The 119797-nt window shown below is 41.6% G+C and overlaps 2 protein-coding genes across 5 annotated transcripts; one reads left to right on the forward strand and one right to left on the reverse strand.

Annotated features, from left to right (window-relative positions):
* The first annotated feature begins 3378 nt into the window (after window positions 1-3378).
* On the forward strand, window positions 3379-109086 carry pik3cb (phosphatidylinositol-4,5-bisphosphate 3-kinase, catalytic subunit beta). 4 transcript variants are annotated; one of them, XM_034198472.1, is made up of 24 exons: window positions 3379-3477; window positions 12127-12217; window positions 46376-46571; window positions 51360-51588; window positions 60075-60292; window positions 66685-66864; window positions 72246-72413; window positions 78493-78582; window positions 79550-79804; window positions 82121-82217; window positions 82800-82930; window positions 85593-85643; window positions 88186-88374; window positions 89696-89817; window positions 91388-91531; window positions 91637-91736; window positions 94402-94598; window positions 95724-95833; window positions 96527-96605; window positions 99344-99511; window positions 100454-100577; window positions 103525-103670; window positions 105103-105235; window positions 107470-109086. In XM_034198472.1, coding segments are annotated over exons 2-24 (3267 nt in total). In that variant the 5' UTR covers window positions 3379-3477; window positions 12127-12215; the 3' UTR covers window positions 107608-109086. The 4 variants fall into 4 exon arrangements, with proteins under 4 accessions (XP_034054363.1, XP_034054360.1, XP_034054361.1 ...); XM_034198469.1 differs by lacking the exon at window positions 3379-3477 and adding an exon at window positions 9686-9707 and having other exon boundaries at window positions 12127-12206; XM_034198470.1 differs by lacking the exons at window positions 3379-3477; window positions 12127-12217 and adding an exon at window positions 42818-42957.
* A 5919-nt stretch (window positions 109087-115005) lies between these two features.
* LOC117534277 (interferon alpha-inducible protein 27-like protein 2A) lies at window positions 115006-115986 on the reverse strand. Its single transcript, XM_034198473.1, has 4 exons — window positions 115847-115986; window positions 115673-115702; window positions 115368-115529; window positions 115006-115248 (listed from the first exon to the last, which is right to left on the reverse strand). The coding sequence occupies exons 1-4, from the start codon at window positions 115854-115856 to the stop codon at window positions 115163-115165; spliced, it is 288 nt and encodes a 95-aa protein (XP_034054364.1). The 5' UTR covers window positions 115857-115986; the 3' UTR covers window positions 115006-115162.
* Window positions 115987-119797: the final 3811 nt, after the last annotated feature.

The raw sequence follows: 119797 nt of genomic DNA on the forward strand, positions 1-119797 counted from the left end.
GTATAATATTTATTTAGCTGGTGGCTTAACATGTAACCGAAAAGAAAATGTCATTTTAAAAACACGGAACACGTCACCTAAAAACGTGCCCAAAGCTGCCTTCAATATAAAAGCATATACAACTTCTTAAACTAACTAAAATAATAACACTGAAACACTACACTTCATTTACTATAAACTAAATGTATGAATAAATTATATGAATCAATGTATAGCTCCAACATGGACGTTAAAAAGAACAGAACATATTGAAAAGAAAAAGCCTTCTGGTTGATGAGTATACACTTTGAATGAAAGGGAAAACATTTGAAGTGATTCAGATCAGATTATCCTCAGAGGCCCTTTTATGCTTTTGGGGGTTTTCCCTTTCTTGTTGTGTAACTGAAACGCCTCCATTGGACTCCTTTGTTTACTTCAGTAACACTTGTATTTACTGGCGCTCCAACACAAGGGAGGGACATCTCTAAGTTGTTGACCAATCACAACAGAGCCGGCCAGCGAACCAATCAGAGCAGACTGGGCTCTGGTTTCAGACAGAGGGTGAAAAGAGGTGCTGCAGCACAGACAGTATGAGAAAAATAAAGAGCTTTATGAACATTAAAGCATGGAGACATGTAGAGACACTACATACTGATATACACCTGAACATCAGCAGGAGAGGACTCTTTAAAGTAGAGACACTACATACTGATATACACCTGAACATCAGCAGGAGAGGACTCTTTAAAGTAGAGACACTACATACTGATATACACCTGAACATCAGCAGGAGAGGACTCTTTAAAGTAGAGACACTACATACTGATATACACCTGAACATCAGCAGGAGAGGACTCTTTAAAGTAGAGACACTACATACTGATATACACCTGAACATCAGCAGGAGAGGACTCTTTAAAGTAGAGACACTACATACTGATATACACCTGAACATCAGCAGGAGAGGACTCTTTAAAGTAGAGACACTACATACTGATATACACCTGAACATCAGCAGGAGAGGACTCTTTAAAGTAGAGACATACATACTGATATACACCTGAACATCAGCAGGAGAGGACTCTTTAAGTAGAGACATTACATCTGATATACACCTGAACATCAGCAGGAGAGGACTCTTTAAAGTAGAGACACTACATACGGATATACACCTGAACATCAGCAGGAGAGGACTCTTTAAAGTAGAGACACTACATACTGATATACACCTGAACATCAGCAGGAGAGGACTCTTTAAAGTAGAGACACTACATACTGATATACACCTGAACATCAGCAGGAGAGGACTCTTTAAAGTAGCACACTACATACTGATATACACCTGAACATCAGCAGGAGAGGACTCTTTAAAGTAGAGCACACTACATACTGATATACACCTGAACATCAGCAGGAAGAGGACTCTTTAAAGTAGAGGACACTACATACTGATATACACCTGAACATCAGCAGGAGAGGACTCTTTAAAGTAGAGACACTACATACTGGATATACACCTGAACATCAGCAGGAGAGGACTCTTTAAAGTAGAGACACTACATACTGATATACACCTGAACATCAGCAGGAGAGGACTCTTTAAAGTAGAGGCACTACATACTGATATACACCTGAACATCAGCAGGAGAGGACTCTTTAAAGTAGAGACACTACATACTGATATACACCTGAACATCAGCAGGAGAGGACTCTTTAAAGTAGAGACACTACATACTGATATACACCTGAACATCAGCAGGAGAGGACTCTTTAAAGTAGAGACACTACATACTGATATACACCTGAACATCAGCAGGAGAGGACTCTTTAAAGTAGAGGACACTACATACTGATATACACCTGAACATCAGCAGGAGAGGACTCTTTAAAGTAGAGACCTACATACTGATATACACCTGAACATCAGCAGGAGAGGACTCTTTAAAGTAGAGACTTACATACTGATATACACCTGAACATCAGCAGGAGAGGACTCTTTAAAGTAGAGACACTACATACTGATATACACCTGAACATCAGCAGGAGAGGACTCTTTAAAGTAGAGACACTACATACTGATATACACCTGAACATCAGCAGGAGAGGACTCTTTAAAGTAGAGACACTACATACTTAAGTCGGTGGTCAAAACGAGCTTTTATCACCTGAGGCAGCTAGCCAAAGTAAAACCTTTTCTCTCCAGACAGCAGTTTGAGACAGTAATCCATGCCTTTGTCACCACCCGGCTGGACTACTGTAACTCTCTCTACATGGGGGTCAGTGGGTCCTCCCTCGCACGACTGCAGCAGGTGCGAAATGCCGCAGCAAGGCTCTTAACTGGCACACGGAAGTATGACCACATTTCCCCTGTTTTAGCTTCTCTCCACTGGCTGCCAATTTATTTTAGGATCCATTTTAAAATTATTGTATTTACTTTTAAATCCCTAAATGGCATGACCCCACCATACCTTGCTGAGCTGCTACAGCATTACAATCCGAACCGCCCTCTCAGGTCAGCGGACCAACTGCTCCTGAATGTGCCTAAAACCAGGTCAAAGCTCAGAGGGGACCGTTGCTTCTCTGTAGCGGCTCCCACACTGTGGAACGCTCTGCCCCTGGAGATCAGACAGGCCTCCACACTGCCTGCTTTTAAATCGCTTCTTAAAACCCACCTCTTATCCTTAGCGTTTTAACATTTGGCGTTTCAACATCTTTCAGAGTGTTGCTTTTTCGCATTTAAATTGTTTTTTGTTTTTACTTGAACATCAGCAGAATTAGTCCTCTTTAAACTTGCCAGTTATTCAATTTCATATCGGAAGTTAAAGAGTGACGATACAACAATATTCTTCTCCTCTCTCTTCTTCTCCTCTCAGATGTACAGTAGCTCTACGCAGTAACCACAGCAGCATTAGATGCGTAGATGGTGTGGAGTTATGGCGGCACCCTAGGGGGCTCCAGCCTCCGCTCTGCAACCTGAGAGGGCAGAAACCTCAGCTTCACATCGCCATGACAACGCTTTCTCAGTGTGCGAATGCCAATGACACACACACACACACACTCGGTCCCACACACATGCTGTTGTGAGCAGCACATGTCGAGCCTTGTGATATCTGAATATGGGTTAATGTGCGTGAGCTACAAATATTCCTCCACCCACTAATTTTCATAATATTCGATAAGATGTAAGTCAATGGTTCACAAGTGGGGAAATTGTTTATGTTGCAGCAGTATGCAAACAAAAAATATATAAACATGGATACAGTAAATACAAATGAACAATAGGAAGATATAAATACAGGAATAAATAATTATTCCCCGAGTTAACTGGAAAACATTTTTACACACAGTTTTAGCTCCATCCCCCAAATATTTCTGGCATTTCTTCTTTTCTTTTTCGTTTGCACAAAATTGCACTCCTGTGTCGTCATTGGGTCAAACGTTTGAAGAGTGTGATCAGCAGCGCTTCACCCCACCTTTGCCCCTTCAGGCAGCCGGAAGGTAACTGATTTACAGCTGCCACCGCGGGGAACTTTTACACACACACACACACACACACACACACACACACACACACACACACACACACACCTCAGGGCAGCCTCACAATAGCGCCTAAAAATAGAGATGCTAAAAAAAGGGAGACAAGAGGAAGACGTGGGTGGAGGCCATGGACACACACCCACACACACACACACACAGTCACATACACACACACACAGTCACACAACACACACAGTCACACACACACACACACACACACACAGTCACACACACACCCACCCCCACACAGTCACACACCACACACACACACACACAGTCACACACACCACCACACACACACCGTCACCACCACACACACCCCCACCAGTCACACACACACACACACACACACCACCCAGTCCACACAACACACATCACACCACACCACACCCACCCCACAGTCACACACACACACACACACACAGTCACACACACACACACACAGTCACACATGCCACATAGAGATGCATTGATTGAACTACTTTGATGACAGACCATTACAAACCTGTGTGAGTGAGTGTTGTGTGTGTTTCTCATATGTCCGTGTGTGTGTGGGGGTTATAAACATTCCACTGTGCTAATGAGTGGGTGTGTATTGTGTTTTAGAATCGGGCAGACAGTGCTCCTGTGTTTACGAGGAGCTGTTGATGACACTCGTGTTCCGGTGCATTCCTCCTGCCGGTTCGGAGCTCATTACCTAGATCCTATTTGCTTGACCATTTGCAGAGACTTACTTGAGATTTACCACCAGGGGAATATTTCTCATTTGCTTGTATGCGGGTTGTTAACATCTTGTTCTCGAGAAAAGTGTATTTCATGATTCAGGTTCTCCTTTTATTGAGTGTATTTTCTGCAGCCAAACCCTTTTAAACCATGCATTTTTCAGATTTCATCCTTCATTAGACACTTTACTTGTATTTTATCGTTATTGCACATTCTTAATTTATATATCTACAGGTAAATACTTTTGTTCTATTGTATAGTATTGGACTTTTTACCTTAACATTGTTCCACATTCTTACTTGTGTTCGTATACATACTTTTAATTGAATTTTATTATTTTGACTTATGTTTATTTAAATATTTGTCATTTATTTTTTTCTTTTATTGGGCATTTTACTTTAAGATATGTTTACATAAATATATTTTATTTTTGCAAATCAACGATTAATCTGTATATACATACTTTTATTACATGTTCAATTTTTAATTTTTAATTTTATTGGATATTTAACTGTTTGTATACATATTTAAAATGTATTGTCATAATACAAATGAAGGTATTCTGATCGGATATCCAGGCTGTGTTTTAATGCCCTGGGGATAAAGCTTGATACAGTTTGAAAACAATAGGGCTGTCTCGGTGCAGGGAGTGTCCTTAAAGAAATGTGGTTTATTATCCACTCCTTCTGGGCCAGACTGACACGTGTGAACAAAAGGATCTGCCCTTTATAGCCTAAAGGCAGTTATAAAGTGAAGGACTGAAAGCATGCTGACTGAAGCACATGACCAAAGCTCTGAGAAACAGACAAGGAGAGAGAGAGAGACTTTTAGGATTGTGCATTCCTCACATTCCTGCAGAGGATGGGTGGAAGGGAGGAAGGGCGTGTGTGTGTGGAGTCAGAGAAAGCCCTATCAAAGTGAGATTCTCCTGAGGTGTTTGTACAACGATAAGAGTGACAACTACTAAGAGGCTCTGAGCAACCTTTGTGTTTGTGGTTACAGTAGAGAGTTTGATCCTAACTCCATTTGCGTCAGAAACCACACGAGATGACACTTGACACCAACGTCACTGTCCACTACTCTGTGCTTTGTGCTGGAAATGGTTTTCTCAGTGCGATGATGCCTGAGAAATAACTTGGATTGTCGTGATACTTGGGGTTGTCCTCGCTGACTGCTTGGATGTTACTATTAAGTAATGATAACTTTATTTATATAGCACCTTTTAATGCTAGATGCAACCCAAAGTGCTTAACAGGTCAAGAGAAGATGCTTAAAAATGACACAATTAAAAAGGAAACGGAGAGAGTAAGATCACAAAACAATGACACTACTACATTTAACCCACACTTAAAGCCAAATTAAAATGATACGTCATTTTTTTTCAGTCACTAAACTTAGGAGTTTTTATTAGTAAGGAGCTTTAACGGAAACATTGTTCATTTAATGATGCCCTAACTTAACGGGGACCTATCATGCACAATTAACTTTTTGATGTCTTTCATACATCAACATGTGTCCCCGGTGTGTCGGGGAACTCACGCAGCGTCAGGAAATAAAACCCTCTCTCTTTTCCTCCGTACCCAAATCTCTAAAAACGGGGAACAACGGAGCTGATCCAGATTTGCGTCCGATATGACGTAATATCTGAAATGTGGACCCACGGCCCAATCAGAAACGTTGCTATCAGAAACAATGCACGACTGTTTTGGATGTAATATGGTCGGTGTTTACATTAGCATCGCTAACACTCAGAGCTAACCTGTACTGGAGAGCATGTGTGTGAAGAAGCAGGAAGTAAAAAGGAACTCACCTTGTGGTATAACCGGCAAGAGAGAAAGCCTTTGAGCTCCATACTGTTTCAGATCCTTGATAATCCATGATATGGCGTTTCATCACGGCAGCATTTAGTTTAGACAGTAGCTGCCGGGTCCCGCGTGAGCTCAGACCCCTCCTCTTTAAAGCTTTATTCCCAAATCAGCACTTTTGAAACAGGAAGTGAAATAGAGGGATATGAGGCATGGCTAGAATGGGTGATCTGTTTGGTATTTTGAGCAAAACACTTCATAGACATGTTTTTTATATATTTGTATATATCTGAGAGACCTGTGCTATTGCCTAAAAATAGCCTGATAGGTGACCTTTAAATACACTAGAATCTGAATTCAATGGGTTTCAGGGTGCTGTCTAAAGCGCCCTCATATCAGAATGCAGATTTCCCTCCTCTAAAATGTTTAAGCGATGCCAGAAAACCCGCTGGACGGCAGAGACAGCTTTGTTTTTACAGAGCTCTGAAGTCACGTTGTTGTTTACGTCCGCAGCGCTATCTTGTATACGGGCGTCATGTCCGGCAGTGGCTCAGTCAGTAGGGGCTTGGACTGGGAGCTGTAGGGTCGCCGGTTCAAGTCCACGAACAGACCTAAATATGGAGTGTGGACTTCTACTTGGAGAGGTCCCAGTTCACCTCCTGCCCTGCCGTGGTGCCCTTGAGCAAGGCACAGGACACCCCCCTTCCCCCCTCACTCCCATTGCTCCCCGGGCGCTGTACAATAGCTGCCCTCTGCTCCTAGTACTAGACTCCTGGTGCTAGGATGGGTTAAAAGCAGAGAACACATGTCACTGTGTGCTCTGCATGTGAGACCATTACAGAGGGGTTTCATCCCAATTCTATCTATTTCTAGCGAGAATTTACTGTATCTTATATTCAAGATCAGCGCCACAGTATCACCTCATACTATATCTTTCTAGAGAAACCCAGTTATTTTAACAGTTATTAATTATTCAAACTTGCACTACTGCTGTATTCAGTCACTTTATTTCATGGTAGATTAACAATGTGACTTTTCCCAGTTGGATCTTTTCAATTGCAGGTTTTCAAAAAGGTTTGTGTCGGAGTTTCGCCCAAATGTAGCATTTAAATGACTTGAATTGATGCTTTTTGTAATTTTTATATCGTTATTTCATAATAGTTGGCTCTCAATTCAAATCAAATCGGCAGATCTTTCCATATTTATGATCTCCATAGTTTTTTTAATTTGTTCTTCCAGGAGTTTCGTCCATTAATGGAAATATTAAGGCTTTAAGAGAATTATACTCTTGTTGTACGATACCAAGTAATAGTAGACCCAGTGTTTCCCACAGATCTGAAATATACTTTGGGGGGTCGTGGTAGCGGGGGGGGTTTGAGGTGACGTGACGTGCAACAACATTAACCTTTCTGTTGGTCGCTTGTTAGCAGACCCTTCACGCGATGGCAGAGCGAACAGGTACAGGCAGGGCCCATAATGATAGCCCTATAGTTTAAATCTACTACCCACACATGAACATATGGAAATGGTTTACTATTTTTAAAAAAAAATTGTATTTATGAACCTATCCATGTGATTTTTAGTGGGGGTCGACCTCAAATCCTCTAGGGGGGTCCAGGGGCAGGCCCCCCCGGTAATCTGGTGCATTTTGAGGGGAAAATAAAGAGACTAGATCTATGGAAACACCTATATTAAACAGAACTGTATACATTTCAATAATCATAAAATCATGGCCATAACCAATAACATACCATTTCCAATATGAAAAAAACACTGAAACTTGTTTATTAATTTATTTTTGGTTCATTTATAGTTGTGAGTGTGTCTGTGCTCCTGAACCAGCCTCTCCTGTCTCCCTCCTCTCCCCCCTCTCCCTCCTCTCCCCCCTGCTCCTCTTTGAGGCAGCAGCAAAGACTAGTTTTCTCTCAACAAGTTTTAAAAGTGTATCTTACCTTTTTTCACCTAGTTAACTTTTTATTTATTTCTTCATGCATATTTTACTAATCACATTACATTTCATTTAGCTGACGCTTTTATCCAAAGCGACTTATAATGACCGATTACAGGGACATTCTCCCTGGAGTAACTAAGGGCTAAGTGCCTTACTCAAGGGCACACTATAGGTGGTGTTCCTGGCGGGATTTGAACTCACAGCCTTCCGATCTTCAGCCCACCTCACTATCCATTAGATCAATCACTACCCTCTCAAATGGAAATATATGTTTACATAAATGGTGACCACACTGTTTGAGACCCACTGAGAACTTAGACTAAGTTAACTATCTAAACACTCAGAGTCCTTTACCTCACCTGAGCTGAGGTTATCCCGAGCTTGAATGACACACAGAGACCAATCAATGGCTTTGATTTGATCATGTCGGCAGGCCACATCATGTGGACAGCCAGTCACTCTGTGTGAGGCAGGCCACTTAACAGGCCAGAAGGAGGCGAGATCAGAGCAAGGGAGCGAGGGATCATTGTCCACAAGTTAATCGATCGCAGATGGCGTTGTGGTCACGGACGGAAAAAAAACAACTAAATGGGTCGCGAAATATACTTGGGCGGCCGTTAATATACTTGGGCGGCCGTTAATATACTTGGGCGGCCGTTAATATACTTGGGCGGCCGTTAATATACCTGGGCGGCCGTTAATATACTTGGGCGGCCGTTAATATACCTGGGCGGCCGTTAATATACTTGGGCGGCCGTTAATATACCTGGGCGGCCGTTAATATACCTGGGCGGCCCGCCCAAGTATAGTCTATGTGTGGGAAACCCTGGTAGACCAATAAAATCGTCAGGCTTCAAAGAAATCCATTTAGGAATTTGTGGGGCATGTCACAATTTATTATTATATCACAGATTATTTTGAGAAGAAACCCCATTGTCGTTGGAGTGCAGAACTTTGCCTGCAGCAAAAACATAATTATGATCCACTCTATAGTCAATCCTCTGTTTGTCTCTCAATTCCTCCTAAAAGTACTAACACACACACACACACACACACACACACACACACACACACACACACACACACACACACACACACACACACACTCTTGCTGTGAATCATGTGATGTTTTGAGCTGAAGTTAAACATTGACTGTCTTTGGTCTGAGATGTTATCATTTTGTGAACAGCTCACTTCCCGGAGCGAGCAAATGCCACAGAGTTTTAATGTTATTGTATTTGTACTCAAACCCAGTGTGAGGTGTCATGTGCCCTATCCATACTGTAAACCCTCTCTGACACACACACACACACACACACACACACACACACACACACACACACACACACACACACACACACACACACACAGTTGTTTTTGTGACTCTCTGTGTGTCACACCCTAGTAAACAAGATAGAGCATCTCAACCACTGGGGAAAAACAGGAAGTGAACTCGCCTCAATAAAGTGTGTGTGTGTGCATTGCGTATCACCAGCGCTCACTTTGTGTGTTTGTGCCTTCAGAATATTTGTTTTTCCATATCACTCACTTCACATCTCGGTGTCCGTAGCTGCAGCTCTTTGGACTAAAGAGAGACGGTAGAGGTGGAGAGGCATCGGGCACTTAAAGAGGTCACGTCCTTCCTTTTTCATCTTTAAATGTGGATTTTTGAGACTGGATAGTACCCTTAAGACGCACACAACTCACACGTGAGTGAAGCCACAATGAGTGACTCTTCTGGTGTAAAGAGGACATTACACTCATTTTCAGGTTCATATCAGTACGTAGTGTCTCTCCTGGGACATGTCTCCATGCTTTAATGTTCACAAAGCTCTTTATTTTTCTCATACTGCCTGTGCTGCAGCACCTCTTTTCACCCTCTGTCTGAAACCAGAGCCCAGTCTGCTCTGATTGGTTAGCTGGTCGGCTCTGTTGTGATTGGTCAACATTAACAGGCACCAAAACCTATATAACACACTAAAGGAAAGTGAAAACCCCCCCAAAACACAATAGGGGCTCTTAAATGGTCTTGCTGCACTGAGAGAAGCTACTTTTGTATTTCGTAATTCTTGCTAATAAATAAATTAGAAGTAAAGCACCCCGAAATTCTTTTTTATTATCCATCAATCAATGTGATGTTTATTTTCTAGATGAACCATCAATATGTGTATGTATATAAAGTCAGAAGTAGTGAATAAAGCCCACGATGGCATTTCATATAGTTTTTTACCTCGACACTAAACCATGTGTTTTCCGTTACCAAAAAACAATAATTATTAACATTTGACTCTCTAGATTCATTTGAGTAAGAAAAAGGATTGCAGATTCATTCAACTTATTACTTAAATGATCAGAATCAGAATACCGTTATTAGTCCCACAGAGGGGACATTTGCATCGTTACAGCAGGAAAGAGCCACAGACAGCTTAATGGTACATATGTTAAAAAAAGACTAAGTTATGATGTAATAAAAAATATAATACAAAAAAAAGTTACAAAAATAAATAATACTTTTCAAAATACAAATGCTGTAACAGTTCTTAGGATTTAGCAGCCAGGTATATATTACAGTTATTAATGGCATGTATATAATAATGTATATATTGCACATAGTTTGATGGTATTTAATAGCAGCAAGTTACACAATTTACAAAATGCAAAAAAAAACACAACTTGTAACGACTCTAAGGATTTAGCAACCAGTTATAAATTACGCAGTTATTAACGGCATACGGGAAAAACAGTTTCAACTTGTTTCAGGAGTTAACCTTGAGGTAATTGTGTGTATATTAGTATTATTAAGTGAAGTAAAAACAAGGAAACCGTACACATTGACAAATACGCATTGTTTGGATTTGTCCTATTTCTCTGTTTGATCAAGTTAATTATACATTCTGCTGCTGTAATAGTCAAGTTCCCAGTTTTCTTAGAATAACTTATTAGAATAAAATGAGCACACATGGAAAAGGTAAATCATGTTTTCCATGAACGGTGTTCAGTTACTTCCGAGAATATAGTAAGTAGTAATCAGCAGCGAACCGCTTCAACACGTGTATTTCGGTTTATTCGCGGCATTCATTTTGTTATTCTACAGTATTGTTGTTTTATAGTTGTTTGTTAATGTAACCCAATTTGTGTTCTTTGAAATTGAAAAGGATATTCGCATGTGTTTGTTACTTTCGTTGCAGTTGTATTTTAAGTGTAATTTGGCTTGGCTTCCTATTTATGGACATGCTTTTATTTTGAAGGAGAGGTAGCGCTGTTGACAGGAAGTTGTTGTTGCTATGGAAACAACGTGACGGAGATTAACGGAGGAAAGTAATTTCTACATATAAAGACGGAGAAAGTAAGCGATAACGTTTATGGTTAAGTGTTAGCACCCCCCGAAGAGGCACAAGCTCTTACGTTGATATTGAAGATTTCAATAAATTCAATTTGAAAAAAAAAAACGGGGAAAAAACAAACAAAACGAATATCCAAATAACGAAATTGAAATTCGGATATTCGGGTACAGCCCTAGTGGTTTCTAAAAGTATCTCCACATGACCTTGGGTGGAAACGATTAGGTTTAATAGAAAGAGGATCCTGAGTCAGTACAGTCGATGGTAGAACAAATAAAAGAGGGCCGGGGTCAGAGGGGGCACTCTGTACTTTCTGTTGTCTTATCTCAAATGACGGGGCAGTAGGGGCCTCTCTTTGTGTGTGTGTGTGTGGTGTGTGTGTGTGTGTGTGTGTGTGGTGTGTGTGTGTGTGTGTGTGTGTGTGTGTGTGTGTGTGTGTGTGTGTGTGTGTGTGTGTGTGTGTGTGTGTGTGTGTGTGTGTGTGTGTGTGTGTGTGTGTGTGTGTGTGTGTGTGTGTGTGTGTGTGTTGTGTGTGTGTGTGTGTGTGTGTGTGTGTGTGTGTGTGTGTGTGTGTGTGTGTGTGTGTGTGTGTGTTGCTGTCTCTTGTTCTGTTTCCACTCTCTGTCTCATATCATTTACTTTTTCTCACTTGTCTTTTTCTTTAACTGTCTCAACGTCTTCTTAAATGGCCGTATACACACACACACACACATATACATTTAAAGTAACGGCTCTGTGGTTTGCCCCCTCCGCCCCTAACGGTATGTTTTGTCCTCTGGTCCATCAGATGCAGTGTCCCAGCATATATCCAGACAACCCCAGCAGGGAGCAGATGCACAGGAAATAAGAGACTTTAGGAAACTGCAGGTAAATCCTATGTGTGTGTGTATTTTTTGCAATTATCTTCACCTACTTAAACTGTAATGCTACTGTGTTCGTGCAGTTCATCTTTGTTGTCCCACTGGGGGAATTTTAATTGCAGGGCTGCACAATTAATAATCTTTTTTTAAATCAAAATCACAATATGGACTAGTGCAATATTTAAATTGCGGAAAGAAAACTATTTGTTAAAGGCTACATTTTTGTTAAAATACAATTTTTGATGATGAAAGTAATAAGTCATGAATTATCAATCCTTCCAATATCGAGAAATATTATAATATGGCAATTGTACTTTTAGTTAAAAAAAAATCAAAATTAGTTTTTGTTTTTTTCAAAATCGTGGCGCCCTACGGCAGAGGACAATCAAGAACAGCTGTACTTCACAAAAGTACATAACTTAAAGAAGAATCTTGGATGTTTTCTTTTCCATGTGTACTCTTTTCATTCATGTGTGTCTTTCTTTGTATGAACTGTGTTGATACAGCTGAATGGAAATTCAGAGTAGACCAAAGTGTGAATATGTTTGTATAGTGAGGCTGAAACTGAGTTACAAAACATTGCTTTAAGGTTGAATAAAAGCTACCGACTTAACAGTTTTGCAGAATGTGCATACTGTAGCTGCTGTAGCTTTGAAAAAGGAACATTTAAAGACATGACACTTTGCCTCTGAGGCATTTGACCTTCTCCCCTCAGTCCAAAGAGAGGGTGGGCTCTAAAATCGATCCTGCCTTGAGGTGTGTGTGTGTGTGTGTGTGTGTGTGTGTGTGTGTGTGTGTGTGTGTGTGTGTGTGTGTGTGTGTGTGTGTGTGTGTGTGTGTGTGTGTGTGTGTGTGGTGTGTGTGTGTGTGTGTGTGTGTGTGTGTGTGTGTGTGTGTGTGTGTGTGTGTGTGTGTGTGTGTGTGTGTGTGGTGTGTGTGTGTGTGTGTGTGTGTGTGTGTGTGTGTGTGTGTGTGTGTGTGTGTGTGTGTGTGTGTGTGTGTGTGTGTGTGTGTGTGTGTGTGTGTGTGTGTGTGTGTGTGTGTGTGTGTGTGTGTGTGTGTGTGTGTGTGTGTGTGTGTGTGTGTGTGTGTGTGTGTGGGAATCTGGGAATCTGGGCGAGTGGATCTCGTCCTGACAGGCGGGGAATGTGTGGAAGTCAGCCAGCATGTTTTACTTTCGTGTCAGACCACCTCGGTACACTGTCACTCATCAGTTCTCCTGTCTCAGCTCCTCCTGGCTCCTGAAACACTGTGAAACTTGTCTGGACTGCACCACATAAAAGGCCCCTTTGGGTGTTTCTCTTTGTGTCACTGAAGCTAAGCGTTAGCATCTCTTATGCCTCCTTGCTTCACCCGTGAACTTTTTCTTGGCTGCAGTCATTGTGTTAAGAGGTTCATCTGATTTGAGGTGTTGCTGCACATCAATATCAGCTTTCACCGGGTCAGCTGTTTTGCATCTGACATGAATACCATTTGTCTCAATGCCCTTACCGACAGCAGCTCTCGACAGGAGAGGAGCATTTCATTTAAGAACTAAAAGAAGAATGATTAAATGATTTTGACAATTTGACTGTCAGTCGGTGAATATGGTGTTTAGAGTTTGTGTCTACACCTGGCAATACATTTATAGAAGACGTATCATGCTCATGTTCAGGTTCCTATTTGTATGTAGTGTCTCTACTTTAAAGAGTCCTCTCCTGCTGATGTTCAGGTGTATATCAGTATGTAGTGTCTCTACTTTAAAGAGTCCTCTCCTGCTGTTGTTCAGGTGTATATCAGTATGTAGTGTCTCTACTTTAAAGAGTCCTCTCCTGCTGATGTTCAGGTGTATATCAGTATGTAGTGTCTCTACTTTAAAGAGTCCTCTCCTGCTGATGTTCAGGTGTATATCAGTATGTAGTGTCTCTACTTTAAAGAGTCCTCTCCTGCTGATGTTCAGGTGTATATCAGTGTGTAGTGTCTCTACTTTAAAGAGTCCTCTCCTGCTGATGTTCAGGTGTATATCAGTATGTAGTGTCTCTACTTTAAAGAGTCCTCTCCTGCTGATGTTCAGGTGTATATCAGTATGTAGTGTCTCTACTTTAAAGAGTGCTCTCCTGCTGATGTTCAGGTGTGTATCAGTATGTAGTGTCTCTACTTTAAAGAGTCCTCTCCTGCTGATGTTCAGGTGTATATCAGTATGTAGTGTCTCTACTTTAAAGAGTCCTCTCCTGCTTATGTTCAGGTGTATATCAGTATGTAGTGTCTCTACTTTAAAGAGTCCTCTCCTGCTGATGTTCAGGTGTATATCAGTATGTAGTGTCTCTACTTTAAAGAGTCCTCTCCTGCTTATGTTCAGGTGTATATCAGTATGTAGTGTCTCTACTTTAAAGAGTCCTCTCCTGCTGATGTTCAGCTGTATATCAGTATGTAGTGTCTCTACTTTAAAGAGTCCTCTCCTGCTTATGTTCAGGTGTATATCAGTATGTAGTGTCTCTACTTTAAAGAGTCCTCTCCTGCTGATGTTCAGGTGTATATCAGTATGTAGTGTCTCTACTTTAAAGAGTCCTCTCTTGCTTATGTTCAGGTGTATATCAGTATGTAGTGTCTCTACTTTAAAGAGTCCTCTCCTGCTGATGTTCAGGTGTATATCAGTATGTAGTGTCTCTACTTTAAAGAGTCCTCTCCTGCTGATGTGCAGGTGTATATCAGTATGTAGTGTCTCTACTTTAAAGAGTCCTCTCCTGCTGATGTTCAGGTGTATATCAGTATGTAGTGTCTCTACTTTAAAGAGTCCTCTCCTGCTGATGTTCAGGTGTATATCAGTATGTAGTGTCTCTACTTTAAAGAGTCCTCTCCTGCTGATGTTCAGGTGTATATCAGTATGTAGTGTCTCTACTTTAAAGAGTCCTCTCCTGCTGATGTTCAGGTGTATATCAGTATGTAGTGTCTCTACTTTAAAGAGTCCTCTCCTGCTGATGTTCAGGTGTATATCAGTATGTAGTGTCTCTACATGTCTCCGTGCTTCAATGTTCAAAAAGCTCTTTATTTTTCTCATACTGCCTGTGCTGCAGCACCTCATTTCACCCTCTGTCTGAAACCAGACCCAGTCTGCTCTGATTGGTTAGCTGGCCGGCTCTGTTGTTATTGGTTAACCGCTTAGAGATGTTCCGCCCCTTAGCCGATCACGTACAATGTGTTGGAGCCCTAGCCAATAAAAGGAGAGTGTTACACAGTGATATCAGTATGTTCTGGAAGTAAACGAAGGAGTCCAATGGAGGCGTTTCAGAAATACTGGGGTATATTGGTATCCTTGAAAAATGGCCGACTTGTTGTTGATGACGTCACATTTCCTGTACTGCACCTTGCAGCCCAGACATATGGATGTTTATGTGACTCTCTGCAGGACATGTTGTGCAGTAATAACGTACTGTACTGTGGTCAGGGTTCTTACGGTCATTACAAACCTGGAAAAGTCATGGAAATTCAAAATGCTAATTCCAGGCCCTGGAAAAGTTTTGGAAAACAATATTTTTTCCAGAGGTTTGGAAAAGTCATGGAAATGTAACTAAAGTTGCATCAAATATAATTTATATTTTATCTAATCGCCAAAATAGTAATACTATAACGATAATACATACTGTATCGTATAGTAATGAAACGTAACATGGCATTTAACTGACGAGGTATTTTACTGGTCAGAGATTTTAGCTGCTTTAGCGTGTAGAAGCTAGTAAGCCTATTGGATTTGTTTTAGATAGGCACAACAAGTTTTACATGCAGACCTTATTTTCCTGTTCCATGTGGTACCGCTGAGAAAGAGTCATTTTTTTGGTCATGGAAAATTAGGTAAAGGTCCTGGAGAAGTCATTGAAAATCATTGGTGAAAAAGTGTATGAACCCTGTGTAGTTTCCTCTCTGCCCAGTGAGCTGATAAGCAGCCCCATGTTTTTAGACGTAGTGATTGGATGATCTAAAATGAACCATTAAAGTAGTTAACTGAGGCACAATCAGTAATACTGACCTAATGTATCCCTCGTACTCCGGTCGTCACAAGTGGAGCGTGTGAGTCTGATCAAGAGCAGAATAACGTGTTCTTTACGGGGGTTTTCCTTTTTTATTTCTGAGGTCACTCACTCGCAGCGTTTCCTGTCCATTCGCCGTTTAAGCAGCTTAAACAATTAATAAGTTAATCATTAATTGATTAAGAAGTGTTTGGTGTAAACTGAATACCTCTTTGAGTTTCTGTTGGTGGATAAAACAAGCAGCTCGGGCTTTGGTAAACTGATTAAAGGTAGGGTAGGTAAGAATGGAGAAACCAGCTTGAGTGCGCTAGAACTTTGAAAGTACTGCCCCTTCCTTCAGACTTCCTCACAGAGCCCCTCCTCCAACACACACGAACGCGCACATGACCAATGAGGGCACGAGATAAGTTTGTGCCCAGATGGAAGGCTGACAGGCAGGTAGGCCATCCAGTTACTTTAGTCCGGCTCAGATGGTTGGTCGTGCTTTTTACAGCGCCACGGCTTCCACAGACGATGATTTTATTATGCATTTATTTATTGTCAAAGCATTTCATATATTCATTGCTATCGGGATGTCAAGAGCATTCCATGGAATATAACAAGTGTTTCTGAAGTGAATTACCTACCCCACCTTTAAATTAGATTTACTTTATTGATCCTAAATTGGGAACATTTGGTCGCAGCAGCATGATGGCAAGGTTAAAGTAAAAACATTTGAATAAAATGAGATGTACAAAAGTTACGATATACTTTTATTTACGCTTTTATCAAAAGCAACTACTAATAAGGGCAATCAAATATAAACTCAAACAAATATTGTATTATATTTATTTGTATTATCTTTCTCCTATTTGAGAAGAATTGAAAAATCTTCTATTTTATTATTGAATGGTCAAGACACAAGCAAAACAGGTGACTTTTAGGTAGGATATATTTATCCTATATTAAGGGATTAATCAAGTAATAATTGACAGAATATTAAATAAAGACAATAATGGTTAGTAGCAGCCCATAGGCATACACACTTAGGTATTTCCACATCAGATAGTAATCCGATTAGCAGTTTTATTTCCTGCTGTACTTCACCACGAAGGCATGTGTGCCAGCTGCAGGAACTCGCAGAGTCAACACTGTCCTAACTTCCTCCTCCTCTCACATGTAACGCTCTATAGATGTGGCGCTGCAGGTGCAGCTTTGACATCTGTCGGCATCGGGGAAAAAAACATATTTCCTGCTTTCAATTCTATCCAAAAAGCAGAACAGAGGCCTCACACCTGTTCTGTCTTCGTCTCCCTCCTGCCTCCACCCCTTCTCAAATGTGGAAAAGTGTCTTAATCTGATTACTCATGCTCTGTCTCCGGTTATCTTCCCACTTACATCGACGTATTATCGCCACAGAGCAAGAGGGCGTGTCGCGGCACTTTACTGAGAAAACACGCAGCTTCTCATCAGAGACGAATGAGGAACGTCTGCACTGACCTTGAACTGACCTTTTGGTGTTCAGTCTTGCTTTGAGTATGAATATCAAGCAGTGTGTTGAAAGCGTTTGACTCACACAATCCTAGGAAGCCCTGCCCTCGGCGTGTGTTTGGATGGCATTATCCTCGCCGCACTGACCTTACAACCCGAGGTGGGTATAATTATCTGGACAATAGAACATATACTGCTATACTTAACTTATTATGGAAACTGGGAGTACAACTAACAATTCTCTTTATCGTTGATTCATCCGATCATTTTCGAAAACGATTGTTCGATCGATAAGATGGTACATAGCCACCATTTTAAATATAGTCCGTTAACTGTCTTAGAGAATTAAAGCGGATCTATTGTGCTTTTTTGGGTTTGTGCTTTCCTGTAGTGTGTTATGTAGGTTTGTATGCGTTTTACGTATAACACTGATCTTTAAAAAACAATGCACAATAGAACACATACTGCTACAGTTAACTATTTGTAGACGTAGAGGCTGCAGCTAAACACATATGTTCATTAGTCAATTGTTTTCTCCATCGAACAATGGTGAAACCTTTCATTTGAAAGTTTGTAGGCAGTTTAAAGAAACACCCACAACAATATCACATTTAAGAAGCTGGACTCAAGAATTGTAACTTATTTTCTAAAAGAATGACTTTTGATTAACGGTGATTTAATAAAATGGTAAACCGCTTGTCAATTGATATGAGCTGCTTTGAAACAAGCTGTAGCAAGATGTGTGTTTATGTATTTGGCGTTGATACTTCTTGATGACTTTAACGTGTGTGTGCCATATGTATTAATAGTCAAACAGATAGCATCGTGTGTGTGTGTGTCCAGACGGATGGATGGGTGAATAAACTGGCGAGGCGGACATCAGCGTGTCATTTACCGCAGCTCAGTGTCCCCAGAAACCCGCTCACCTCGGCAGCGATGATGACAGCCGGGGCCCAGAAATGTCTTCCACTTCCAGGCTCGTGTGTGTGTCATTCTCCACCGATGTGTGGCCCTTTGTTTATGAGCGAGATAGATGGTGGTTTGGCAAGATGCTGCGAGACCAATACTGAAAAATCAGCAGTGTGTGTGGGAGCCATCCCCGCTGCATTCAGAGACAGAGCAGTGTTATTTTTGTCCTCTTTGTGTGTGTGTGTGTGTGTGTGTGTGTGTGTGTGTGTGTGTGTGTGTGTGTGTGTTGTGTGTGTGTGTGTGTGTGTGTGTGTGTGTGTGTGTGTGTGTGTGGTGTGTGTGTGTGTGTGTGTGTGTGTGTGTGTGTGTGTGTGTGTGTGTGTGTGTGTGTGTGTGTGTGTGTGTGTGTGTGTGTGTGTGTGTGTGTGTGTGTGTGTGTGTGTGTGTGTGTGTGTGTAAAAAGGCAAGAGAATAAATACACACATAATCACTCAATAGAAGTGAGAAAGACATACATGACAATTCATTAAAATTATATATTAAAAAAAAAGTAATAAACATCTGCACGCCTAGGTAGATAATAATACAAATAATTATAAATGAATCAATAAAATGTGTTGCACCCATAACAATCACATAACATTACTATATTCTCTATCAGCTTCTCAGATGGAAATGTCTTTTGGGTTTTGTACCGTTTGTCAGACAAAACAAGCAATCTGGAGATGTCAGCTCGAGCTTTGGAACATATTTTGGATCAATAGATTCATCAAAAAACAATTAGTAGTTTCAGCAGCAATCAAATATTTCCTGTAGTGATTCATCATTTTCAGGGACGTATTTCAACGAAATGAGATTGACCTGGTAGTTATGGATGCAGACATGACATGTTGACAGTTGTCTACGATGGAAACATATTGAAAAACATGTCCATAACATGTTCGCTGTGTAATGATGGCTGCTCATTGTTTCCTCTTTGTCAGAGTTTCCAAGGAAGCCTGCCTCTTAAAAAAAAAAAAAAAAAGCTGGATTGTCAAGTGGAACAAAAGCTAGTCCTCCGTCAGCCTCACAGCTGTTATCTACTCCACATCAAACAGGACCAAACGTACTGCCGCAAGGATCTGTGATCTGCCCCAAATACTATCGTCATTTACAGAAAAGAAACGTGGAAGTAGCCCATCATAAAGTCATCCAAATGTATGGTCTGTTTCTGTTTTAATGACATCAAGTGCTTTTTTAGAGGCCGAAAAAACAATACATTTGTGCAAGGCAAGTTTATTTATTTAACACATTATGCAAAAACAAAATTAAAGGCATTTACAGTAGATATAGTGCAACAGAAACCCATTATAACATGACATATACATCCATTTGAAAACCAATAAACCAAGATAAAAACAAGCTTTAATAGAATTATTGTGTTGATATGAATATTTGATTTAATAGACGGCAGCGGCAAAGAGAAAAGACTTGATTTAAAATGAGTTCTAGTCGCAGCAGATCTGCAGTTTTCTGGGAGTTGGTTCCAAACACTATACTAACGCTGATTCTCAATGTGTAGCAAATAATCTGAAATACATGTTGGCCCTAAACCAATCAGCGCTTCATAAACCAGTAGTATTTTATCTTTGACAGACAGGAAGCCAGCGTAAAAGACCTCAGAACTGGAGCAATGTGTTCCACTGTCTTGTGTGTATAATATCTTCATTTCCTGTTTCACAGAATCAGATTAGCAAACTTTGCATATGTGGGACTTCTTGCTTTCGCACAGTAAGGCTTCGATTTGCATGTAGTGTGTGTTGGGGCTTGCTTTGAATAATAATACGTGGTAGTGATAAGAGTTTGCATAGCCCGTAGCCTTCCAGTAAAGGTATGCTAAACAACGGCTATATTTGGATGCCCTTTCAGGAAGTCTTGTGTGTTTTTAATGTGGTACGTGGGCCGTAATCAGTCATGCTTTGGTTACAAAAAGCAGATTATTTGCATGTGTTGATGCAATGACCCTTGTGATCCTCTGTTTACGTGTGTGTGTGTGGGGGGGGGGGGGGATATAGTAGCTACTAAAGGTGTGAGTTAGCCGCCTGAGGTTCTGCAACAATACGGTAAATCATGTGGATGTTTATTGTAGGGACGTGCTGTGGGACCGGCGCCATGTGACCCTGATGCCCCCTCCAGTGTGTGTGTGTGTGTGTGTGTGTGTGTGTTAAACGAGGGGGGTTTATGGGACAAGGGCAGTGTTTGTGCAGGGCACGGGACTGTCCTCGCTGGCACACACACTCGCTAAAAACAGAGGCTTATTGTTGACACCCGGCGCAGTTACAGTCACACATTGTATCACACGTCGCTTCTGCATCTCCTTCTTTCTCGTAATCCATCAGAAACGCCCGTCTCTGTCACTTCCCTCTGTGCTATTTTCAACGTTTATTCTAGTTTCACTTCAGTTTCTCACATTTATCGTGACCTCACATTCATTTATGACTTTATTAGCATCCCCATTAGCATTAGCGTTTAGCTTCCTGGGCCCCACAGACATTTACTAAAGCCCAATAAACACAACAAACAATAACAAACAAAACAATTAATCTCATTAAATTGACAATAAAGGATGGAAGCGAAACTAAAATGATCATCTCTTACACCCTCATTAAAGGTGGGGTAGGTACGTTTCAAAAACTGGCTCGAGATACACTTTTTGTTATATTCCATGGAATGCTCTTAACATCCCGATAGCAATGCATATCTTAAAGGTCTCATGTCATGGCCATTTCCACTGATCATAATTCCATTGTTGAGTTCGACTAGAATAGATTTATACTGTGCAATTTTCCAAACTCACATCGGTTTCTCACAGCATCTCTGTAAAGTATGTGTATTCAGCAGTATTCACTCTCTCCACTAAACGGCTCGTTGCAGCTCTTGCCCCCCCCCTCCCTGTGAGCCCAGTGTGCTCCGATTGGTCGGGACCAGTCGGGACGTTGTGGATCGCGCTGAGCTCCGTGGAGGTGTGATTTCCTTGTTTAGCGATACACAGCCAAACTCACCCTGAGCACACACAAAGTCACAGCCGAAGTAAAAACAATAAGTGTGGCTTGATATTGAGTAAGAAAAAGGTTGATAAATGCTGTGAGAATGGGTCTGCAGAGAGAATGGGTCTGCGGAGAGAATGGGTCTGCGGAGAGAATGGGTCTGCAGAGAGAATGGGTCTGCAGAGAGAATTCATTGGGCGTGCATTGCAGCAGTACTTCAATGACTCGCCAGCAACAGGCGGCGACTTTCAACAGTATGCTGACGTCATGTTCATGTGTGTTGGAGGAGGTGCTCTGTAAGGAAGTCTGAAGGAAGGGGCGGATTCTTTTCGGCTGTGTACTTTCAAATTTTAGTGCCGGTTTCTGAAACGTACCTACCCCACCTTTAAGCCCAACAGCAAATAACCACAAACAATCACAAACATTCTTCAATAGTTAATAATGATTCTACTGCTATATGTTAAAATAGTAATTCATGGCAAACATAAATACTTGTCTGAAAATGATCCTTAATCTTTCCAAACTGCGGTTACACATGTTAGATTCCAAGAAAACAGGGTTTTAAAATGAAAAAATAAAGAAGAAATCAATCAAAGTTAAATGAAATTCTCAGCCAAGGGAGATCTCTACTTTCACCCTTGTTTACGTTTTGTTTCTTACACTAAAATTCATTGTTTATAGTGTACAAAATTATCATTTCTAAGATGAATATATTGTTTTTAGGCGGCCTTATCATCTTCATTTTCACCTTTTGTGTTAGGCCTATTATGGCGCATTTCCACTACAGCGTGGTTTAAGCGTGCCGTGCCAGTTTTTGGTTGCGTTTCCACTCGGCGTAGTTCCGGCTAGCGGGTACTTTTTCACAGTTTTTCTGGCTCTCCAAAATAGAGGTTCTTTCCGGGCCAACAACCGGGCTGAGTATGCTAAACTAGTGAGAGAATCGCTGGCAACTACAACAAAATGAACATATTTGACTGTGATTTAATTGTAATACACGTTTCTAAATGATGCCGAAGTAACAACATACTGATACCGGTTAGTAAAAACCATGAATTAATGCTTTGACAAGTCTGAAGACAGACGGCAGGCGAAAAACTTTTTAAAATGCGTGTTTTCTAAATGGAGCTTGGCTAAGCTAACGTTATATATGCTCCGACCGTCCACACTCACAACAACGGCCTATACAGACATAAATAAAGCAGTGACTGTATTCGCCATGACACAGGCAGTCTGTGGTTTGTACTTGTTTCACTTTTGTCTAGTTTCTGAACAGATATGAGGAGCTGTGAGCTCTGAGGGCTAACAGCTCACGGCTGATGTTGGTTTTGTGTTTCTCATTGAAGATGACGTCACGGCTCCGCCTACACTGCGTTGCTATAGTTACTACCCCAGTTCCTAAACTGTAATGGAAACGCAGCATAAAGTGGGCCTGGCCTAACGAGGCCTAGCCATACCGTACTAAGCCGAGCGAGGCCCTGCAGTGGAAAAGCGCCATTAGTCTCTCATTCACCTTTTTGAAGCCCTTATTATCTTTCAAACACCTTTTCTCCTTCCCAATCATCTTGACTCGTCCCCTCTCTGGTCCTCATCTCTGAGGAAGGTGTGAGAAGTCTGACGGTTGAGTCATGGATCGCTGCTTATATCTGTCTATCTGTCTGTGTGTGTGGTCTGTGTGCTTCTCCTCACTTGTCGTGTGTGTGTGAAGTGAATCAGGCTCTGTGGAACATAACACTCCTGTCCTCACAGAGATGCAAGCTAATTAAATATACTCCTAATCCATCTTTGATATGCAGACTGTCTACAATTGAAATCCACATCATATCAAAATACTCGTCAACAACATCATGATGTCTTCTTAATGCTTATTCTTTTATTCTGCATAATTTCTCTAGATGTAGGCTAATTGACTTTATTACTAATGGGGCGGTTACCATGGTCACTAATGCAGCAATATTGTTATTATCTCATAAAGCCATTAATTCATGTCTTTGCTATCTCTGATCAAAGCTCTCTCCTCACTTTACTTTGTATTCCCTTGATAAAAAAACACCATGCACCAGCGTCCTGATATGATCTCTCGTATCACCGAGGCACGATTTCATTCATCGTGACTAGTGGTGCAGGAATGAGTCCTAAATCCCGGAAATGAGTTTGCAATTTACCACTTTCTGTTCCCTGGTTTCGAAGTCCTTCTTTATTTTAACGTGTTTTTAGTTAGACGTCTGCAAAAAAGGTCTGTGGTTAACACAAGCTGAAGATATTTTCACGTTTTGTTCTGCGACAAAGAATACGCCAGTAAATTCCCCACTGGTGATTGTCCGAATCACTGTCTCAAAACGTTGGTTGCTAACAAGTAGTGTTGTCACGATACCAACATTTTGGTTTCGATACCGATACCAAGTCATGAATTGCGATTCTTACGATTCGAGCAATCGTAACGTTTTTAACGGCAGGGTATGGCGGTACCTTTCAAGTATCGGTACACCGATGCAACACTACTAACAAGTGACGAAATGAAACGACTAAACATCACACCGAACATTAGCCACCTTTAGCTTAGCGGTGGTGACGTGAAGTCATGTGACCGTGATGTATTTGTTTTTATAGCCGTTAGCTTTTTACTTCTGTGATTGCATTCATGCTTCAAAAAACACAAAGTGGTGTTAACATGTGGAGATGATCCTGCTGGACAAAACGTATAAGTATGATATGTGTGTTTGTCGCAGATTTGCAATATACTGAAATCCAATGGTTGCTTTTCGCGATGAGCCCTTGTGAGCCTAACCTCTGCGTTGGCCTACACAAATACGTCATCATTTTATAAACCAACTTGTCTTATACATTAAGTATTCACATTTGTTCCTGCTAATTAGCTTAGCTTAATGGCATTTAAATGCAGAGAAGAATATAATATCAACGGCTGCAGTACAGTAAAATTGACCGCTCTACTAAAATGACATCCTCTACAACAGTGGTTCCCAACCTGGGGGGCGCCAAAGATCGCAGGGGGGGGGGGGGGGCGCCAAAGATCGCAGGGGGGGGGGCCAAAGATCGCAGGGGGGGGGCGCCAGGCCGCAGATGATTTGAGGCCAAATATCATATTTAGGCTTTTATTTTAATTTTATTTTTTTACATATAATTCTAACTCAATACATGATTGTCACTAAAAGCCTTGTCTCTACATTACAATATAACAAATAATTGATTAATTAATTTGAATAAAAATTCAAGTTAGTAGCTAAAGGCATAAAAAGACAGAAATGTATAATTCTTTCTTTAATAGAAATGTTTCTTCTGCCCGTAAAGTGTCCAAACCAGGCTTTTCTGGATAAGCGCATTTTTAAAACAGTCATTGTCCATGCCGGTTTCAGTTGGATTATTTGTCACAGTTGCTCCGATCAGATCGGTCTCCTCCATTTTGTAGATTATTTACGACTTTTGAATCCACATAAACACATCGGCAAAATCCGGCTTACTTTGAGCACGTGTTTTAAACAGTTTCATCCCTTTGTGAATTGTTTCCACTTCCGCCGTCCTTTAATTTCTTCATACAGCGGGAATCCAAATGAATTAATCCTGAGTCCAATAACCATCAAAGTCACTCCAATAGTGCTCCTTAATTACGCTTTCATCCTCCTTTAACAAAATATTTCACATTCATCCAGTTTGTGACAGTAGTTGTAGCATTTGAGACTTTTAAACTTGAATTACCGCTGTTGCCCCCCCCCCCCCCCCTCCTGTGAGTGTGTGTGGGGGGGGGGGCGGCCCTTCCAACAGGAGTCATTTGGGGGGGCTCTTGGGAAAAAAGGTTGGGAACCACTGCTCTACAATGACAGATGAATCAACAGTTCAATAAAACCGTTACAAAGGTCGTGTTTCTTGCAGGCTTGTTGTTTTAGGCGGTATTTGTTTTGGCTAGTTACCTACCATGACTCTGCTGTTATTACCACACGCACTCATGCCTAACACAGTGCATGTGGACACTTAAGTGGAACCTGTGAGATCATCTGGGAAGTTAAGTGCGTAGTATGCCGGGTGTTAAACTGGTTTAAGACGCGGCTAGTTTAACACAAATGAATGTTGCCTTGTTTTCCTATTGGAAAGTGGTGAATGATGGTGTGTTTTTCTTTTGGAAAGTGGTGAATGATGGTGTGTTTTTCTTTTGGAAAGTGGTGAACGATGGTGTGTTTTTCTTTTGGAAAGTGGTGAATGATGGTGTGTTTCAGAGCACCGTTAATGGCATGTTGTGTTCTGTAACTGCAGGTGCTTTCCAATTACACTGTGATGTAACTGTCAGGTGTCAAGCCTCAGAGAATACCTTTTGAGGATAGGAAAAGGGACATATAAGGAGTTGGAATTGTTATGTTGAGAGGTCTTTTCTTCCATTAATTTGATGTGGGAGATATATTATGAAAGATTCACTTATAACTAGGGCCGGGACTTTAACGCGTTAATTAAGATTAATTAATTACACAAAAATTAACGCGTTAAAAAAATTAACGCATTTTAATCGCACTTATTTTTGCACCGCGGAACGTTTCTCACTGGATGAGTTTCAGGCGTACCGATTATACTGGAGCACCAACTAACGTTCATGACTTCAGACAACAACAAACCACAGTGAACAACAGTGGGAAATGTTGTTTTAAAAAACGGACGGATGGAAGCGTCGATAAGAGCACGGTTGTGTGCAAATTATGCAAAAAGGAATTCGCATATCACCGCAACACATCAAGCCTCAAGTATCACCTCAATGCAAAACATATAGCAGCTAGCGTGGAAGCTAGCGTGGACGTTAGCCTCTTTTATCGCGTTCACACCAAAAAGAGCTGGTACTAAAATTAGTTCATGAGAACCTTTTTACCCCCACGAAAGTCCCTGCTAGAGAGCAGAGAGCTGCTAGAGAGCAGGGACTTTCGTACGGCTCTCTTGTGAGAAAAGAGCTATATTTCTGATTGGCTGGGCGGATTGCAAACCACGCCCCGTAAAACTCCCAAAAAGTTTTGTGAAGCCGCCATTTTATTATCCTCGCATTAGCATTATTAGCATTAGCCCAGCGCAGAAACGCAGAGAGACTAACTTATGGCAACACAAAATAAAACATGGGAGCGGTGGAGATGAGGAGGTGTCGGCGTTCTGGCGATTTACTCGGAAGGCCTAGCCATACCCTGGCGCTGCCACTGGTGGCACGTATGGGGCGGGCCATTCTGCACATGCGTTAAATATTTTAACGCAATTAATTAAAAAAATGAATTACCGCCGTTAACGCGATAATTTTGACAGCACTAATTTAAATGTCAGTGTACGATCTAAAGCTGGTTAGTTTAATATGATAAAGGGCAGAAAAGAATAAAATATCCATATTTTAGGTTAAATAATTTATCAAAACAGTTGAAATACTACTGGATTAGGCAACCAATAACTGCCACTCTAATTATAAGTGAATTGATGTATTGAGTAAGTATAATTTAAGATCATATTTGGGAGGAAGAAACTGCCAATGAAGCATTTGTGTAACCTAAAAAGTAGTGGAGTAAAAAGTATGGTACTTGCCTCTGAAATATAGTGGAGTAGAAGTTGTATTAATTGGAAATACTCCAGTTAAACTGTCAAAAACGTACTCAGTTACTTCTCACCACTGCTATCGGTTTATTCACAAAAACTGCACAGCTTAACGTGCACACAACGACATACAAACTATCTTACTGCCATTATCGAGTATTGTAAGAGGATATGCATGCATCGGTCTGAGAGGAATCTGTGGTGTGCATCCCTCCACGTCTCACTGACCTGCCTCATGTGGCATATGCAGAAATAGATGGCTAAGAAGTGCACATTAGACCCTGTAATGTCATTCAGACTTGATATCGTCTCAATGCAGACAGACAGACATGACTCATCGTAATGCTACAGGCGCACAGATGTCTCGATTGATCTGGAGATGTCGTCTTTCTTGCCTGTGACATATCGTAAGGTAGAGGTTTTGATGTGATTAGTGTCATAGTGGTCGTGTAACAAATGTGACGTTCATCGTAAGTGAGTTGTACCCGTCGGATGTTTAATGCAGAGGGCAGTTCTGACTCGCTCAGCACAACATGTCTCAGTCAAAAGGACATAATGGCGCAGAGTTAAACCGTTATTCAGAGTGTCCTTGCAGAACAAAGTCATGAGTTCATCTTCCCCTCTGACATCAGCCTGAGAACATGGAGATAGTTAAGCAGGACATCAATAGAGATAACCGGCACTAGAGAGACGAGTAGAGGCAAAAACTGCACAGTCAGGAGAACAAAGAACATTCCTGAAGGAAAATGAAAGACGGCTTTCACCCTGCACCTGTATTCACATTTTCCAAGGTGGTTTTTGTGGTAATTTGACAGTTTTTTCGACATTCCCTGCGTTCGGCTCTAAATAGCATGTGCAGATTTAGCTTGTTTAATTAGCAACTACCCTTGGACTTTGTAGGACTGTGTGCATTTCTATCTGTGTATGTCTGTGCGGGACAGTCTCTGATTGAAGTCAACAGAACTCACATTATTTCGCTGCAGTTTTTCCCTCTTTTTAGTTTTGTAAGTTTATTAAAATGTTTGTTTTATTTAACCAGGAGTCTCATTGACATTATCTTTTACACGAGGGTCTTGTTACAGACAACACATTGAAAACGAGAACTGAGAACTTATCATAGTTATGTGGAGTCAAAAGACCACAGAAGCTAGCAAATGTTGAACATTTTAAACACGTGCATATGGATTTTCAGTGTCCTGTGAACTCTAACATACAATTTAAAATGTCCATTTATGTTGGAAGCACCAATGGCTATTCTGCCATATTGCAAAATTAGTTTAAAGGGGACCTATCATGCAAAATGCACTTTTTTTTAAATTACTTTTATAACTAAACATGTGTCCCCGGTGTGTCGGGGAACTCACGCAGCGTCAGGAAATAAAACCCTCTCTCTTTTCCTCCGTACCCAAATCTCTAAAAACGGGGCTACAACGGAGCTGATCCAGATTTGCGTCCGATATGACGTAATATCTGAAATGTGGACCCACGGCCCAATCAGAAACGTCGCTATCAGAAACAATGCCCGACTGTTTTGGACGTAATATGGTCGGTGTTTACATTAGCATGGCTAACACTCAGAGCTAACCTGTACTGGAGAGCATGTGTGTGAAGAAGCAGGAAGTAAAAAGGAACTCACCTTGTGGTATAACCGGCAAGAGAGAAAGCCTTTGAGCTCCAGACTGTTTCAGATCCTTGATAATCCATGATATGGCGTTTCATCACGGCAGCATTTAGTTTAGACAGTAGCTGCCGGGTCCCGCATGAGCTCAGCCCCCTCCTTTTTTAAAGCTTTATACCCAAAATCAGCCCTTTTGAAACAGGAAGTGAAATAGAGGGATATGAGGCATGGCTAGAATGGGTGATCTGTTTAGTATTTTGAGCAAAACACTTCATAGACATGTTTTTTATATATCTGAGACCTATGCTATTGCCCAAAAATAGCATGATAGGTGACCTTTAAGTTACATATTTGTATTTAGTGTCTCTACTGTGACATGTCTCCATCCTTTAATGTTCAAAAAGTTCTTTATTTGTCTCATACTGCCCTGACTGCAGCACCTCTTTTCAACCTTTGTAGACCATTTACATGCACATAAAACCTATATGACAAACTGCAGGGAAGGGAAAAAGCATAAAAGGGCCTCTTTTAAAACGATCAATTTGATCAAAATAGCGATATTGTGTGTGTGCTGTGGATTCTGTTTTTTGTCAATGCAAGCCATGTAAATATATTTTTGTATTCCAGTTAACAAGATCATGCTGGCCTGACTGGAATAAAGTTAACGCAATTAAAATAACTCTTCACGAACAAAAATAACAGCCCAGCCAGTGATTCATCAGCTTTTTATGAATGACTGGATGGGAGTTTTGCTCTGGTTGTTTGTCACTCATTTCCTGTCTAGCGTCATAGCTTCCTGTTTGACAAGTGGGCATGTGCCTCTGTGTCACTGCGGTGCGATAGAGCACAGTTAGCTGTCCGGATGTGGTTGGTTCACAAACACACTAACCTTGAAAACACACACACACACTTCCATGCCCACTCAATCACTGCATTAAGGCTTCCTCTCTGATACAGTATGCATGGAGACAGTTTGCTCTTTAGTATCTGGTAGTAGGGCTGCACAATACATCTAAAGGCAAGGCAAGTTTATTTATATAGCACTTTTCAACACAAGGCAATTCAAAGTGCTTTACAAAAAATGAAAGAAAATGGCATTTAAAATCAGTCATTAAAAAGAAAAGCTAATAAATTAAACATTAAAAGAAGAAGTACATGGATAAAAGTTACAGTGCAGTCTAATGGCGCGTTTCCACTGCAGCGGGTAGCCCCGTTTAAGCGTCCTTAACCGTCCTCAAGCGGCCAGGCCGGTTTTTGGTGGCGTTTCCATATAGCCTAGTACCGGCCAGCGGGTACTTTTTCCCTCTTTTTCCGGCCCCATAAAATCGTGGTTCCCTCAGACCAGGGCCAGGGCTGAACTAGTGACGTCAACACTCTCGACTGCTGATTGGTCAGAGAGAATCGTCACAAGATCACGCGCAAGTTCATCCCTAGCGTCGCATATATATTTAGAAGCAAGCTTGCAGCATTTTTATAAACAGCATTTTGTAAACGGATGAGCTACAAAAATGGCTACGTCTAATAAGAAAAGCACACCGTGGTCGACCGAGGAGGTGACGACGTTCCTACATCTCATTGGGGATGATCAAATCCAGCGGGAGCTCGACGGAACAACTCGAAATGTGAACAAAAACAAAGCCAATCGCCCCGCCTACACTGCGTTGCTACCCCAGGTCCTAAACTGTAATGGAAATGCGCCACGGCCTCGGACGGCCAGCGAGGCAGCCCGAGGCCAGAGCGAGGACGCTTAGGGACGCTTAAACGGGGCTACCCCGCTGCAGTGGAAACGCGCCATAAGATATGAATAGTTCAATTAAAAGCAGCGACAAAAAGAAAAGTCTTCAGCCTGGATTTAAAAGTATTCAGAGTTGCAGCGGACCTGCAGATCTAAATGTTATCAAATGTGCTATATGGAAATCGCAGTAAGCCATATATTAGGTAATACATGTGAACATTTCTGAAAGACGGTTTGTCGTTCTGCAGAAATGTCCCAGCCTGCAAACAATATTCTAACGTAAATACAAAAAATACTTGTTTTGTACATTTGAATATGTTTACACTGTTAATTTGAATATTGTTTCAACTATGGTTAGTCTGTCAAACATCACGAATTATTTCGCACATGTAATATCGGCCGAAAATAATCGTCTTTGGTCATTTTTTCCAAATCCTCCACCACCCCTCGCTGTGTGAAAATAATTGTTCTCTTCAGATTTGGTTCCTGCACACTTCCTCATCACTGCTCCAAACAGAATGCATCACTGTTTCCTGTAGGAAACGTCAAAAAGATTAAGATGACCCGACTGATAACATCAGATGACACTGATCCCTGTGGAGGAAGTGGAGGCATGCAGCCTGGAATAGTGGGATAATAGTCTGAAGCAAACATAAAATGCCTTTTTAAAAATCAAAGCGTAAGGACGGCGTGGTTTTCTTAAAGAAGGAAATGTCAAATAAAAAGGAGAAGCAGGAAAATCATTTAGCAGAATATATTTGACAAATTACTTCATTAGCAATATTGTGACAAAATTATCAGGTTGATGCTTTCACAAAATATTTGAACTGTTACCGTTAGAGTTTACTTCCTGTCCGTGTGTTGATTTCTCTGACGTCCAGCGCTCTGTCTTTTAACCACTTTCCTTCTCTTGCGCTGTTTTTATTTTCTTCACTGGGGAGTCGGGACAGTTTAGCCGTCATGAATCCAAAGTTTCCTGCTCTCTACAAATATATATATATATATATATATATATACAAATTAATATTTAGTTTTCTGACGGATGAAAATGAATGTTGTTCCCAGCTGACGTTAAATCGACGGGACTTCTTTCTGCGGATTGATACGATTGTTCTCCTTAGCATTGGTCGGTTGGCGGAAATTAACAACCTCTGACGTGTCCGAGTCGACCAATCAGAATCAAGAATTCAGAATCAAGCCGTGTAATAACTTGATATAAAGCACTAAGGTTCAGTGGATGCAACATAATACACACACACACACACACACACACACACACACACACACACACACACACACACACACACACACACACACGTGTAGTCATTAACACAGCCGCAGTGTGTCAGAGGTAAAATGACCGTTAAGCTCACCTTAATGTGTGTTTACTGTCTGCAGTCCCCTCCCAAATACAGTAAGTGCTAGTTCTGCTCCACTGGTGACTCACACACACACACACACACACACACACACACACACACACACACTCCAGCTGACCGCTTATCCGCACACCACCCAGACAAACGCATACTGTAACATACATAATATACATACATAACAGCTTTTCTGTTAACCTGCACACACACACACACACACACACACACACACACACACTAGCCCAACACACACACACACACACACACTCACACACACTAGCCCAACACACACACACACACACACTAATGTTCTCCCAGATTTTACCAAATGAAGTGTATTAAGCACTACTCATTCCTTTTTGCCGCCCAATCGGGTTAGGCTGTTCTTCAAAAGTCACCTGAGGTCGTCTGAGCTGCGTGATTACTGATTATAGTTTAAGGATAATAAATTATAGGTTTCAATGAACGGCCAATGTTGCCATCACGTAAAGTTTCTGTCCTCGCCTTGTTATCATAGATATTGAGTACATACTGTCCGGGTACAGTACAGTCCGTCTTCTTAAAACTTCACTACAGTGTGTTCTTTCTGTTGTGGTGCGTGGCTGGGAGTGAAACAGGATATGTGGCTGCGGGCGGCGAACATTCAATTAGTCCGTTTATCATGTGAAATATCTCAAAACTAAGGAAAGCACTCAAGAAAAATTCCCAGAGAACGTCGTCCTTAAAATACATTATTTATTGCAGCAGAAAAACCATGTCCAAACAGAGAGTGACATATTATGACATGTTTTCTTTTCTTAATGACCAGACCCTGAATAAGTAAATCTGATTATCTTAACATTGATACATAAAAGTGTTTCTTCATTGGTTCTTAGACATTTTGAAAGTTTACACAAAACAAAATCTTAGTTTTTAAGCAACAACACGAGTTGGACAGGGTTGAGAGAGCGTGTTTTTTTTCCCTTGCATATACATTATCCCTCACACACATTCATGAACACACACTTTGCTTTCCTGGAGGTGGAAACGCTGAGTCAGACACTCTAAATATTGCCGTGTGTGTCGTCCACACTCATTTACAGGAGTACAGTGATTGTAGTGAGGAGGTGAAGAGGTCTTAGATCCTATTTGTGAAGTCTATTTTTAGCTCCTTGTGGAATAAAATGTGTCACAGGACCCTTAATCATCGTGAGGCATGACCTTTCACACACACACACACACACGATGTAAGCCCTACTTTTCTCAATCAGTCACACACACAGATGCTTGGACACACACTTCATTGTGGAGCGACTCACAGGCGCTTACTGTCACACAGAGGCAGCTTTGGAGAGAGTGCTGAGTAACCCCAGTGTTTAAATAACCACAAATGCATCTGTGCTCATGAAAGCCTTCAGAACATGTCACTGTCGCTGGTTCAGAGGAAAGCAGCAACTTTGTGTCCTCATTCACCTTTCAGTTCATTTCAGTTTATTCACATATTCTGCTCTTTTTCTGGTGTATATCAGTACTAGTGTCTCTACTTTAAAGAGTCCTCTCCTGCTGATGTTCAGGTGTATATCAATATGTAGTGTCTCTACTTTAAAGAGTCCTCTCCTGCTGATGTTCAGGTGTATATCAGTATGTAGTGTCTCTACTTTAAAGAGTCCTCTCCTGCTGGTGTTCAGGTGTATATCAGTATGTAGTGTCTCTACTTTAAAGAGTCCTCTCCTGCTGATGTTCAGGTGTATATTAGTATATAGTGTCTCTACTTTAAAGAGTCCTCTCCTGCTGATGTTCAGGTGTATATCAGTATATAGTGTCTCTACTTTAAAGAGTCCTCTCCTGCTGATGTTCAGGTGTATATCAGTATGTAGTGTCTCTACTTTAAAGAGTCCTCTCCTGCTGATGTTCAGGTGTATATCAGTATGTAGTGTCTCTACTTTAAAGAGTCCTCTCCTGCTGGTGTTCAGGTGTATATCAGTATGTAGTGTCTCTACTTTAAAGAGTCCTCTCCTGCTGATGTTCAGGTGTATATCAGTATGTAGTGTCTCTACTTTAAAGAGTCCTCTCCTGCTGATGTGCAGGTGTATATCAGCATGTAGTGTCTCTACTTTAAAGAGTCCCCTCCTGCCGATGTTTAGGTTTATATCAGTATGTAGTGTCTCTACTTTAAAGAGTCCTCTCCTGCTGATGTTCAGGTTTATATCAGTATGTAGTGTCTCTACTTTAAAGAGTCCTCTCCTGCTGATATTCAGGTGTATATCAGTATGTAGTGTCTCTACTTTAAAGAGTCCTCTCCTGCTGATGTTCAGGTGTATATCAGTATGTAGTGTCTCTACTTTAAAGAGTCCTCTCCTGCTGATGTTCAGGTGTATATCAGTATGTCGTGTCTCTACTTTAAAGAGTCCTCTCCTGCTGATGTTCAGGTTTATATCAGTATGTAGTATCTCTACTTTAAAGAGTCCTCTCCTGCTGATGTTCAGGTGTGTATCAGTATGTAGTGTCTCTACTTTAAAGAGTCCCCTCCTGCTGATGTTCAGGTGTATATCAGTATGTAGTGTCACTACTTTAAAGAGTCCTCTCCTGCTGATGTTCAGGTGTATATCAGTATGTAGTGTCTCTACTTTAAAGAGTCCTCTCCTGCTGATGTTCAGGTTTATATCAGTATGTAGTGTCTCTACTTTAAAGAGTCCTCTCCTGCTGATGTTCAGGTTTATATCAGTATGTAGTGTCTCTACTTTAAAGAGTCCTCTCCTGCTGATGTTCAGGTGTATATCAGTATGTAGTGTCTCTACTTTAAAGAGTCCTCTCCTGCTGATGTTCAGGTGTGTATCAGTATGTAGTGTCTCTACTTTAAAGAGTCCTCTCCTGCTGATGCTCAGGTGTATATCAGTATGTAGTGTCTCTACTTTAAAGAGTCCTCTCCTGCTGATGCTCAGGTGTATATCAGTATGTAGTGTCTCTACTTTAAAGAGTCCTCTCCTGCTGATGCTCAGGTGTATATCAGTATGTAGTGTCTCTACTTTAAAGAGTCCTCTCCTGCTGATGTTCAGGTGTATATCAGTATGGAGTAGGGTTGCCAGAAACTGACCATGATCAAAATCGATTATTCGGCAGCCCTGGCGAATAATAATCGATTAATCGACCGACCATCAACAAAACCAACATCAACATGATGGTGGTTTATTTTGTGTTATTGTCTAAAGTGCCTGCCATTGCCTTTATTTGAAGATGCGCGATGCACGCACAATGTATTTATTGCAATGCTGCCATTATTAATACAAGCTACAGCTTGTATTAATAATAGCAGCATTGCAATAAATAAATTGTGCGAGCATCTTCAAATAAAGGCAATGGCAGGCACTTTAGACAATAACAAAAAATAAACCACCATCATGTAGCCTGTATTAATAATAGCAGCATTGAAATACATTCAATAATTAGCCTATTGTTCCACGAGGAGGAACTCTTTTTACCTGCCGCTTTGTTCATCTTTAGTCGCACGTGTGAGGGAGAGGGGGGGTGGGGGCGGTGTGCAGCAGCAGTCTGCTCTGCACGCAGGCTTCCTCCAAGTTTACAGTAAAACAAACTGGTGGTGTGACCAATGGCCATTTACAATTGTTAATACTATTACTATTATTAGCATTAGTCTATATTTTGGTTGAAACTAAGCCAGAAAAAGAAAAAAAAAACATAAATAATAATTAAAAAATATATAAATAAAATCGATTTTTAAAAATAATATTCGATTATGGAGACTGTAACGATTAATCGAATAATCGCTGGCATCCCTAGTATGGAGTGTCTCTACTTTAAAGAGTCCTCTCCTGCTGATGTTCAGGTGTGTATCAGTATGTAGTGTCTCTACTTTAAAGAGTCCTCTCCTGCTGATGTTCAGGTGTGTATCAGTATGTAGTGTCTCTACTTTAAAGAGTCCTCTCCAGCTGATGTTCAGGTGTATATCAGTATGGAGTGTCTCTACTTTAAAGAGTCCTCTCCTGCTGATGTTCAGGTGTGTATCAGTATGTATTGTCTCTACTTTAAAGAGTCCTCTCCTGCTGATGTTCAGGTGTATATCAGTATGTAGTGTCTCTACTTTAAAGAGTCCTCTCCTGCTGATGTTCAGGTGTATATCAGTATGGAGTGTCTCTACTTTAAAGAGTCCTCTCCTGCTGATGTTCAGGTGTGTATCAGTATGTAGTGTCTCTACTTTAAAGAGTCCTCTCCTGCTGATGTTCAGGTGTATATCAGTATGGAGTGTCTCTACTTTAAAGAGTCCTCTCCTGCTGATGTTCAGGTGTATATCAGTATGTAGTGTCTCTACTTTAAAGAGTCCTCTCCTGCTGAAGCTCAGGTGTATATCAGTATGTAGTGTCTCTACTTTAAAGAGTCCTCTCCTGCTGATGTTCAGGTGTATATCAGTATGTAGTGTCTCTACTTTAAAGAGTCCTCTCCTGCTGATATTCAGGTGTGTATCAGTATGTAGTGTCTCTACTTTAAAGAGTCCTCTCCTGCTGATGTTCAGGTGTATATCAGTATGTAGTGTCGCTACTTCAAAGAGTCCTCTCCTGCTGATGTTCAGGTGTATATCAGTATGTAGTGTCTCTACTTTAAAGAGTCCTCTCCTGCTGATGTTCAGGTTCATATCAGTATGTAGTGTCTCTACTTTAAAGAGTCCTCTCCTGCTGATGTTCAGGTGTATATCAGTATGTAGTGTCTCTACTTTAAAGAGTCCTCTCCTGCTGATGTGCAGGTGTATATCAGCATGTAGTGTCTCTACTTTAAAGAGTCCCCTCCTGCCGATGTTTAGGTTTATATCAGTATGTAGTGTCTCTACTTTAAAGAGTCCTCTCCTGCTGATGTGCAGGTGTATATCAGTATGTAGTGTCTCTACTTTAAAGAGTCCTCTCCTGCTGATATTCAGGTGTATATCAGTATGTAGTGTCTCTACTTTAAAGAGTCCTCTCCTGCTGATGTTCAGGTGTATATCAGTATGTAGTGTCTCTACTTTAAAGAGTCCTCTCCTGCTGATGTTCAGGTGTATATCAGTATGTCGTGTCTCTACTTTAAAGAGTCCTCTCCTGCTGATGTTCAGGTTTATATCAGTATGTAGTATCTCTACTTTAAAGAGTCCTCTCCTGCTGATGTTCAGGTGTGTATCAGTATGTAGTGTCTCTACTTTAAAGAGTCCTCTCCTGCTGATGCTCAGGTGTATATCAGTATGTAGTGTCTCTACTTTAAAGAGTCCTCTCCTGCTGATGCTCAGGTGTATATCAGTATGTAGTGTCTCTACTTTAAAGAGTCCTCTCCTGCTGATGTTCAGGTGTATATCAGTATGGAGTGTCTCTACTTTAAAGAGTCCTCTCCTGCTGATGTTCAGGTGTATATCAGTATGGAGTAGGGTTGCCAGAAACTGACCATGATCAAAATCGATTATTCGGCAGCCCTGGCGAATAATAATCGATTAATCGACCGACCATCAACAAAACCAACATCAACATGATGGTGGTTTATTTTGTGTTATTGTCTAAAGTGCCTGCCATTGCCTTTATTTGAAGATGCGCGATGCACGCACAATGTATTTATTGCAATGCTGCCATTATTAATACAAGCTACAGCTTGTATTAATAATAGCAGCATTGCAATAAATAAATTGTGCGAGCATCTTCAAATAAAGGCAATGGCAGGCACTTTAGACAATAACAAAAAATAAACCACCATCATGTAGCCTGTATTAATAATAGCAGCATTGAAATACATTCAATAATTAGCCTATTGTTCCACGAGGAGGAACTCTTTTTACCTGCCGCTTTGTTCATCTTTAGTCGCACGTGTGAGGGAGAGGGGGGGTGGGGGCGGTGTGCAGCAGCAGTCTGCTCTGCACGCAGGCTTCCTCCAAGTTTACAGTAAAACAAACTGGTGTTGTGACCAATGGCCATTTACAATTGTTAATACTATTACTATTATTAGCATTAGTCTATATTTTGGTTGAAACTAAGCCAGAAAAAGAAAAAAAACATAAATAATAATTAAAAAATATATAAATAAAATCGATTTTTAAAAATAATATTCGATTATGGAGACTGTAACGATTAATCGAATAATCGCTGGCATCCCTAGTATGGAGTGTCTCTACTTTAAAGAGTCCTCTCCTGCTGATGTTCAGGTGTGTATCAGTATGTAGTGTCTCTACTTTAAAGAGTCCTCTCCAGCTGATGTTCAGGTGTATATCAGTATGTATTGTCTCTACTTTAAAGAGTCCTCTCCTGCTGATGTTCAGGTGTATATCAGTTTGTAGTGTCTCTACTTTAAAGAGTCCTCTCCTGCTGATGTTCAGGTGTATATCAGTATGTAGTGTCTCTACTTTAAAGAGTCCTCTCCTGCTGATGTTCAGGTGTATATCAGTATGTAGTGTCTCTACTTTAAAGAGTCCTCTCCTGCTGATGTTCAGGTGTATATCAGTATGTAGTGTCTCTACTTTAAAGAGTTCTCTCCTGCTGATGTTCAGGTGTATATCAGTATGTATTGTCTCTACTTTAAAGAGTCCTCTCCTGCTGATGTTCAGGTGTATATCAGTATGTAGTGTCTCTACTTTAAAGAGTCCTCTCCTGCTGATGTTCAGGTGTATATTAGTATGTAGTGTCTCTACTTTAAAGAGTCCTCTCCTGCTGATGTTCAGGTGTATATCAGTGTGTAGTGTCTCTACTTTAAAGAGTCCTCTCCTGCTGATGTTCAGGTGTATATCAGTATGTAGTGTCTCTACTTTAAAGAGTCCTCTCCTGCTGATGTTCAGGTGTATATCAGTATGTAGTGTCTCTACTTTAAAGAGTCCTCTCCTGCTGATGTTCAGGTGTATATCAGTGTGTAGTGTCTCTACTTTAAAGAGTCCTCTCCTGCTGATGTTCAGGTGTATATCAGTATGTAGTGTCTCTACTTTAAAGAGTCCTCTCCTGCTGATGTTCAGGTGTATATCAGTATGTAGTGTCTCTACTTTAAAGAGTCCTCTCCTGCTGATGTTCAGGTGTATATCAGTATGTAGTGTCTCTACTTTAAAGAGTCCTCTCCTGCTGATGTTCAGGTGTATATCAGTGTGTAGTGTCTCTACTTTAAAGAGTCCTCTCCTGCTGATGTTCAGGTGTATATCAGTATGTAGTGTCTCTACTTTAAAGAGTCCTCTCCTGCTGATGTTCAGGTGTGTATCAGTATGTAGTGTCTCTACTTTAAAGAGTCCTCTCCTGCTGATGCTCAGGTGTATATCAGTGTGTAGTGTCTCTACTTTAAAGAGTCCTCTCCTGCTGATGTTCAGGTGTATATCAGTGTGTAGTGTCTCTACTTTAAAGAGTCCTCTCCTGCTGATGTTCAGGTGTATATCAGTATGTAGTGTCTCTACTTTAAAGAGTCCTCTCCTGCTGATGTTCAGGTGTGTATCAGTATGTAGTGTCTCTACTTTAAAGAGTCCTCTCCTGCTGATGCTCAGGTGTATATCAGTGTGTAGTGTCTCTACTTTAAAGAGTCCTCTCCTGCTGATGTTCAGGTGTATATCAGTGTGTAGTGTCTCTACTTTAAAGAGTCCTCTCCTGCTGATGTTCAGGTGTATATCAGTGTGTAGTGTCTCTACTTTAAAGAGTCCTCTCCTGCTGATGCTCAGGTGTATATCAGTGTGTAGTGTCTCTACTTTAAAGAGTCCTCTCCTGCTGATGTTCAGGTGTATATCAGTGTGTAGTGTCTCTACTTTAAAGAGTCCTCTCCTGCTGATGCTCAGGTGTATATCAGTATGTAGTGTCTCTACTTTAAAGAGTCCTCTCCTGCTGATGCTCAGGTGTATATCAGTATGTAGTGTGGGAGAGAAACTCCCATTGGAGGGAACACAGGGATTGTAGCCTTTGCAGACCATTTACATGCACTAAAACCTATACAACACACTTCAGGAAACAGAAAACTCCAACAAGCATCAAAGGGTCTCTTTAAACTGACCACCAACTCTCCTTTTGATTTACCGTCACAACTCTATACGCAGCGTTTCCGGAGATATTTAATCAGACATGAATATTTAATGGTGTCAGCCGAGGACAGGTCTATTTCCGGGCAGCTGAGTGTTGTTTCAAACATTTTGTTGTTGAGCCAAAGATGATTTTGTTTAGCGCACTGTTGAGTCTAGGCTCATTTCCATTTACACAAAAGCCACAAAAGCAGTACATTATGTGCAATCATGAAATGGAAAAGTATAATGTAAAAGATAATGTTTCCATAACGGTATCAGACATCAGTAAACTAAAGAAAATAGAACAACATTTGAAATAAATAATATAACTAACCTTTAGGAATAGTCCTTGGCCTAACATCTTGACAAGATAATAATATTTGTATATACTCGCTTTACCGCACCGTTGTGACGAAAAGGGAGCTGAGCCAGAAGGCAAAGCTCTGTCTACAGGGCCATTTTTGTTCCTACCCTCACCTATGGTCATGAAGGATGGGTCATGACCGAAAGAACGAGATCGCGGATACAAGCGGTCGAGATGGGTTTTCTCCGCAGGGTGGCTGGTGTCTCTCTTAGGGATAAGGTGAGAAGTTCGGTAATCCGAGAGGGACTCGGAGTTGAACCGCTCCTCCTTCGCGTCGAAAGGAGCCAGTTGAGGTGGTTCGGGCACCTAGTTAGGATGCCACCTGGGCGCCTCCCTAGGGAGGTGTTCCAGGCACGTCCAGCTGGGAAGAGACCAAGGGGCCTAGGACCAGGTGGAGGGATTATATCTCTTCGCTGGCCTGGGAGCGCCTTGGGACCCCCCAGTCAGAGCTGGTTGATGTCGCCAGGGAAAAGAACGTTTGGGGCTCTCTGCTGGAACTGCTACCCCCGCGACCCGACCACGGATAAGCGGGAGAAGATGGATGGATATAATAGTAACAAAGCTGTGAAAAAAATGGTTAAGAAAAGTCTTCAAAATATATGAAGAAATTGTTTAAAGTTCATTAAAATGAGAGATAAAAAATGTGTTTACGAATCTTCCTCAGAATAGTAACAGAGCAGTTTAAAAAAAAAGGAAAGACAAATCTACAAAATAAATTAAGGAAACAAATTGGTAGCAATAAAAAAATGTGTATACACTTAAAAAATAAAGTGAAAATGATCCTAAGAATACACCCAGAGCGGTTTGGAATGTGACCGTGTGAAGGCAACAACAACGAATTGCTTTCATACCGAAAATGTAGACCCTAAGTTACAACCAAGGCATTGGATAACCGATTCTGTAACCGTTGCATACATTACAAATCTGCTTCGGTTGCCACAGAAGAAAGACAAAGCACATGTCAGAGGGCTCGAATGCCTGCCCTTCAAACCCGAGCGTCCTCAAAGTGTGCCTGCGAGCCGCGACACTTTGTTAACTTCTGCAATCGGCTGTTTGTTGTCACATGAAACTCTCTCTTTCTCCTGATCCTGCAAAACCTCCTCTGATCCTCCCGCTGAAACCTGACCTCTGGCCGTCTGCCACCACATAACCCTGCTCACATGTGTGTGTGTGTGGTGTGGTGTGTGTGTTTATGTGTGTGTGTGTGTGTGTGTGTGTGTGTGTGTGTGTGTGTGTGTGTGTGTGTGTGTGTGTGTGTGTGTGTGTGTGTGTGTGTGTGTGTGTGTGTGTGTGTGTGTGTGTGTGTGTGTGTGTGTGTGTGTGTGTGTGTGTGTGTGTGTGTGTGTGTGTGTGTGTGTGTGTGTGTGTGTGTGTGTGTGTGTGTGTGTGTGTGTGTGTGTGTGTGTGTGTGTGTGTGTGTGTGGTGTGTGTGTGTGTGTGTGTGTGTGTGTGTGTGTGTGTGTGTGTGTGTGTGTGTGTGTGTGTGTGTGTGTGTGTGTGTGTGTGTGTGTGTGTGTGTGTGTGTGTGTGTAATGAAACAACTGTTCATATGAGTCGTCGCTGCATCTAACAGACATGCATGGTGTCGTGTTACCTTTCATGTGTGTAACCGCGCACCTCTGTGACGCTACGACTCGCCATTGTCTGTTCTTCTGACTGCTTTATTGTGCTGTTGCCGCCTATCAGTGTGTGTGTGTCTCAAGCATCATATGGTTGTCTGTGGGGCTGCACCATGTGGAGTAAAATGAATAATCGTTATTATTTGACTGATTTTGCAATTCATTTGATTCAATATATTGGAGGGATTGATAATTTTAAACCACCATTCTTAATATCATTGAAAAACACATATATTTTGTATCAAAACAATAGGTTTCTTATGTGTCGTTAACAATTTGTAGACTTGGATATTTCTGCAGATCCACAATACTTCATTAAAAATACAGTTTTATTACATATTCCTGCAATGTGAATATCGCATTAGTCCAGATCACGATTTCAATTAATTGCACAGCCCTCATTTCCTGTTAAACTGCCTAAGACTGTCACCCCTTGTTGCACACGTCACAAAAAAGTCAGTGGTGAAAAGTAACTAAGTATATTTAGTCAAGTAATCTGCGTAAAAAAATTATTTGTGTTGCTATTTTTGAATATTTCCACATCTTCATATTTTTACTCCATTTGTTTTTACCATTCACAGTTCTCTATTTTTGCATTTTAGTAAATGATATGGTTACAGGGCAAACAAACAACATGATATACAGTCAAAAGAAAAAATCAGGACAGGAGCAAAAGAGAATAATAAAAAACGATTGGATCTAGTTAACATTGTTATATAACTACTTTTTGCTTAAGTGAAAGATATGAGTACTTCTTCCACTAATAGATGTTTAATTTGTTTCTCATATTTGCTTGTAAAGCGTCTTTGAGCACTGGGCAGAGCACTATGTACATGTTATGTATTATTATTTAAACGGCACACAGAAACGCATGCTATCTCGTGTCCAGTTGCATTCTTGATGATGTTCTGTGTCTGAGATCCTGGCTCCTAATGCAGATATTTCCGTCCTGCAGCGTCTCATCTGCTGGAAGCCGAGCACTTACCGTAGAGGGGAAAGCCCATTAGAGGCAATCAGGGCTGTCATTTTTAATGTGCGGATCGAGGGCGAAATGGAGATGGACCTGCGGCCGAGTGGAAGAGTTAATGCTCCCCGGTCACTTGAGGACCAAGGTAATGAGAAATAGGAAGGTGGAAGTGGTGTGAGGGCACAGCTGTGGTCCAGCCCAAATGGAAACCAGGCTGTGGGCAGCTGGGAGCCACTTACTGCAGTTAACATGCGTGTGTTTATGACTCCACATGTGTGCGTTTGTTATCCGTCATTAGATTGCAGGTTTACTCAGCATGGGGATTTTAAAGAGGCCCTATTTCTGCTCGTTTTCAGGTTCATTTTCTTGTATTTTACGCCTCCACTGTGACGTGTTTCCATGTTTTTAAAAGGTCATGCAAAATCCACTTCTTCATGTCTCTTCTACATCAACATGTGTCCCCTCTTCTCCATGTCTCTTCTACATCAACATGTGTCCCCTCTTCTTCATGTCTCTTCTACATCAACATGTGTCCCCTCTTCTTCATGTCTCTTCTACATCAACATGTGTCCCCTCTTCTTCATGTCTCTTCTACATCAACATGTGTCCCCTCTTCTTCATGTCTCTTCTACATCAACATGTGTCCCCTCTTCTTCATGTCTCTTCTACATCAACATGTGTCCCCTCTTCTTCATGTCTCTTCTACATCAACATGTGTCCCCCTCTTCTTCATGTCTCTTCTACATCAACATGTGTCCCCTCTTCTTCATGTCTCTTCTACATCAACATGTGTCCCCTCTGTGGAAAGAGACTCTGAAAGTTTCAGGAACAAAGATTCTCTCTCTTTTTGATCCATTTCTATAAAAACCTGTCTGAAAATGAGCTGATCAGATTTTGGCCACTTTATGATGTCATAACGATGTTTTGTCTTGTGTAACCATTAGCCAATCAGCAACCTTTAATGTTCAAAAGGGTGTTTGTGTGAGGGAGAGAAACTCCCTCTGGAGGGAACACGGGGCTTTTAGCCTTTGCAGACCATTTACATGCACACTAACCTCTGTAGAGAAGAACAGTGGAAAGCTAACCCCCTCCTCGTATACATGATAATTACCACTGCAGTATTTGGTGCGTACATGTAAGCATTTTCTCTACGCATGCATTATCCATCTTTAAGTGTGAGTATTTCCTCTGTGTGGTCAGGGTTTACGATGCATTTGCCTGCACTTTTACGCATGCATTTTGAGTGTGAGTGTGTGTGTGTGTGTGTGTGTGTGTTCTCTGCTGGGGGAGCAGCTTGTGTGATGATGGGCAGGCTGACCTTTTGTTCCGTTTGCTTAGTGGGCATTCCTCTGAGCACTGGCCCTAATCCAAGTCAAACTCCCCCATCTCCTACTGGACTCAGTGCTGCAGGGATAACAATCACTGAATCACTTTCACTTTATTTTTGTGTTCTTTGAAATTGAAAAGGATATCGCATTGTGTTTGTTACTTTCATTGCAGTTGTATATGTCTTAGGTGTAATTTGGCTCGGCTTCCTATTTATGGACATGCTTTTATTTTGAAGGAGAGGTAGCGCTGTTGACAGGAAGTTGTTGTTGCTTTGGAAACAATTTGACGGAGATTAACGGAGAAAAGTAATATCTACATATAAAGACGGAGAAACTAAACGATAATGGTTAAGTGTTAGCACCCCCCGAAGAGGCACAAGCTCTTACGTTGATATTGGAGAGTTCAATAAATTCAATAAATAAAATAAAAAACGGGGAAAAAACACAACGAATATCCGAATAACGAAATTGAAACTCGAATAGTACTCCAACGAACGAATATTCGGGTACAGCCCTAGTGTATAACGGTGCGTACATGAACACATTAAGAGGAATAGAAATATAAAATAAGAGCCTATAATTGTAAGGATTGTATGTATTATTTCATGCATTTAATCTAACAGACTGGTTTGACGTTTTGTCGGGACCCCGTTGAAGACAAGATGGTGCATCTCAAGGGGTTTATCCCAGCGCCATATAGCTATTATATGGCTCTGGTTTATCCTAACAAACAGGGGTACACATAACTTTCTTAGTGAGTTACTCAAATGAGTACCAGGAGACAATGTTTGGTACTCAGGGCTGCCCACGCAAGGTTATGTGTGGGGGTGTAGTAATACTTGCCAACCCTCCCGATTTTCGCGGGAGACTCCCGATTTCATTGCCCTCTCCCGGTTTCCTCCCGGGGTTATATTTCTCCCGCATTTCTCCCAATTTCTGACAAAATCAGATTTACTCACGACTGTTTCCACTCGGACTTTAATACAGCTGCACCATTGTTTGGTTTCCATGGTAGCGCTTCTCTTTAGTAGCGCGCGCAACTGAAAGTCTGAGAGGGTGAGGGAGATAAGTCACAGAAAACTGGCTCTGTCGTCCGATGGAAATGCTTCCCAAGTCCGCCGGTACGCTTAGTGAAACAAGGGACGGTACTCATTTCAGATGTTTGCCGCGCATGCGTACCAGTTATGTGCACCCCTGCTAATAAATACATTTTAATAAATATGTTATTTATTATAATGATTAAAATAGAAGAACAGATATTAAAGTGTTCTTAGCCTTTCTGCTGCTTTCCATACAGCTTTATGTAAAATATGCACCAATTATAAAGAATCATGAAGTGAAATCTGGTGCTATTTTCTTTAAACTAACTGAAAACGCCCTGAATTATAGACGCACTGTCTTCTGATCTGTGACCCGCTGCTCTCTGGCTCAGCACCCTGAGCTGCAGACTTTCCAAGAAAGTGTTATCAGCCATGACGGCACGGGAAGGCGTGTTTGCCTTTAGGTTGCCTCTGTTCATTGTATGTTGAAGAGGAAGATAACATTTAAATGCTTCCTATTAGCTCTGAATTTCTTTCAATCCGAGCTATAATGGTTTTCTCTGTGCTTACTTTCAGTTTTCCCAGAACTACTTTTCAATCATCAGAAAGACCTTCTGATAACAAATGCATCTGTATATATAACTATGAAAGCATCTATCGATGAATCTTTTTAATACAATACACACAAACATGTATCCCAGTCTCAAATTGTGAAAAACCCTAGCCAAAATATTAGAGAGGCAAGCTCGTTTTTAAAAGAAGACTGAAGACTTTAATAATTTGTAATATTCCCCTTTTATTGACCTTTTTGTTGTTATTATTAGTTAATTTATTATTTTTAGATTTAGTTATTTATTTTTTACATCCATTATGTTTGTCTTATTTCTTATTATTATTTGTATTCATACATTTTTAACAAACTTATTTATTATTATTTTTATTTATTTAATCTAACTTATTTATTATTATTTTTATTTATTTAATCTAACTTATTTATTATTATTTTTATTTTTTATTTTAACTAACTTTTTTTATTTTTTTTATTTTAACTAACTTGTTTATTATTATTTGTATTTATTTATTTTAACTAACTTATTTATTTTTATTTTTATTTATTGATATGATTTATTATTTTTATTTATTTTGTATTCTATACACTTGTTAATGTGAGCTCTCTCTCTGCTCTGTCCTCCAGGTCCTTATGGTTGAGGTGGTGTTTGCTGCCTCTTGCCATGCCTCCTGCAATGACAGACCTCCTGGACATATGGGCGGCCCACTCGCCGCTGGCCGGCCACGCGTTGGACCACATCTCTGTGGACTTCCTGCTGCCCACCGGCATCTACATCCAGCTGGACGTCCCACGAGAGGCCACCATCCAGCACATCAAACTGGTGACTAAAATGGGCTTTCTACACATGTTTGTACTTAGGCAAGGCCTTTTTTTATCGCCACTAATTCAATATTATTACAGACAAAGTACAGGAAAGCAGAGTAAGTTGAAGCAGGAGGGCAGATAGCACAGATTGTGAGGAAGAAAATCTCTCTTGTGTGTTATCCAGTGCAACATCAAGACGAGACAATTACAAACTTTATTATAAACAAGTTCCAAAATGTGCGGAAATAATAAAAAAAAACGTTTTAGGGCTCAAGGTGGGAATCCAATAAAGTCACCCATAGGGGCCAGAGCAACAACACAATACCAGAAAATGAAAACGCTAAAGAAATATCATAAAAGTACAAACCAAAAACCTTGAAAATGTTTGTTTTAGTCTAGAGAAACTGTCTATTGTTACCTTGAGTTTGTGTAATCTGTCAAATGCCTTAAATCTGGGTCGTTACAACACAACTGATAATAAATACATTCTAATAAAATCCACTTTAATTTTACTTCAAGGAGATTCAATATATATGCTTGTTTATAATTTTCATTACATGCCTCGTGGCCTGACTAATTAGAAAAAACTCAAGTCTACAGCCCACACACACACACACCACACACACACACACACACACACACACACCACACACACACACACACACACAGACACACACACACATACACCCACACACACACACACACCACACCTCACCACACACCCACCACACACACACACACAACCACAACCACCAACACACACACACACACAACCACCATACACACATCCACACATACACCCACATACACATACACACACACACACACACCCACCCACACACACACCCACACTCACACACATACCCACACATACACACACACACCCACACCACACATACACACACCCACACCCACCCACACACACACCATACCACATACACACACCCACTACACCACCCACTCAACCCCCCACAGAACACCCCTATACACACCATACCCCACACCCATACACACCCCACCCACAGCACACACCACACCCACACACACCCCCGCAACACACCACACCCACACCCCCCACCCACCACACCCCCCCACACATCAACCCCATACACACACACACACACTCCACACCCCCCATACACACACACACCAACACATCCACCCCCCCCCCCCACCCACCCACACCCCACCCACACACCACCCCCACCCCACCCACACACACCCACACACACACACACACACACACACACACACACACACACACACACAGCTGGTCAGTCAGACATTATCTAACGCCTGTTTTGTCGGAGGTGGCTGGCTTTGTGTGTTTTGTTGGTGATTCTTTTCAGCACATTAATAGCTCATGACGTCACGCATGACTGCAGCTCATTTAGTTTAGCAGAGTTCAGAAATCACACACTTGATGAGTCAAAAGTCTTTTGAGGACACTACTCAACCCCGGCACAGACTTCCTTTTTTTTTTAAACAGGAGAAATCAGCATTATATATTGTCTCCATGCTTTAATGTTCAAAAAGCTCTTTAATGTTCTCATACTGTCTGTGCTGCAGCACCTCTTTTCACCCTCTGTCTGGAACCAGAGCCCAGTCTGCTCTGATTGATTAGCTGGCTGGCTCTGTTGTGATTGGTCAACCACTTAGGCTAAGGGGGCGGGACATCTCTATCACGTACAATGTGTCGGAGCGATAGCCAATGGAAGAGCGACTGTTACTTAGTGATGTCACTATGTTGTTGAAGTAAACAAAGGAGTCCAATGGAGGCGTTTCAGGCCATTTAGATGCTCAAAAAGCTATTAAACAAACTACAGGAATGGAAAACCCCTTAATAGAGCCTTAAAACTAAGTTTATATCTCGTGTTATACACACAACAATGGAAGGTATTTGTTTCCCCAGTTACTCGGTGTACAAACTTCTCACAGCTGATGTTTAGCACTTTTTAAGAAAACATGACCTGCATTTATTCACTGCACAAACATGTTTTCCCCAGACAGGAACTATTAAAGAAAGCCTGAGGATGCTGTTCTTAATAACAAAGAAACTAGTCACTTGGCCGACAGATACTTAGAAATAATGTTTTTTCGCTCTTCGTGGAAGTATAGGATGAGGTCTCTGCTGATGCTCAGGGCTGAGAGGGCGTCCACCCCTCGGGGGGGGGGGGTGCTTGAATTTTGACTTGAGCCGTCCCTTATAGATACTGTCTTTTTACGTTAGCGAGCCGGATCATTTGGCTCGGCTCTCTTAAAGCGCCGGCTGTTTCGGATCCTTCATGTTACCACAGTTTACCACGGAGCCTCAGTTTCGCCGCTGCGAGGCTCTGGTGCTCATCGCGTCCAAATCGCGCACGTTCCGTGTTGTCCTGTCGCAGGCACCGCCGATGTCAGGGAAACGATCTTCAATACTCCGAAAATAATCCTTTGCCCCTCCAACAGAGGGATGTCCTTTTTCAATTATCATCAAAAATCCAAGGAGGACGACTTTATGAATGACTGTTTTTCATTCACGCTAATTAAGACCCGTTTTCCCCGGAAAGGTTTTAAGGTTTTAACTGACAGTTATCATTGATAAATCCACATTAGTGTTCAGTCAAGAGGGCTTTTAACGTCTGAGAGCAGTGGCTCAGTCAGTAGGGGATTGGACTGGGAGCCGTAGGGTCGCCGGTTCAAGTCCCCGACAGACCTAAAATATAGAGTGTGGACTGCTACTTGGAGAGGTCCCAGTTCACCTCCTGCCCTGCCGTGGTGCCCTTGAGAAAGGCACCCCCCTTCCCCCCTCACTCCCATTGCTTCCCGGGCGCTGTACAATAGCTGCCCTCTGCTCCTAGTACAAACTCCTGGTACTAGGATGGGTTAAAAGCAGAGAACACATGTCGCTGTGTGCTGTGTGCTCTGCAGTGTGACCATTACAGAGGGGTTCATCCCTCCAAATTCTATTCTACATCACAAGCAGGTTTGTCGGTAATTCACTTCTGTGGTGCGATAACACAGAATCACAAGGTTTCCTGGAGAAGGAGATATTTGTTTGGAGGGCAAATGTGTCCTTTTTTCCAGAACACTGCAGATAAACCTCAGACAAACAAGTGAACCTGACTCCAGCCCTGTGATCGCTGGGTCAGTGATTCATGTTAGTCACTTCCTGATTGGCTCACACAGCAGCTGTGTCATGGTGCTGTGAGTCAGGTCTGAAACCTACACTTTCGTCAATATATTACATCTTTGCGCCGTTTATGTTCTTGTTAGGTATCTGTTTTGGCTAACCTATATTTCACTACTCATGGGTTAAAGATGAGGATGATGCATTTTATTTATATAGCGCTTTTCACAACTCAAAGACGCTTTACAGTATGAGGGAGGGTAGACAAACAAGGACAGGCAAACAAGTATGTACAAAATAAAAAGGCAGTCAAGAGGAAGTTGATTGAGAGGGGGGGGGGCTTACAGAGTTGAAAAGATGTGTTTTGAGGCGGGACTGAAAGACTGTGAGGGACTCAAAGTCACGGAGATCTTGGGGGAGGGAATTCCAGAGCCTAGGAGCTGCCACTGAGAAGGCTCTGTCCCCAAAGCTGCAGAGTGTGGATGTGGGAATGGATAGGAGTCCAGCTGTGGTGGATCTGAGGGACCGTGGAGGTTGATAAGGAGTGAGAAGGTTTGTGAGATAAGGGAGGGCCAGATGGTGGAGGGCTTTGTAGGTGAGGACCAGAATGTTGTAGTTGATGCGATGGGAGACAGGAAGCCAATGGAGGTCTTTGAGGACTGGGGTGATGTGATGCCATGATTTGGTATGCGTGAGGAGACGTGCAGCTGCATTTTGAACCCGTTGAGGGATGTAGTGCTGATGCCGTAAAGAAGTGAGTTGTAGTAGTCGAGGCGGGAGGAAATGAAGGCATGGATTAGTCGTTCGGCTGCGGGGCGGGTGAGAGAGGGTAGGATTTTTGCAATATTGCGGAGGTGGAAAAATGAGGTTTGGCGGATGTGAGGTTCGAGGGAGAGGGTGGGGTCAAAGATTACGCCAAGGTTGCGTGCCTGATTGGAGGGGGAAACAATGGTGCCATCGATGGTGAGAGTTATGTTAGTGACCTTGCTGAGGGTGGATTTGGAGCCGATTAGGAGGAGTTCTGTTCTGTAAAGAGGCCCTGTTGTGCTTTCAGTGGGTTTTCCCTTTCCTTAAGTGTGTCATCAATCAATCAAAAATACTTTATTAATCCTTGGGGGAAATTAGGTGTCATTTTTATAAACACAAGTAAAATTGTTCAATAAAAGACCTTGTAGCAACAGGGATACAGCGGCATAGGCACAGGAACTAGGCCTCCATTGGACTCCTTTGTTTACTTCTGTAACATAGTGACATCACTATGTAACACTTGCACTTCTATTGGCTAGCGCTCCAACACATTGTACGGGTTAAGGGGCGGGACATCTCTAACGGTTGTCCAATCACAACAGAGCCGGCCAGATAACCAATCAGAGCACACTGGGCTCTGGATTCAGACAGAGGGTGAAAAGAGGTGCTGCAGCACAGGCAGTATAAAGAGTTTTTTGAACATTAAAGCATGGAGACATGTCACAGTAGGATAATACGTCCTCTCTAACTAAGGGCTGGGTGATATGAAGAGAATAATTACAATATTTGTGACACAATTCCTCTATCGTTATTGTAACGTTATATTGACCATTGATGCTTTACCAATACAAATGTATAGGATCGACACTAAATATTCTCACAATGAGAATACTGAAAAATAATCATGAGTCATTTTGATTTTCTTACTAATTGGCCTTCGTCTTGCAGCTCTTATGGAAGCAGGCTCAGTCGTTCCCTCTGTTTCCCTCGTTGGGCGAGATGGAGAGCCACATGTTCGAGTGCGTGAACCAGGCGGCGGTGCACGAGGAGCTGGAGGACGAAACTCGCCGGCTCTGCGACGTCCGGCCCTTCCTGCCGGTCCTCAAGCTGGTGACGCGCAACTGTGGCCGAGCGGAGACACTACTGGACTCCAAGATCGGCGTTCTCATCGGCAAGGGTAAGCAGAGAAGGCAAAAGTGCACACATCCTTTACTCGAGTAGAAGTACAGATACTCGTGTTTCAAAATACTGTGGTGAAAGTAGAAGTACTGACTAAACTCTTTACTCAAGTCAAAGTAAAGAGAATTTGAAATGTACTTCAGTAAAAAGTACCCATAACTAGCAGCTGTTTTAAAGAGTACCTGACCTCCCTTTATATTAATAGAACAATAATGTCGTTGTTAGCTAATGAATGTTTCCATGCTGAACAACGGCAACATGACAACGTTTCCATTGGTCCCTCTTCTTTAGAGAAGACCAGGAAATGATGGATACACGGATCGTGTTCAAATCAATAGGCACGCAATGACTCTAAAGAATAATGATCACGCATCAAACACACATTCAGACTAAAGGAACCAGCTGTTTGGAAAATGAGAGAAGTAGAAAGTACAGGTATTTGGGTTCAACATGTGAGAAGTAGAAAGTACAGGTATTTGAGTTCAACATGAGAGAAGTAGAAAGTACAGGTATTTGAGTTCAACATGTAAGAAGTAGAAAGTACAGGTATTTGAGTTCAACATGAGAGAAGTAGAAAGTACAGGTATTTGGGTTCAACATGTAAGAAGTAGAAAGTACAGGTATTTGAGTTCAACATGTAAGAAGTAGAAAGTACAGGTATTTGTGTTCAACATGTAAGAAGTAGAAAGTACAGGTATTTGAGTTCAACATGTAAGAAGTAGAAAGTACAGGTATTTGAGTTCAACATGAGAGAAGTAGAAAGTACAGGTATTTGAGTTCAACATGTGAGAAGTAGAAAGTACAGGTATTTGGGTTCAACATGTAAGAAGTAGAAAGTACAGGTATTTGAGTTCAACATGTAAGAAGTAGAAAGTACAGGTATTTGAGTTCAACATGTAAGAAGTAGAAAGTACAGGTATTTGTGTTCAACATGTAAGAAGTAGAAAGTACAGGTATTTGAGTTCAACATGTAAGAAGTAGAAAGTACAGGTATTTGAGTTCAACATGTAAGAAGTAGAAAGTACAGGTATTTGTGTTCAACATGTAAGAAGTAGAAAGTACAGGTATTTGAGTTCAACATGTAAGAAGTAGAAAGTACAGGTATTTGTGTTCAACATGTAAGAAGTAGAAAGTACAGGTATTAGGGTTCAACATGTAAGAAGTAGAAAGTACAGGTATTTGTGTTCAACATGTAAGAAGTAGAAAGTACAGGTATTTGGGTTCAACATGTAAGAAGTAGAAAGTACAGGTATTTGTGTTCAACATGTAAGAAGTAGAAAGTACAGGTATTAGGGTTCAACATGTAAGAAGTAGAAAGTACAGGTATTTGTGTTCAACATGTAAGAAGTAGAAAGTACAGGTATTGGGTTCAACATGTAAGAAGTAGAAAGTACAGGTATTTGTGTTCAACATGTGAGAAGTAGAAGTACAGGTATTTATGTAGTTTCAACAGGTAAGAAGAGAAAGTACAGGTATGTGTGTTCAAACATGTGAGAAGTAGAAAGTACAGGTATTTGGGTTCAACATGTAAGAAGTAGAAAGTACAGGTGTTTGTGTTCAACATGTGAAGAAGTAGAAAGTACAGGTATTGAGTTCAACATGTAAAAGTAAAAGTACGGTTATTTGGTTCAACATTAGAAGTGAAGAAGTACAGGTATTTGTGTTCAACATGTAAGAAGTAGAAAAGTACAGGTATTTGTGTTTCAACATGTGAGAAGTAGAAAGTACAGGTATCTTGTCGTTCAACATGTGAGACGTAAGAAAGTACAGGTATTTGTGTTCAACATGTAAGAAGTAGAAAGTACAGGTATTTGAGTTCAACATGTAAGAAGTAGAAAGTACAGTATTGTGTTCAACATGTGAGAAGTAGAAAGTACAGGTATTTGTGTTCAACATGTAAGAAGTAGAAAGTACAGGTATTTGAGTTCAACATGTGAGAAGTAGAAAGTACAGGTATTTGTGTTCAACATGTAAGAAGTAGAAAGTCGTCAGAAAGATAAGTAGTAGAGTAAAGTACTGATACCAGAAAAATGTACATAAGTACAGTAACAAAGTATTTGTACTCCACTACTTCCCACCTCTGCGGGTAAGGAATCATTTCCAAGAAAGAGCAACCTGTTACTAAACGAGAGCTGTCAAAGTTAGCGCAATAATAACAAGTTGCTGGATGTCTTAACCTGTAATTTTATGAGTCAATGTTTAATGATTAACAGATTACTTATTGGCTAACAATCTGAATCTGTAAAGTTACTAAATCTGTCTGATAAATGTAGGAGTAGAAAAGGTACAATATTGGGTTCTCACATGTAGTGGAGAAGAAGTATAAAATAGCATGAACTTAATATATTCAGGTAAAGTCTAAGTACCTCAAGAGTGTACTATGTAAATGCACTTGTCTTGGTTTGTGGCTTGCAGGCCGATTACCTGATGAATTATTAAATTAACTTACATTTTTCTTTCTTTTGGATAGCAATAATAATAATAAACATACATTTTGTATAAAGCCGTCCTATTCATCCACAACCATGTTGATAAGAGTGTAAAACATTGAACAAATATCCCTTTAAGGTACACTTAGATCAGGTAAAAAGTGTGCGATTAATTCAATATTTGAATCGAGTGACGGCCCTAATACAAACCAACATTTAGATATTAAAACATCAGACTTTAGGCATATTTTCTATATTAGAATCTCCTTTTAATAATATAGGAATCACAGACTTTAGATCACACCAGGAAGATAGGAACACCTTTGATATCCATCTTCATCTCTAGCTATCACCTCATGTGTTAAACGTTCATGACGAGGCTAAAAATCTGTTCAATCAGCAGACCTGAGGACAGTTTGTCAGGATGGATGCTGCCATATAACGTGATTGTGTTCAAACCTTCAGTGTGTTAGACATCACATCCAGTTCTCCTTCGTCTTCATTATTCTCCGTACAGATGCTCCACATTTCCTCCCCGTGCATCACCTTTAAGACTTTCCCTTTAACTCAAAGTAGCATTATATCACAGGAGCTCTCACGCACATTACCCCCCCCCCCCCCCCGATTGATTCGTCTATTGTCCCTGTTTGACATTCCCAATAAAAAAGGCACTTAGCAGTTGGTAAGTGAGGCAGTAAATCTTTCCCCACACACTGAAACAAGCCGTGAGCGCCTCCTCCTGAGTTTCTCTGCTACTCAGCACATTCTCCGGCAACTTAAAAAAAAAAAAAAGCGGCGGTCCATCTGCAGCTGGCTCCTGTCAGCGGCTCTCTGACTGAGAGGCGTGAGCATCGACTGGACGTGCCTCTGACATGTCTTCTATCCCCTGTCACTTTGTATTATCTCTGCTGGGTCCATCAGTGGGAAAGCCCCGGTGCGCTGAGGTGATTCAACATTTGTAGAAATCCCTTTTTCCCCCATATGTGTCTGTGTGTAAGAGGAGAACATGACTCTGAAGATCTTAAGTTAGACTGCGTATCATGTATCCCAGTCCTTATTATAGTTGCAAGGCAAGTGTATTTATATAGCTCATTTGAACACGAAGCAATTCAAAGTGCTTTAAAAGCAGCCAATTAAAAAGCAAAGTAAATACAATTAAAGCAAGCTAAAGACTGGTATAAGAAACAAGAGTGAAAGTGCAGTGTAAAGTATGAATAGTTATTTGATTTAATATAAGGCAGCTGCAAAAAGAAAGCTCCTCAGCCTGGATTTAAAACGAGTAAGAACTGCAGAGAAGATTAGTTTATTGATAGAAAATAAATTTTACATTTTAAATTGAAACATAATTGTAGTCTTTGTGCTCAAAATGTGCTGGCTCCACCTTCTGAAATGTGAAGATGATGTTGCTTTCCTTTTCATTTCCTGACGTTTGAAAAGCAAACATAGTATTTTATATATCAAGGAACTTTCTGGGGCTCTTATTCTGAAAAACAATCTTCGCTCTGAGCTTCCCTTTATGATACAGTTACTACAGTATATGGGGCTTTTTATTTTGAAATACATGCTTCTTCGTGAGCTTTCTGTTCACATGTTTAACGTTCTGGGGCTTTTATTTGAAAATCTATCCTCTCGTGAGCTTCCTTACAGGATACCGTAACTGTGGTGCTTTTATTTTGAAAAACATGCCTCATCCTGAGCACATCATTTGCGATTGTTCTGCATGTTTTGATGTTTTTTGTGCATGTCATGTGTTTGTAGCACAACTAGTATCTCAGGGACAGTCCATACCAAAGAATAAGAACGCATAATAAGTACTTGCTATGAAGTATGATACATGCATGCACACCACTATCTGTATCACGATGTTATGTAGCAACAAACAGACACATTCCCCCCTCTTCTGACCCCAGATCTCCAGGATGATGGGACACCTCGGGTCACATCAGACCTCTGCAGAGTCAGATAGTTGAAGAGGGAGGGAAGCGGCTCTGAGGCTAATTGAAAGAGACTCAGACGATATTGATATTCTTCCTCCTGGCTCCACTTTGGTCTGACGTGATCGCTTTAAAGGCTTCTGTCCGCGTAAAGTGGTGTTTTCAAAAGGAACCCCACAGGCGCGTCTGGATAGTCACACACACACACACACACACACACACACACACACACACACACACACACACACACACACACACAACCTTGTGAGGTGACGATTACACACTCTCACTACAGAAGTACAGTCACACACATACATACACACACACACACACACACACACAACCTCGTGAGGTGACGATTACACACTCTCACTACAGAAGTACAGTCACACACACACACACACACACATACACACACAACCTCGTGAGGTGACGATTACACACTCTCACTACAGAAGTACAGTCACATACACACATACACACACACAACCTCGTGAGGTGACGATTACACACTCTCACTACAGAAGTACAGTCACACACACACACACACACACACACACACACAACCTCGTGAGGTGACGATTACACACTCTCACTACAGAAGTACAGTCACACACAACATACATACCACATACACACAACCTCGTGAGGTGACGATTACACACTCTCACTACAGAAGTACAGTCACATACACACATACACACACACAACCTCGTGAGGTGACGATTACATACTCTCACTACAGAAGTACAGTCACACACACACACACACACACACACAACCTCGTGAGGTGACGATTACACACTCTCACTACAGAAGTACAGTCACACACACACACACACGCACTAGGGCTGCACGATTTTGGAAAAAAATCTAATTGCGATTTTTCTGACAAATATTGCGATTCGAATTGCGATATTTATTTTTAAGCGACTCAACGGAAGTTTATTGTAAAATGCGGCCATATCTCCGGCTAGGAAGGTCGTATCAACGTGCTCCCGTCTCTAGCGCCCCCGCAGCCCGAGCTACGAGTGAAAGAACTAAACTTACATGAAACTTCCGTTGGGTTGCTTTAAAGTGAAGCTTCAGTTTAAGACTCTCCCTGTAATAGAAACATGTGATGGAGCATTACTAACCTGACTCAGATGGTTAGTTTCACCAAACCATCTAAAGCTCCATTGGAAGCCATTTGGAAAGGGCAGGCACTTTCAAAAGCACTTGGCAGGTGATTGGATCAATCTGTCTATCACCTTCTATCATGGGCCACTTCTGATTGGTTAATAATGGCTGGTACATGTGGAGCACAGCACTTCTGATTGGTGTGGATGACTGACACACAAGAAGAAAGAAAACAATGTTAAAAAAAATCGCAGGCTTTGCGATTTGATAATCGCATCATTTAAAATCGCGATTTCGATTTAAAATCGATTAATCGTTCAGCCCTAACACACACACATACACACATACACACATACACACACACACACACCACACACACACACACACACACACACACACACACACACACACACACACACACACACACACACACACACACACACACACAGTGTAGATAATGTGGTCCAGAGCTCAGGGTCATATGAATGTTAAATGGCATGAAATGTCAACATGTTGTCTTCACTACCAAAGAGACCCTTTTGATAAAAACACATCCACAGGGAGCGGAGACAAACGGCTGTTTTAAAATCAAGAGGCTTTAATCCCATGAGAGTCTGCTGCCTTTAATCCCTTTTACACATTCAGAGCCACTAGGTGAGTGTGTGGCGCCGAGTGTAGCACAGGTGTTGGTGCATTTGTAATGACTGCTAAAGCTCCTGCATTCATTCATGTTACCCTTCACTAAGCGGCTTTCTACTGGAGAGCTCTTTAAACTGCAAGGGCTCTGTGTTCACCAATAAATTAGGATCTTGACTTGTTTTGAAGGCACAGTTCATCCTAAAATAAAAAAACATATTGTTCCACTTACTTGTAGGGCTATATATGATTTAAAGATAGTTTAGTGAGTACCTCTTTTTTTTTTTATACAGTCACTCTATGTGGCTTTTATTTTTGAAATACAAGCCTTTTGGTGAGCTTCCTGTAACAATACTTTCTGGTGCTTTCATTTTTTAAACATGCCTCTTCTTGAGCTTCCTCTAGAGGGATACCGTGGGTGTTTCTCAATGTCGAGGACGCTTCCTTGGTAGGACATGTCTTCCGAGTCACTTCCTTCAGAAGGGAGGCAAGAATCCTTCCTGGCATTCGTAAAACGACGAGTGGAACAGGCGAGCAAGTGTGCAGGTCTGTGTCATATGCGAGGCCCCGCCTTACATTTTCCGCCACAGATTTGGGGAAATTGGTCCGTGCGCAAAGCATTGTGGGGATTTCAAGACCGCGGAGGATACACATGTGCAGCCTCGAAATTTCTCGCTACGAAGGACGCCGGCCTCGGTAGAATTCCAAGGAGCCTAGACATTGGAACAGTCCTTCGGCGGCACTCGATGACGTAGCATCCTTGAAATAGTGGCTCTGGAGCATCCTTCCTCGACATTGAGAAACACCCCGTAACTCTGGTACTTTTATTTTGAAACGCATGCCTCAACCTGAGCCTCCTGAGTACAAGATTCCTGATTATTATGTGTTGATGTTTTTTTGTTCATGATGCACTACTAGTAGCGCAGTAGTTCCTCTTAATTCAAGTGTTATATATTAATATAGACTGTGTTGGTGTACGTTGTGGAGTGTTCATGGTATTTACCTCAGAGATGCCTCGCTTTTTAAAGACACTGACCTGATGGTTGGTGCTCAAAGTGCCAAAATAAATACATTTGAAAAACTGAACTACATTGTCTCTTTCCAGAAAATCTTTTTTCTTGTCACTTAATTCACAACAGTGTTGGAAAATCATATTATAACCGGTGTACTTCAGGCCAGTGGCATTTGAAAATGAGGTCACTCCTCAAGTGTTGCTCTGTGAGTCACAGTGGGGCGTTTCATAAGCCTCTGCAATATTTAATAAAACAGTTAAAGGTGGGTTAGATAATTCACTTCAGAAACACTTTTTGTTATATTCCATGGAATGCTCTTAACATCCCGATAGCAATGAATATATTAAATGCTTTGACAATAAATACATACAAATATGTCATCTGTGGAAGCCGTGGTGCTGTAAAAAGCACGACCAATCATCTGAGATGGCTAAAGTAACTGGATGGCCTACCTGCCTGTCAGCCTTCCATCTGTGCACACACTTATCTCGTGCCCTCATTGGTCATGTGCGCGTTCGTGTGTGTTGGAGGAGGGGCTCTGTGAGGAAGTCTGAAGGAAGAGGCAGATTTGTTTCAGTTGTGTACTTTCAAATTCTAGCGCACTCGGGCTGGTTTCTCCAAAATGACATACCCCACCTTTAAGAAAAGGTCAAGAAATTCACATAATTCTTTCAAAAGATCTTGACCTGGTTACTCAAGAATCTCCACAGACTTGTTCTTAGCGGTTTGATGTGGGAACTATTTTCTTTTTAGAGTATCAATGCGCAGAAGTAAACAGGCATCTCAATGAGGAGAGGCTGTCCTAGGCTGGATAACATTTTAGTGACAGTTACTCCATTTTAGAGTTTAGTTTATTTGTGTATGGTGTCGTGGACAGTCCCCATTGATCAACTGTCACAAAAAACAGTAAATCAAAGTCAACTTTATTGTCAATCTTTCGGTTTGTGTGTACAGACAGAGAGATCGAAATACCGTTTCCCACAATCCCGAATACAAAAAATACAAATATGTATAAAATATGTATATCCTATATATACACATTTAACAGACACATGTATACATATGCACACATTAAGATAAAAAAACACAACAATCAATATGTACAAAATAAAAGTCACTTCAATATCTTTGGGAATGTACATTAGTGCATAAATGGAGCAGCTTCAGCCAACATTGCTAATTTCCAGCTGTTGCCCCCGGGCCAGATGATAATAGACACACCCTTAAAATCACAAAACATCAACAGCATTAGTTATAAAGAAAGGATGAAAGACAAGTAGATAGAGGCAAAAGGATAACAGAGAACAATAACATGATACATATATAACAATGTCCTTTCCTCTCCACCCGTAGGTCTCCATGAGCTGGACGCCATGAACGACCAGGAGGTGAAGGACTTCCGCAGTAAGATGTTCCGCCTCAGTGAGGAGCGCATGCAGCAGGTTCAGATGATGAGCTGTAACGAGTGGCTGCAGGCCTGCTTCTCCCCCCAGCTGGAGCCCCCTGCTGGGGCGGCGGCCATCGCTGAGCCTGTGGACCTGAAGATCATCATCCACCTGGACCAGTCTCAGGTGAGGGGCTGCACATGTTGGACGATAAGATAAGAAGTACTGTATTGATCCCAATTTGGGAAATGTTTGCATTAGCATAAAAAGACAAGACATAGTACAACATTGATATCACACAGAATACAGTTACCAGTAAAAGACTTAAAAATAAACAAAAAATAGCGTAGAGTAGATATAAAATACACACTCATGCTTCTATTGGCTAGCGCTCCAACACATTGGGCCATTTCTCTAATTCCCCTCCTCGACTCCTATCCTCGAGACTTAGTCCCGCCCACAGGAGATGCGAGCGGAGGAGCCGAGGAGGGGAACCGAGGAGAGAGGAGGGGAAGCAGCAGGCGGTTAGAGAAATGAGAACTCCTCTCGTCTGAGCGGTCATTTTAAAGAGACGTCCATTAATGATGACAGGAGGCACAGCAGCCCTCTGTCTGATGGACAGGTGTGTTCATGACCACTTCTATATTTACTTTAATTCATTCACAGTGCGGTATAATGAGACAATAACAGGCTACAGATGCGGACACACACACACACACACACACACACACATACACACACATATATTTATATAAATATATACAATTTCAGAATCAAACACGTATGAGAGCACTCTCATAATAACGTAACACTATCAGAGACTGGATATATCCCCCCCCCCATTTACAAGTATTAAAAGTACACACACACACACACACACACACTGTACCACACGCACCTACACACAAAAAATGCCCATTGTATGTGAGGGGCGGGACATCTCTAAGCGGTTGACCAATCACAACAGAGCCGGCCAGCTAACCAATCAGAGCAGACTGGGATCTGGTTTCAGACAGAGGGTGATTGTATTTTGTGACATCCCTACTAAGAATACTGGCTAATTATGTGTCCTTTTTTTGTTTTTATCTTAGCCATAATTGTCCTAATTGACCCAAAACCCCTTCATTGATAAACCTGTACTCACAACAACAAATCTGGGTACACAATGACCCTGTTTGAGTAAAATGATCCCTGTGACTCCTCCGTGCTCTGCAGCTCAGCCTCTTTCTTCTGCTCACAGTTGGCAGCTCCAACATGGTCATGTGACAACACTTAAGTGGGTCAAAAACCATCAGAGAAATGATGCCACACACACATTAGCATGGCAGCTCAGGGGACCCTCACACTGATTAAAACCAACTCTCCTTTCCTTCTTTAAACTCTGCGACCGTCTCCATCCATCTGTCTCCGTCTGTTATAAAAGTATTTAATTATAAAACAGATGGTTGTGTCCCTGCAGACCTGTGTATATCGGCTTTGATCAACATCACACACACACACACACACACACACACACTGTACACAAAGACAGGCCATCTGTGCCACTACGCTCAGGTGGACTTTGGCAGGAAGTCTTGTTTGGGAGGTCAGACACAATGAGAAACTACAGACAGGAAGTGTGCGGGTGTGATTTATTGTTCCAACGCAAATATGACCAAGGTGCAGTGTGAGCATTTATGGCTGCACCAAATGTCATATTATAAGTTTGAATTGAGGGCTTTAAATATAGCTTTGAAGGTCTGTCATCAGATTTAAAACCATCGTGGAAAAATCCAATAATAAGCCAATTATCCTGAAGATTAATCGTTTAGTCCGGGAAATGTTCTTCCAAGTCTCTCAAAGTCCAACTGATTAACCCATTTTTTAATATAAAAATAAGATATCATTTATTGATCCCAATTTGAGATTCTTTTTTCACCACAGCAGCATGTATAAAAAGACATTGCACATGAATTAGAAGTAAATCAAAGATAATACATGTCGGTAGTAGAAGATAAACGCAAATCAGTGAATATGTACATATCAATATTGTGTGGTTGCAGATGAAACAGAACATTTAAACGTTGGGAGTTATTGCACACGTTAGGAGTCATAAACAATCCTTTGCAGCCACTCGACAAACAGTGTAATAATGATTAATGATAGACATGATAATAAAAAGCCTGTTTTCTGATTCCAGGCAGAGTCAGGTCTCACAGACGGAGGTTTAGGTGTATACTCTGATTTAAAGGGCTCAACAGTGATGTTTCTAGAGCACACATGTGTCAAAGTCAAGGCCCGGGGGCCAAATCAGGCCCTCGTGGATTTAATTTCGGCCCGCAGGATAATTTTTTATTCCTATTAGATCTGGCTCGCCGGTATATTGCACGCACACCTTCACTCCATCCTGAGGGTCTCCTCCGCTCAGAGCCTGAGCCCAAACATTGATGACCTTGCACCCAAGATGAGATGCCAAGGGTGCGTCTCACTTCGGTTATTTTTCATTTCCTCGCGCCTCAGCGAGGAAATGGAAGTTGAAGTATGAAGTATCACCGGAAGTTGATTTGTCTGCACCATCTTGAGTACCGTCCCAGTGGCTTTATTTTTGCCAGAGGATCGAGTAGTGATAACGGAGGAGCGATAATCGAGGAACTACCAGACCATCCTCCGGTGAAATCCTCAGACACTCGCCCCGCCCCCTTAATGTGTATCGCTCACTGATTGGACGATACAGCGCATGCACTAATCTGGCTGCTGTCAGACGATCAGCTGTGCTCCGGAGGAAAGGACGTCCCATTGCTCTTAAAACTCATTTCCCTGCTTCTCGTGGTTTCCTTGCGTCTCTCCATGCTTCCCTGGTGGGAGGGACTAGTCACAGGGAAACGACGCAAGTAAGCGACGCAAGGAATCCATTTAACCGAAGTGAGATGCACCTCATGTATCTGGCTTGAGCTAGCTTCACAGAGCAGCTCACTGAGTTTAATGCATGTTTCCTTCTGCACTCTTTCTCTCTCACGACAACAGGGCATGTTAGGTTTTCTCTTTGAGGGAAATAGTTTTGTTGAAGCTGTTGTTGGCTTGTGGGAAAATGTAATCATAAGAAATGACTCTGGAAAAGCTGCAGATAGAGCCATAAGAAATGAATGCAACTGATTATTTAATGTTTAATGTTGTTTTTATAGGCTATAATTTAAGCTTTGTTAGTTCCAGGTTTAATATGTGCAATAAGTTCATTTCAATAAGTTCTGCAATAAACATTGAACCAGTCCGGCCCTCGACTAGTACCCATTTTGTAATGTTGGCCCACTCTGTATTTGAGTTCGACACCCCTGGTATAGAGCGATGCGGACAATTGATTATCTGTTGACTGTATGCATGTTTATGTTGAGCTTACTTAAAGGACATCTTGTACAAATCCCACTAACAGAAACAAGGACTCTCTCTTTGCTATCTGTTTATATCGAAGCCTATGTTTGAGTTGAGCTTTTAGTTGTAATGGCAAAAACACTGCAATACACTTTTTACAACATGACACAAAATGTCATGTTGCAAAAATGTTTCTTAAGGAAGTATGCCTACGGTAGTAAGTCAGTTGAGTCAAAGCAGGTAAAGCATACAATATAATGCTGTCGAAATATGTCAATCGTGTTCAAAAATGTAAAAAGCTTAAATACCCACAGGATATTTTAGTGCCATTTGTTTAATAGATGCTCCCTAATGTAGCGGCAACCATTTTGTGTTGTTAGTTCTTTACGAATGACATGTATATTAAACTTCCAGGAATTATAATGTGATGTTAGGTAGTGGGTCAGTGCTGAGCTATACATAGTGTGAAGCCTCAGCGGGACATTTCTGACATTGGAGACGCGTGCACACTCAACCTTTATATATACAGTCTATGATGCTCTCTCGTTTCAGTGCACACGTGATTTCATTCAGCCACAGACGCACATATGGCCAAATGATCACTTGTGCTTGAACTCAGTGACTCTGTTCTTAAACAAGCAGGCTTTTTATTGAGGTGTTAGTAATCTGTCAATTGGGACCCGAATCAGTTATTAACCTCTTAAGCCCCAAGCCTGTTTTTCAGGTTTCAGGCTCGAAAATGACATGCCCAAAACAAAGGACTATAACTTAACTTCTAAAAGGGTTATATGAATAATTTCTTTTATCAAAGCAAGGTCACATCTGTGAGTTGGATGTAGAAGTGTCAGAATCAATAAAGATGTTTCAGTGTCAGAGTAAATCCAGATGGAACATAGTCAAAAAGTGTACATTTTTGTTTCCGCCCAAATAAAACCCATTACTTATAGTGAAAACCACCCTTGAATGATGGGTTAGTAGCCTAAAAGCTTTAGGAATCCAAAGTATAACATATAATAAGTACCCTGTATCAAGATTGAGGCAAAACAAGTGAGAATTGACCTTTTTAGAGAGATTTAGCAAAAAAAACTAAGCTTTGGGCACATTTGGGTACATTTGGTTCCATCAGTGCCATTTAACCTTTTTCAGGTACCAGACTGTAAAAATCATTGTACAACATTTAATTATCACTATAGGTATTCATTCCATAAAAAAAAAAAAAATTATTGTTAAAAAATAAATAAATAATTAATTAGATTTTTTTTTTCTTCCCGTTTCTCCATTTATCTCATCTAGTCTTGTGTGTTTATCGAGATCGTGTTTTACTATCATGCCGCTTTCTTAACATCTGTGCTGCAACTCACAATTTTTATATATCAAATGCTTTTCCGATTTATGATCAATCGTTTTGTCTAGAAATTGTTGAAAAAAGGTGAAATGTCTCACCTTGTCTCAAAATCCAAGAAGATGTCTTCAAATGTCAGTCTAAAACCCAACTATGTTCACTTTAATTTGATTTAAAACCCAGAAAAGCAGGATATCTCCATAATTAAAAGGCTCAAAACAACAATTTCCACAATTTTTCCATAAAATATTGCAAGTTTTCTTAATTCGTCGCTTGTGTCTGCCGCTCATGAACATATGTGAGTGTTGGAACTATAACTTTTACTATAAATAAACTATCAAAACTGGTCAATTAACTTTTCTCTGTAGTTTTATTTAACATTCCTCTTTACTTATTTACCTAATCCAGCAGCACGGCCTCCATTAGGGCACCAAGAGTGTTTCTTTTTTTGTTTATAGGAACAAACATTAAGTAACAACGGTCAGAGTTTGAGATTATCTGCAAGCTGCACAGACACACACACTGTCAACAGCTCATATATTAAATACAATTTTTTTTTATAAATAAGACTATTGGCCAAGACCAAGTCGTATTTATCTTTTAAAGACCTAGAAAGGGTTATGAATGCCTTTGTTACCTCGAGACTGGACTATTGCAACGCTCTGTATGTGGGTGTGGACCAGGACTCAATTAGAAGCTCATCCAAAACGCAGCTGCACGTCTTCTGACTGGCCACAAAGCGTGACCACATCACCCCAATTCTGGCCTCACTACGCTGGCTTCCAATTCGGTTCCGAATTGATTTTAAACTTCTTTTATTTGTTTTCAAAGCCCTAAATGGGCTGGCTCCGGCCTATATAGCCAAACTCCTCCATCGCTACACCCCAGCCAGAGCTTTAACGGCCCGTCCACACAGCGGCGTGCGTTGAAGCTTGCCGGCGGGCGTGTCTGAAACTCGACCACCAACCAATCACATGAATCTCCCGCCCCTGACACACAAGCAGCGGTTTGATTGGCTAGAGCTTGTACTGGCATATGATTCGATTGGCTGACGCTTCTGCCGAGGCTTCAAAAGTTGAACATTGCTCAACCTTTGCAGCGAGCCACGCCAGCAAAGCTCCGCGTCGCTTCCCACAATGCAGTTCGGCGAAAAGTGACGTCACCCCATTCAAAGTGAATGGTGAAGCTTTCAAAGCACGCCGCTATGTGGACGGGCTGTAAGGTCTGCTGACCAGCTGCTGCTGAGAGTGCCCAAGACCAGGCTCAAATCCCGAGGGCACCGAGCCTTCGCAGCAGCTGGCTCTGGAACACTCTGCCCCTGCATGTGAGGTCGGCCCAGACCCTAGGGGTTTTTAAATCCTCACTAAAGACTCACTTCTTCTCCCTGGCCTTTTAGTCAGAGCGGAGCACGACTCCTGACTTTTCCCTGTGTTTTTTTTTTTTATATTTCTGTTGTAAATGATTGTCTTTTATTGTGATTGTAGTAATGTGTTTTTATTACATGTACAGCACTTTGACTCGACCAAAAATCGTTTTTAAATGTGCTATATAAATAAAACTTGATTTGATATATTTCTTATGAAAAAAAACGTACAGTATTTAATTTTGACAATCTGGTTTTATCTTATCTTATTCTCTTTTACATGCATATCATTTACGTCTTCTGCATTTCTTTGCAAAGTGGCCACTTGCACTATTCTTATTGTTTTATGTCATATGTGTGTATATTTATGTTGCATTGTTTGAGGAGCCTAGGGCTTAATATTTCCATTGCCACAACTACTAACTATTGTGCATATGACAATAAAACCTTTGAATAATATAACATTTAAGCGCTCTTAAACCCCCAAACTGATCTCTGTGTGTGTGTCCTTCCTCTCCTGTGTTGCAGGACTCGGCCAGTCTCAAAGTGTCGTCCTCCTGCACCCCCCCGGAGCTCATCGAGCTGGCGGTGAGGAAGTGGCTGACCACCCACGGGCCGGAGGAGGAGGCGTGGAGGGGGCAGCACGTCCTGAGGGTCAGCCACTGCCTGGAGTTCCTCTGTGGACAGCAGCCGCTCATCCAGTACAAGGTCAGAGGCTCAGGGGGGTCTGCTTATACTTATTACTATAACCCTTTCTTAGAACACACAGTTAGGAAATACACTACACTTATACAGTTTTGTACATTACAGTTTTTAGACTGGAAGTGTAAATATACACATTGAATTGTATCTCGTTGCACTGTCATCGCTACTACCTCTGCTTTTACCACTCTTTTTACTGCAGTGAGAGTTGCCAAAGAAATGTCGTTGTACTTTGTATGATGACAATAAAGATATATACTATTCTTAAGTCTACATCATGTCCACAAACAGATATAGAGATAGACAAGAGCTTTTGTTGTTATTGCTGTATTTCCCACCCACATTTTAATTGTGAAATGACAATGTCTATGTCCAGAAGGCTTCTACTATTAGACGGCTGACGTTTAACATTTGCCCAATTTAAAGCCTTGACAGTTGGTTTTTCGGTTAATTTAATTTGTATTTGTTCCGTTCATGGTATGCACAACTTAATGTCTAACAATTATTTACAAAACATGTCTCTATAAACACACCGTACCCGAAAAGGAGCAGGGAGAAGAAAATCATCTCATATTTCCGGCCCCTTTCTCAACAAAAAAATTATAAATAGAAATAGATGGTCTGTCCTTCATATCCTCTTATTCACAGCCAATCACAACAGAGAAACCAGCCCCTCATCCAGTACAAGGTCAGACCAAGCCCCCAGGAAGTGCGCCGGACTCTGATGAAAATATTCGTTGTGTCCAAACGGCGGTACTACAACTCCCGTATCAGTCCGTGACGTCACTGGGCCCAGAAAGACTTTTCCCCATTGACTAACATGGAAAGAGATGTCTGTAAATCAGCGGATACTTTTTTTTAAACTAAATAAACTACCCTGTATGAAGTATTTTATAGCCCTTATTTGAATCATTAGATCCTTAAAGTTGTAAAATGCACTAAAAGCCGAATCTAGATCTAGTCTCCATTCATTCTACTGAGCCGAGAGTGGGAGCTCCGGGGGCGGGGCTTAAGGGGCGCATGCTCTGTGAGCGCACATACGGGTTCTTCTGCTCTGACAGCCAGGCATGATGGGTAATCTGTTACGTTTCGCTCTCTCAAAAGTTGGGCCATTTTATCTTCCTGCGCTAATGAGCAGCTCTCATAGGAAAGAACGAGACCCCGCCTCCCACGCTGTATCCAGTTCTTATTATACATCCATGGGTCAGAGGCTCAGGGGGTGGTCTCTTGTGTCTGCATCATGTCCACAAACAGATATAGAGACAGTCCTGTTTTTATTGTTGTATTTCCCACCCACATTTTAATTGTGAAATGACAATGTCTATGTCCAGAAGGTTTTTATTATTATGTATTTGTTTATGTGTTTGTTTATTCCACACATGGTAGTTATTTTAAAACAAAAAAAATTACACTTTTACAGTTTTTTTTTATAGCGCATGGTGGAAAGGAGCAGGGAGAAGACAATCTTATTTAAAAGCCATATTCTTTCAGTCATAGTTGCTTACAAAAACTGAAACATAAAACCAGAACACAATCAAAAGTCAACTTCATACGGTCTGATTACGCTTTCTTTACACATTTTCTTAAACGTAAACATGTTCTTACAGCCCTTTAAATCATTCAGCAAAGTATTCCACTTCTTTACGCCAAGAGACACACATCTGCTTTAAAGTGTACGTGCAAACTGATGCTTGACATTTAATATCCTCCTATGATGCTCATCCTCTGAATTTAAAACAAATTTGTTTCGTATATTTTCTGGCAGTATTCCGTTTTTTGCTTTATGCATAACATTTAACATTTGCCCAATTTAAACCCTTGACACCTGGTTTTGTCCAAAACTCTAAATATTCACTTAAATATTACGTTAAAGGGGCGGTGGTGGCGAAGTCGATAGGGACTTGGCTTGGCAACTGGAAGGTCACCAGTTCAAGTCCCGGCAAGACCAAGTGCTACCAAGTGTCCCTGAGCAAGGCACCGTTCCCTACACTGCTCCCCGGGCGCCGATCAAAATGGCAGCCCACTGCTCCTAACACTAGGATGGGTCAAATGCAGAGAAACAATTTCCCCACGGGGATTAATAAAGTATATCCAACTATCCAAAGCTTAAAAATGAAGCAAATCTTAATATTTAAGAGGCTCAAAATGACATTGTATGACATTTCTGCATTAAAGGGGACCTATCTGACCTATCTGCATTAAAGGGGACCTATCATGCAAAATGTACTTTTTTATGTCTTTTATACATAAAGATGTGTCCCCGGTAGGGATGGGTACCGAGCCCCGGTATTAAACGGGCCCCGGGGCTGAATTATTAAAGACCGTGGTACCGTTAAGCTCCGACGTTAACGGTCTTTTTATCGGTACTGGAGACATGTAAAAAATATATGTATTATTGCTACACAAACATTATATTGCAGTTTTAGTGTCGCCAACTCCGTTTCTAATACGCAAAAAGCGTGCAAAATGCATCTTTTTTAGTATTTTCGATCTTTCCAATCCAGGCGAGATCTCTCCCCCGTCTGTGTGCGAGGGGGCGGGGCAGTTTACACACACGCAGCTGCTACATGCAGCAACACACACACACGGAGGAGATGGCGGAGAGAACGCGCTCCGAGGTGGTTAAACTTTACCCGTCTCGATGCTCGATGCCTAAAGTGCAATAAGAGTTTAGCATGTGAGGGCGGTAACACGAGCAATGTGTCTAAACATTTATCAAAAGTGTTCCACATCCAGACGGAGGAATGCACCGGGTTCGACTGTCTTTCTAGTAGCTCTGTAGCCCCGTCCACGAGTAACGTTTCCACGTCAGGTGTTATGTATGCTAGAAGCAACATACGGAGTTAACTACATTATATAAACACGGGTTAATGATTAGAGGAAACTTAATACGATTATTTAATACGATTTGTTAAAACATTGTCGTTTCTTTTGATGTGAAATATTATGTATTTAATTTAAATAAAAAGCAATGTTAGTTTTGTTCACAATTTGTTTAGTTAGTTTACCTTATTTTGTTCTCCAAAAGAACCGATAAGAGTACCGTTAAAAGACCGGACCGATAAGCGGTATCGATAAAAGTAGTAGTACCGTTAAAACCTTAACGATACCCATCCCTAGTCCCCGGTGTGTCGGGGAACTCACGCAGCGTCAGGAAATAAAACCCTCTCTCTTTTCCTCCGTACCCAAATCTCTAAAAACGGGGCTACAATGGAGCTGATCCAGATTTGCGTCCGATATGACGTAATATCTGAAATGTGGACCCACGGCCCAATCAGAAACGTTGCTATCAGAAACAATGCCCGACTGTTTTGGACGTAATATGGTCTGTGTTTACATTAGCATCGCTAACACTCGGAGCTAACCTGTACTGGAGAGCATGTGTGTGAAGAAGCAGGAAGTAAAAAGGGACTCACCTTGTGGTATAACCGGCAAGAGAGAAAGCCTTTGAGCTCCAGACTGTTTCAGATCCTTGATAATCCATGATATGGCGTTTCATCACCGCAGTATTTAGTTTAGACAGTAGCTGCCGGGTCCCGCATGAGCTCAGACCCCTCCTTTTTTAAAGCTTTATACCCAAATCAGCACTTTTGAAACAGGAAGTGAAATAGAGGGATATGAGGCATGGCTAGAATGGGTGATCTGTTTGGTATTTTGAGCAAAACACTTCATAGACATGTTTTTAATATATTTTTATATATCTGAGAGACCTGTGCTATTGCCTAAAAATGGCATGATAGGTGACCTTTAAAATGTACTCTTTAAACTATTAGCTACAGTGTAGATATGGCAATGAAAAACGTAGGTCACAGGCTCCTCCAACAGTGCAACGTGAATATATATAATATATATATATATATACATATAGGACATAAAACAAATAAAACAGATAAACTAGTGCAAGAGAATGTTTTGTATGTGCAAGTAAATAGAAATGTGCAAGAAGAGTCTATATACAAGTACATGGAATGATATATTAGATAAATAATTGGCAAAATGCAAACAACTGAATGTTTATGGATTTTCTTTAAAAAGTTCAGGTGTTTAATAGACGTATGGCCTGTGGGATGATTCTTCGGTGGATTTAATACGCTTAATAGTGTTGTGAGTCCAGCTGTTGTGTCGGATATATATAGCGTTGAGGCAGGGGTCTGCAGCCTCAGGAGATAAATGTGTTTGCATCTGAAGTTCAGCTAAATTAGTTTGGTAGGGGACATGCAATAAGATTTAAATTAATTATAATACCAAAGTATTTGCAAGGAGATGGATTCCTTCCTGTCAGCACCCCTGCAAGCATTTTAATAAGTCTACTGTGCATACATTCCACTTGTTATGGCATGTTTAAGTATCCATACTGTATAGGTACTTTTATTTTAATACAGCAAGGCTTTTGCACACCTCACTTTTTATGTTTCTTTATATTACGGTGATTGCACAAAATGAAAGGTCAACATCAACACCGCAAACCCATAAATAGGGATCTAGCATTTCTCTGTTTAGCTTTAAAATGCCCCTATTATACTGTTTTTCATCAATATATTACAGGTCTCAGATATATACAGAGCCTGTCTCTGATTGGCTGAAACACCAAACAGATCATTGCAGCATTACCCATAATCCCCTCTGTTTCAACCCTGTTTCCAAAGTGCTGATTCTCTGTCTGTTACTTTAGATGAAAATAAGGAGCCCCTCCCCACGCCCCTCTGAGAGAGATTTGGTTGCAAAGAACTCAATGGTGCTCTAGGAGGAGATTCAGGTGATAAGGGGGGGGGGGTTTACCTTGGTTGGTGATTGGCTAATAGTTACGCAAGCCAAAACATCGTTATGACATCATGAATTGGCCAAAATCTGATCAGCTCATTTTCAGACAGGTTTTTATAGAAATGGATCAGGACAAAAAGAGAGAATATTTTTTCCTGACACTTTCAGAGTCTCTTTCCACAGAGGGGACACATGTTGATGTAGAAGAGACATGAAGAAGAGGGGACACATGTTGATGTAGAAGAGACATGGAGAAGAGGGGACACATGTTGATGTAGAAGAGACATGGAGAAGAGGGGACACATGTTGATGTAGAAGAGACATGAAGAAGAGGGGACACATGTTGATGTAGAAGAGACATGGAGAAGAGGGGACACATGTTGATGTAGAAGAGACATGAAGAAGAGGGGACACATGTTGATGTAGAAGAGACATGGAGAAGAGGGGACACATGTTGATGTAGAAGAGACATGAAGAAGAGGGGACACATGTTGATGTAGAAGAGACATGAAGAAGAGGGGACACATGTTGATGTAGAAGAGACATGCAAAAGTGGATTTTGCATAATAGGGGACTTTTAATATGCACAGATCTTTTAAATATGTCCCGTCCTGTCTTGTTTGCAGTACATCCGCACATGCATGCAGGCCAAGGAGTCCCCGCACCTGACCCTGGTGCACTCCAGCACCATCAAGGTGATGTTCGACAAAGAAATCTGTGCCATCGGTGCCGTGGTCAGCCGGAAGTCCTCCAACCCCCCGTTGCCTCTACCTCCCAAGAGACGGGTTCCCACGGTCAGTGCATCAACGTGTGAATGACTGCATTTCTCACTTCTGCGTTGCGGTGATCTTGTTGATTCAACATTTGCTTGAGTGGCTAAGGTCAAACAAATGTTATCATTTCAGCTTGTTGGAATTCTTGTAAGGGAAGTAACTCCTTTAGGGTGATTCAACACCCCTCTGATAATGTAATATTACACAGCTTCTCGCCAAATAAGTCAATAACTTCACACAACATATTGATTTAAACATGATTTTACAACAAAAAAATAGCCCGTTCTACAACGTACAGTAACTTAAAATGACGGCAGCACTGATTGAAGTTTTCTTTAACTGTCCAAGTCACATGTTCACATTTCCTTTTTCCTTACCAGTCTTTAAACACTGCCAGAATCCATACTGTGTTCCCGTTAGTCTTTACTTCCTGTCTGTCTTCTTCTGCTGATTTCTCTGACGTCCATCGCTCTGTCTTTCAACCTTTCCTGCTCTCCACAAATATAAAAATGAATAATCAAAAAGTGTTCTTTGGGTGTCTTGATGGAGTAAAACCGATGTTTGTTGACCACAGCTGACAATACATGTACTTCTTTCTGCGGATTGATATGCACATAGTCCCATTGATCAAAGCATCATTAGCACCAATCTGCTATCAAGAAAGAGACCATTTCAAGCCTAAATCGACCAATCAGATCCAAGTAAAATAATACAAAAACAAATACAGACTGACTTCTGCAATAAGTCCCTCTACTGCATCTGGTGCTATGATAATGTAAAAATACAAATCAAGATGGTAGTACTAAGTCATAATAACTGTCATTGATGTGGCTGAAATGATTGTTTGGCACAATAACAACTCAAACTGACCGTGTGATGAACATACTGTATCAAACAGTTCTTTTTTTAACTCTAGACCCTCCTCCAGTGTTTACTGAGTCGTGTCCTGGTTTCCCTGAAACACTCAAAGCTGCTCAGATAATTGTTTCACCTGCAGTGAGCGTGGCAGGTGTGGAGCTTTACAGAGTAAACATGTTCTGAACCTGGCAGCAGCCACCTGTCTTTTATGAGCCGCTGTTCTGCATCTGCCACGTTGTCAGAAAACATGGCCGTCTTCCTCTCTGCTGCCAGGTGTAGCTGACCTCACTCCTCCTTGTGTGCATCCAAATGTCAGACTGAATTTAATTGGCCTTTGTTATTGTGTGTGTGTGTGTGTGTGTGTGTGTGTGTGTCCACCTTATCACCTGAATCTCCTCCTAGAGCACCATTGTGTTCTTTTTAACCAAATCTCTCTCAGAGGGGCGTGGGGAGGGGCTCCTTATTTTCCTCTAACAGACAGAGAATCAGCACTTTGGAAACAGGGTTGTGTATTCACCGTGTGTGTAGAGAAAAGGCCCCAAAGTTATAGTTATTGATATATATATATTATTTTATTATACAGAGTTGATACCTGTTAAGTTGTGCCTTCATAGTGGGGAGGGGCTAACCCACGTGGTTTGGATGACGTTACATTTCAGAGGGTAATGTGCGTCAGTAGTTCCAGGAAAGTTAGGCCGTCTTAAGTTTCGTATTGTGTGCGTAAATGAACGAAAAACCACACACAGACAAATATCTGTACGTCTGCCTAAATAAATAAAGAAGTCAAGCCTCATCTTAGCTCCTCATTTCCTCTATTCTGGACCTTTGGCCTTCAGTGGTGTTCTGGCCGACACACCTGGGTGAACCTAGTGATAGACACAAAACTAGTGCCAACACTGAGTTATCTCTAACTCTCCACTACAGTGTGTGTGATCGTCTGAAATGTATCGCATCAAATACATGACAGTGTTATTTTAAAACGTGTTCCCACTGTTCACTCCTTCTGATTAGACGTTGGTTTACAGTAAACTAAGCCACCAGTTTAGCATTACTTCCACATTTTGTTATGAGTCCATTTAGTGATGGGTATCGTTAAGGTTTTAACGGTACTACTACTTTTATCGATACCGCTTATCGGTCCGGTTTTTTAACGGTACTCTTATCGGTTCTTTTGGAGAACAAAATAAGGTAAACTAACTAAACAAATTGTGAACAAAACTAACATTGCTTTTTATTTAAATTAAATACATAATATTTCACATCAAAAGAAACAACAGTGTTTTAACAAATCGTATTAAATAATGTGATGACAGAACTGTAAACAGAATAGCTGAAACTTTTACAAACTAAATAACTCAGTTTCCTCTAATCATTAACCCATGTTTGAATAATGTAGTTAACTCCGTGTGTTGCTGCTAGCATACATAACACCTGACGTGGAAACGTTCCTCGTGGACGGGGCTACAGAGCTACTAGAAAGACAGTCGAACCCGGTGCATTCCTCCGTCTGGATGTGGAGCACTTTTGATAAATGTTTAGACACATTGCTCGTGTTACCGCCCTCACATGCTAAACTCTTATTGCACTTTAGGCAACGAGCATCGAGACGGGTAAAGTTTAACCACCTCGGAGCGCGTTCTCTCCGCCATCTTCTCCGTGTGTGTGTTGCTGCTAGTGATGTGTCGGTCGCGAACGAGTCGGCTCTTTTAAGTGAACGACGGGAGCCGGCTCTCGCCCGCGAACGAGCCGGTTTTTTTTTTTGCGGAGGGATCTAGATCGGCTTGAAGGCACATTATGCAATGTGCACATTATCCCGCTTATTACACGGCCACATTCTCAACAAAGTAACGACATGACTCCCAATATTAAATGCTTTTATGGATTTAGAAAATGATTTTATTGATTTAAAAAATAGTTGTATGTATTGATTTAAATTGACATGCATCCGCTAAGAAAAGTAGTCCCTTGTTACCGTTTGAACTAACGTAGAAACGGCAGGAACTGCTTCGATAGCGTTTTTGAGGAGCTTTTTGATTTGAAAACATCGTTGCTTGCTTTAAAAGTAGCACACTTCATGATGTCAAACTTTGGAAAGTATCTAGATATCCCTGCCCTAATGCCAAAGGAACTGCCCACTGAATATGTGTCGCCGTTTGATGTCTATGTCTGGACCGCTGCGTAAAAAGGAGGGTTTCTGCCCCATTACTTATCTTCTTACTTCTTTAAGAATAAAACACGGAGGACGGAGATCTCTTTTTCTCCCCCTCTTCTGACAGCCCAGCAGCTGATCTCAGAGCACGCTCCCCTCTCCTGCAGGGGGGCGTAGTCAGCTGCAGCTCACAGAATCAGCCCCCTGCAAAAACAGCGCTGGAAAGAGCAAATAGAGCGAAATGAGGCATGGTTAAAATGCAGGATCTTTTTGGTATTTTGAAAAAAAAACTATATTTATATAGTTTATATAGGTCGATACAGTAGCCCCCCTTTTTTAAAAATAGTTTTTATAGGTGTTGCTATCTGTTTTGTGTAGCGTGGTTCTACAAGCAAGTCAATGCATTCATTGGGTGGTATCAGAGAGTTGCAAGGGTCTGTAAATGCAATGAAAACAATTGGCCACAGCAAATCATTGATATTAAACATGTAATTTTTACTTTTGAATACTTCAGTACAAAGGATGTATTGAATAATTTAAGTGATATATGTGTACAAATCATTAGTCAAAACAGGGCTACATTTGATTGAATTAAGGTATAATATGTGGTAAACTGAAGAGCCGTTTGGGAGCCGAAAGAGCCGGCTCTTCTTGGTGAGCCGAGCCAAATGATCCGGCTCACCAAGAAGAGCCGAAATTCCCATCACTAGTTGCTGCATGTAGCAGCTGCGTGTGTGTAAACTGCTCCGCCCCCTCGCAAGCAGTCGGGGGAGAGAGATCGAAAATACAAAAAATAATCATAGAAGCATTTTGCATATTAGAAACGGAGTTGGCGACACTAAAACAGCAATATAATGTTCGTCTAGCAATAATACACATGACATGTATGTTTTACATGTCTCCAGTACCGATAAAAAGACCGCTAACATCGGAGCTTAACGGTACCACGGTCTTTAATAATTCAGCCCCGGGGCCCGTTTAATACCGGGGCTCGGTACCCGTCCCTAAGTCCATTGAGACTAACTGGACTCGAGGAATTACACAACACCATTGTGTCATTAACTACTTTAAAATACATACGTTTGATCAGGATTCTTTCACACACACATACGGGTTTTGGGCCGAGGGCGACACCGTACTTCCGGTATCTACCATTTCACGCGAGGTGCAAGCAGAATATCAGTCGATTCCTTAATCAATATAGTCAACTCTAAAATACCACATATATACATTGGCATGATAATATTATTGTGACAAGTGGGATATTCACCTGGTGTTTCCAGAAGATAGACGTAGATGCTGCCAAAATCGACCGAAGGCCACTTTTGAGGGTCGTAATTCCATACATTGTACATCCAACAACCCACACAGCTCTAGTTTACGCTGGTAACGACCTAGAGCACACCCCTCAAGTCCAGAGATGTAATCCGAAGACATGCAGCGATTTCTTCGGTCGTTAATTCAGAAAAAAAACCTAGTGCGCTCTGCCTGGCTACGTTAGCTAGCTGTTTATATTTGCACCTCCAGGATTTTTGCACCTCCAGAAAAATGGCGTCTTTATAAAAAAATATATGGCGCGCGTTGCATTGTGGGTAGCTGTGACGTCACTGTGTGTGAGTCCCAGCAGCCTTCCGAATAAATCGCCAGAACGCCGACACCTCCTCATCTCCACCGCTCCCATGTTTTATTTTGTGTTGCCATAAGTTAGTCTCTCTGCGTTTCTGCGCTGGGCTAATGCTAATAATGCTAATGCGAGGATAATAAAATTCACAAAACTTTTTGGGAGTTTTACGGGGCGTGGTTTGCAATCCGCCCAGCCAATCAGAAATATAGCTCTTTTCTCACAAGAGACCCGTGCGAAAGTCCCTGCTCTCTAGCAGCTCTCTGCTCTCTAGCAGGGACTTTCGTGGGGGTAAAAAGGTTCTCATGAACTAATTTTAGTACCGGCTCTTTTTGGTGTGAACGCGATAAAAGAGGCTAACGTCCACGCTAGCTTCCACGCTAGCTGCTATATGTTTTGCATTGAGGTGATACTTGAGGCTTGATGTGCTGCGGTGATATGCAAATTCCTTTTTGCATAATTTGCACACAACCGTGCTCTTATCGACGCTTCCATCCGTCCGTTTTTTAAAACAACATTTCCCACTGTTGTTCACTGTGGTTTGTTGTTGTCTGAAGTCATGAACGTTAGTTGGTGCTCCAGTATAATCGGTACGCCTGAAACTCATCCAGTGAGAAACGTTCCGCGGTGCAAAAATAAGTGCGATTAAAATGCGTTAATTTTTTTAACGCGTTAATTTTTGTGTAATTAATTAATCTTAATTAACGCGTTAAAGTCCCGGCCCTAATAACAAAACAAAACCTACATTTTCTGCAATATTTGATTTTACCACCCAAAATTGACTTATTGTTGCTGCTCTGTTTTTAAAGGATTTTGACTTTGATTTCTTGATTATTTGTAGGGTTCATCCTAATGAATCCTTATTGTTTGTTTCTCATGCTCATTTAATGTTGCCATTTGTGACCATTCAGTGCAATACAAATGTACTGCAGTGCATTGGAGGCAGATTGAAGGAGAAGGAAGCAGACACAGATTCTCTACAGACCTGTATAAGCTTCCCAGAAGAGTGTCTGCCTGTAACAGAAAGTGATATTTATTTTTAGAGTAAACTGTTAATGGGTGTTGTTATGGTCTGGGTAAACTGAAAATTGGTCTCTCAACAGGAGAAGACGAGGGGGGTCTCAGTGAGGATAAAGTACATTGTGTTCTGCGTCTCTTATCTAACGAGAGACACAATTACACACACCATCGCGCTCACACAAAAACTCATCAACACACACACACACAGGCAGCAAACAGCAGGAAGTGAGCTGGTTAGTCATGTTCATGGACTCTAGGTGTCATGTGATGCTGTTTTTCCTGCTGACTGCTGACCCTCGCAAATCCACTCTGCTTGACATCAGAACGACCCGCCTGACCTCACACACTGTTTGTGTAGTGTGTGTTCTGGGTGTGTGAAGGAGCACATATTTCTACAGTGTGTTATGCTAATGCTGCTCCCTCACTGCAAGTCTCTTTCTCCCTCTCTGCAGCAAGTACAGACGTGTGTTTGGGACGTGGCTACCCCCTTTAAGATCGTCCTGGTGAACGGCAGCAAGGTGAACGCTGAAGAGACTGCCAAGGTGAATTATTGCTTTGTAGACATTCATGAAACGGTCATTTATGTTCCTGGTAACTGCACACCCAACACCTGCATGCATAGCTTAAGACTAGATTTAAAGAAGAGGTCCTATTAGGCTTTTTGGGGCTTTCCATTTCCTGTAGTTTGTTATTTAGGTTTTTGTGCATGTAAATGGTCGGCAAAGGCTAACATCTCTGTGTCCCCTCCAGAGGATGTTTCCCACACACAAAAATGCCTCCATTTGTCTCCTTTGTTTACTTCCTAACATAGTGACTTTACTATGTGACAATCATTAGCTAGTGCTCCAACACATTGTAGATGATAGGCTAAGGGGCGGGACATCTCTAAGCGGTCGATCAATCACAACAGAGGTGGCCAGTCAAATGCAATACTGGACAGGGGAATACACAACTGGTTATTGCACTAATATACAAATATCTAGGCACTTTAAAGGTCCCATGTCCACTAGCACTAACCCAACCCAAAAACCTTCATAGCACACAAGGGGACGGGTAATAACCGGAAAAGCATGACATGGGACCTTCAAGCACTTTACAGAGCTCAAGAATTTAGGTTGATGTAAAGACTTTTTCTCAATTTGGCTGAGACAAAACGCAGACTAGCTTGTGAATAATAATCAAATGCAACAACACGATGAAAGCTAATGCTATACCCTTGCTTCCACACACACACACACACACACACACACACACACACACACACACACACACACACACACACACACACACACACACACACTGGTCCAGGTGAGGGCGGGGCTCTTCCAAGGCTTCTCCAAAAGTGCATAATTAAATATAATTGAGACATAAGAGAAAAACTTGAACTCAAATGTAGCACACAATACAAAATAATGTGTTCCCCTTGCTTCCCTTCACACACACACACACACACACACACACACACACACACACACACACACACACACACACACACACACTCACTCTCAGGTCCAGGTGAGGGCGGGGCTCTTCCACGGCACGGAGCTGCTGTGTAAGCCGGCGGTGAGCAGTGAGAGCAGCGGGCGCTCGGACCACACCTGGAAGGACAGCACGCTGGAGTTCGACCTGTCCGTCTGCGACCTGCCGCGCATGACCCGCCTCTGCTTCGCCATCTATGCCGTCATGGACAAGGTCAAGAAGCAGAAGTCCACCAAGAACTCTCACAGCAACAAGTACCAGACCATCCGCAAAGCAGGGAAAGTGGTAAGAGACACACCTGAACAAGGCAAATAAGGTGTACACTGGAAGAAATGCTGCTCCAAAAACAAGTTTAGCTTGTTAAGAGAACTTGAAATAAGAAGGGATATTTAGATAAATCAGATCTTGTAATTAGCGGGGAGAACTCATTTTGAACTATATTTGACCAGAATCAGGACATTTTGTGTTACAAAATAAGCCGCAAATGCTCAAAGTTTTCTGTGTTCTGATGTTATAGTTTTCTAATAAATATGTAAAAAAATGTGTTTCATCTGAGAAGCAATTCAAAATAAGATTATTTGACGTAACAAGATGATGCATTGTCTAAAAACAAGACCCGATATCTCACTGCAGTGTTACTTCTGAAGTTATTGTGTCTTATATCGGGTGTAGAGACATTCTGACTAGATATTAGACACATATGTCAAGATTTCAAGTTGTTGTAGTGTAGGAGACATTACAGAATAGAAGAGCAAGAAGAAAAAAATAACTTGTTTAGTTTTTAAGTCATCCTAGTTAGCCTCCGTAGTTTGAGTCGCTAAAGTCCTAACATTTAGTCAACTTTTATTCTATTTCCGTCAATCTAGTCAAAAACTAATAATTCTGTCATTTTAGACAAACTTTGTTCACAGATTGCATCTTATCATTTGTTGATAATAAAAACTCTGGGTTTATTATTGCATATGTTTCACCTATTATTGGGGAAGGACAATCAATACTGTATATAGTCAATGTGAGGTAAAGTGTGTCGCCAAGGTAACCGGTTAAAACTCCAAGTGGCGATCTTAACATGTTTGGAAAGGGTCTTAAAAAAGGTCTTAAAAGGTTTTACATCTGACTTCAGGATTCCTGCATACACCCTGTAACAATCAACTATCTAAAGTAGTTGTGTTAATTAAACGCACAAGGGTTTCTTGAATGAAATAATATTATAAAGGTAAACAGAACTGATAAACGGACAATCTACTCCTTAAACAAAATAAACAGAGACAGATTTCATGCATTGATCCATTATATTGACGGTTTTCCAGCCAAACAACACAAACAAAATTAAACAATCCACTCTGCGATACACCAAAATTGTCTTTACTGCCTAATCCAGGCCATTATTGTTCATTGCTCCTGCGCCCGTCGGCGGCAAAAACAGAAATGTTTGTAGGCCTTTTCAGGCTATAATCCACACAAAAAGGAAACACGAGGACCGGCGTGTCCCAGAGGAGCGATCTCCCCCGGGGTTGTAGAGAATATCTCTCTTTGAGCGCGTCCTCTCCACTGAGACGTGCTTTTGGTCCGTCGATGCAATATCCACAGATTCGGGTTTTCATTCACTTCCCCGTCCCATGTTGAGGAAATTACACTATCCCGCTGAATACCAGCATTCACCACACACACTTCCTCCTCCCGTGAGAACCAACCCTCGGCATCCTGTTGACGCGCCCACTAAAAAGCCTCTGGGCGCGCCGCGACAGGTGAATATGTAGATGAGGCTTGCAGAACCACACCCTCAAACCTCACATGAAAGTGGACATTTAACAACTGTAGTTGCGAGGATAATACACATGTATCATAGATGTCATTTCATTTTCAATCTAAACCACATGCCGTAACCTTTCCCCCTGCCACTACAGTTTATAAGAAACACTTTGATCAATCTGCGACTGTCACACCCTGTCAATATTTGTATTTGAATGTTATTTCTTAGGAGGCACACAAAACAACATGATATTGCAACACGTTTCTAATACAAGACTGATCTAATGATAATGGAAAATGAAACGAGGACGCACAAAACATGTTACACTTATAACACATGGAACAAAATGATAATCTGACGAGCTCAAGTCCAGCATTTTTCCATAGACACTGTCCTGTGATACTTTTGATAACTCCAGACAGTATTTAACATCAAGAGATTCCAGGGGTTTTACTATATTTTATAGTCTTAACATAACCTCTGAGATCGATGCTTTCCTGGCCAGCATTAAGACATGATATTTCAGGACTAGGGGACTTGTTTACACTTGTTGGCATTAACAGAAAGAGGGGGGGATCCTGGGAGTAAAATGTATTGCTGACTGCACTTTTTTGAATTAGGTAACTAGTCAGATAGTATTTGTGCCTACTTGTTGAGGAATTAAAGGTAAAACACATTCAAGAAGTGGAACAAATCTATTCTTGCGCGTCAGTTTTTAGTCCCTCCCCGTCTGAAAAAAGCTGCTATATAAGGGCCTAAAAATACCTAAAAGTGTGTACAATTTCAACACATGTAAACAATATGTATAAGCACATTGACTAATCCCTATTTCTCTCTCTGTGATCCAGCACTACCCCATAGCCTGGGTCAACACCATGGTGTTCGACTACAAAGGCCAGCTGAAGACGGGAGACATCATCCTGCACTGCTGGTCCTCCTTTCCTGGTACACCCTCCGTTATATCTGCTAATAAAAACACATCTAGGGTTAAATGAGCGCTCCCATCACAGTACCACAATACTCCAGTGTCACAGGACAAAATGCTGCTCCCAAATCAAGTAAAACAATTATAAAAACAAGGTGTTTTCAATTTGAATAAATCAAGAAATCTACAAATAGAACAAGTGAACATTTGCTTGCTGGATATTTAGACGAATAAGAAATAAGATCTTGTAATGAGCTGGGAAAACTTATTTCTAACTATATTTTTACCAGGATGAGGAAATGTTGTTACAAAATAAGCCAGAAATGCTAAAAAGTTGTATTTCTTGTGTGGATTTTTCCAATAAATATGTGTTTTCTAGAATCAAGTAAGATGTCATTTTTCAAACCATATGATCCATCTTTTACAAATACCACAGCAGCTTAAAAAAATCGATTCAATTCAAAATAAGATGTTTTCAAGAGTCTTCAGTTATGTCTTATATCAAGTGTCAAGACTAGAAATTAGACAAATGTACTACAAGATGTCCACTTTTTGCAGTGCATGCCTGTTATTTCATGCTTTCCTATGTGCTTCTCCCGCAGATGAACTTGAAGAGATGCTGAACCCCATAGGAACCATCCAGACCAACCCGTACACGGAGAACGCCACAGCGCTGCACATCCACTTCCCCGAGTACTCGTCTCACTCCATCATCTTCCCTCCCTTCGACAAGGTCAGACAGCTGTTCTCACTCCTGTTCCCCTTATCTATTGGTGATAGACGACGCCTTTCACACTGCCAGTAAATGAGTAAATCTGTGTTTTTGAACATTTGTCAATATACTTGTGGTCACAAAAGCACCAAAAAAAGGGGTTAAGTTTACAGTAAAAGCAATTTCCTTCTATCGTTTATCTGTTATTTACTCAGTCTCTCTATCAAACTCTCAAACCAGAGTTATTGATTGTTGAGACAGTGTCAAGATAATAATAATAATAATACATTTTATTTGTAGGTGCCTTGCATGACACCCAAGGACACCGTACAATTTGTTAAAAATAAAAAATCATAAAAAACAGAAAACGCAAATAGGCAACAGAACATGATAAAAACACAAACAGGAAATCATGGAGGAGTCAAGTGGACACAAATGAAACATATAATGGGGAGCACTACAGTGAGTAAGCAGATTTGAACAGGTGGGTTTTTAATTGGGATTTGAATATGGTGATTGTGTCTGACTGTCGGATGTGCGGGGGGGGGGGGAGTTCCAGAGTCTGGGAGCAGTGCAGCTAAAAGCCCGAGCACTCATGGTGACGTGGGGTGGGGACGGTCAGCAGACAAGCAGAGGAGGAGCGGAGGGGGTGTACTCCTGAAGAAGGTCAGCCAGATAGGGGGGGGGCAGGTTATGTAGGGCTTTGTAAGTGAGCAGTAGGTTTTTGAAGTTGATACGGGATTGAACAGGGAGCCAGTGGAGTTGGATGAGGATGGGGGTGATGTGTTCGGAGGCCTTGGTGCCGGTGATGATCCGGGCTGCGGAGTTCTGTATGATTTGTAGTTTATTGATGAGCTTGGTGGGTATGCCCGAGAGGATGGCGTTACAGTAGTCGATGCGGGACGTGACAAATGCATTGACCAGGACTTCAGTGTTTGATTGAGAAAGGGATGGGTGGAGTCTGGAGATGTTGCGTATGTGGAAGAAGGCAGTCCGGGTGATGTTATTTATGTGAGGTGAAAATGAGAGGAAGCTGTCCAGGATGACACCAAGGCTCTTAACTTGACCAGAGAAGGGGATGGAGTAGCCATCAATGATGAGGTTGGAGGCAGGGGAGGATGAGGTTTTGGAAAGGGTGGTTTTGGTGCCAACCAGCAGGGCTTCGGTTTTGCTGCCGTTGAGTTTTAGGAAGTTCCTGCTCATCCAGCTCCTGATGTCCTGGAGGCAGTTGGTGAGAGAGGTTGGGGGAGGGCAGTGTTGGGTTTGCTGGAAATGTAGACCTGGGTATCGTCGGCGTAACAGTGGAAATGGACATTATGATGACGGAGGATAGTGCCAAGGGGGAGTAGGTAGATAATAAACAGGAGTGGACCCAATACTGACCCCTGAGGAACACCATGTGAGACAGTGGAGCTGTGAAGATGAACAAAGTTTACAAGTTACAGTTAGTTTTATTTAGTTTCTGTTGAGTTTGTTTACGTTTTAAGTCAAGTTTCTGTTAATAGCTTTTGGGAAAACATCTGAATTGTTTGTTTATTAGTTGAAAACATGTGTTTATTGTATTTAATCAATCCTTCAAAACACCTCACATATCAAATAAGAAAAAGGGTCCCTCTAGGTGTCATTTTTCAATAAATACCTGAGATGAATTATACAGTTATTTGTCCCTGAAATGAATGCTTATTGTACCCTTTCCAACTGAAGACAAAAGCCATGTGTTAATGAGTGTTGGTGTTTTTTGTGTAGTGGAAAAGAGGATTCTCTCCTCTCCTCTCCAGCGAAACCTGGCCCCCCTATTTACCAAATGGTTTCTTTGTAAATGAAACAAGGTAGGGGTCTTTTTTTAAGAGTCCTAGACTCCCTGTGCACAGTGTCAGGCTCGTTTGTCCGGAGAAAAAAGGAGGTCTTGGATCCGGCTCGTAGGAATTATGTTAGGAAAATATCACTCGACACCAGGTTGAGAATCAATAATCAGGTACTAATCTATTCTTGCAAGAAGGAGCAGAGTTAAATCACACACAAAGGATATGGGTTAACTCACACACATGGGGTATGTTGCTCACCGGAGCAGCAAAAAACATCAGGCTTACATGTATATAGTCCAAAACACGGCGATAACAACAAAGTCGTAAATCGAGGTGGCGCTAATATCATCAGCAGGTGTCGGAAAGGTGACGGGGATATCTGCGACGTCTTCTGGAAAGAGTCACGTACTTCCTTCACGCCTCGTAGAAATGAGATATTTAGGAGACAACAAGAATGTGTCTTCTCATAAATATCAATAACCTGAAATGCCCTGCCTCCTCCTATCACAAGAAGAGGCAGCTGCAAGGTCATACCCAGTGCAGAGTCACACATAGTATCAGTGCATTAAAACAACCCATAAAGGGGAGACCACAGTATTTCTCCAACATAAACCTACCTTTTTGCCAGAATTTGGACAAATATGAACAAATTACTACTGCAGTGGAACGTGTCACGGATGAAAGCTCTGAGGCCCTTTTTTAAAGACTTGACTGCAGTTGAATTCGTCATGGCAGTGCCTTAATACTCTTCATTATGGCACATGATGATGACGATGATGATGATGATGATGATGGTGGTGATGATGATGATGAAGAGGATCACGATGTGCTCGGCTTGCCTAATGCAATTTGTGATCACTTACTTACTTTTTTTGCAGATACTGGAAAAAGCCGCAGAAATCGCCGGAGCAAGTGACAGCGTTCCCATGGTGAGTTCAAGTACAGTGGGAGATACTTGTGTTTAAAATACATAAAAGACTACTGAGTGACTAGTAACTAAGTACATTCAATCAAGTACTGTACTTTTTTGAGGTACTTGTACTTACTTGAGTATTTCAATTGTATGCTACTGTGTACTTCTACTCCACTACAGTTCAGAGGTAAATGGTGTACTTTTCCTCCACTACATGTATTTAATACCTTTAGTTACTTCACAGATGTGGATGAATGATGTGAAATATAATCAAGTGTTGAATCAGACTTTAGTTCCACCTGGAGTAAATCCACCAGCTACCCTGCAGTCTACAAAGTCATTCAAACTAGCTGCACCTTTACCAGCTTTGAGAACACTTTCATGATCAATCATTATAAAACATATCATATATATTATTCTGAAATGGACCAATCTGCACAACGACTACTTTTACTGTCGCTACTTTCACTATATTTTGATGAGAACACTTTTCTACTTTTACTTGAGTAACATTTTGAATGCAGGACTTTTACTGTAACAGAGTATTCCTACACTCTGGTACTTCTACTTTTACTCAAGTACAAGATCTGAGTACTTCTACTTTTACTCAAGTACAAGATCTGAGTACTTCTACTTTTCAGGGTTCTTACGGTCATTACAAACCTGGAAAAGTCTCAGAGTAATGTTTTTGGTCATGGAAAAGTAGGTAAAGGTCATTGAAAATCATTGGTGAAAAAGTGTATGAACCCTGACTTTTACTCAAGTACAAGATCTGAGTTCTTCTCCCACCTCTGTAAAAGAAAGACCAGGTGAAAATAAAGTGAGGTATTTGTTTAAAGTTGTCCTGTGAGAAATGCTGCGTAATAATTTCTCTCCCACACACACACACACACACACACACACACACCCACACACACACACACACACACACACTAGTGTATAATCTCACACTGCCAGTTCCCTTGGAAACACATTGTTATCAGCAGGGTGTAGCTGCTGAATTATTCCAATCCCCTTCAAAACTAGAAACTCTGATCAGATTACTCGTATGTTTTCCTGTCTCACCGCCCCTCAACTGAAAACCCTCTGCTGGGTGTGTTGCAGCCGGTTACGTAACCCTGTGTTATGTAAAGGGCATGCCTGAACGCACCATTTCTACATGAGGTGTCTGTGTGAGAAACGGCAGATTAGCTCCCAATGCAACTTTGTATACCGTGTAAACTGTTAGTTATGGTAAATCAGCTTACAGATCCACACAGTTGGGTTATTCGTCTTCCAGCGTAAAGAAAGTTTAATCTGCCAAATGTTTATTTGACCTCTACTCAGTTTGATTAAATGCTTAAAGGACACGTGTCCCTCTTTAAATCGACACCTTACAACTTGTTTTAAACCGACACAATGTTAGGCCTTGGTTTGGATTGTGTCGAATGCACATGATGTACACTTTCCTGGATGCTCTGAAACACTCCTGCCACCTTGTGGTACATTTCAGCAGTGGTTTCCAACATTTAATTAGACGTAACCTTTCAGATGAAGTACCTCAAACATCCAAACATGTCAATTTCAATTATATCAATTAGGTGTTTGTCTTAATGGTTTAAAAAGTGGATGATGATATAAAAAAGTATCTATCAATTATTTGTAGCTATTTCAACCGGGGTTGCTCGATATTGGAAACGACTTTGCCATATTGTTTTTCTCCTGGTGTTTTTCCACTATAAAGAATGCAGGAATTTTGACTGGAAGACGACCTTTCTGTGCTCAAACTATCACCTTAAACTGAGGTTGCAATTATTTTTGCAACCAAATCTTACTCTAATAAACTCTTTGCAATCCAAGCAGCCTTGTATTTTCGTAAATGATGTGCTAACTAGCTTACTATTTCAACCTTTTAGAAGTTACTACTCTCATTTGTCCCGTTTTAACTCACTCTCTGGATTTTTTTTGTATTCATATACATTTCCTTTTCAAAACATTTGAGCTTCCCCAAATGTCCAATGTTCCTCTGGTTTTAAAGTTATCTACCCCCTTGTTTGGAATCAGTGCGTAACGGCCCGTCCACACAGCGGCTTTGGAAAAAGCTTGCCGGCGGGCGTGTCTGAAGCTCCACCAACAACCAATCACATGAATCTCCCGCCCCTGACACACAAGCAGCGGTTTGATTGGCTAGAGCTTGTACTGGTATATGATTTGATTGGCTGACGCTTCCACTGAAAGCTTCAGAAGTTTCAAAAGTTGAACATTGCTCAACTTTTGCAGCCTGAAACGCCAGGAAAGCTCCGCTCTGCTTCCCACAATGCAGTTCGGCGAAAAGTGACGTCACCCCATTCAAAGTGAATGGGCAGAAGCGTTGGAAGCTTCTTCCAACGCTTCTGCCCATGCTGTGTGGACGGGCCGTTACAGTCACTGCTCATCGTAATCGTCTCGTATCCTTTCCATCCTGATCCCTTTTTCACTTTGTTCTTCATCCCTCCTGTCACCTCTTCTCTCCTCCACCTCTCCTTCATCCTCTCCTCCTCTACCTCCCCACCCTCTTTCCTCATTATTCCTCCTCTCAGGGTCGTGGGGGTAAGAAGTTCCACATCGAGCTGAAGGAGATCATGGAGCGCGACCCTCTCTCTCAGCTGTGTGAGAACGAGAAGGATCTGATCTGGACGCTACGCTACGACTGCAGAGAGAACTTCCCTCAGTCGCTGCCCAAGCTGCTGCTGTCCGTCAAGTGGAGCAAACACGAGGACATGGCCCAGGTTAGAAAGCACTTTAAAGGTTACCTATTTGGCAAAACCCACTTCTTCATGTCTCTTCTACATCAACATGTGTCCCCTCTTCTTCATGTCTCTTCTACATCAACATGTGTCCCCTCTTCTCCATGTCTCTTCTACATCAACATGTGTCCCCTCTTCTTCATGTCTCTTCTACATCAACATGTGTCCCCTCTTCTTCATGTCTCTTCTACATCATGTGTCTCCTCTTCTTCATGTCTCTTCTACATCAACATGTGTCCCCTCTTCTTCATGTCTCTTCTACATCAACATGTGTCCCCTCTTCTTCACGTCTCTTCTACATCAACATGTGTCCCCTCTTCTTCATGTCTCTTCTACATCAACATGTGTCCCCTCTTCTTCATGTCTCTTCTACATCAACATGTGTCCCCTCTTCTTCACGTCTCTTCTACATCAACATGTGTCCCCTCTTCTTCACGTCTCTTCTACATCAACATGTGTCCCCTCTTCTTCATGTCTCTTCTACATCAACATGTGTCCCCTCTTCTCCATGTCTCTTCTACATCAACATGTGTCCTCTCTTCTTCATGTCTCTTCTACATCAACATGTGTCCCCTCTTCTTCATGTCTCTTCTACATCAACATGTGTCCCCTCTTCTTCATGTCTCTTCTACATCAACATGTGTCCCCTCTTCTTCATGTCTCTTCTACATCAACATGTGTCCCCTCTTCTTCATGTCTCTTCTTCATCAACATGTGTCCCCTCTTCTTCATGTCTCTTCTACATCAACATGTGTCCCCTCTTCTTCATGTCTCTTCTACATCAACATGTGTCCCCTCTGTGGAAAGAGACTCTGAAAGTTTCAGGAACAAAGATTCTCTCTCTTTTTGATCCATTTCTATAAAAACCTGTCTGAAAATGAGCTGATCAGATTTTGGCCACTTTATGATGTAATAACGATCTTTTGTCTTGTGTAACCATTAGCCAATCAGCAACCATGGTAACCCCCCCCACCTTAATACCTGAATCTCCTCCTAGAGCACCATTGAGTTCTTTGTAACCAAATGTCTCTCAGAGGGGCGTGGGGAGGGGCTCCTTATTTTCATCTAAAGTAACAGACAGAGAATCAGCACTTTGGAAACAGGGCTGTGTATTCACCGTGTGTGTGTGTGTGTGTGTGTGTGTGTGTGTGTGTGTGTGTGTGTGTGTGTGTGTGTGTGTCTCTGCGTGTGTGTGTGTCTCTGCGTGTGTGTGTGTCTCTGCGTGTGTGTGTGTGTGTGTGTCTCTGCGTGTGTGTGTGTGCCTCTGCGTGTGTGTGTGTGTCTCTGCGTGTGTGTGTCTCAGCTGCAGGCTCTGCTTCAGATCTGGCCGAAGCTGAGTCCCAGAGACGCTCTGGAGCTTCTGGACTTCAACTACCCCGACCAGTACGTCCGAGAGTACGCTGTGGGCTGTCTTCGGGACATGAGGTATTAATAATAAGATATTTAGAGGCGCCTTTCAAAGCACCCACGGACACCTTACAATTCATAAAATATTCTAAGGAGAGGTTTAAGACAGTACAACAGGACCAACACATTCACCCTCCCACACGTAAAGCTTTATCCTCCTCTGTTTCTCTGTGGCTCATATTTAAGCCCTTACATTCATATATTATCCACTGAAATCTTGTACCTTTTGTAACAAACCTAGTTGTTTTGTTGTACTTTTATATTACTCTGTGTGAGTTAGTGTCAGTGTCAATAAAAACACAACCAGGCCTTCACAATGTCAGACTTTCACTAAAAGATTATCCTGGCTAAAATGATTCACATAACCTATACAAGGCCAATATATCTCTGAAAATGTAGAATAAATAATAATAATAATGCTGTCTGTGAGATTGGGATCTTAACTGTATTAAATCCTCATTATAACAACAATTACACTAATGGATGTTAAAAAGGAAACCAGATGAACTGATAAACAAGAAATACATAAGCCTAACATCTGCCAACAAGATATCATGATGTGTGTTATATGGTTATTGTCAACACAGGTGTATCGTTACACAATCCAACTACAAGTTATACAAGTGAAAGTCCTTCATTCAAAATCTTACCCAAGTAAAGAAGGTATACATTCACAAGGAACTGTGTGATACAAATATATACAAATGGGTGATTTCATGGCTTTATTTTGTGCATCACAGCTGAGAAAGGTGGAGCTCATTTAAAAATGTTAAATGTTTATCTTCCCCAGCAGAGGAGGGAAGGAACTAAGTACATTCACTCAAGTACTTAAGTACAATGTTGAAGGACATACTTGAGTATTCCCATGTTATGCTACTTTGTACTTTTACTCCAGTACAATTATTTAATACCTTGAGTTAAGACCTTAATGATCAAGTGTTGAATCAGACTTTAGTTCCACCTGGAGTAAATCCACCAGCTACCCTGCAGCATACAAAGTCATTCAAACTAGCTGCACCTTCACCAGCTTTGAGAACACTTTCATGATCAATCATTATAAAACATATCATATATATTATTCTGAAATGGACCAATCTGCACAACGACTACTTTTACTGTCGCTACTTTCACTATATTTTGATTAGAATACTTTTCTACTTTCACTTGAGGAACATTTTGAATGCAGGACTTTTACTGTAACAGAGTATTCCTACACTCTGGTACTTCTACTTTTACTCAAGTACAAAATCTGAGTACTTCTAATTTTACTCAGGTACAAGATCTGAGTACTTCTACTTTTACTCAAGTACAATATCTGAGTACTTCTACTTTTACTCAAGTACAATATCTTAGTACTTTTACTCAAGTACAATATCTTGGTACTTCTACTTTTACTCAAGAACAACGTCTGAGTACTTCTACTTTTACTCAAGTACAAGACCTGAGTACTTCTACTTTTACTCAAGAACAACGTCTGAGTACTTCTACTTTTACTGAAGTACAAGATCTGAGTACTTCTACTTTTACTCAAGTACAAGACCTGAGTACTTCTACTTTTACTGAGTCCTTCTCCCCCTCTGCTCCCCAGTGACGAGGAGCTGTCCCAGTACCTCCTCCAGCTGGTGCAGGTATTGCGTTACGAGCCGTACTATGACTGTGCGCTGACTCACTTCCTGCTGCAGCGCGCCCAGGGGAACCGCAAGATCGGACACTTCCTGTTCTGGCATCTCCGGTGTGTACGGACACACACGTTCAGATAACATGAGAGGGAGAGAGAGATGGTGTGTGTGTGAGGAAACGGCTCATGAGGAGTTTGGTTTTCTGCTGCCCCCTACAGGTCGGAGATCCACATGCCGGCTGTTTGTGTGCAGTTCGCCCTCATGCTGGAAGCCTACTGTCGGGGCAGCATCCCTCATATTGAGGTCCTCAAGAAACAGGTTGGTGAAGACAGACTTATTTTGTTATCCTTCATATCCTGTTTCTCCTGAAGTCAAAGAAACCCCTTTTTAAAATGTATGAAAGGTGGGTAGGTAAGTTTGAGAAACCGGCTCGAGATACACGTTTTGTTATATTCCATGGAATGCTCTTATATATAAAAAATATATAATCTGTGGAAGCCGTAGCGCTGTAAAAAGCACGACCAATCATCCCGGCTAAAGTAACTGGATGGCCTACCTGCCTGTCAGCCTTCCATCTGTGCACAAACTTATCTCGTGCCCTCATTGGTCATGTGCTCATTCCTGTGTGTTGGAGGAGGGGCTCTGGAAGGAAGAGGCATATTTTTCCCGGCTGTGTATTTTCAAATTCTAGCGCACTCGAGCTGGTTTCTCCAAAATTACCTACCCCACCTTTAAAATGTAAAATAATTGAATTTAAAATCGATCCGTGCATCTTTTGTTCTTCAGATGCTCAAACTATTGACTATTTATTTTTAAATGTTCTTAAACAAGTTGATTTTGGGCTGATATTCCCAATACATTATATTTTCTTTATCTGACGCTTCTATCAAATCTAGTTTGTATCGCTCTTCTTCAGACTTACTCTACTTCTCCTCACTCAACACCAGCAAAGCGTTATTCTATTGTTAAACGTGGCAGGACTGCATCTCTGGTATTTTTAGCGACACCCTCTGACCTTTGACCTCTGCAGTGTTGTCACTCCTGAGGTCACTTCCTCACACTTCCTCATCAGCGCTGTCCTTTATCTGTCCTCCTTCCTGTTTTTGAAGAACATGCACACAGTTGGAGGAGGAATCATCACCAAGGTTTTGTCGGCTGGATTCAGTCGATGAAATATTGAAATTCTCTTTAAACACAAGTGGTTTTCTTACTACTGGTTTATTAAGAACTACAGTTCTCCAATATATTAGATGAAATACACTTTATTGATCCAAACTTGGGAAACTGTTCTGTCACATCAGAATGTTAAACAAGGCATTGCACATATATTAAATACAATAGAAATAAAAAAGACTCAAAACTGTAGAAAATATCCATACATCTCTATAGCATATCTTTATCAATTACTCAATGTTGGATATATACATTGACTTATATTATTTAATAGTTAAAGGGGACCTATCATGCAAAATGCACTTGTTGATGTCTTGTCAGGAAATAAAACCCTCTCTCTTTTCCTCCGTACCCAAATCTCTAAAAACGGGGAACAACGGAGCTGATCCAGATTTGCGTCCGATATGACGTAATATCTGAAATGTGGACCCACGGCCCAATCAGAAACGTTGCTATCAGAAACAATGCCCGACTGTTTTGGACGTAATATGGTCGGTGTTTACATTAGCATCGCTAACACTCAGAGCTAGCCTGTACTGGAGAGCATGTGTGTGAAGAAGCAGGAAGTAAAAAGGAACTCACCTTGTGGTATAACCGGCAAGAGAGAAAGCCTTTGAGCTCCAGACTGTTTCAGATCCTTGATAATCCATGATATGGCGTTTCATCACGGCAGTATTTAGTTTAGACAGTAGCTGCCGGGTCCCGCGTGAGCTCAGACCCCTCCTCTTTAAAGCTTTATTCCCAAATCAGCACTTTTGAAACAGGAAGTGAAATAGAGGGATATGAGGCATGGCTAGAATGATCTGTTTGGTATTTTGAGCAAAACACTTCATCGACATGTTTTTTCTATTTTTGTATATATCTGAGAGACCTGTGTTATTGCCTAAAAATAGCCTGATAGGTGACCTTTAAAACATTTATTTTCTTGCTGTTATTTACCTTTTTATTTAAGTGTAATATAAGTCGTTTTTTATGCTCCTCTTTGGACACCTGGTGTAATTGTATATATCGGAGACAAGTGATGGTGGAAGTAGCGCACTAGTAGGCGTATCGTTTTCTTTACCAGTTTGAAACCATCATGCCATACAGTAGGAAAGGCACAGGGAACATATCGGAAACGTTTGGATGATATTGAATCAACATATAAATGTACAAAACCACCATCTAGTCTAGACTTGTGTTTTTCCTTCGTACAATTCGCTATCTGGTGCCTCAGCGGCAGTTTTACTTTTAAGTTCCTGTTTTATTTCTCTATGATTTTGGCCGCTACACTCAATATAAAGATACAGAATAAGTTAAAATACTATTATACACCATCCCTTCTACAAAAATGTTTTAACATGGGATACTATCGACAATATACGTGTGCAAATAAATCTTTTTTAAGTGCAATGTGAGAATATCCACGGTAAAAACATGATTACAAAAACCTATATAACAAACTACAGGAAAGGGGAAAACCCCTAAAGCATAATAATCTTTAATAATGTCCGTGTGCTTTTTATTTAATAATTGAGTCTCCTCTTTGTACATTTCCTTTTATTAGCACCCTCCACTTAGCTATAACGATGTAAATATAATAATAAAGCTTTATTGATATCATACAAAATGACACATCACAAGTTAAAATCAAACAACCCCTCAGATTATTTGTTAAGCAAAATATGACATTTTATCGGGTTAATAGACACAAGGAGGTCAAAGGTATGATCATAGATGTCCCCGCTGTGGGAGGACTTCTGACTCTTATGATTAAATGAAAAACAATGTTCCAACACTCACCACTCCTCTCTTGTTTTGCCTGCACCAGGTGGAGGCTCTGAGTAAACTGAAGTCCGTGAACGAGCTCATTAAACTGGGAACCCTCAAGAACGCTCGCAGTAAAACCAAGGAGGCCATGTTGACCAAAGAGGCCATGATGACCTGTCTGAGGCAGAGCGGATACTCGGAGACGCTGTCGGACCTCCACTCGCCTCTCAACCCAAACATCCTGCTGTCCGGCATCAAGTAAGACTTGTTAGAAAAATATCACTGGTCCCCGGCTTGATCTTCAAATCTCAGGATCCATGTATTTGTGATCCTCTCAAGAATGGAAGTAGTCATCACATACAGAGCATTTGTTTCCTTTTTTCTGAAAATCTAAAAATTCTGTATTTTTTTCCTCAAAATTATGACTTTTTCTCAAAATCTCCAAAAATTATAACTTTTTCTCAAAATCTCCAAAAACTATAACTTTTTCTCAAAATCTCCAAAAACTATGACTTTTTCTCAAAATCTCCAAAAATTATAACTTTTTCTCAAAATCTCCAAAAATTATGACTTTTTCTCAAAATCTCCAAAAACTATAACTTTTTCTCAAAATCTCCAAAAAGTTTGACTTTTTCTCAAAATCTCCAAAAATTATGACTTTTTCTCAAAATCTCCAAAAATTATGACTTTTTCTCAAAATCTCCAAAAAGTTTGACTTTTTCTCAAAATCTCCAAAAACTATGACTTTTTCTCAAAATCTCCAAAAATTATGACTTTTCCTCAAAATCTCCAAAATGTTTGACTTTTTCTCAAAATCTCCAAAAATTATGACTTTTTCTCAAAATCTCCAAAATTTGACTTTTTCTCAAAATCTCAAAATTATGACTTTCCTGAATACTTAAAAATGTTAATAATCCCTGGTCCCCGGCTTGATCTTCAGCCTCAGGATCCATGTATCTGTGATCCTCTCCAGAATGGAAGGAGTCATCACATACAGAGCATCAGCTAGTTCCTGAGCAGTGTCCTTCACATGCTGATATCCAAGAGAGGGAGTCACACAGTCACAAAATGGAGGAATAGAAAGCAGTATTCAATGTTTACTTCAGATTAGCTCCACGTCAGAAATGAGCATGCTTGATGTCTCTCTCCATAGAGGCTGAATCATCATGTTAATCACATAGCTATCATCTGCCTCAAACAGTCCTGATGCTCTTCTAGGTAATCACACATCCTGTCATGTTCACAGCTACAGTTGGGATACCTCTGTTATCATGTTACTCATGTTGGAAGAGGACATTCAGTATTTTCCCAACAATATTCTTAGCAGAGATCTGTTTCTACCTATTTTACAAGATGCCTTACACTCTCCTTCTTCTTCATCAGTGTGGAGAGGTGTCGCTACATGGACTCTAAAATGAAGCCCCTCTGGATTGTTTACAACAACAAGCTGATGGGGGGAGACACGCTGGGAATCATCTTCAAGAACGGAGACGGTGAGAGGGATTTAAAGACGGGGAGAAAAGAGATGGGAGGAAGTGGAGGGGTACAAATACTGCAGACTCATAATGAGGATTTAAGGCTCATTCAAATTAAGGCTTTATTGACAACACGGCTTCAGCGTAGGCAACGAACAATATACTTAAGACATAAAGAAATAAGTATTCAGAGTCAGGAATCCTTTATTTGTCCCATAGGGGGAACAGTGCAGGGAGAAGCCTATAGAAGTCTAGCACATGTTATTAACAAATATATAGAAACAAATATGGACACCATGGTGAGAAGTAGCAGTATCCCTAAGAGTATTGAAGAAGCCCGTTACACTAACAGATTGTAAATATATCGACTGTAAAGTCAGACATATTGTTAATTGCCCTTTTGTTTTGTGTGTGTTCTTGGAAACTAGTTGTGGTCTACTAGTGGTTATACAGTCTGGTAAAAAGAATAGCGCAAGTGATACAACGGTGCAAATGAAATGCTGAAATAGGTCAACTATGTCCAGGTAAAATAGAATAATAGGATGTAATATTAAATACTGTATTGATATGTAAATATGTGGGTGAACATTGTATTAAAAACATTTGAGCGGTGAGATTCAGATCACTCTGTCTTTAAAATAACCTCAACGTTTCCTTTCAAAACATTTTCATTTTATTGTGAAATTAAGAGCATTTTCCCCTGTTTTCTAGACCTGAGGCAAGACATGCTGACTCTGCAGATTCTGAGGTTAATGGATCTGCTGTGGAAGGAGGCTAACCTGGATTTAAGGTCAGTTGTGTCTGTTTCTCTAAAGCTTAATGTGCCACAACAAGTTAGTACCACAACGGGGCAAATAAAGGATTTCTAATTCTGATTTCCATTGCTTGACAAACGCCAGATCTACAATTGATGTTGATTTTAGTTTGGAGGGGGGGGGGGAGCTGGAAAGCTGTCTGTCTGTCTGGGATCTTGTTTGTTCCTGCTCTCTGTGGGGAAGGGGAAGCTCTGGTGGGGGGAGACACTAAATGACCCCATGCTAGTTTGACCTGCGACCCTTTTACATCCCAGACAACCACACACAATATCTACATTACATCCTAATCAAACACACACTGGCACTTTCTCCCCTCTCACACACATCTGGAGCTCAGCAGTGGGAGGGGGGTTGTTTTGACAGTTGAGCTTCAGATTTCAGGGACATGGGTTCAGAGGTCGAACACAGTGATGGGACATTGTGGATGAAGGGAGGGACAACGTATTAAAACACTATGACACCGTGGATTTCACTTTATTCTTCAACTTAGCCCATAGCTTTATCATCTGCAGTACTTTGGCAGGTACACATTAACATCGTGATGTAATCTTTCATCAAATACTTCATCTTTCTTTATTTAACACCCATTAAGTAAGATATGGCATTTTGTCTCGGTTAATCTAACTGCAATTAAATGAAATCTACAAATGAAGCCTACTTTAAGCATCAACTGTTTGATAAATTAGATTTAAAGGCACTGTCAGTAAAGTCTAATTAAAAAATGTAGGTATTTGTCACGTAATTCTGCATCCTGCTAAATGAGGAAATACTGCCATCTTGTGTAAGGAAAGAAAAACAAAAAATACGTCATCTGGGCCCAGTAGTTCAAAACTTTGAATCCCTATCTGATCGGATCAGATTTGGATTTTGGGGAGTTCAAAACCAAAAAACAGGATTAGGATCACTTTGATATCGGATCAGGAAATCAAATCCAAGCTTTAATCTGGATCAAATCTTCAAAACGGGTAGTTCAAACCGACAACACAGGATTGGGATCAGTTTGATCCCAAAAAACTGGATTATCTCGATCCCACCAGAGGCGTGGATCTCCAGTGGATTACCAGAGCAAAACGTACTGTACAATTTATTTAAAAATATGTTTCAATATAAATAAGATGGCAAAGTTTGTTAACTGAAATAATACACAATGTTTAGCCTTCATGGCAAATCAATTTTATTTGTCATGTTTTGGTCACGTTTGTGGTGGCCTACCAACCAACCACTGTGAAGCTGACGATTGAGCGGCCCGACCAAGCAAGGAGGCAGAGAGTTCAAATATAACCCGGTGTGAGCATTTATTTCTCATGTGCACATAGTCACCAGCCTCAATATGACTGTCCTCCCTGAACACAGTCAGCAGCCACAAGGGTCTCCCACACACTACCTGTCCACAGGGAAAACAGAGCCTAAATACACACACTAATCAATCAACAAGACACAGGTGAGGGGGGAGGAGACAACACAGGGCACCAGGTGAACCCAATCAACCACAATGAAGCTACACCACCCGTAACGGAGGCCGAGATCTATGGGCCCAGAGATCACCTCCGTGACACCTACCTAGCAACCAAATGTTGAATGATGACATAAATGTTTATGCTCACAAAGATTGTCAATCACAAATATAATTTAGATTAAAGAAAACATATCTTCAACCAAAAAAAAGTCCATCCTCTGTCGTCACCTTTCAAAAGTAATAGCGAACAATGGATGTCTGCAATGTGGTCTCTTGTCTTCCTTGTATTGTTTTTCATATCCACTAGATGGCGATCGGTCGGATTAAAGCACTGATATTCAGGATCTAGTTATCTTGAAAAGTCTGAATCTGGATCGGGGCGATCCTATCCTGAATTGCTTTGAAATACTGGGACAAAATCTGTCCGATCCTGGATCACAAAACATGGGATTTCAAAATCTGATTGAGATTAAAAGTTTTGAACTCCTGATTAGCATGCCATTATGTAATCACCATGATGTCCCTTACCCGTGAACTGCAACCTGTAGAATGAACGAATGAACAACCACTTCCTGCAGAAGGAGGTTTTACCAGTTATTAAAACTTTTTCCTCCAGCGTAGCAAACGGGTGTGTACGATAAAGAGATGAAAGATGTCTATAGCTGAAGATCAGATCACATTTTAACCTCAATTCATGCAGAAAGCCAGGAGATTCCCAAGGGTTCACACAGACGGTTTCTCAGCACGTTATGTTCCCTTATTACATGGCTTAGTTGAATACTCGATTCTGATTGGTCAATTCAGAACACGTGACACGTTGTTAATACCGAACAGATAGACCGTTGTCAAGGACTTATTGACCGTTGTTAAGGACGCTCACATCTTCAGAAAGTCGATTTAACTGTATACCGAATACATTGTATTGGGCCGAAAAGCAAACGGTTTGCTTTTCGAACTGGGACATGAAAAACAGCGCAGAAGTAACGGGGCAGAAACCCTCCTTTTTACGCAGCGGTCCAGACATAGACATCAAACGGCGACACATATTCAGTGTGCAGTTCCTTTGGCATTAGGGCAGGGATATCTAGATACTTTCCAAGGTTTGACATAATGAGTCGTGCTACTTTTAAAGCAAGGAGCGATGTTTTCAAATCTGTAATCAAAAAGCTCCTCAAAAACGCAAGCAGTTACCGTTGGCTTTTCAAACTGACATAGTTACTGTTTGTATCTTAAAGTCTCTTCCTCTTCCCATTACAGGATCGTTCCGTACGGCTGTCTGGCGACGGGGGATCGTTCCGGGCTGATCGAGGTGGTCTCGTCGGCCGACACCATCGCTAACATCCAGCTGACGAGCAGCAACGTGGCCGCGGCCGCCGCCTTCAACAAGGACGCTCTGCTCAACTGGCTGAAAGAAAGGAACACTGGGTAAGATGCTGCATGCTGGGTAAAGACGAGATATTATATTCGTTTTCAGGTTCATGTTTTAAAGTACTTCGTATCGTATTCGTTTTATCTGATCTTACCTACATCATCCCACTGTTTCCAATAGTTTTAAAACATAGAGGAAAACAGAATGAGTATTTTAATTAAGGTCCATTTCCTGTTATGATGACATATCCCCTTCTTTGATGCATCAGCGATCTGGTTGTCTGCGAGAAGATGTAATACATTGACTTTCTGTCAGGTTTTAGGCCACTCTGCGAGAAGATGTAATACATTGACTTTCTGTCAGGTTTTAGGCCACATATTCAGGGCTGCACATTTATTCAAATTAATGAAAATTCTTCATCCGATGTCTGGATTGAAAGATATCAGGGAAACAAGCTGTAGAAAAGTTTCAGACGACTTCAGAGAAACACAGTTTTTTAATGTATAACGTATTTTATTGGTGTTTTTTACCGGTGTAATCACAGGTTTATCAAATCAAACTTTATTTAAACAGCATTCTTCGTACACAAGCGGTAAAACAAAGTGCAACACAAACCAAAAACAGGAAATACAAAAAAAATACTACCCCCTCCCCTTCCCGGGTAATAAAGGGTTAGTAACATTTTGTGATTGATAAAAACACTTGAAACCAACCGAGAACCAAAAACACAGGATTGAATAACACAAATAAAATAATAATAATATACAGTTATTTTTAAAGCCACATTTTAAAGCTGAAACCGCTGTGTTTGATGTTTGCTTGCTAAGAAAAAACCCTTAAATAGTTTAGTCATAGTAAAACAGTAAATGGGGCGGTTTTAGCAAACATGGCTAACTTCCAGCTGTTGCCCCGGCCAGATGATAATAGACACCTTTTTAAAATCACAATACATCAACCGCATGTGTTGCTCAAGCCCGTAAACGTGTTTGTGTTCCCAGTGACGCTCTGGAGCGAGCCATCGAGGAGTTCACGCTGTCGTGTGCGGGCTACTGTGTAGCCACGTACGTGCTCGGCATCGGGGACCGCCACAGCGACAACATCATGGTCCGCAGCACCGGACAGGTGGGATTTCATCTAATTGATTTTTTTATTTTACCAGGATTAGGGATGGGTATCGTTAAGGTTTTAACGGTACTACTACTTTTATCGATACCGCTTACCGATCCGGTCCTTTAACGGTACTCTTAACGGTTCTTTTAAAAATAAAGGTAAATGAACTAAACAATTGTTTTTTACAGTTCTGTAAATTAAAATTATTTACAAACAAGTATTTACTGCAAACATACAGTGGAGCAACACAGGTGGGGCAGACAGGTATGCTGCAACGCGCCTAACGGTCCTTCTGGAGGAAGATTAAGGCATAACACGAAACGTTACTCGTGGGCTGCAGAGCTGCTATAAAGACAGTGGAACCCGGTGCATTCCTCCGTCTGGATGTGGAGCACTTTTGCTAAATGTTTAGACAAACTGCTCGTGCTACCGCCCTCACATGCTAAACTCTTATTGCACTTTTGGTAACGAGCATCGTCCACATGGAGACGGGTAAAGTTTATAATCGAGGCTTTTGTTTTCATGCCTTTTTGACCTGCTATGCCACTGTTCCTGTGAAGTGTCCTCGGTGCGGGACTGATAAAAGATTTCTGATTCAGATTTGTCATTTTTATATGTGAAGAAAAACACGATATTATAAAAAAGCTATCAAACTATTACATTGAAATTGAATACAAATATTTTTAAGAGGATTTTAATAAAAGATAAAAGTGTATATACTGTATCAAACAAAAATATTAAGAACATGTGTTCGTTCAAAATATTCATTTTAAAAAAACGTCCGAAAATACAATTACATTGAAAATGAATAAAAAATCGTATGAATAATATAATTTAAATAAGAAAATAAAAACTAGCAGATCTAAAGTCTGTCTGATACCTTGATCCTTTACAGTAAATGTGTCACCAATGGCTACAGCTCTTAGCCAGCTTCTCGACTTTGATGATATTTTATAACCAGCATTAAACTGATTTAAGTCAACAGCTGTTCAAAGATAAAGCTCACGGTCCAAATTTAGATCTACGATTTTTCATTTAAAGGTCCCATGTCATGCTTTTCCAGTTATCACCCGTCCCCTTGTGTTATGAATGTTTTCCTGCATGTAAACGGTCTGCAGAGTCAAAACCCTCAAAGTGCACCCTGTAGCGAGTAAAACTCTAACACAGAGAAGACCTCCCCAAAACGCCTCGTTGGAGATACGTCACTGTCCATTGTTTACTTCCTGGGTATTGTGACGGAGGAATGGCCAGTAGCCGCGCCCAGAGCTATGACGCGATACGGTCATGCGTTACCCGGTACCAAATGGACCAATCCGTGGAGCTGTTACGTCCGCGGAGCTGTTACGTTAAGCCCCCGCTGATTGGTCCAAATTGACCAATCCACGGACTTCCTCACACACTCAGTGCAGGCAGCTCTGCTGATCTCTCCTCCCTGGCTGCGGGCTGATAACAGACAGTTGGGATCGCGGCGAAATTCTCTCTGCAGACCCATTCTCTCTGCAGACCCATTCTCTCTGCAGACCCATTCTCTCTACAGACCCATTCTCTCTGCAGACCCGTTCTCTCTGCTGACCCGTTCTCTCTGCAGACCCGTTCTCTCTGCAGACCCATTCTCTCTGCAGACCCATTCTCTCTGCAGACCCATTCTCTCTGCAGACCCGTTCTCTCTACAGACCCATTCTCTCTACAGACCCATTCTCTCTGCAGACCCATTCTCTCTGCAGACCCATTCTCTCTGCAGACCCGTTCTCTCTACAGACCCATTCTCTCTGCAGACCCATTCTCTCTGCAGACCCATTCTCTCTGCAGACCCGTTCTCTCTACAGACCCATTCTCTCTGCAGACCCGTTCTCTCCGCAGACCCATTCTCTCTGCAGACCCATTCTCTCTGCAGACCCATTCTCTCTGCAGACCCATTCTCTCTACAGACCCATTCTCTCTGCAGACCCATTCTCTCTACAGACCCATTCTCTCTGCAGACCCATTCTCTCTGCAGACCCATTCTCTCTGCAGACCCATTCTCTCTGCAGACCCGTTCTCTCTACAGACCCATTCTCTCTGCAGACCCGTTCTCTCCGCAGACCCATTCTCTCCGCAGACCCATTCTCTCTGCAGACCCATTCTCTCTGCAGACCCGTTCTCTCTACAGACCCATTCTCTCTGCAGACCCGTTCTCTCTGCAGACCCATTCTCTCTACAGACCCATTCTCTCTGCAGACCCATTCTCTCTGCAGACCCATTCTCTCTGCAGACCCATTCTCTCTGCAGACCCGTTCTCTCTACAGACCCATTCTCTCTGCAGACCCGTTCTCTCCGCAGACCCATTCTCTCCGCAGACCCATTCTCTCCGCAGACCCATTCTCTCTGCAGACCCATTTTCTCTGCAGACCCATTCTCTCTGCAGACCCATTCTCTCTGCAGACCCGTTCTCTCTGCAGACCCATTCTCTCTGCAGACCCATTCTCACAGCGTTTATCAACCTTTTTCTTACTCAATATCAAGCCACACTTATTGTCTTTACTTCGGCTGTGACTTTGTGTGTGCTCAGGATGAGTTTGGCTGTGTTTCGCTGTGTATCGCTAAACAAGGAAATCACACCTCCACGGAGCTCAGCGCGATCCACAACGTCCCGACCAATCAGAGCACACTGTGCTCACAGGGAGGGTGGGGGCTGGAGCTATTGGAGCTACAACGAGCCGTTAAAGGCAGAGAGTGAAATTCAGTGAATACACGTAGTTTACAGAGATGCTGTGAGAAACCAGTGAGTTTGGAAAATTGCACAATATAAATCTATTCTAGTAGACCTCAACAATGGAGTTATGATCCGTGGAAATGGCCATGACATGGGACCTTTAACACTCGGCATGCTTTTAGTTACTGTTTCCGTCTCGTTGGTCAGATATTGTGTGAATGATATTGTTTCTTCTCGATGCTCACCGACTGCTCTGTTGTCCCTCAGCTCTTCCACATAGACTTCGGACACATCCTCGGAAACTTCAAGTCTAAATTCGGCATCAAGAGGGAGCGAGTGCCGTTCATCCTCACACACGACTTCATCCACGTCATCCAGCAGGGGAAGACGGGCTACACGGAGAAGTTCGCCAGGTTCGTTCCTTCAAATTCATCCTGTTAGTTCAGCCTCTGCTCCAATTCAGATACTGTCTATACACTAAACTACCAAATACCAAAAGTTGGACGGTAAAAGAGTTTATTTGCAGCAACATTTTGACAGAAAAATATATTTGTTCCCGTCTGATTGTTGTTGTGGATTAAAAGAAGATGATTATGATCTGATGGTGAACTGTGGGAGGATTTTAATGCTGGCAGAGTATCAGGGTTGTATCAGGTCACGGAGGACATTAGAGTCCAGGGCTGCATCTCAGGTCGGTTCTTTTCATTTCCTCGGTCTCGGTATCACCGGAAGTTGATTTGTCTGCGCCATCTTGAGTACCGTCCCATGGCGCTTATTTCTGCCGGAGGATCGAGGAGCGATAATGGAGGAGCACCAGACCATCCTCCGATGAAATCCTCAGACACTCGCCCCGCCCCCTTACTGTGTATCGCTCACTGATTGGACGATACAGTGCATGCACTGATCTGATGTTTCTTGACATGAGAGCAGTTTCCCAGCGGAGTGAAGAAGATACATGAACCTCACGGGAGTCACTCCTCAGTCTATACCGTGTTTTGTTTCAATTCCCGTTTCATTTAGTTACAAATATGTGATATATCTGAACAACAAAGTGGTCAAAAAATGTTTTATTGGAAGGAAAGGACGTCCCATTGCTCTTAAAACTCATTTCCCTGCTTCTCGTGGTTTCCTTGCGTCTCTCCATGCGCAGGGAAACGACGCAAGTGAGGGACGCAAGGAATCCATTTAACCGAAGTGAGATGCAGCCAATGTAAGGTCATTGAGGGTATCACCCACCCCCCAGCAGATTGCATAGGTTTTGTTGTGCAGTATCGTGTCCCGCCAGCAGGTGGCAGCAAAGGCTCAGGCACTGATGAAGGTCTTCTGAGGCGAAAAGTACTATATTTCTGTCTTGGCTTACTGCAAAGAGAACACGTATCCTAACCTATTCTGTATATTTGATATTGTGTATTTAACCAGCCTGAAACCGGCTTCATTAAAAGGTCTTATTAAATAGTCTTCATGTTATCATCTCGCCATTGTGTGTGTGTGTGTGTGTGGTGTGTGTGTGTGTGTGTGTGTGTGTGTGTGTGTGTGTGTGTGTGTGTGTGTGTGTGTGTGTGTGTGTGTGTGTGTGTGTGTGTGTGTGTGTGTGTGTGTGTGTGTGTGTGTGTGTGTGGGTGTGTGTGTGTGTGTGTGTGTGTGTGTGTGTGTGTGTGTGTGTGTGTGTGTGTGTGTGTGTGTGTGTGTGTGTGTGTGTGTGTGTGTGTGTGTGTGTGTGTGTGTGTGTGTGTGTGTGTGTGTGTGTGTGTGTGTGTGTGTGTGTGTGTGTGTGTGTGTGTGTGTGTGTGTGTGTGTGTGTGTGTGTGTGTGTGTGTGTGTGTGTGTGTGTGTGTGTGTGTGTAGTTTCCGTAAGTACTGTGAGGAAGCCTATCTGGTGTTGAGGAAGAACGGGAACCTCTTCATCACTTTGTTCGCCCTGATGCTGACCGCCGGGCTGCCCGAGCTCACCTCCGTCAAAGACATCCAGTACTTAAAGGTACACACACACACACACACACCAAACAGCCAATCGTATCAGAGGTCTGTCTTCTTCTGTTTGTATATTTTGTACATCTCTTCTGCTTTAATTCTTTTTCAACAACTCTTATTGTGCAAAGAGGACATACTGAATGTGAGGGTGAAGAAACAAAAACTACGGGAACTTCTGAAATCCAGCTGTTTGCAGGAGGGCGATATTGGTCATCTAAGCCTGTTACCAGAGTTCCCGTTAGAATATTTCTTCGCCGGTCAACATGTCCGTTAAAGTTTAAATCTTCCGGACAAAATGAGAAAAGTGCCGGTCAAAGGTCTTTGTTATTTATTGAGCTTTAAAACAAATTGATATGATTCAATATTAAACTAATTATAGTAGATTAACTACATTATTCAAAAGTGAACAGTAATTTACAATAACACAGAAATAATAAACGGAGCGCTCTCCCTCTCCTGACAGCCCGTCAGTATCATGCAGCTCGCGGATCAGTAATGAGTGACCCGACAGTAAAACTAAACATATCTATAACTAGTTACAGTAGTTTGAGAGGTCATTAAAATAGCAACGTGTGATATTCTAACCTGAGGTGTGTGTTTTGTTCCGCTCACCGCTGCATGTGATCATGCAGAGCTGCGTGTCGACTCGTCAGCAGCAGCTGATCTCTCTCTCCCGTCAGATTAGACTTCACTCGCGTTTATGTCCATATCGATCAGATCCAGCTAGTTCTAGCTAATGATAGGACTACCTGCTTATTGAAAGACACCTAAACAATAAGTGTCGCTATGCAACTGGGTGAGGCCACAAAGTATAGCTCAGCATTATGCATTTGTTTACATGCCCACCGGAACCCCGAGGCATTACCAACAGATCAACGCACAATCAACCCATCCAGGACATCTCTTTCTCCACATTACGTGTTAGACATTAGAATTGACTATTATTGTCTGTCACATACTCTTCTTGTCTGTCACATAAGTGGTGCAAATTGCGCAACTGATGTGGTATTGCGCTTAGCGGAAATTATTTTGAACGGACACTTTGACCGGAGAGATTTAGATTTGCCGGTCTTCAGCATATTTTACCGGTCGTAGTCCGGTAATTACCGGCTAACGGGAACTCTGCCTGTTACGTGTCGGTGGGTTAACCGATCTAAACGACGAGTCACAGATCTCATCAAGGACGTCACTGGCCGAAAATGATACAAGCCTTGACAAGCGCTTCACAGGATTACTCAACACGTAACATCACCACTGCACATAACCTGACTCTTCAGAGCAGTAGGAGATACTCGTGCTCAGCATTTACACTTGATAATACAATAAAAACGAATTATATGCATAAGTTATATGCATGTTTAATGTGTCTTACCTTTTTATATTTGTTTCATTATTAAAGATGTTGCGTCTCTGTACCGTCGTGAATCCCCCTTCTTGCGCGTAGGCGTGTCGCTTTACGGCATGAAGTGATGATGTTTACGTTTCTGTGGGGGTGGGTGTAATTAGCCGAATAGCTGCCGCGTGTCTATTTTCACCCAGGTGCAAATAGACTCTCGTAAAATCATTTATTTAATACAACTTAAAGTGAAGGCAAGAAACGATTGATAGAAGTATAATATCAATATGAGAGTGGTTATCTGGACATTTTACTTTTTTAAAGATTTGTTTGGGTACCGAAGCCTCTATTGTAGAGACAGAGTTGAAACAAGGAGACGGAGGCGATGACAAGCGGCAAGTGGTCCAGGGCCAGATTTGAACCGAAGAGAGGATCTGTAGGGCTTGACTTAGGAACCAAATGGTCACTTGTCCCAGTACGAGTCCCAGCGTGGACCACCATAAATAAACCAAAAGACACGACAGCCCCCTCGCTCTGACGCCTTACTATAAAATGCATGTTCTTGCTGCGAGGCTCCGGCGACTTCACAGTATATGCACCCCCCCCCCAACAGAGAGGCAGGAGCTGCGGGACCGTAGCCTAGAAGTGATCCTTCGTTAGCGTGAAGAGTCTGCTAAGCTGTATGCGCTCCGAAGTACCTGAGTGTGCTGCACTAGCCCCCCCCCCCCGGTCAACAACTTCAAAATTCTGGGCTATATATTAAAATCGCTGTCCCGCGAAAGTGTCTATTGGATACATGTTGGCCCTTGGACAAATGTAGTTGGTGATCCCTGGTGTATACCCTATCAGAGTGCACATGTAATTGTGAGATTAATAAATCCTTTTCTTCCCCTCTCCCCCCTCAGGACTCTCTGGCTCTGGGGAAAACAGACGACGATGCGCTGAAGCAGTTCCGGCAGAAGTTCGACGAGGCTCTGAGAGAGAGCTGGACCACCAAAGTGAACTGGATGGCCCACAACGTGGCCAAAGACAACCGCTCCTAGAGAGAGGAGTCCCTCACAGGTCAGGGGTCGGAGGTCAGGGGGAAAGGAGTGTACGGGAGGGGAAAGGTGCGCTAAGGAGACGAGTTGGAAGAAGGGAATTCAGCAGAGTATCTGACACATGAGCAACCCCCTCCTCAATATACTGTACAGCTGCCCTTTCTGTCTGTATCACTCGGCTCGGTGCCTCCTGAAAAGTAAAATCCAAAGTCATGGTCTGGAGACATTTCTGTGGAGTCATGGTGGGTGTAGTCGTTGCAAGTTTTGCACAGCAGCAGCGGATGGAGCTCACAGCCAAAGGAAGGGAAGTGAAGCGCCCACACTAAAGAATAAACTGTCCCTACGGAGCGCGTTCACGACGGAGAGCAGGAGATTTCCTCTCAGACGGACTTTAATCTCCGCTTGTACGGACTCTGCAGGGGCGCTCGGTTTGACCGCGCCCCAGAACTGCTTTACGTACGGCGGAGATGGGTGACAGAATCGGAAAAGACACAAACGTCTGACCCACATGTCTAAAAAAAAAAAACAATGTGCACAAACGGCCACAGGAAGTGCATCTTAACACTCACTCCCGCTGCCTCAAAGTGTGCCTCAAAACTGCGGGAAGATTGTATTTTTTATGAGTTGTCTTTTCTTTTGTTTTGCTATTTTAAGAATTTATCAAGAGACGTCTATGTGCCGGACAACTTTAGCAGTCCACAGAGAGAAACTTGTTTTAGGGAAATAAGGATGAGAGAGAATTGAGAATAAAGTGGGTCCACTGTTTGAAACTCAGATATATTTTGGACCATTGAAACACTGGAATATTTTCAGAAAGACTGAAAGCAGAATCCTCTTTTAGTGAACTAAACACTTTATTTTTTCAGACGCTTTTATTTTCAAACGACAATTATTTCAAGAACATCACTAGCCAACTTGTCCTAAAGTCTAAAAGGAAGTCTTTTAAAGCGCCCCCCCCCTCCTCCTTTAGACTCTTAACTATTAACATGTTCGGACCAAAAGAAAGCGCAATGTTCCGTCATTTCTTTGTTCATATTGTGTTTTTAATGATCTGTGTCTGAATTGAATGTGAAAACATGTGCCGCTCTCTTTTTAAATGTTTTACATTTGTTTTTATACGAGCAGGTGTGGGCGGAGTCTATGGTGTGGGCGGGGTTTCTCAGTAGGGACATTACACTGCGATGCAAAGCTACTTCCTCGTTTCCACATACGGTGCTCCTCAGCATCTGCGCCTGTGTTTGATTTTTGTGCAATATCCGAGTAAATGAACCATATCTTATTATATTAAAAACCTTAGGCTCAGTTCTAAGCCTATAATGGTTTCTCTCTGTTGGTTCATGTGTGATGCAGCTGTACTTCACACCACTGGCCTTCAAAAAGTCTCAGACACTGGATATTGTCAAATGTACAGGCTTTCATTGTTTTGCTGGTTTTTGTTTTCATAGGAGTTTTATTAAAGTTATTTTCCACCGTGCTGCAAAACCGCCTCTGGTCCGTTTCCTTCCTACGTATTTGTTGTGAGTTTGTTCAAAGTCAGGGCAGAAACATGGCTGTCCTCCTCTCTTTTCTGTATTGTGTAATATGTTTTAGTGCATGTAAATGCTCTGCAAAGGTTAAAATCCCAAAGAACTCTCCAGAGGGACTTTCTCTCCCACACCCTCTGCCTGAGACTCCTTTGTTTACTTCCGGAACATAGTGCTTCTATTGGCTAGCGCTCCAACACATTGTACGTGATAGGCTAAGGGGCGGGATATCTCTAAGTGGCTGACCGATCACAACAGAGCCAGCCAGCTAACCAATCAGAGCAGAATGGGCTCTGGTTTCAGACAGAGGGTGAAAAGAGGGGCTGCAGCACAGGCAGTATGAGAACAACTAAGAGCTTTTTGAACATTAAAGCATAGACATGTCGGGTACAAAATACTAATATGATATTGAACATTTGCAGAATGTATATTGTATTTATTGTGTACATCCAGAGAGGTTATATAATGAAAGCCATGGTAATCTTCACGAATAATATATTTTAGACCCATGGTAAAGGATCGTTTTTTGTTATATACAGTTTAGTCTCATATGTTAATCTTAAGATGTCAGATGAGTATCAAAGCTAACTTTATCTCCAATGTATTTTCAGAAATCTAAGGTCACACTGACACTGTTCTTCTCAGTTATACACACTAGAGCAAACTTTATTTTGATTAGATTTGAGCAAGGCCATACATGTTGTTTTACATCCAGACACAGTTAAAGGGAGATGAAAACAGACGCTCACAATCAGATGAAAACAGTCTGCCTGGAGTCATTTCAGGGCTGCTTTCTCCACTCACAGAAAACATGTTGCTGTTTACGTCAAATATGTTTGCTGCTGAAGTCAAATTAACTGGATTACTATTTCACAAAAGTTATTTTTATGTAACTGCCTGTTATGAAACTTGATGCGTAGACAGTTGAACATTTAGGAAAGGGCTCAGCTTTTTTGACCAAAACCAGAAAAATACGTTATATTTGTGGAGGAGATATTTATATTTAAAAACAGCGTTTGAATGTATTTTCAAACATATACATTTCTTAAAATATGTACGTATTATTATCTGAGACTTTTGGGAAATATGTTTAGGAAAAGCAGCTGTTAGGAATAACACTATATCTTATTATTTAACCTTGTGCTTTTCATTCTGTAACATGTTTTTGTTTAAAGTGGACCTATCATGCTTTATTTGAAACATATATTGTAGGGCCTAAACAAAACATGTCTGTGAAGTTTATTTTTCAAAATACCAAACAGATCACCCATTGTAGCCATGCCTCATACTGCTCAAACCCCTCTTTTGCCGCCCTGTTAGAGAAACGCGGATCTTGGGTCCTTAACTAATGCCTGATCAGAATTCTACCGGAGATAAAGTTCAATTCTGCTGTGATAAAACGCCATCCTGTTTTAAACCACATCAAGGATTATTTCTGAAACAGTATGGAGCTCAAATGCTTTTTCTCCTGCTTTTTAAACACGTGCTCTCTCCAGTACAGGTTAGCTCTGAGTGTTAGCGAGGCTTGCTAATGTAAACAAAGACGAGATTACGTCCAAAACACGTCAGGCATTGTTTCTGATAGCAACTTTCTGTGGGTCCGCTGCCGATTTCACGTCAGTTCGGATGGAATCTTTATCCGCTCGTTGTACTCCCGTTTTTAAAAGATTTGGGTACGGAGGAAAAGAGAGGGTTTTATTTGTTGATGCTGCGTGAGCTCCCCGACGCACCGGGGACACGTATTTATGTATAAAAGACATCACAAAGTGCATTTTGCATGATAGGTCCCCTTTAAGTAATTTGTGGGCCAATTTAAAGGGTGACTTTGGCTGTGATGGGGTGTGGTCGTCTTCAAACCAGAAGGTTGTCGGTTCGATCCCAGCCTGTGCAGCAATGTTGATGTTTCCTTGGGCAAGATATACTGAGCCCTGAGTTTCTCCCGATGGCCAACGGTGTGTGAGTGTGCATGAATGTTAGTTATGTACGAAAGAGGTGTGAATTGGTGAATGACTCTTATGTAAAAGTGCTTTATAAGTACAGTCTATTTTACATGGGCAACCAGCTCCACCGTTCCTTTTTTTGTTTACTTTGTACCTTGTAAAACAAGTTATTTGCTTATACACACGGTGTCAGAATATTCCGGTTGTAAAGTGTGAATATTTCCTGTCAATTTAGTTTGTTGACTGAAGCCTGTGTGTGACGCTTTGCCTCCGAGGCCTGTACTACGAAGCCCGTTCAACATACCCTGGATAAATTTGAGTTACTCGGTTTACCTAATCCAAAACAAACGCGCTCTCACTAAACTGTCCTACGACGCCGGTTATCAACTCGTTAACTCAAGCCAGCTTTGCCCTTCTAGGTAGGTGCGCGTTCACATAAAATGGGTGGTATTTGGAGCATTCGACCAATCGGAATAATGGAGAAGCCTAGAGCAGCGTACTTCACAGCGAAGGAACAAACTGTCATCATGAGCTGCTTTGAGGATCCAAAGCACATTATTAAGGCGAAAAGCAACACGGTTGCGGCTGCCAAAAGTCGCCAAAGTGGTTGGCAACAGATTGCTGACTCCATGAATGCGTAAGTAAAATACGTCCTATGTAACAGCGTGCACAGCTGCACATCTTTAAAACGTGTATTGGATGCACGAAGTCATGTACAAAAATAAATCCGGCGCTTCCAGATACATTTTCTAGTTTAGCGGATAAATAGTCATTAAAATACCAAATTGATCATTGAGTGGCAGCCTTTTTGTCTTTATAATATCATCGCCCGAGGGTCACAAGTGGACTTTAACCTGTTAAGCCCTGAGCCTGTTTTTCAGGTCTCAGGCTCGAAAATGACATTCCCAGAACAAATGACCATATCTTCCCTTCTAAAAGGGTTAAATGAATAATCTTTTTCCTCAAAGTAATGATAAACCTGTGAGTTGGATGTAGAAAAGTCAGAATCAATATAGATGTTTTTTATTTTAAAGAAAATTCAGATTGAACATAGTAAAAAAACTGTAAATTATAGTGTCCGTCCGGAAATTTATAGTGAAAACTACCCTTGGATGATGGTAAGGTAGACTAAAAGCTTTAGGAATCCAAAGTACAACATATAAGTACCCTGTATCAAGATGGATGCATAACAAGTGAAATTTGACCTTTTTAGAGAGATTTAGCAAAAAAAACTCAGTTTTTACCGTTTCTCTGGAACCCATTGGCCGATTTTGGTGATTGACATCTCTTTTTTACCATTAGAGCCAATAGAATCGAAGGAGGATTTTCACATACACCCATCTTAACAAAAAAAGGTGGGGGCTTTGTACATGCAGGTTTGCATCAGAGCGAACCTATCTCTCGCTCTGACATCTGGTAACGTAAAAGCAGGTGTATTGCTTATGGATTATCAGAAATCATTTCAAAGGGACACAGACACATTGGATTAACCTATGGATTAACTTCAGCAGCGTTTTTATCGTTTTAATGCCTTGAAGACCACTTTTGACCAACGACACAGGTAAACCATGTTAGTGTTTTTAGCTACCTAGCGCCACATGTTTTGATGTCTGTTTTTGTTTATAAAATCGCGAGTTCTTATCATGGAGCGATGATTTATGTACCGATCGATTCTGTTTCATCTCACAATCAGATCGATGGGTTGGACGTGCAGCTACGATAAGTAATAAGGGTGTTATGAGTGAGTTTCTGTGCAAAACGCTGTTAGCATTTTTTCGCTCGTGGCTAATTCATAGGCCCAGCGCTAGCTTTGTGGGTTTTTTTGAAAATAAAATAAAAAATGATCAGTTAGCTGAGTTTCTTCCCGTTACATGGATATAAAACATTCATAGTTTATTGAATATGAAGATGCCCTCAGACGCTGTTTCCTGCAGATGAAGCGTTTTCCCCCCGGTATCAGGGGTGCGGTGTAGAACAGGGTTTAAGCCTGATTTTTTTTTTTATTATCCTTTTAATTTATAGCATTTTTTTTTATTCAAGCTGTAGCCTACATGACATTTTTTGTTTCAGATGTAACCCCGGCGGGTCTAAAAGGACCTGGGAACAAACTCAAATTAAATATAAAAACATCATTCAATCTGGTAAGTTTCCCTCTTTTGAGATCTTAAAAATACATACACGTTTTGTATTGCTTCAATTGGTCTGTGTTTCATAACTGTGTAGATAAGCGGTCACATTTTTTCCCAATGCTTGCAGCCAACATGAAAAAAAAGGACCAGAGGAAGACAGGAGGGGGCCCTCCTCCAGCAGAATTCCCCCCTGCCGAGGAGCTGGCCCTCAGCAACAATGAGGGTCAGCCCTTGATGGTAGGGGTGGAAGGGGGGTTCTCTACAGACCCTGGTGGCAGCAGCTCCCACCACATGTTTATACAGGGTAAGAATCAGGGAGCTTTAAACAGCTGGGATGCTATAAAACACAAATATATAATATATATATTGTTGTGGGAGTCAGTAACATGTATTTTATTGTTCTGCAGATGATGGGGAGAACGTGGTGTTGCTGCCCCCCCTCAAATCAACAACTACCTCATACAGAGGTAACGTAACCTTTGGTATGTCACATATATGGTCGCTGAATATGGATAAAATAGACCATTTACATTTCTTCTTTTTTTCAGGAGTGCCTAGATGATGCTTCTAAATAAGTGTCTAGGCTGCCTTCAACTGTAACAGATGGATACTTTAGAAAATGTCTTAAAAAAATATATAGGATGATCCCGTGATTCCTGTTTTATTTTTTTAGGGAGAGGTCTTATTGTGGACGTGGTCAGATTTAATATTCATTTTAAGTGTGTTGCTTATTTTAGTGGGCAGGTTTTTTTTATGAGATACCTATGGGAGACGGGTGGAACACCTACCTGACTTATCCTGTATTTTGTTGGTTTACTGTATAATGAGAAAAGCCAATGTGATAAAACTCTGAGTGGCACAGATGAAACCACAGGTCAATGTCCCAACTATTCAGCTCCCCTCTATTCAGCTCCCCTCATTGATCAAATCAATGACTGGGTGTGTCATAACTTTCTTTAATCAGAAAAAGACAAAACTGAGGTAATTCTTTTTAGAGACAAGTCAGAGCTGAGCTTCATTAGGCAATGTTCAAAACAACAGAAGAAGCCAGAAATCTAGGTATAGTCATGGACTCTGACTTGCATTTAAATAGTTGCATTAAAGCTATTACTAAGTCAGCCTACTATCACCATAAGAATATATGGATTAAAAGACTAATGTCACAGCAGGATTTGGAAAGCTTGTCCATGCTTTTATCTTCAGTAGACTGGACTACTGCAATGGTGTCTTCACAGGTCTCACTAAAAAATCTATTAGAAAGCTGCAGCTGATTCAGAACGCCGCTGCTCGAGTCCTCACTAACACTAAGAAAGTGGATCACATCACTCCTGTTCTGAAGTCTTTACACTGGCTTCCTGTGTGTCAAAGAATCAATTCAAAAATACTGCTGCTGGTTTATAAAGCATTGAATGGTTTAGGGCCAAAATACATTTCTGATCTGCTGCTAAATTATGAACCATCCAGAACTCTCAGGTCTTCTAGGACTGGTCAGCTTTCTGTCCCCAGAGTCAGAACATGGAGAAGCAGCGTTCAGTTATTATGCCATTTTAAAATGTGTGTCTATTTTAATGTTTTTAATTCTTTGTAAAGCACTTTGAATTTACTTGTGTTGAAAGGTGCGATATATAAATACACTTGCATGCCTCATCATCAGCTAAGTAACATCTTACAGATTGGTTTTACAGCCCGACTTAACTGTGGCAAGAAAATATTGCTAATTAAAAAAAAAAAAAAAGGTTAATAAACCAGTGAACTATTTTAGTCCTTTCTCTTGGACATAACAAAGAATGGAAATATGCACAGGCGACACAATGAACAAGTATGTTTAATAGAAGACCGATTTATTAAACAAAACATTTTGTAGGAGATGAAAAAAGTGCTGTTTAGCCAGTGAAAGTGCTGTCAATTGTACTTTCCTCCTTCATTTGGCAAAGTACACATATTCATCCTTTTCCTTCATGATTTCTCAGATGAGGATTGCAGTTATCAATCCAATGGTTGCTCCGACGCCAGCCACACCTGCAGAGGCAACTGCTGGCAGACCGACTGCACCTACAGCAAGGATCAAAGGTTTAATATCAACTATGCAGACACTGAGAACTGATATTACCATATTATCATTAGTTTAACCAAAAGATTCAAATGGAAAACATAAAAGTGATGATCTTTACCTGCTGCCTGCAAACCAGCCACTGCACTTCCGCCTGCCACTGCTCCCGCGTTAGCCACTGCAGCAGCTGACATCCAGGCGGCAGCACAGGAGCCTGCGGTGATCCCGACGGAGGTGAACCCTACAGCGGTCAGAGCAAAAGGCGCAGCGACGAGAGCTCCAGCTGCAGAGGAAATGTTGTTAATGCCAATTTGTTTGGACGCTCCAAAATGAATAGTGAGTCAGAAATAGTAAACATTCCCAAATTGGGCTCAATAAAGAGTATCTAATCTAAAGTGTGTTTACAATCAGATGTAAAAGTCTTACCTGCTCCACCGACAACTAAAGCTGCAGTTACTGAAACACAAGATAAATATCAAAATCAACATTAACATCGGGCTTAATCAATACCTTTGCTAAAGTAACTATCATTATTATTTTTTGTAATTAAAAATAGAATGTACAAAGTAAAAACTCGATGAAATGTAAAGTGATACTCACACAGCCCCATGACTTGATATAGTGTGTAGTGTATAAGTAAGAACTGAAGAGCCTTGAGCTGCACCGGGTTTATATAGCCTGCCTAGCTTTCATTTCTTGAAAAATAAAACTCTGAAGTCAGTTAATCAGTAATGTGTGTGGGTGTGTGCACATGCATCAGTATATAAAGCAAAAACAAACAAACCAAGGTCCAGTAGAGCCAAGCAACCCAAGAGGAGAGAGAGACTGACTGCTCAGGCACCCATACTTGTAGCTGAGCAGTCAGGGGTGCCGCCAGGGATTTCAACCCAAATCAGGTGTCCGCAATCTCTCCTGATTTGGAGAGTGGCTAACCAGGGACCTGAGTCTAAGGCCTAGGGGCCGTCACACCTCCCCCCTTAAGAATGAGGTATCACCTCAGATCCTGAAACAAAACAAGAACATTAGACACAACATTTTCTTCCAATTCATATATCCGAGTAGCACGTTTTAAGAGCACATCAAAACTGCATTATAAGCCTATCAAAAGTAATACTAGGCAAAGAAGGAACTATGAAAAAAGGTACATGAGGTGACTACCGAAATGTGCACGAAACCTGCAATCATTACAGCCTAACCCCAGGAAAGCAACTACTGCTGCTTAGTGGACGAAACCGGGAATGGCTGTACGGCCAAAACATCAAGAAGAATGGGACGAAGCTCCGCTTGCCTGCCCCACCTTACCCACATATGTTACTGTAGCTCTCTTTCACATACTTCTGTGTGTTACAAATGTTGCACTCTGACCTTCTAGCCCGATTAACATTGCCACATGTTTTGCACTTACAATCATTTACACTGAAGAGACCCCTGCTCCTCCCAGCCAGAGTTTTCCAACTATCTGTTCCTCCAGCTTTCATCATCTGTGCCCTCGTGGTTTTCTTCCTGCCACATCTGTAACAACTGCTTCTTCTAGCAAAGTTCATCATTCTTCTTCAAGTTTGTATCTTGTTGGTCGAACGCACTTATTGTAAGTCGCTTTGGATAAAAGTGACAGCTAAATGCAATGTCATGTAATGCAATCATTCCACACTTATCAGAACAAAACCAGTCCTCGCCTCTAACTTGAAAACTCTTTCCTGCAATGTTTATTTTGTTACCCCTCAATGGCTTTGCATGATCTGGCCAAACACGACCACCTGCCAGGTCATTTCCCAAAATGATGTCCACTCCAGTCACGGGCAACTCTGGACGAACACCAACCTCCACTTCTCTCTGGACCAAATCACAGGACAGAAACAGTTTATGCTCAGGCACAGAAATGGTTTGCAGACCAATCCCTCTAACTGGAACACAGCGCCCCATGTCTGAATCTGGAGAAAAAGGCAAGATGGCCTCCCTCACAAAAGTATTCAAAGCTCCTGAGTCCCTCAAAATCCTGACTTGAACTTCCTTGTCACTCCCAACTAGAGTTACAAAACCGTCAGACATAAACGAAGCATAACCCGACTCAACCTCTGAGATATCAATTGCTTTTCCCCTCTAGCAAAGGACATTCTTGTTTCCAATGACCCTGTTGAAGGCAATAATGACACATTTGCATTGCTTGTGCCATTAGGATGCTGTGCAAACTTTGGGGATGTTACGGTTGCTGTTTGTCTGCGCATTAATCTGCCTTTTTTTTTTTTTTCAGCTGTGTGTGTGATTATGCAAATGAGCTGTGTGGTTGCCCCAACATCATTGGCTGCCCATCCTCTGGTCCGCCTCTGAAGATGGTGATTGGATTGACATCATCCAATCGCAGAGCACAGCCGGCGAGCACTGGGGAGGAGCACAAAGGCCGTGGACTATCGCCACTCTGGAGGCTCTGTTGAGTGAACAGACGCCTCTCGCTACTTGCTCGTTGTTCTGTGGTTAACTTGTCTGGTCTGTGTTTAGATAGTGTTTAGAGTGGTTAGTATTGTGTGACTGTTGCCTTTAGTTTAGCTGTGTTGTGTATAGATTATTTGGTTAGTTGTACCACTGTTAAAGTGAGGTTTTGTTTCGTTCTTTATTTAGTATATTAGTATTTATTTTCCCTGTATGCCTTTAGACTCCTTTTGATTCCTCCTTTTGTTTGGTTATCAACCTGTGTCCTTTTGGCTCTTTTGTTTGTTTCAGGCTGCCTGCCTGCCATTTTGTTTCACCCGTTTGTAATAAAACCACTTATAACTTTTACCAATTCCACTCTGGTTTGTGTTGCTTCCCTTTGGTTCCCCTAGCCCAGTAGGGAACGTAATAGGGGACAAAGATCCTGCTTTCTGAGATTCATTCCCATCATAGCGCTCACCAAAGATGTATGTTTTCGACAGATACAGCCCACTCAAAAATATATTGTTTTATATAAAATTAATTAATTTATATATATATATATATATATATATATATATATATATATATATATATATATATATATATATTAGCTGTACACTTTACGAATATAATAGTTTTTTATGGACAACTTTACCATTCAATCTCGTCCAACTGATTTTGCTGCCGTCACTCCTCGGCTCTTGGTAGTTCAGGCATTTATCAAACCTGGCAACTCCGGGTTTCCTGGCAGCTGTCAATCAAAGTCTAGTGGCTCCGCCCCAAAGTGCCAGAAACTTTTCATGCGCGCGTAGACAGACTCCGCGAGGCTGATACTCCCGCGAGCCAGCTGATACTCCTGCAGAGCCGCTCGCGGGGGTTTAATCTGCGCGCGAGGGTCATTTTATGCGCGTGTAAAAGCACATTTTCCGCTCGTGAGTAGCTTGTTTTACGCGCTGGAATATTGACCCAAATCTGACTCCATAGATGTTTGCCATCGGGGAAGCTGAAAAGGTCTATGAGGACGCAGAAGCGACACAAATTGACCTGGTGAGCTATGAGAATTACGAAAAGCAGCTTAAACATTTAGAAATACTCATTAAGGAATTAAAGGAAGTGCACAGCACCTGGAGGGGATGGGTTCCTGTGACTGCTAGAAAAGATGTGGAAGAGATAGTTTGCCAGTTGGAGACAAGGAAAAACGCACTCAAGCGTCAAAAGGAAGCTGAGTTTAACAAAGCACGCGGCGCAGCAGAGTTGGCACGCACCGCAGCAGAGGATGAGCGCACCAAGTTAGCCGAGACCCAATGTGCGAAGCTCGCCGAGATTCAAATTGCTGCAGAGGAAGCACGCATTGCAGCAGAGGATGAGCGCGCCCAGTTCGCCCTGGTTCAGCTAAGGCAAGACCAGGCCCAACGCTCTAAATGGGCCGAGGCTCAGATTGCAGCAGAAGAAGCACGGTTTGACCTCATGAAAGCGCAGCATAAAGCAGTGGAAGAGGCAGGCACGGAACCCAGAGACAACCGGATTGGAGCGATATCAAAGATATGACTCAAGCCGGTAAGCCTTCCCAAGTTCAGTGGCAGTATGAGGGAATTTCACCGCTGGAAAAAGGACTGGGAATCTTTGCAGAAGCAGGGAGTACCGTCCGGGTCGCCTGAAGTCAAGAAGTTCCAGCTTCTGGACAGCATGGAAGAGAAGGTACAAAATGATGTCAAGTTGGCCAGCTACAGTACAGTCGAAGACATGTTCAGATTATTGGAGAACCGTTATGGAAACAGGACCACAATTGCACTGCAGATCGTCACAGAACTGGAGAAGATACCAGCTGTGAAAGGAGATTAGCCGAGGAAGGTGATAGACCTCATCCAAGCTATGGAAAAGGCTTTGGCAGACCTCACAGACCTCGGGAACCCGGGAGCCATCAACCACCCGCTGATGATTAGGTCTATAGAAAGCAAGCTGCCCGACCAGGTGAAGCGAGAGTGGGTCATCTTCAGGGCTAAGCCCGAAAACGGTGTCACCCCAGTCAACCATTTTCAATACGCTTCTGAAGTTCCTGAAGGAGCAAGAAGAAATTCTAGAGATCTTGGAACAACTGAAAATAACGGAGACATACATCTGAGAAAATGGACAAACCACAAA

The sequence above is a fragment of the Gymnodraco acuticeps genome, unplaced genomic scaffold, assembly GCF_902827175.1.
Source record: "Gymnodraco acuticeps unplaced genomic scaffold, fGymAcu1.1, whole genome shotgun sequence".
Taxonomy (NCBI): domain Eukaryota; kingdom Metazoa; phylum Chordata; class Actinopteri; order Perciformes; family Bathydraconidae; genus Gymnodraco; species Gymnodraco acuticeps.

Bases quoted from the DNA above. Each gene is read 5' to 3' on its own strand.
- pik3cb (XM_034198472.1), top strand. The intron at 60,293-66,684 runs GTGAGGGGCTGC...CCTGTGTTGCAG, and splicing joins TCCACCTGGACCAGTCTCAG to GACTCGGCCAGTCTCAAAGT. The intron at 91,532-91,636 runs GTGTGTACGGAC...TGCCCCCTACAG, and splicing joins TTCCTGTTCTGGCATCTCCG to GTCGGAGATCCACATGCCGG.
- LOC117534277 (XM_034198473.1), bottom strand. The intron at 115,530-115,672 runs GTAAGACTTTTA...TTTCCTCTGCAG, and splicing joins TTTAGTTGTCGGTGGAGCAG to CTGGAGCTCTCGTCGCTGCG. The intron at 115,249-115,367 runs GTAAAGATCATC...TCCTTGCTGTAG, and splicing joins GGCTGGTTTGCAGGCAGCAG to GTGCAGTCGGTCTGCCAGCA.